General features: G+C 41.2%; 3 protein-coding genes across 5 annotated transcripts; 1 reads left to right on the plus strand and 2 right to left on the minus strand.

Moving 5' to 3' along the window:
- Positions 1–7,245: 7,245 nt before the first annotated feature.
- Positions 7,246–46,130, plus strand: INTS6 (integrator complex subunit 6). 3 transcript variants are annotated; one of them, XM_054272047.1, is made up of 19 exons: positions 7,246–7,276; positions 7,592–7,752; positions 7,997–8,074; positions 8,811–8,960; positions 23,986–24,075; positions 31,045–31,228; positions 32,196–32,321; positions 33,161–33,315; positions 36,083–36,235; positions 36,372–36,504; positions 37,009–37,103; positions 37,495–37,605; positions 39,179–39,394; positions 39,503–39,629; positions 40,853–40,995; positions 41,567–41,801; positions 42,515–42,886; positions 43,334–43,427; positions 45,556–46,130. In XM_054272047.1, the coding sequence occupies exons 2-19, from the start codon at positions 7,642–7,644 to the stop codon at positions 45,647–45,649; spliced, it is 2,667 nt and encodes an 888-aa protein (XP_054128022.1). In that variant the 5' UTR covers positions 7,246–7,276; positions 7,592–7,641; the 3' UTR covers positions 45,650–46,130. The 3 variants fall into 3 exon arrangements, with proteins under 3 accessions (XP_054128022.1, XP_054128021.1, XP_054128023.1); XM_054272046.1 differs by lacking the exon at positions 7,246–7,276 and having other exon boundaries at positions 7,341–7,752; XM_054272048.1 differs by lacking the exons at positions 7,246–7,276; positions 39,179–39,394 and having other exon boundaries at positions 7,341–7,752.
- Positions 46,131–48,550: 2,420 nt separating this feature from the next.
- Positions 48,551–65,577, minus strand: SERPINE3 (serpin family E member 3). The gene is made up of 8 exons (XM_054272050.1): positions 65,452–65,577; positions 64,332–64,626; positions 61,445–61,672; positions 60,606–60,803; positions 55,646–55,844; positions 54,491–54,591; positions 52,383–52,469; positions 48,551–49,793 (listed from the first exon to the last, which is right to left on the minus strand). Exons 1-8 carry the CDS (start codon positions 65,575–65,577, stop codon positions 49,600–49,602), a joined length of 1,428 nt encoding a protein of 475 aa, XP_054128025.1. The 3' UTR covers positions 48,551–49,599.
- Positions 65,578–87,959: 22,382 nt separating this feature from the next.
- FAM124A (family with sequence similarity 124 member A) lies at positions 87,960–125,921 on the minus strand. The gene is made up of 4 exons (XM_054272049.1): positions 125,863–125,921; positions 114,558–114,589; positions 98,418–99,157; positions 87,960–89,484 (listed from the first exon to the last, which is right to left on the minus strand). The coding sequence occupies exons 1-4, from the start codon at positions 125,919–125,921 to the stop codon at positions 88,687–88,689; spliced, it is 1,629 nt and encodes a 542-aa protein (XP_054128024.1). The 3' UTR covers positions 87,960–88,686.
- Between the last annotated feature and the right edge of the window lie 18,258 nt (positions 125,922–144,179).

Genomic DNA, 144,179 nt, shown 5'->3' on the forward strand with positions numbered 1-144,179 from the left:
GTCACAAATAAATTTTAAACTTTTCTTAATAAAAAATGCTTTTGTAGTCTCTAACTCAGTAAGAATTATCCTTTTGCAATTTTCAAAGCTGTGTTTTAAGTGTCCTTCCTTCTCATTTGAAATATTTATAAAACAAGACACGATTTTTCTGCAAATTGGTGCAGGACAGACTTGCCCACTGTGGTACCCACTAAGGTTTTCTATGACAAATAGGTCTTATATCAGGGCTTAAATGGGCACATAAAAGTAGAAATGGGAAAAAAATCCCCTCACTTCATTTTAATTGCATCTTTTGAATTACATGCTCAGCAACAGTCCCAAACACCTTGACATAGGTCCTTGAAGGCATGAAATACTGATGACAGATTTCCTCTCTGGATGAGAGGCTTTATCTGGTTAATTGTATTCCAGGAGACCTATGTCTGTGCTTTATAAATGGCTTTTGTAGAGATTTCCGATTAGCTACTAGTTGAGATTTGATTAAGTTTTCATTAACTGCTAAGTGGAAAAAGATCAACTGGTCCATATTCCATTCAGAATCAGTCATCAGCCAGCTGCTTTGCAGGGAGCAACTGAGCACATCTTTATTTTAGAGTGTATTTTGATTTTGGGCAAAAGATGGCAATGCATAATGATCACATTCAGAGTAAAAGTTGGACTAAAAACCTCTACAGTGAGGCAATATTTTAAAGAAAGAACTCCCAGCTCTCAAATACCACATGCAGGTGTGATATCTCAGTGGAAAACAGCTTATGGATGAATGAATATTTCTGTCTGTTTACCAAGACTATACACATTACATATGCCATTAGAAAACCCCAAACCAAACAAACCACAGAAAACAAAATCCCAGCTCATTGCTTTGCCTCCCTGGGAAGTGCTTGTAGGCAATGTTTTAGCTGTAAGTGCTTTATAATCCAAGCTGACTGTAGCTGAAATTGGTGTCCCTTAGCTGCTTGATTAGTTAGATAAATTCTGCATGCTTGTGTCTGGGATCCATGGTAATGGAGTTACGTTGCTATGCTATGAAATGTGCAGGAAGGTCCAGCACTTCAGGAAGGATATGATTTTCAGGGCTAATGAAACTTGGTAGTGAAGGCAAGAAGGAATGCTTGGAGGAATGAACGAAAGCAATCATGGGAACAGTGACAGGGGATCGCTCAGGTCAGTGGGTACAGGCAAGGCGTCCATACCCCAGGAAGGTTTTCCTGCGAGGGCTGTAACAACCACCCCAATGATCATTTAAAAGTGGTGCTGTGGAGAAAAAGTATCATAGTCCCATTCCTGTCATCCTGAGGAAACCCTGCATGGCAACAGTTTTACAGGTATTTGTGAGGAGGATTCATTAACCTCAAAACCAGAGCAGATTACTACAAATTATCTTTGTCAAGCTTTCAACAGACCTAACGATTATCTCTGGCCGCTCTGGCAAGAGAAGATTTTTTTTGCCCTGGCATAACAACCAAAAGTCTCCTCAAACCTGTTGGTCCAGTGAATGCAGAGAACCTCTCCTGTGTTTATGACCTGGGGGACTGGTGGAAGCTGAGAAGTCTGTACTGATATTTTCCTGGGCATCCTACTGGTATCAGTCATCAAACAGGCTGCTGCCACCTGCATCTCAAGGATGGAAAATGAGATGGGAGAGAGGGAAGGGAAGGGAAGGGCAGGGAAGGGAAGGGAAGGGAAGGGAAGGGAAGGGAAGGGAAGGGAAGGGAAGGGAAGGGAAGGGTTTATTGTATACTAGAGAGTGTTTATGCTAGAGGGTGTTTTCTGTTCCCTTTGGATCTTGATGCACCATCTTAGATACTTGGGATACAGAATAAATTTAAAGGCTCAGAGCTGAGACAGGGTCTTGTTCTTGACCAGAACCCTAACTTAAATGAAAGGAGGAACAATGTAACATATCAGGAAGGATAGATGAGAACTGAAAATCCATCTGAATTCTCATGTGTGCTACCTTATTGCAACTGTAATTTTGAAAAGTTTAAGTAGCTTTTTCCATATTATATGTAATACTCCTCCATGGTACCAAATAGGAGAGGCCTTGCTCTGTTAAGCACTGTTAAATTCATATGAGGACAGTGCATAGTCTAGAAAACCTTTCAATCCATGACAAGTAATAGTAAAGAAAAAGCATGTATCAAACACAGTTTATTTAATGACAAAAGCCTCCTTGTCTTCTATTCAGGCGCCTTGCAACCTCTCCATCATCAGCTGACTGAATCCTGCTGTCACAGTAAGATGGCCTCAAAGAGATCAGGTTTTTTCTCTGAAAATAATCATACTGTGCACTTCCATCATAACTTTATTTGGAAGTACCTAAATACTTCAGAAATACCCATGAAGTTAACTCTCCCAGTACCTACACTCAGTCAGCACAGGTAGCAAACAAGCTCTATCAAACTCCTGTTGTACCCATTTCCTTGCATTTCCACATTAACTGTTCTTCCCCTGGATGGTACACTGCTCTTCACTCTGGTTCCCATTCCCAAGCCAGGAAGCAGCAAGGGATTTGGATGACTGGAGGGGTGGTGGGGAATACAAAAATCCCTAGGAAGCTTCAAAGGCTGTCCTCTGAGTTTCCCAATGGATGGACAATGAAAAAGAGGCTGTCTTTGAAGATGGGCCAAGAGAAGCCAGAATGCCACTTCTTTTAGAGGTCATTGTTCTGCAGGGAGATGTAGTTCCACTGTGTTCTGGTGTTAGGGAACCCAAAGTACAGGCTTCCAAAAGGTGCTAGTTTCAAAGGAAGGCAGCTGCCTCTGCAAATCTTGGAAAAATAGGCATCCTGATTCAAGTCTTGAAATATACATTAAAAAAGTTTTCTGTTTACCTAGGCTACCTGAATTATAACATTAAATCAGTTTATCTTTGGTAAGGATTTCAGGAAGAGGAAAAAAAAATTGGGTCAAACTCCCCTGCATTGAAACCACTAAAAAACCCCAACAGGATAAAACAAAACCCCCCAACAATATATGCTGCTATGTATACAAGACAAGTAAGCAATAAAATTTTATTTGTAGCATAAAGCAAGTGAGTTGAATGCACAGAACATGGCCAAAGAAAGACTTAAAAAAAAAGAGGACACAAGTATTAAAAGATAAATTGAAACTCAGAATGCTGTATAAAGAGATATGTTTTAATGACATGCAGTAGAATTAAATTAGGAAATGGAAAATGTAACTGCTAAATATGGGGGGAAGCATTTAATAATGACAATCTAAAAAGCTCCAGAACTGTATTTTGAAGGAAGCTCCAAAAAACTTCCCTGTATCATTAGGACCTGGGCTGATTAGGATCTGGAAATTTTCTTTGTGAAAATAATTCCATATTGCGGAGAATGACAATTAAAAAAAAAAGTTAAACTATCAGTTTTAGTTCTCAGACCTCTTTGAAGGTGACTAACACAGCACCTTCCATTCAAGCCTGAAGTTTAGGACAAAATAAGGCCAATACCATGTGATAATTCAACAAAAAATCTCAGAAACATCAACTTGGAGAAGAAGCTACTTAAGGAAAAACAGTAACAGCAAATGATAGAAAAATGCTCTTCAGCTTTTTTCATATGATGGAGGTTTTTACGTATATTTTTACACTTATATTTGATTTTTAGTTTATTGACTTAGCATTCAAATGTAAAGTAAATCTGCACCTTCAATACTACCTTATTTGTCCCCAAATGGACAAGACCTATTCTCTGAAGATGAGACAACAAATATTCTTAGACATATATCTATATTCATGCTTCCTCATGGATGTACAAGAAATACAAACCTGTATGGAAGCAGGAGGAATCTTTTGCATCACGAGGACAGCAAGAGTATTCCTCCAGCCAGAAGCTTGCTGAAATCATTCATCTTGACTCGAGAGCAAAGGTAGAACTGGCTCATTTGGACTTGTGCATGCGGTATCACTTAGGCCAACATATTAAAAAAGTTAAAGAAAGATGCATCTATTTTCAGTGGCAGCCTCACTGTCTCTCTCTGCTCAGCTGTGTCAGCTCTGGCAGTAATGAGCATCAGCACTAATATCACTGGGGTTTGTTCCTTTGCAGCCATTCTCCCACACAGATTTATAAATGCGACTCTGATGGCAGTATCAGCCATTATGACTCTCACATCAAGAGACTGATGAACATTTAAGGCTTGGGTTGATTACCTGTTTTTGAAAGAATCTCTCTCACTATTAATCAAATTGGCCTGCTCCCAGCAGCAAAGTAGCAATGCCTACCACAGACAACACACACTCAGCTGTGATTCTGCCCTATAGCAGATCTAATATGGATCTTATGTAAGATGCATAGGAATGGGAAGGACTGAATGCTCCAAATGACCTCAAAGATAACAGCATTAAGCATATAGAAAAGTACAGTAAATTAGTTTCTTTGTATAAATACCAGTGGAACTGTGTGTAAGTTTTTTTCTGTGTGATTCTTCCACCAGTGACAATTACCAGGGCTGAAGGAACACGAGGTAGAGTGCAGCCAGCTGCTTTGGTCTCACTTTCCTCTTGTACTGGCAAGACAGTTACAGCATGCCTACAGATTGCAGCTTTCAAAGTTGACTCAGAACCCATGCTGGTTTATAACTGACTCTACCACCATGAATGGACATGGCTTTTTCGCTAATCTATCTTCATTTACTGGCAACAAAACATAAAAATTCCAAATGGCCTTCCAGGATTTATGCAACGTCTTCATGGTTCCAGCTGCCTCTCACCATGACATTTTCTTGGTATGGCAAGGACTCTAAAATGCCTCTTTTCCAGCACTTTGGAGAAGGAACCACTCCAGAAGTCTCCCATTTTTCAGAAGTTCCCCAAGAAGATGCATGATGTTTTACACATAAAAGTGATGATGATTTTATTAGGATGGTCAATGAAATATCAGCAACATACAAACAGAGAGAATATGGCATGTCTGAACAATGTGCCTATCTCAGAAATTTAAAAGGAAGCCAATTAAAGGCCATCATGATACACTCAGTCAACATTACTCCCAAATGAAATTACTAATCCCAAGGTGTGTTTTGCTTAAGCAGCACTGCAGCCTACAACTTGAATCCCACCACCTTAGGGAGACTGGCTGCTTAGGAGCTGCAGAAGGTACCTTCAACTTTCTTTGGGGATCTGAGGGGACAGAAGGTATCCCAAAATACCTCTGTGGAGAGAAAATGACTGTGAACCAAGCCTCTCTGATAGTTCAAATGTTTTACTGCGTAACAGGGACTGACATGCAGCTGGATTCCAGGGTAACCCAGCAATGTGGCCTCTGTGGACCTGCTGGTTATCTCCCTCTGACAGGAGGGATTCAAACTAAACAGTAGAACCTGTACCAGAACAGCCTTGTTGCAGGTCATGAGACCCAGCACCACTGCTAGAGCTCTAATAGTGAACTGCTGGAAAGATACAAGCAGCTCAAGGGCCACTGGGTACACATGAGCTTGGCCACTCTCACCAACAGCAGCACGATCCACAGCGAGAAATAATCATAGTAAAAGAAGTTACTGCCAGAGTTGCTGTATTTCCAAAGATTCCTTCCCAGCTCTCCCAGAGTCCTTAAGATTGAAAATATTTTAATAGCCTTGAATGGTAAATGGGGCTGAAAGGAAGTGTCCTTGATTTCACCCCAAAGCCTAAGAAAGGGAGGCACAGGTCACAGGTGCAGCACCAACAGGAAAGCCAAAATAAGCTGCTTGAAGGCATAAGAATGCATACCAATTTGCAATGGAAATGTGATTCTATCCCTCTCTCTTCCTAGAAATGCTAATCTTCCAGTAGTCTTCAAAAAAAAAAAAAAAAGATAATAAAAAAGCCAAATCAAGCTCTTGCCTAATAAGACATAAATCTTGCCTGCAAGACCAAGATGAATCAAGACAGAACATTGCCAGTTTTATCTTGGGCGAAGGAAGGAGCACAGTGGTTTTAAACCTTCTAGATCAGTAGCTATGGGAGCACATCAGCTGGATCAGGGAGAAAAAAAAAATCAGTCAGATAGGAAACAGAGCATTCTCCCGAACAGATTATGCTAAGAAATGGCTCTGGAGTTACTGCTCCAAGGCTGTGAGCAGAAAGAGCAGACTCAATTGCTGGGAAAACAAAAACAAAACCCAAAACTCAAACCCTAACAAATTGCCAAAAAACTGAGAACAGAGATCTTCGTCATTAATTGGTTAGGAACAGCCCATAATGATAAGATTTATAAGAAGTAAATTTGGAATGCCTTTGCATGGATGACAGAAACCTTAGTATTAATCACTGCTCGTATGGAAGGGAAAAGGTCACAGCTAAGGCTAGCCAGTTTTTTTTCCCCCTAAGGATCGAGTGAAAGGCCAGACCATGTCTCTGGGAATTCATCATCAAAACGGTACCGGACCGTCTTCTCCATCCTAAACCCAGTGGGCAAGACAGGCGACCCCTGAGCTGCCCGCCAGGAGCCGGAGTTCCCTGGAGGAGCGATCTCGCCGCTCCCTCGGCACCGGGGCTCCGCTGGCACCTCTCCGGCTGCTGCCCAGGTCACCGGAGCCCCTGAGCACTGCCCTGGTCTCGGCCAGGGGACAGGACCCGCCGCGGGGGCAGCTGCGGATCTGCCCGCAGCCTCAAGGAGAGCGGCGGCACCCGGGGACGGGGCGGGAATAGCGCCCGCCCTCCTCCCTCCCTCTTTCCTTCCTTCCCACCCCCGTGACTCACCCGCCGCTCCCGGCGGCGACAAGCTGCCAGCGCTGGAGTTACCGCCCCGGCCCGGCGCTCCCCAGGGGCCACCCCCCGCCCTCCCCGAGCGGGCGGGTCGGGCAGGGCGCTGCCCCTGAGGGACGCGTCACCCCCCAGCCCTCGAAATAGCTCAGCGGGAGGGGCGGCGTCGACAGATCTCTCTCCCCGTCCGTCCCTCCCGTCCCGCCCGCGCTGCCCCTCCGCACCCCCGGCGCCCGGAGCGCACCCTCGGGGCGCGTCTCTGCGAGCACCAGCGCTCCCCGCCCTGCCCCGTGTCCCCCGGCCGGCCCCCCCACCCGGCCCGGGCTGCGCCTGCGCGCCCTCGCCGTGCGCGCCCTCGCCGTCCGCGCCCGCCCCGCCCCGCCGATTTGAATATGCTAAGGAGCGGTTAGCGGGGCCCTATGGTGGAGCCGGGAGGCAGTCACGTGGGACGGGGACGTGTCCTTGAGGGGCGGGGCCGACCTACCCAGGCTGCCTTAAAAACGGGAGGCGAGCGAGGAAGCGCCTCAGTCAGAGCGAGAAAGTGCCGGGGTAGCGGGGCTGCGGCTGCTCCGCCTGAAACTTCTGAGTAACATCAACAGGGGGAGGGGAGGGCGGGCGGCGGTGGAGGAGGAAGGTGGTGGTGGGGGGAAGGTTAGCCAGCAGCGCAGCCCTATCCGCCTCTCCCTCATAAACCAGCCTGTGTTGGGCTGAGCAGGCCCCTCACACAAAGGAGGGCAGGGCAGGCAGGGCTGCCCCCCCTTCCCCCCCGCCTCGGCAGAGGGGCAGCGGGGAGGCGCCCTTCCCCGTGCACAGCACTCACAGCCACTTACTCCTCTCCCGTCCCCCGTCTTCTTCTCCCTCTCCCCCTTCCCCTCACCTCCTCCCACGGTTCTCCCCTCAGCCCCCCGCCCGCTGTCCATGTAGCCGTCCGGCCGCCGGCCCCTCCGCACTATGCCCATCTTACTCTTCCTGATAGACACGTCCGCCTCCATGAACCAGCGCACCCATCTGGGCACCACCTATCTGGACATAGCCAAAGGCGCTGTAGAGACTTTCATGAAGGTACCGGGCTCTGCCTTGCGAGAGGAGGCGAGAGAAAGCGAGCGAGAGTGGCTGGGAGGGGAGGGGAGGGGGCGGCAGGGAGCGGGGGGCTGCCTGGGCCGGGGGCGCGGGGCGAGGGCGGGCGGGAGCGAGCGAGAGAGTGCGTGTGTGTGCGGGGAGGGAGGGGAGGGCCGGGCCGAGCCGGGGGGCTCCGGCGGCGGCGCCGCCTCTCGGCTCACCCTCTGCTTTGTCCCCCGCGCCGCAGCTCCGAGCCCGGGACCCGGCCAGCAGGGGAGACAGGTACATGCTGGTCACTTTCGAGGAGCCTCCCTACTCTATCAAGGTAACCCCCGCTCACCCCCCCCCTTCCTCCCCGGCCTCCTTCCGGCCCGTCCGCCCCCCGCCCGCCTCGCCCCGGCTGCCGGCGGTCCGGGCAGCGCGGCACACACGGGCTCCGGCGGCGGCGCTGACATCAACATGGCCGACGCTTTTCCCCTGTGCGGTGTGTGCGAGCAGCAATGAACTGTGGGGGATATTTATTCAACTTGGGAGAAGTGACAGCAACTCCAAGGAGAGTTCGGCTGGGAAGGGGCGAGCCGGGGGAAGGACCGAGTTGAGCCCGGAGAGCCCCGGACTCGGAAGGGGACGGCACTTCCCTGGCCCCGCCGCGGGGGGGGGGGGGGGCGGGGGGGGGACGCGCCGCGCGGGGGAAGGGGGCGGTGGGTCCACATGACACAGGACGGTGAACCTGTTGGAGGTCGCTGCAAGCGCAATTGGCTCCCATCTGGGCAGGGCTCTGGGAGGGTGATGTAAATAACTCTAAGGCTTGGGCACCCGTGTCCTCAAAGAAATTTGTCATGTGGAACAAAGCAAAAATCCTCTTTTGGTAAATGGGGAGTTCTAAGAATTAAGAGAAGTTCATAATTTCAGGCTTTTTAGAGCAACATCAAATACTAACTTCTGAGGTGTTTTATTATCATTTGTAGTGAGCTGCGTGCAGCAGGGGAGGCTCTTTGTAGCCTAACAGGAAAGCAAAACTCATATCTGCAGAATAAATCTTTTCACGTTTCCCTTTGCAGGCTGGCTGGAAGGAAAACCATGCAACGTTTATGAATGAACTGAAAAACCTTCAAGCTGAAGGACTTACGACTCTTGGCCAGTCCCTAAGGACAGCTTTTGATTTATTAAACTTAAATAGATTAGTAACTGGCATAGACAACTATGGGCAGGTAGGTTGACTGTTACTAGGTAGAAAAATCTTAAAACACAAACTTCCTAAAAACAGCAATTAGCTAGTTGTCCAAAGTGGCATCTTCATGGAATATTGAATATGGAGGCTTCTTCAAAAAGTAAGCAGAGGTCGGCTAGCTTGAAGAAATACAGCCAGTGAGTTTGATACCCAACTTTTTTGTTCTTTAATTTCAGTCATTGCTCAGTTTTTAAGCTGTGATACAGCCTCCAAGTTGACCTTTTCAGTTCAAAATTTTCCTTTTTTTGTTGAGTCTGTGTTCGGTACCATAGCTGGTGAGCCTGATAGGGTTATGAAAACTTAGCTTTCTCCATACAGTGCTGAACAGTTTAGGAGATGAGCCATTTTTCTAACAACACTGCATGTCCAAAAGTACTGGAAGGAGCGCTTTTTCAAAACGCTTTTATTCCAGTGAGTTTACCACAACATTTCTCTGCATACATGTATTTTTATGAACCTGCCTGTTCTATCAGAGCCTTGAGAAGCTGTGCTTTTTAAATTTCTCTATTTCAACTATCCCTTTAAAACAGGAGTTTCTTGGTGTGGGCCAGCATTCTCATGCTCATTAGTATGAGCTTCTAAAATACAGACATTGTAGGTTAACTGTGTGCCTTAGGAGTCAGAGTTCTTTCTGCTGCTGGATCAAAGCCTGGATTTGTTTCACATGAAGGATGCTACTAGTACTTTTCATGTGGGGCATACCAACTTGAATCTCCCCTTATTGTTTGTTATTCTCATGTAATTCTGTGTCCTCTATCTGAGGATTAGTACTTACTACTGCTCTCCGTATTTAACATGGGAATGTGATTGTGAACACAAGTCTCCCTTCTTCCCCCACCTGTTTCCCAGTCTAAGCAGAGTTTGTGATAACATGTCACGTATGTTTATGAAGTAAATTTGTCATGCTGCATGGTATGGCTGTACTGTGAGATGATCAAGTCAGCCTGAACATTTTAAAAATGCCTGTTTAGTGATGAAACTTTAAAAAAGGGCTAGTTCCACACATGAGGTTTTTTCCTATGGTCATCTGGTGTCCTCATACATCTGTGTGTAATTTTCCCATTTTCTGGTGTTTTTGTTTAGTTACAGGAGCTATATTCTTGAACACTTAACCCCTGTAGGCCCATACACAAAATATTGTTCTTTCCGATTGCTAGTGATAACTATTCTAATTAAACCAATGTCAAATAATTTGCTCTAAGTGAGCCAGCTGTGCTCAACTACTCAAGTGGGCAGTTGAGTTGCCATTATTCTTTTGACTCACTAGTAGTGTTCATTACTGCAAGAGCTGCTCTTTTGGCTGTTGGAATGACTTTTTCTTTGATCTGTTCGGGTTGTCTGTCTCTCTGGGCTTGAACCCCCTGTCACTTAAGCACATTTTTGCTCCATTCCACGTGTGGAGCTGGCTGTTGAAGAGGTATTCACAATGTGCAGTCAGGTGACTAAACAGAAATTCTAACTCTTTCTAGCATCTGCAAAAATAGATGACTCTATTGCAAGTGGCTGGTTGTCTGCTGCTGAAGTCAAAGGTTCCCATTTTGGCTATTCTAACCAAAATAGCAATTTAAAAAAAAAAAAAAAACAAATTCTGCAACATTTAACTGATCCTTCAGCATTTGTAGGATGAGCTCTAGTGCAGCTAATTGTCTTCATCTTCACATTGGTCTTTAAAACTATGGCTTGGTAGCCTGTCATCATCCTGTTATTCTTGTCTACCACCTAAAATTTAGTCCAGACAAATCAGTGTTTAACCATACAAAGTATGAGAAACTTAAGAATCCAGGAAAATAAAAGTGGTCAGAATGCTCAGTTGCATTTTAAATAGTTTTCACTCAGAACATAAATTGCTGATTAAGTTTTTTCTAAAGCAGCTACAAATATTAACACTATAAAAGCGTAGTTAACTGAAATTTAGCAGGCAGATATTTAAAGACAGTATATTAGAATAAGAGAAGATAACTTTACAAAAAATAGCAGCATTCAGACCATCTTAGGTGTGGTATTATGTGACATAATAAAATCCAAACTTATTAATCTTCTGTGGGAAGTTTCTCTGGGTAAACATCTTTGAACTATCATGCTTGTGTTTTGGTGTATTCACAAACTTCTAAGGTACTTGGCCAAGATCCACTTGTTACATGAAAGTGAGTTGTAAACCAGACTTTTCTTACACATGCTAATGACAAGACATGATACAAGCCTGATGGGATTGTCTGGTTATGGCTCCATCAGTGACATCTTGTACGCCTGCTGAGTGCAAACTGTTGGTTTAAATGGCAGAGTGACTCAGTACACTCCATTCCTTTCAGAGTTGACCAGAGTTCTCCATCAGCTGACCTTCTGAACAAGAATGACGGCTGAAGGGTCATTCTGGAGTTGGGGAAAATCTGCTTCATATTTTCTTGCTACTTAAATGTTTGGATTTTTATTATGAGTCTTTATCATACTGCATATGCAATGATTGAGTTACCATGTGATCAGCTGATCACAGGATCTCACATTTAGATCTTAAAGGACACTGTCAACACACTTAAATTGTCAAAAGCCTGGAAGATTTTTTTCATAAGCTAGTTCTGATATAAATTCTATGATAGGGGCTTTGTAAATATTTTGTCTTACTGAGGAGTTGCTACATCCATTTTTTTGGAGGCTTTTGTTAAGAAAAAATGATTTTGAAAAGCACACATTTCAAGGTGGCTGTTCCTTCAAGTTCAGATTGATAATTTCAGTATTTTACTGCTTGGATCCAATAGCTTTATTCCCCTTTAGTATGCTTTGTGGTGATTACAGCAGAAGAATAAACCTTCAAATAGGGTGTCAGCTTTTAGCATTCACTAAAAATAGTGACCCTTTTCACCTTTTGCATATTTATGGAGAGCTTAGGGAAAAAAATACAGCATTTGGATGTCTCCAGGAAGAAATCAGTTTAAACACACTAAACTCAGTAAGAGTTTGTCACATCACACAAAATATTGTACTTCATTGCCCCAGTTTATACTTAGATAATTGACTCCTCATTTTTTCCAGTTCAGCTTTTCCATTATTTCAGGTAGTCTGAAGTACCCAGCCTTTTACTGGCAGGTTTTTTGTCCTCTTGAAGTACACTCTTAGCTCTTTTAACTGTGGCTTGTTCAGCAGGACATGAGTAGTCACGATTTAACCAAATAGTTTTGAGTATAGCAAATGTGCAGCTTGTTGTAGTTCATAGAAAGGTTAAATACTGATAGATGTTTCTGTGGAAACAGAAAGCATTCAAAACGTAGCTGCTGTTATGGTAGAGTGAAAATGTAAACAAATGGTTGAAATAAACCATCAGCTTCAGTTACTTGCAGTTTATAGTGAGGTTTCTAAGCCTAGGCACTGAATCTGAGGTAGGTAAAATATGTATCAATGGTGTTTTGATACTCACCTGCCAAAGACCAGCATAGCTCTACCAAAGCTGGAATAGATGTATGTAATTGTCAAAACTCTGATTTATTGATACCCTGTGTGTTTCATGTTGCCTGTTATTTGTGAAATGCTGAAAGTCTCTTACTGGTTTTTTGGCAGTATAGCATAGAATAAGGTTTGAGAGGATAAAATACACTTAACTGAATGGATTTCCAAGTATTTTTAATATTTTTTCAGGGTGAAATTGCTTTAATACTGCATATAGAAAGTGCTTTTCAATAATATAAGCTTTTTATGAATTTTTAAAATCTCACTAGAGTATACTGCACATTTTTCAGCAGCATTACTACTGCTATGAGATGAGTTTAACTTTTAAATGAGTCTAATGTAACAAAAGCACATGCTAACTTTGTTGCTCTGAAACAGAAAAGTCAGTGTGTCTAATACAAATGGATTTAGACTAGGCATTTTTCATTCACAGTGATGAATAAGATGCTGCCTGGATTTAGATTAGCACAAGAAACACTGGGTGACTTACCTGGCTGTGTACAGTCTTGGTGAAAGCCTTTTATTCTGTAGTGTGTATCACATATGAGCAGAAGCATAACTAGAATAATCTAAGGAAAAAACTAAAATCCAAATAAAATTCAACTGGTAAAGAATATTTTGGGAACATAAGAATATACTCAGAGCTGGAAGTTGGAAGGTATCCTACATTTGTTTTTAAAAAGTTTTTTCGGAGTGTTGTGGTCATGCCAGGTATGACCATCAAACAGCACAATCTTAGGTTAACTGCCACTTGATAGTTCTTTCTGAGTATAGGTTTAGACCCATTTGTAGCTACAGTAGCAGAATTGCTGATGTGTTCCCACAGTAGAACTTGGCATTGGTCTGTAGAGTTCAGGGTGGTTTGCCACAAGTGCATAAATACTGTAGTATTCCAACTACAGTGAACAGTGTACCTAGGAGGTAATGTCTAATCATACTTGTGGACACAAGACAGCTTTAAGTCACACATTCTAGGCTGACTGCTTGTTTACATGCTTGTCTAGAATCTCCTGAGGTTATAAAACCACAAAAAAAGTGAAAGAAATACTGTTCCCTAACATGGACTACATTATGCTTCTGCAGTGATATGTTCTGTTTTTTTTAAATTGTGGAGCAGTTTTATTTTCCCAAGAGAGTTTTGAGAATTGTTACTGGATTTTGTTACTCTCAAAATTCAAAATACTTTGAAGCATGGCTTTTGTCTTGGTATTTTGGGATCATAATGCACTGCACTGAAATGGCCTGTGCTGCATGTGCCTCCAAATTTGGAACCAAAGTTTAGGTTAGCGTTTCCTGCTTTGTCATGCTGGCACAGTTGCACATGCAGTTTGCTTCTCATGTTGGTAGAGACAGAGATTTACACTTGCAGAGTAGCTGTCCTGGTCTCTTTTTTTTGCCCCCCTAGACCAAGAAAACCAAATAGGAGAATTTCAGAGAGTAGTAAACAACATCACAAGTGTGAGTGTAATAATGGCAGATATATGAGGGGCCTTCTCACAGTCTGGTATTTTCTGTGGAATGGCGATGGATTTAACATGAACCTGGATGCCTGCTGATGTCAAAGATCTGTATGTGAAGTGCTGGTAAAAATGAATCCTTCTCATCTGCTGTGTGATGAAATGAAGCATATTGGTTTGAACTTACACCTTTTAGACCATAACCTTTAAACATGCTGTCCTTCTTTTAGAACACCCTCTAGTGAGAGCTACAGCAGGCGCTGTTAGGGTGTTTTTTTCACATTGTGATGTGGAACTGCTTGCCCTTTAGCACTCCCAGCCCAACAAAGTTCAGCAAAAGTCTCACTTGTCTAGTTCCAATCCAGTATGTTTTTAAAGAATTTGAACCTTTCATGAGGTACTTCATTTTTTCCAGTGAAAACATTTTCATCAATCTGTTCCAGTAGCAGAAAGAGGATACTTCAAACAAATTTGATTTGGAAGGGGCAGTGCCATAACATGTTCATTCATAATTTATTTGCGTACACTGTGCATTTTGTCCAGCTACATTGAACAAATACAGAATGTCACTGGACTCACATAGGGCACTGATGGTGTTTTCTGATGCTCAGTATACAGAATGAGTGAAAAGTGGGCATCTCTATTGCAACAGTTCTGCCCTCCCAGCTTTGAATCCCAAAATGCCATCTTGATTGTGAGCATCTTCTGTAAGGCATACTCAGCCTAGATCTCTGCCCTGGAACTTGTGGCCTCTCATGGGTTCATAGTGGCACTAACCTTGCTTCAAGTTGTGTGACTTCATGTAGGAAAATAAATCAGTGATTGGTCAGTGAGATTAATAAACTGGACTGAACTGTGGTGGTTCAAAATTGGTTTAGAACAGCCAAGTTGCTTCTGCTGTTGTGGTAAACTCCAGGAAGGAATTGTGGGGGAGTCTTTGGGAAGTTATTCTGAAGAATTGCTCTGTGTTCACAGGTCAATAAGCTACTTTTAGTCAGCTTATCAGTACTCTGGATTATTAACCCCCTAATTTGTGGGGAGATTTTTGTAAACAAGTCTGTCTCTTCTTCTCGGTGGTGTGTATTTTGGTTAGGTTTTTTCCCTCTAATTAGTGTGTGGGCAACTGTAGGATGTGTTACCCTTCTCCAGCATATGGAGAACAGAGGCCTGGCTTAGTCTGTGAATTGCACTGGCTGAGCCAGAACCAGCTGTGTAAGGTCATTGCTGTGGAGCAGAAAGGCTTCTCTAATTAGGGACTTGATCCAGGGCTTGGCAAGGTCAGTTATTTTTGGAATAAAACATTCAGAAATATTTTTAGGAAATAAAACCAAAATCATCTTAAACTCAGAGTCATTGGAGCTGACTTTAAGGTTATGTTTGGTATGGATTGTGTTAATTTATTTTTCTTAGAAAAAGTTTATAAAGGCTCAAATAGAACCTATTTTTAGCAGTAATGAGCAGCTCATTATTATGCTTGCTCAAATAACTTCAAAAACTCCTGTAACTTATTGGCTGATTATCTAATTTCAGATGATTCCAGTAGTGATGCATTTATTAATCTGTAACTAACTGATAAGGTGCATCTTTTTCTCTAAGTTACCTTAAAAATAAGATACAAGTTGTGATCGCAGTTGATTTTGCTGCTTAGGTAAATAATTTAATTTCATTTAAGAAAAAGTTAAAGTTCTTCACCTTCTGGCATTATACATCTGTCGCATCAGTACTTAAATGTTTCAGATGTTAGTGGCATTTTGTGCTTCATTTTAATGTGGTTTTTTGCTGTTTAGTTACTTGCTGGAATTCATTATGTATAAAATTCCTGTTCTATGCATGTTTTATTTTTTAACTGTAATGTAAATGTGAAAGATTGAAGGACTGAATTGTTTTTGAAACTTACCAAGGAGCTAAATTGGAACACTTACTAGTTAATCAAGAAATTATCACTTATATAATGTGATATTTAAAACTCAGTTAGATCTGTTCTTAAATGAAAGAGGACAAACCTATATATTAACCTGTGATTTTTGAAACTGTGACTTACTAATGTTGGGACCTCTCTGATTTAGGCACGTGAAAGTATCTTGAGGTTTTAAGTTTGAGGTCTTAGTAAATCTACTATGTATTCATCATTCCTTTATTGTTCAACATGAACAGAGTCTTAAACTGCTTCCTTAACACATGCCTTCTGTTTTCACATGTGTATTACTCAGTATGGAGATTGTGTATTCCAAAATTGCATTGAAACTCATTTTCAGGCTGCTTTGAGTTGCCTTTTTTGTTTTCTTGCTGTTAGCTTTGGTTTTGTTCTTGGCACAAACTTTCTGAGGGAGTTCCAAAATGACTGAAGTTGCGCAATTAAATAGTCTTTAAGCAGTTCATTTGGTGCCAGACTTGGAAACTCAATGTGTAAAGTTATGAGCATCTATAAAATGATACTGAGCACAGTGAATTTTCTTGTGGCGTGTTTCAGTATGGATATGCAGTGAAATCATTACATACAGAACACAAATTTGCAATCTTTAGCAGAGCAAGCAGTTGATGTAAAATTCTGTGACATCGTTTTTGAAAATGGGTTTGTTGTCTCTTGTGCAATTCAGATAGGTGTTTTGTCTCTAGCATTTCAAATTACACAAGTGATATCTGAATGGATCTTTGGTTTTTGCTGTTTAGCTTCGACTGACGTGGCTAGTTTAAGGTAATGTGTTTGGAGGTTCAGTAGTTAATTGAAGTCATAAATGGCAATTTTAAAAAGATTTTTTGGAGATAATGCCTAGGTCCAAAATAGCAAGGAGCAAATGACTTGCTTTTGTTGCATTTATTTTCCTCAATATCTTAAATTTCCTTTTCTTAGATGGAACTTAGGTAGCCTATGTTATGGACATAGTGGTTGTTTCAAGAATTCTTCCTTAGTTCTGTAACTGATCTGCTGAGGAGTTTGATCTCTGGCTCAGCCTTAGGAAAAGTCTACTGTTACAATTGTGTTTGGCTTTGAAAGCCTTTTGCTAACTGATTTTTCTTTCAATTTCTTTTTATTTAAGTCTATAACTTAATTTGTTCCTGGTTCCCTGATGCAGAAAGCTTCATGCCACCAAACAGTGGTGTGTACAAACACTGTGAGCAAAAATTATTTCATTTACTCCTAATCTGTAGTGCTAGTAAGAAATGAAATTGAAACCATGTAAGTGCCCTGTAATCCTACATAAGTATTCCAGTTAAGAAACTGTGACTAGCCCATGTCTTGGGCATTGTAGTAACTCTTAGGCATTTGTTATGTGGTTAACTAAATAATTGTCTACAATGTGGGAAATTAATTTGCCTTCAGTAACTTTGCTGTTGTCTGTGGAGGAGCACAGCTGAATTTAGGTTTTGTAGTCTTGCCTCCTGGAGGAAAGATATTTTTTGGTTGCCATCCTTACTGTGAAATGGTTGCAGTTTTGTTGGCTTTTGGAGTATGAGTGCAGGAGAAATTATTACTGCTTGAAAAGCATTTTCCATTTTTTTGGGGGAGGAGGGAGATGGTGTGTTAATGGAAGCATGGGTTCAGACCTTGATAAATTCTACTGTGCCTCCTTAAAACTCTATTTTTAAGATTTTCTCCAAAAGACAAAATAATTTGAGATAGAATACTGAAGGAGGGGGGGAGGTTAGCTTCAAAAGCAAAGGGCATGTGTCCATAATACAGTTCAGTTTTTGTGGCTGAGCCTTCCAAAGATGGGCAGTCTGCAGCAAAAAAAGGAAGAAGTGGAATGATAGTATGTGCTTCCATGGTGTCTAGAAACCATGAACCAGCTGTTGGATTAAACATATGTTAAGAAATGAGGAGTTCAGTGAGGGATTACTTCTTGTTTGTACTTATACAAGAATATTTAGGGGTTTTAGATACATGGATTTAGACAAGAGGTATTAACTTGTTCCTGTGTGTTTTGAGGTAGTATGCAAATAGTGTGCCTCAGGTTTATCTTGTTACTCAAAACACCTCCTATGAGAATAGATTTTATTAACTTGTGCCCCCTCTGCTGGCTGGTGTTCCAATTACAAAGTAAAATACAAATTTACATAGGTGAGGTACTGTCTGATAGGCTATTTTGGCCAAATAGCAGTTTATAAATGTTGCTTTTTTGCAGCTGAAACTACGGCAAAACCCGTGGGAGATTTTGGGAGAATCTGTGGTAGTGGTGAGAGTTGGTGTTTTCACAGTACAGTTTCTGGTTTGGCCTCAGTCCAGACTCCTTAAGCATTTGTCAAACCTATTTCTTTCCCTCATCCCTGAATTGAAGAGGTATGATCTTTTTATTCACCCTGGGTGTGCATATTGTTATATACACAGAGGAGCTAGCTCTTTGCAGTTCTTGGGACCACGCTTTGGTCTTCTAAAACCTGCTACTATCACCTGCTTTTCTGATAGCTGTTGTTTTTCCCTTGAGATTTAGAGTTCTCTTCCTTTGGTTGTAGTGAGGTGATCTCTCAAATTATCTTTATTAGGTGATGAATTTTCCTGTGTTCTTTCTGAAACCTGTCTGTTGGTGAGGTAGCATTCCCAGCTGCCTAGTGCGAACAAAAGGCAGAGCACAAGTCCTCCCATCTTGGGTGCTGCAGGGAGAGCTGCAGATGTCAGTATTATGACACAGGATGCTTGTCCATACTGCAGGTGTGCGTGGACTAGGTCTAATAGAAAGAGTCATCCTGCTGTCCAGCAGCCATTTCAGAAAAACACTGGGCATTTTTTCTTGGAGATAGTGTAATTTCTGGAATGGGGCTTTCATTAGATTATTTCATAAGATTCCTCTTTGTGGCTGGTGTTGTTGCCTTTGTCATTAATTAGGCATTAAGGGAGATTTCTAGTTTGTATTAAAATTTCTTTTATGGCTTGAAATCTTAACATATTTCAAAACACCCATCCTGTGTAAAACTCAAACTGGTTGGTGCAGCTCTCATTGAACTTACTTCTGTGACTTCTGAAAGTGATTTTGAAATACGTCTGCTGTACAAATATCTGATCTTCGACTAAGACAGAACTGCTACCACTACAAAACTCTATTATATTTTGAATAATCAACAGCATCAAGGGAACGTATTGAAATCTTTATGGACAGCAAGATAGATGAGTTAGCAGCTTTCTTTCTGCGTGAAGTCCAGCTTTGTCAGATCTTGAGCCTATAGAGAATCTGTATGTTCTTCAGCTCTTACTCAGTCTGAAAGCACCGAAGTTTCTCTGACACTGAGGTGCTTCCACTTCAAAGAATCAATTTCAGTTCTAAAATATAGTAAATAATTACAATTGCAAAGTTATTTTTATCATGCAGGTTCAGTCAATTAGATAACAACGTGACAGAATTTAGAGCTGCTATATTCTTCAGTCTGGCCACAGAATTATGGTGCTGTTATGGTGGCATAACATGTGAGATGTCAGATTTATGGATGCAAATGTTGTAGTAGAATTGGACTGCTCTTTTTGCAGTCCCCCACCTGCAGCATATTCTTCTTGTGTTCTGATAGATCAAAGTTTCACAGTGTGTTTGTGTTAAATATTAGGTGATAGATTAGCTTCATCTGGGAAAACTTCCATTTAAAGACATTTTGCTTCTTATCAAGTAATAGGAAGGAATTTACTGGTCTACCAAAGTTGAAAGCATATTCTTTCCCTAGTACTGTAGCGCATTGCTTGTATGTGCATGGTTGTGCTGTGTGTCTACATACATACATTTAAAAATCCTTAAAGGCAAAGTAATTTTTGTAGAGTTCAATTGCCAGCTATAAATTGACTGAAATACTGCTGTGATGCCAGTGTCTTCAGCTGTGCTTGTGACTTGGGAAACAATTGTGCAAAAGCTTAAAATACACTTGGTTCTATAGGACTTGCCAACTACAGAGGTTAATTCTATGCGGATAATGGAAAATAGCCAAAGCTGCTGAAAGTGTGAGTGGGACAAGTAAGAAGTTGCACAAGATGCTGCAGTTCTTATGTAACTGATGATCAGAACAGTTGTTAATACCTCTGTGTACTTGACTGATAGTGTTCTGCCTTGAGCAATGAAGATTAAAGTCTCCAATAAATGTTAATGTCTTAGACATTTCATGATTTTGCTAAAGCGTAACTGAAGTTTCTAGGAAGCAAAAAAAATGAAAACCGTGATGGATTTGGACCATCTGTTTTGGTTTGAAATTCAAGCTCAGTGTTTTGATAATTTTTAAGCTGTTTATCAGTTAAAAAATAGCTTTAAAGCTAATAATTTTTGTCATTCTGACTTCTAGATTTCATTTTAAGCTGTTGCTTTTTAACAATGGTTGCTCACAGATTCTCAAGAGCATTTGAGACTCTTGACCTTCTAAATTATAAAAACCTGAGACTGAATTAAAAAATTGATACTGCAATTTTATATTTCCTGGTCAGATGTCTAAATTTACTGAGAGTTAGGGCTGATAGTTTTGAAAATGGAAAGGCTCTGCTGAGATAATGTAATAGGAGATAGATAACAATACAGCTTGCAGAGTTTTGTGATTTACTGAAGTGGAAGTGTACCTTTTAGACATTTGTCGTGATCTCAAAATGCATTTTTTCCAGTTCCTAGTGATATGTTCTGTTAAAAGTGTGCACTTAAGTTAATGTCTATTTTCAGCTTCCAACCTTTCTTGAGCTTCAAGTTTCTGTACTACTAAAAACTTATTTTTGTAGTAGTTGCTTATTGTGTCATTTTTAGTCTCTGATTTGGTGTGGTTTGGTCACATTTCTACCTCATCCATTTCTTCAGTTCTGCAACACTTCTGACTCTGAAATTCATATTTAAATGTGTGCTTTGAGATAACAGTAGTCTTTATCTGTTCTTCCTGCATGTGTAATATTGTATACTTGCATATGTAAAGGTCACAATAGGTCTTGAACTACTTTACCTCTACACTTGGAAGAAGGAAAGAAAATCATCTGTGTATTATTTAGTCACGTTGAAATTTGATGCTAAGCTCACTTGCCAGTGGGAGTGAATTCTTAATTGTGAGAGCCTTAACCAGGCAATAATGTGTCTTGATAATTTGATACACTTTGTGGCTTGATGTGAGGCTCCCTCTGAGAGCATCATGCAAGCTGGTGTGGCATGGGATGCCTCTTTCTGTGACCCATAGTGAGTGGTGTGGAGCTCAGTGGTGCTCTGTATTTGTGTTATCTGAGCACAGAATTGCTTCAGCTGGAGACCAAGGGAAAGGCAACCAACGCAGCCTTTCTTTGTGTTTTGCAGCAATCATGAAGCTGTCAAATTGTTCAAATAGAAGTGTTGTGTAATATAAATTTGTTTTAAGGCTTTGAATCTCTTGCTTGTTCCTTTTTAATCAAAAAGACTTTCCCTGGTATTGTTGCTGTTTTAAGTAACTTTGTTTCCAAAAGAGGTCTGTAGGGCTTTTTGTTGTCTTGGTGCACATCTGTCCTTGACAATGTAGATTGTGAATGAAAAAATCTTCCTTGTACATTGTTCGACAGTGGTCAGCCATTAAAACCGTAGGTGGTTCTTGCTTTTTTCACCACTGCTACAAACTTGCAGAAGGAAAAGCAGTGTCTTGCTTCTGAAAGGAATAAAACCTCATGCTGGTTAGCTAGTTGTCAGAGTAAGTTGTAAGCAGGCTTATTATTTATACCTTGTTACCCTGAGATGTTTTCCCCAGTGCATTGCAGCATACCTGTAAGCTGCCAAAGAGATGGTAGTGTACACTGTCACTCACTGTTCCTCTGCATAGCCAAAATAATTGTGCTGGACTGAATTAATTTCCTGTGCATTTACAGTCAATGATGTTGCTATGTGTTTTGAAGAATGATATTTCCAAGATTTGTAAATGCTGGGGTTTTTTTTAAAGTGTATTTCTATGGGAAGAGAAATAGAAAGTAATTTGATTGCTGTAGAATTAGATTAATTAGGTAGAAATAAAGTTCTCAACCAATTGTTGACAGAAGTGCTGCAGTTAAGTTAAAAGAATTGCTAAGTCTTTTGGAATTCAATTTTATGATGTCTTACTGTTGAGAGCTTAGATAAATATGAGGGGGTTTTGTTGAAGGAACTGGTTTTGAATGCCTTTGTATAACTGAGGTGGGGAGCAGGGTCAGCAGAGTCAGTGGTGGTCTTTAAAAAGTAATGACATGAAAATTTTTAGTCAAAAAGTAGTAAATCTCAGTAATAGCTTTTTTACTGAAATTTTACCATGATACATTTTAAATATCTTTCTGAAAACAATTGATTCTTAGTGTGTGAGTGAATATCCTTTGTATATGTCAAATGCTTGTGAAATTACAGAGAGTATCCTGAGGATGAAGACATTTCTCCCTCAGACACGGTTCATAGGGAGCTCAAGTGTAGCAACTCCTGTTTCCTTCCTTATAATTTCATGATCATTCTAACACCAGCTGTTTAAGGCTTAAACTTTAGATAGGAAAAAATTGAGAAAAAGTATAGTTAAGGAATAAAAAAGTTTTTCAAGGTGATGAGGATATCCAGATAAAAGGTGTTGTCAGAGATGGAAATTTTAATACTTGCATTTGAAATTGCACCAGAATATTAACTTAGCATTGGTTATGACATTATAAATCTGTTATTTTTATCAGTTGTCAATTCATTTTTACAATAATTTATTAGCAGTAGAATTCAAGTATTTTTATGGTTAGTATTCATGAGAAATATCTAGTTACAAACCCTGCTTTCTGTATTATTTCACTGCAATGTAATTAGCTTCCAGCTGATGTTTTGCAGTTGTGGTAACTATTGGCAGAATAACATACTGTAACTGTTAAGAATTAAATAAGGCCAAATATTCTTAGGAAATTATTTTAATTAAAATGGAGTGTTTTGAGGATCCTTAAATCCTTTTGAGTAATTGTTTAAATTAAATTATGAAGTAGCTTGGCTTTCATGGGAGAGATTGATCTTTGTTTTAATTTGATTTTTGCTTATTTTTTGTAGTAATGGTATGCTATTAGAAAAGAAATCTTTAATCTTTTTTTTACGAAGGTTTGAAAAAATATTGACCACTATAAATGTGGTGCTGCCACAGTAGTCAAACTGGATACCCTTCACCAAATATATGAGATTGTTAAATAATAGTTCTGTTTGAAGCACAAAATCAGTAGATGATCTTTTATATTCAATGGGTTCTAAAAATGGGTTTAAAAGGTCTTTTAAAACCTGTTAGTTCTCTCTCCATGTTTTTAGAGTAAGTCACAACCATTCATGAGATAGTTTGTCTTTATAAGCAGAACTAGGCTGCAGGTTTAGTTACATTTTTCTTTGTTTCCTGAGGAAGAAAAACAAGGCCTTGATATTAGCAAGAGAAGAACAGGACATACTAAACCCAATCTTGTGGTGGCTTTTATTCAGTCCATTATTAACCCTAGGTAGAGTGAAATGTGTTACCTCAGCTGGAGTTGATGTATCCGTGGAATACTTTGGAGTTCTTTTTGGAGAGCTCCTAGAGCTGGCAGTAGATAAAGGAATACCAATAACTGACCTCAAGTTTTTGCTACAGCTAGGCTAGCTGCCTGTCTTGCTGGGATCCTAGAATATCTTGCCTTGTATATGTTTGTCTTAAATGATACATACAGAAAGTTTATCTATTTTTCAAGTATTTGTTTCTGAAGTAGATTTTGTGTATGCATGTTGAACCACTTTCATCAGAATGGAACGGGTGCTAATTTTATCAGTCTTAATAGATAGAGTAGTAGTTCTTAACCCAGGGGTCATGATCACAAGATACTATGTGAATACTGTACTTGGACACAAAGTAATTAAATCACAAAATTGGCCCTGGAATAGGGAGAATTGGAAGTACCTTTGGAGGAGATGGTTGCTTCTCCAAACAGCTGCTTGTTTGTCAGAATATGTTGCAAGCCTTATTCTTGAAGTCCTGTGTTAACCATTTTTGCTCTTTCTGTATGCATTCATTGAATACAGACATGCTAAGTGTCTGGCATTCCATGGTGTGAGTGTAAAAAGGCTAAAAAGCTCCTTGTGCTGCAATATGTGGTACATGAGAATAAATACCTCAAGCTTTGTTGTTTTGTTAGTAGATATCAGTGGCTATTTAATGACTGAACAGTTTGTTACATCATTTTAAGTAACTGCTTTTTTTTCCTCTTAGGGACGAAACCCTTTTTTTCTGGAGCCAGCAATAATTATAACAGTTACTGATGGAAGTAAATTAACTACTACCAGTGGTATACAGGAAGAGGTAAGATCTAACTTCTGGTTACAGTAATGTGTACTAAATATTGTTTAAACATTGATACTGTTTACAGTAGGAGCATAAGTGGCTCCTCAGAAGAATGCTCATTAATAGCTTAAATTTGCTTGTGTCTTGATTAATTTCAAGTAATTTATTTTAACTTCAAGTAATTTTATGCAATAGTACTATGAAAAACCAAATAACTCTTTTTCCTTCATGTAACAGAAACCTGTGGTGCAATTGTTGGTCTGTTAAATAGAATGAGTTTGCTCTGTCTAAGGAGTTCATGGCTTTTAAAATACGTTAGCAGAAGAAATTGATTTCTATAAAGCATATGTGTCCTTAATTGGTCTTGATAGAGGTTTTTTTTGTATAGACCCAAGTTAAAGTAATGATTTCCCAAAGGATGTTGCCACTAGGGTATATGTGAAACATGTACTACTCTCACACAGAGTTGTTAAAAATATTATAATCAAATGAGTAGTCTTTATAATTCAAGGTAAGAACTGAAGAAATATATTCCAATTTAAATCTGTAGAGCAGTTTAAAATCAAGACCTTGGTATATGGAGTACCCAGTCAGACATCTGGCTAACTCAGAGGTATGGCAAATGCTGAGGCACTGAACTATTTTAACTTACTGGCCCTTTTGAATTCTTTCCTTAAAAAGATGGAAGTGGTAGGATTGGTTGGGCCAGCTCAGTGCCCATTCCATGCAGTAGTGAAAAAAAAAACCCCAAACAAACTATAACAAATCCCTAAGTTCATTCCCTTTTCAGGGACAAGGTTAATATCCAAAGGTCCATTTTAAAACTTAAGAGAAGAATTCAGACTTTTGCCTGTGCTTCACCACATTTGACTGTACAGATTAACTTGTTGTACCTTGCTGTTCATTAGTTACTCAGATTTCTCCTAATAATGTATTATATTGCATTGTTACAGCACTGACAGAATTTGTCTGTATGAAAAGTGGTATTTGAGTGGTTTTTGTAATATATCTAACTTGAAGAGAGTTGAATAATTGTGTAATTCTGTGTGGACTCCTAACAAGCATAGCTAGTAAATGAAATGGAATTCCTGGATCCATGGTAACAAGTAGGTTATCTGTATGAAATCTTACTTCCATCATAATTTTTTTTACCCATTAACCTATTACAGATGAATTCTGTGATTGAATGTGTGCAGTCCAAAATACTGAACAATGTGATACTGATTTCAGAGTCTTCTGCAACATACAGTGCTGTTAGCAGCAGAATACTGTTTTGGGTAATCTTTTAGCTGTGTAAGGCCTTTCTTGAGAAGAATCTCTGTTGTCAGATGACTTGTAAAATCTGGCACTGACATACTGGAGTGAGGAGCACCAAGGTGCTCAGAGAGAAACTCAACCTCTGGATAGAGGCTGAGAACTGGGTTTGTTGAGTCTTCAGAAGAGAAGCCTGGGGAGTGCTTTACCACCCTCTGCAACAGCTGAATGGGACTGGGAGCTTGTCTTTTCCTGGAGGTACCCAGGGCTGAGATAAGAGGCAACAGCTGCAAGTTGTCCCATGGGAAATTCTGATGAGGTATCAAGAAAATCTTTAACTGTGTAGGTGATCAAACACTGGACATGTTGACCAGTGGTTGTGGAGATGGTAAAAGCTGCATTGGACAAGACCCTGAGCAGTCAAAAGCCTCTGGACTGTGTGTCATGTGTTCCTTCTGGTGTATGCAGTGCTGTGATTCTGTGTTACATTTCCTTTCATCTTTGTTATTCAAAATTATTTAGGTAAGAAAGCTGCATTAGTAGTTAAGCTCTTCATTTTATAACAAGAATCAGGACTTTCATAGCCATCCAGGTTTTTTTTTTTTTTTGTTCTTTTCCTTTTAATGTGAGTACAACTTCATCTTAGTCTTCACAAGAAGACATTTTCCTGGAGTGAGGCAACCATTTGGTCATACATTCACATCTTTAAACTGTTGTAACTTAGGTTGAGACAAGGGGTTTCCTGGTGACTGCATAAATCTACTAAGTTTAGACTTGGTTCATGAGCAGTGCTGACTGATAAATGTGTGCTACAACCAGAGTTTGTGTTGTGATGATGTCAAATCAGGCCCAATGTTGGAATTTTGTGATTGTTAAATTGCATTGTAGAAATGCAGAATTTGCTCTAATTATAGTGAATTAACGTGGGGTTTTTTTGTTATAAATAAGCCAATGTAAAGGTGTTCCATTCCTCCAGAAGGTGAAGTGACCACTGTTCTTGCAAGACAAAATGTGAATGCAAGCAGGTTTGAATGCTTTTCCATATGTATGTACTGGGTGTGTGTTTCATACGCAGCAAAGGATGTGATTTTTTTTCCTTTTTTTGGCCATAGGTGTACTGGTAGAAACATTCTTAACACTATCACAGAGAAGAGGAACAAAGCATTGAAGGGTGCTACTACTGTCTTTCAGGGATGATCTTTTGTTTTTGTCAGTATGTGTTCTATTGATCAGAATTTTTCTTAGTCTACCTTGAGTGTCCTTTACAGTTTCCTCTCAAGTTGGACATACAGAAATGAGCTGGAATTAGTACAGGAACACCACCCTGGAGATACAGAAGTTGATTGCTCCTCTTTGGTTCAGTAACAAAGCTTTTTCAGTCACTTTGAAATGTTTGTCCTGTTCTTTGGGTTTGACTTCGGGGAGGCTTTTCAGAGTTGGTGTTGGAAGTGATCATATCCCACTGGCTATGACAACAATGTTTTTACTCCTAGTATCGACTGAGGCAGTGTATTTTTAGTTCTTTTAAGGCATATATACAAGCTAACCAACAGTGTTGGGCTTTGGTGTTTTGTTGGGGTTTTTTTTGGAAAGCCTGTGAAGCCAGCATGGGACCTGGAGGCAAGTTTTCTCAAAGCTTTGTCATTCAGATGAACATTTACATTCTTACCAATGAAATCAGTTTATCACTATGGGAACACTGTCATCTGCCTTAGTGTGAAGCAGTCAAGCTTAAACCCTGCTTCAGAGCTCTTGCTGAATTCTTCACATGTCCTGTTCCTTTGTGGATTTTAAAACGGGGTGTTGCAGATAGAGCCTTAACCTGCAGTGCGTGCTGCTTTGTCTCTCATAGGTGTGGTCTTTCAGACTGAAAACAGAAATTATATTGTCTATGCAGTTTTCTTCACCTGCACAAGTCAGTAACACTTTCAGTTCTATCCCTTCTGGTGCTGCTTTTTAATGCATCTGTGCCAGTGAAAAGTGCCAGCATCAATTCTATGTTCTGCATGGCTTGTTGACCAGACCCTTCCCTGGACTCACTAGTTTGAGTCAGAACTTGAGGAGGGGATGGGCTCATACTGTTGGCAAGCCATCATTAATTAGTTGGTCTCATGTTATGGATTCCTTATGGAGTGGCTTTTGCTTCTGGCCTGATCCCTCAAATTCAGTCTTAGCCCTTTCTTCATCTTTCGTTAAGCAAATGTTTAAATGCTTGAAGGGATTGCTTATTCCTCTTCATATTATGAAATTAACATATTTTTCAAGTCTTACAATTGCTGAGCTATGTTCTCTTGTCCTCCCTCCACATACTCTCTAAGTAGCATTAAACTTGTCTGCAAGACTGAAATGGAGTTAATAGCATATTGATACATTCTGATAAATGATTATACAAGCAAAAAGCTTGAGCAATGCTGCTTGGTTTCTGTATGTTGCCATTCCTCTGATCTTCCAGTTATGAGAAACTCTTACAGGAAGAATCTGTGATTTTAATGTGACTTCATCCCACAGCTGTTTGGCATTGTCACATTGATCCTCACCAGAGCTGATCACCTTGCATTGCACTTGTAGCAGCTGTGACAAGTGTCACAGCAAGGTTCTGCGTACTGTCAAGAATAATCAGGAACTCGAAATGCTGTATTATGTTTTTTATCATAGTTCCTCCAGTTTTGATTTCTAAACAAATTCTGCAAGAAATATATGGCAAATATAATTAAATGTATGTCCTCATTCTTTCTTTTCTTTATTATTCCTGTTAGCAGCAGTTTTGGGGTTCACAGCACTTGACACTGAGCTCCAAAGCTCTTGATGTGTAAATTCTTAATTTATAACTATCAGCTCAGTGAATACTTGGTGATGGCGAATGCTGGCTTTGGAATGGCCAAGTATATCATGTATTGACATGGTGTGTCAGTTGACCTTGATGTCTTTGGAATCTCCTTGAGTTGTCTCCCATGAAAGAATAATTTGTCTTTCTGTATAACTGCATAGGATTGGATGGAAAAAGATGAGAAAACATAATGTTGATAACTGTAAGTAGAGTTTCTCAGTCTGTCAAGAGCTGATGTTCTCAGCTTGAATGGTTACCTGTCCTTAGTCCTTCAGGGATGAAAGGCTGCATTTGCTTGGTAGAATGTCAGATGTCTTGTCCTTTTTTTGGGTACCAGAAGAGCGTGCAAGGAAGGTTACTTGCCGATAGATTTTTTTTTTTCCTTTGGTACAAGAAGTGAAGTTGACTGTAGGCATATTTTTGTGTAGTGCCTAGTCTTCTAACACCCTTTTATGAGATGTCCCAAGATGGAGCTGCCTGTTATTACCTGGGTACTAAAGCTTCAGCAGTTCTATTGGTGCCCTTTCTAGTGGATGAGCCTGTATGTGCAGCCATTGCCAGAAGATCATTACTGTCTTTCTCAAACTGTCCTGCCAGTGCAGAGAGTTCTAAGGCTTATCTAGCTTTTTTCATCCTAAGGTCTCTAGGATCCTCTTTCCCATCCCAGGATTTTAGACTATGCTGCTTCTCATGGTTGCATAAATGTGGGTAGAAATAAGGACTGAGAAGAAACAAACCTGCTCACCAGTAACCTTGTACTGAAGAGATCTTCTAGAACACCCTTATCTTCCACCCCCTCGTAGTTCTGGAATATTTTAGTTGTTTTAAAGGCAGGGAGAGTGGCATAAGGCACACACTGATTGTGTAGTGGCATTATCATTGTGGCATTTGGGAATGGTAGGGCTTCTGTGTGCTCCTACAAGGCAATGATGAGACAAGACATCTGGTTGCTAGTACTAAGCTGGGAGGACACGTGTTGTTTATGTGCAATCACATGTTGAAGACCACAGCTGGTAAATAACCTTCCCTTAGTTCAGTCTACCTTTATCTTTCATACTGGTTGTTGAGAAAGAGGAAAATGTGTGCATGTCTTCATATTAAAATATGCGTGGGGAAAGAAATGATATTCAGGATGTAGAATTCTAGGCTCATCTTAGTTTCTGCTAGGTATGCAGTTGCTATGGTAATACAATACCAGTTTAAAAAAAGGTAACTGGAGATGACAAGACCAAGTTACTAATGTCTGTGAATGGGATGATTTGAATCTATAACTTCGCCAGTATTTATGTTAAAGGATGTTAAGTTTAACTGGAACTAAATTGTTTGAAGGAAGGTGAGGACATTTGACGTGATGATTGCTTTGCATTTTGTCTTACAGTTTGAAAACTTTTCTGATAGTAATATGTGCATAATGCAATGGCCAGCTTCTGACTACTCTTTGGTTTTGGAGTTCTCTCCCTACAACTAGCTGAGCCAATGAAATATTTTGTAGCATGAGGTAAACTGAACTCAGGATACTGTTGGTGCAGGATCTAATGGGATACTTTATATGTATAAATATTCATAGTAAAAAATGTATATATGCTGCCCGAAGGAAAACAATGCTGTTACATAGGTGTAACAGGTTTGTTTGCAGATCGAATGAACTGTTTGGAAATTGTATATCTTCAGTCAGATCTAAGTAGGAAAGATTGGATGGCATTCCTTAATACCCCCAAGTGAGGATGGTGGAGTGCTTGCAAATCAGTCTTCCTATAGCCCAGATTCCAGGCTGTTAACTAAGAATGTGGCTATGCTTTTATCTTCTTTTAACTGAGTTTCGATTGTCAGGCAGTCGTTGTGGCTCTTTGTGTAGAGGGGAAAGACATGCATGTCAAGCAGTTAGTTATAAACCACTGAGTTCCTTCCTTTTGACCAGTTTCGTGTAAAACATGAAGCATTTGGAGAAAATAGTTCTGTTCTTACGTGTACTCTGTGCTTGCATAAGCAAAAAGAGAAATTCTAGAGGAATCATCAGGTGTGCTGAAAAGTGCAAAATATTCTGATTCTTGGCCACATTTTGAGTAATTTGTTCTTAGTTTCAAGATTGTATCAATAAATTGATTGCTTTTCAAGCAATAAGGTATGTGTTTGTCCCAGTATGAGATACTGCAATTGTAAACAGAAATAGCTGCAGAATCTGGTTTTGGAAACCAGGCTTTAATGCTTTCAAGCTATCTCTTAAAAATTAAGCAAACAAAAAGCGTTTTTTAACAGCTTTCTGTAAATTCTCTAAGCACTATGAACTAGAAATGAAGGCAATATGTAATGAGTGCTTGTGGAATTTGCATCAAGTTTTGGAACAGACTAGTACTTTCTTGCTAGCACTGGAGCTGAGGGTTGAGAACTTTGAGATTTCTTTGAACGCTGCATGAGAGAAAATGAGGACATGTTGAGTTTGCTTTAGCATGTGGACTCAGCTCCCTTGTATTTGGTGTGCTAATGGAACTGTTTGCACCACTTGAGTCATTGCTTTGGGGATGTTTTTCCCCTTTTTGTTCCTGCAATGCTCCAGGTGAAATGAGAATTTTGCTTGTGCTGACAGTGCTGTCATCAGCCAGCAAAATTTCTGGAACTTGAAATTACTTGTTGCAAATCTATATGTTCAGGGCTTCTGTAGTTAAATATTTGGATAACTTTCTTTTTCTCACTAATCTGTGTGAAGTATCTGGATGCAAAAAGAGCATCTAGGATCTTCTGAATGCCTTGTGCTGTCCTTTAGGAGCTTGTCTCAGTTTTGTTAACGAGGTATTAAATGTATGTGGAGAGAGAAATGTGCCTACATAGAGTGAATTGCCATTGCTATGAAACCTGAATTTTTGTTTCTTTTAAGAGCTGTGCATTCACAGATTTAAATCCCTTTCCAGCTCCATTTACCTCTCAATTCCCCTTTACCTGGAAGTGAGTTGACTAAGGAACCCTTTCGATGGGATCAGAGGTTATTTGCTTTGGTTCTTCGTTTGCCTGGTATCACAGCACCAGAATCAGAACAGATGACAGGGGTGCCCGTGGATGACTCTGCTATCACACCTATGTGTGAAGTCACAGGAGGTGAGTGCTCTTGTTTCCTTTGACAAGTCATTACTTTCCAAAGTGTAAATTAATTCAGCTTGGTTCAATTAATTGTGTGATTCCATGCCATGGAATAAGGATTTCTAAGCTCTTGCAGTACTTAAAAAACTTTCAAGACTGTTATAATGAAACTAAAGAGACTGACAACAGTAAAGCTACAGACAATTAAATGTAGCCTATCTTGGAAGAGTGAATCTGCTTTCTTCAGAGATGTTTTGTAAGGGAACTTACTTTTTTCTACTATACCTTGGTATTGCAATTAGAAATTGTAGTAATTGAGTCTGTTCTGCAGTACAGTTATGGTTAATTTCTGTCACACCATGGTGTAAAAAAGCCAGCGTGAAGGAAGTGGGTTGTTTTTAGGTTTTTTTCCCTTCCAGAGCACGCAGAATGCCTTTCAGAATGCATAATAATTCTGCAGAATTGGTACCTTTCTCAGTTACAGATCATATTGTTAATATCTTAGCAATTATATTCCATATCAAATTCAGTCATTGAGTTTATTACGTTTTGAAAGTATTCTTCTAGTGCATCAGAGAGAGTGTGATAGAGAGGAAATGAGGAGTTCTGAAAAGTATTCCAAAAGGATTTGATTCCACTGCTTTCTGACTGTATGTAGGCTGTACTGGCAAGTGCTTTGACTGAAATTTGTGGACAGTTCAAGTGTTGATGTCTGTCACAAGGGGGAGCCCATTTTCCACGAATGAAACCAAGAATTTGAGCTAGTCATTAAGGGTCTAAAATAGAAACATTTCCAATGAGGCACTGGTCAGTGCTTCACTAGGCTGCTTTGCTGCTTAAAAAAAGAGTGAGTGTTCAGGAGAAACTTTAAATCAGTGATCCATACATAAATCAATGTGTGTGGTGGTTGAACAGTTTTCTATGATCCTAGTTAAAATAAGGGCAGAAACACTGAAGAGGTTTAACTCTGACTGTTTCGTTTTAGGTCGATCATATTGTGTGTGCTCTCCAAGAATGCTGAATCAATGTCTTGAGTCATTGGTGCAAAAAGTGCAGAGTGGAGTGGTAATAAATTTTGAAAAAGCTGGACCAGATCCCTCACCAATTGATGGTACTTGAAATTTTTTACACTGTGGTATCAAATGACAGGGGTGACTGTCATCAATGCAACTTAGTGAACTTAATATAGTAGATGTCAAGTCAAAAGGGAAACTATTGCAGTTTGCAACACTTAACTACAAAAAGGACTTACCTGGTAAGTCTGAAACTTTGTAGTGTCTCAAAATACTGGCTGTTGCTGCCAGACATTCTGCATTTGGTCAAACCACTCAGGTAATCTTAAATGCATTTATTAATGTCAGCATAGTTAAAGGGATTTATATGTTTTAAAGCAGTTTTCAACCAGCTAGAAATGTAAATAACATGATATAGAAAGACCTGGGCTTATCCTTTTTTCTTCAGTGTATTAAAGTGGCTGTGGTAAGAGTTAAAGTAGCAAATACCCCTGTGTGGCATTAATTTCTCATTCTAAATGGCTTAGCTATTTGAAAATAGGTCTGTCTTTGGATGTTACTGAAAAGTTTGTAAGTTCTTTTAAATTTTACTTTGCTTCAATAAAAATTCTGGCAGTATTAGTCATGTATGACTTCTTTAATGCTTGGATCTGAAGGTTCTGTTAATGACAATGGAGGAAAAAGAAACATTGTAATGAAGGGCTCTAGATAATTGCCTTTCTAGACTTTCATCCTGTAAACATTCAATGCTTATTTGGTTTCTCAGTTTGTGTTTTTGCAGACATGCTTACTGACAACTATCTGCTATTCTTAGAAATAATATTAACTGCAGGAAGAGATTCCCTGAGTTTATAAATCTTTAACTCTTCACAGAAATTATTAAATATTGTTATTGAGTTTTAACGCTATTTTGATGCAAAGCCTTTTTCTTCTGTAGATGGGCAGATGGAGATATCCAGACCCTTTGGACCCCAACCTTGGCACAGCTGTCACAAACTTATCTATGTCAGACCAAACCCTAAAACTGGGGTTCCTATAGGTCATTGGCCTGTTCCTGAATCCTTTTGGCCAGATCAAAATTCTCCAACACTGGTATGTACTGAAGATCAAGGGTTTGTGCATGCAGGAATATTCCAGTATTTCCTATTCTGATTTTTTTTTTCAAATCTTGATGTATATATTGCATTGTAGCAAATGTGGGAGCAGTGTGACCCAAGGAGTGATGCATGCAAGCCTATAAACTACTGATGAGCAAATAAAATGGGGTTTTCTTTTTAGTAACTTTGAAGCATTAGGAAACTGCTTGTAACAGATTTTTGACCCAGAACATGTGTTTGTTTGAACCCTGTTAAATATCAAATGGTGGCACTTGGTAAAAGCCTATCAAATTCTATTGCCTCATAGAGGTTATTAATAAAAGAGATAGTATGATCTTGACAACTTGAATCCCTGTGGTAGTTCTACTTCCATTCTACCAAGTGAATATAATTTTGTCTGCTATTGTGCAGTATAGCCACAACTACAATTTATCCAAACTGAGAAAACCTCAGCTTTTAAGTTAATTTATTTAGGAATAATTTGTTTCTTTTTCACAAAAGAATGTATGCCACTGCTTTTTTTGTCTGAGAACTAGTCATTAGTATAGTATCGTGCATTTTTGTGTTTGTTTATACTTGAAATCATTAAAGTAGAAATCCTGCAGTTGTGTAATGGTTACCTACATTTCATGAAGACTTCTGTTGAATTCTTCTGGGTTTTTCATATGAAATGGATGTGCTGACTAATACTCACTGAACTTCTTGCAAATTTTATCTCTTGGTTAGAAAACAGATGAAGTTGTTTGAAATCCAGATTTTTGAGGAGTGATTATGAAATTTTAGTCGTATTTACAGGTTTACATATATTTGGCATCTGTGGCCACATTGATTAAAGGATGTGGATGTCCTTCTGAACTGAAAGCATATATGAATAGAAGTAGATTTTCTGTATTCATTTAAAAAACCAAGATGTCATTATGTAGTGAATATTTGAAGGCTGTTCTGTAGGAAAGCTGATCCTGTATTTTCTTTGAATCGCTGTCAGTAGCGTATCTTCCTCCATTTACTTTGTAGAGTCTGTACAGTTTGCTACTCCAGATCTTCATCAAGATTGATAAAATAGATCTTGCCAAGTGAAGAGTTGTTGAATAAAATCTTTGAAAAGCCTGAAGTTGACTTACTCAAATGGCAAAAAGATGAGCTTTTTTTCTGTTGTAGTGTGTGTATAGCTCTCATAACTATAAAGCACTGTCATGTACAGCTGAATTCTTGTTGACTTCAGTTGAAGTTCTGAGTTGTACCTTCCTCATGCAGTGTTGGGGAGCTAAGTTGCTGATAGTGTTTCAAGGCTTGTATTTCAGTACTGTTCTAACAGTAGTGTTCAAACACAGCATATGTTGTAATCAGTGTGTGTGTATGTAGCATATCTTGTCTGCCTAAGAGTTCATAGTTAAATACTTGACTTTGCCTGCCTGTTGCCTGATCCAGTGTGGTCTCAAACAGTTCTATCACAAGAACTGTGGCTAATGACACCACTAAGGCTTTCTTAAATGTATATGAAAGTCTGCTAATAATTATGTTTGCAGATCAACGTGTAAATGGCTGTTTCAGCTGCTCAGAGGTAAAAATAGGTCTGCTGTCCAGCAAAGGATTATTGGACTTCTCAAGTCTGAGTAGTCAATTTCTTTTGCAGCCTTTTTCATTGTAGTCTCACCTTGGTGGCTTGGTCAGAAACTCCACCACAACTATTGATTAGTCATATTCTTTGAAGAGCTGTTCTTTGTCCATTTGGTCGGGCCTCCTGTTTGGTGTCCAGTTGGAGAGCCCACCTTCCTCAGGGTAGAGACACTCAAAGCAAGACCAGCTCTCTTGGCAGATAACTTGTTTGGGTGGCTTATCTTAAAATGGAGAGGCTAGAGCTCAGACATAAAAGAATTGCTTTCAATGTGAAGTGGTATGATGGTCCAAGAGACCTTTTGTTTCTCTGCTTCGTCTTGTGTATTTGTGAGTTACTTTTTTGTAAATAGAGTAAATGGAAGGAGGCTTCCCAATTGAGCTCTTACTCAGATTCTAGTGGCCTTGGGGAAAGGCTCAGATTAAGTACAACAGCTTATATTACTCCCTTCAATGGAAAGTGTAGAGCTCCAATTTTCATCACACTGAAAATTGGCTCACCCTTTTGGCAAAAGAAGTTCCAAGTTGTTAACTTACAGATGAAACTTGAAACACAAAGGCCTTTTTCCTGTGGTTAGTAAAAAGATTTAAAAAATCCAAACACTGAAATTTCTGGAAATGAAATATTTTTTTTTCTCAGGCCTAGTTAAAATGTGAGTTTTTAAGGTTTGCTTTTTTCTGAATTCACTCTACTCTTGATCTTTATAATTGTTTGAATTTTGTAGCTGTTAAATTTGCCAAGAAAGAAAAGCTCCTGGCAAAGTCAGCAAATGCAGAAGTACAGCACCTGCTTCTGTGGGGAATGAAAGTGGACATGTCCTAGAGTAGCATTGAGGATGTTTTTTGTCCCCACTAGGGCTTAGTCCCATTTGTTCACTTTTGGGTAAATGCAAGAAGTCTTAGTTGCATATTGCTCTAGACTTACTATATGAAGTAATTGTCATTTATTTAGAAAACAAGATTCCTTCAGAATAAGACAGTGCTAACATCATAAATTGCTTAGGACTCATTAACAGTAAATGAATCCTGTATTGAGTAGGTTCCCTAAATACATGTGTTTTCAAAGAATCTGTATTGCTTCAGTTGTTGTAGCACAAATGCATTTTAATTGTTGTGCAGCCTTATTAACAGTGGAATGCTTTGTTTAGCCACCTCGCACATCTCATCCTGTGGTGAAATTTTCCTGTACTGACTGTGAGCCGATGGTCATTGACAAACTGCCTTTTGATAAATATGAACTAGAACCTTCACCACTGACCCAGTTTATCCTGGAAAGAAAATCCCCTCAGACCTGCTGGCAGGCAAGTAGAATGCATGCTGAATTGAAGTCTATGGAATGCTGTTTTTCATATATCTTATTCTATAATTAAAATAGAATGTAAAGTTTCAGAACACAATACTTGGAGTGTAAATCCAATGTAATGTGTTTTATTGCAGGTGTATGTGAGCAATAGTGCAAAATACAGTGAACTTGGTCATCCTTTTGGTTACTTGAAAGCTAGTACAGCGCTGAATTGTGTGAATTTATTTGTGATGCCTTACAATTACCCAGTCCTGCTTCCACTGCTAGGTAAATACCACTTCATACAAATTTGCTTATGTGGTAGGTAATTGAAACATTGATATAATCTAAATAGAATACTGCAGTTAATGCCAGTATTAATAACACCTGGAAAGTGAAACAAGCTACTAGAATCAGTAGCTTGTTTAACTTGTTTCCAGTTGTCTGGCCTTCATGACTCAGACTCAGTGTGTAAGATGATTTACTCAATCATCATTTGCAGATATGTTTTGATCTCACTTTCATTAAGGGGTATTTTTCTTAATCTGTTGTCTCAATACCAATTAAATTTGATAATTTATCAGGTTCCATTTTTGGCTGCAGTGATAATCTTGTATGTGCTTGGTTTAGTTGTATATATGTTGATTTGTAGAAAGTAATTTAATCATGGAGGAATTTGCATTTCTTCAAGAGTTTCTTTAACTAGAATTTTATTTTTTAGGAAAAAAAGATGCAATGCTATCTAGACATGCCTTTCATTTTGTTTTGCTTTGCTTTTTTTATAACCATTAGATGACTTGTTTAAAGTACACAAGGCAAAGCCTACGTTGAAATGGCGTCAGTCATTTGAAAGCTATTTGAAGACAATGCCTCCTTATTATCTTGGGGTAAGATGACTGTGTTAAAATTTCTGGATTATAGTTGTCTTTCCACTATGGATGTAGTCTCTATTTTAAGTAGAATGAGTATTAATTTAGGAGAGAATAGTAAACTTCATACATAATGAGTGTTTTCACTGGAGTCCTGTGGGAGGCTTGAGATATGAATGCTATGGGATTTTCCTAATTTCATAATACACTGGGACTGGTACCATATAAATGATATTTTTGTTAATTGATTGTGTATTAATTGAACTATTTAAAAAAAATTATGCCCTGAGTGTCTTTTTTTGTTGTTCTTTTTGAATGTTCAGAAGCTCAGGTTCTATTTGAAATGGGTACAGTTAGTTGGAGTATGTATAAAGTTAAATATGACCATGCAATATATTCCATGTTTCAGCCTTTGAAGAAAGCTGTGAGAATGATGGGAGCACCAAACCTTATAGCTGACAATGTGGAATATGGACTTAGTTACAGTGTCATTTCATATCTCAAAAAGTTGAGTCAGCAGGTAATGTTGAAGCAAAAGAGCAGTAAAAACTTATTCTAATAGCAGGATAATCTTAAAATACTCAAGTTCAGTAGCTTTGTAGGAAAAAAGAGCAGAAAGGTCAAGTTAATACTTTTCCCATAAGCAATTACCAAAAAATAATTTTGGTTTTTTGAATTGAAGGAAAATGCAACATTTAAATACAGCCTTTATAAACTGAACTATATAGAGACAGGAAGTACAAGTTGAGGGTTTTTTTTATTTAAGGAGCATTTTTGCTTAGCAGAGAGTAACATACTTTTGTAAAAAAAAAATGTCTTTAAAGATGTGTTAGTGTTTTTCAGGAAATAGATATTTGTGCTTGATGCATCAGAATCAAACTGTTCTTTCTTTGGCTTGTGGCATGAAGTGCAAAGTGTTCAATAAATAAGATAACTGACATAAGAGAATATCAAATAATGATACACATGTAGAAATGTCAAGTTATTGTTTGAAATTGCTGACAGTGTTCAGAACAGTGCCCGAATCTTTGACTAGGCTCCTGCACCAGCTAAAGCATTTCTGCCCTGCTACCTCCACTTTTGAACTGTGCATGTTAAGCTTTGTGTTCAAGATGATAAAAAATAAACTTGAAACTTCAAGAAACAGTAGTGGCCAGTACTTGTAACTTAGGTAATGACTTTTTATGGACCAGCTTTTTCTTAAAACATGAATATAAATGATTATTTGAGGAAGCAAGTGTCCTAAAGTCTAGAGCATATCCTGTTAAGTCATAGTCATATTGCTCACTAATCTGTGAACTGGTGTCTCAGCCTAGACATCTTTGACTCCTCTAAGATGTAATGACACGCACTGCAAATTGTACTTAAAGCTTTTGTAACTTCTGATGGGCCCTGCCAGTAAAGACTCAGTATTCTCAATACATACTCAAATTTTGGAGTAGTCTATAGATTTATATGAAATTGCAAAATCAAAATTGGCAGTTGTATTAATAAATTATTTTTGGCTCTTTTCACTGTATTCTGTCAAAACGCTGGCATTTATGAGCATGTTTAATGTTGGTACAAATCTAACATAATACTGGAGGCTAGGTCTCTCTGGTCAACCAGTTGGCTATTTTCATATGTTGCACATTTTTTAATGCTGTGACTATTTGTATTGAGCTTTAAAAAAGTTGGTGCAATTGGGTGACTGATTGCAACTACAGTTGTGGGAAAATCAGTCTTGTGAGAGTTTTGACTGTTCTCTACAGGAACAGCTGAACATCATACGAGTACAGATAGATCTGCAGAGAATTACTGGTCAAATAATGGCATTTTATGAAAATAAAAGCATTGCATGCATATTGGTGCTTAGATACTGTAATGGGCAGCAGAGGAGAAATATGCAGAAAACTGTTCACTATATTTAAAACTGTAGTAGGCATTAAGTGGTTATGTATTAAGCACTCCTTAAGCACTCAGCCTGGTTATGGTCGTCATAGTGTGTTAGCACATTGTTGAATCTTGTAGGTAGGAATTTAAAATGAATAAGTCTGACTAATCCTTTTAAGAGCATATTGTCAATTTTATTTATTTATTTATTTCAAATTAAGGCCAAAATAGAGTCCGATAGAGTCATTGGCTCTGTAGGCAAAAAGGTAGCGCAAGAGACTGGAATTAAGGTCAGAAGCAGATCACACAACCTGTCTATGGCACATAGGAACGATTTTCAACATCTGCTACAGGGGATTACTGGGGAAATTCCTCATAGACCTCTAGACCTCAATATGAAGGAGTATGCTGGGTTCCAAATAGCTTTGCTGAATAAGGTAAGCACCACTGTGTGTAATGTTGTTATTTTCAATATACTTCCATTGAAATGCTAGATATTGTTTCTTACAAGGCATTAATTGGAATTTCATTTACTGGAACCATAGGATTTGAAACCTCAGACATTTAGAAATGCTTATGACATACCCAGAAGAAATCTTTTGGATCAGTTAACACGAATGAGATCTAATTTATTGAAGAGTACTTACAAGTTCCTCAAAGGACAAGATGAAGGTTAGATAACAATTTATATTTTGTCTGCCTGTGATGTGATCATTGCTAAAAAACAACGTAACAAATAATGTAGTTCTTTAAAACTTGTGGATGTCTGCTCTTGGCATTAAACTGCATGGATTTTTTTATATGCTTTATCCTTACCTTATTGGAAGAAAAAATCGTGAGAACAGAAGATTGCTGATTCACTGCTTTATCCTTAGGACCATGTGAGGGGACTTGGGCTTTCACAGAAGGTTCTTTGTTCAAGGTTTTTCCTGACTTTCATGGATGTATCTGATTAAATCAAAGGGCAGTTCTCAACATTATGATCTCTTTCATTAGAAGTGAATTATGAGCAGTGGGAAAGTAAGCTAGCTCACTGGATGCTGCCACTGATTTGTTTTTGCCTGTTGAGCCAACAGCAAATTATTCAGTAGTCACTAATTTATTCCTTTACCTTTTTTCCTGTGTCTTCTGGCACTGCTTTGTGGCGTTTAACCAAAGATGTTGAAATAAGTAGAGTGAGAAGGGCAATGCAAGTGAAAGCTTGTGCTGCATTAATGCTGCCACTACTTAGGTCAGATTAACATATGTACATTTCACATTACATTATCACTTTGTCAGAGTAGTTGTTCTTCAGGGAGGAGGATTAACTCATGTTAGGAATTTTTTTCTGTATTTTTTTCCACATCAAGGCTTGGCAACTCTAAAACTAGGACAAGTTTAAAATCAGCTCCTATGGTTTTTTAAGAGTTGGTTGATTTACAGTATCAAAAGTCACCCTTGCTCTGGGAAAATGCTGGCCTTGACAATTAAGTTTTGGGTTGCTAAAATTGGACAAAGTTATGTAAAAGCTGTGTGCAGCATGATATTCCTACTTAGCTTTAAAATATCTTTTGTTTGTAGTAACATACTAGTTCTAATTTGTTCCTAGTCTGTTTTTCCATCCATTGCTCTGTTGTAAAGTTGGGACACATTGGAAAACTAACGTCTGTGCATGACACCTTTGGCTTATTTGTAGTCAAAATGATAAATCCCCAAGACACGTACTGATTCCTTTGAGCAATTCTCCTGAAGTGTTAAAAATACCAGTTAGGCAAGAAAAATGGTGAACTTTGTACAGCTGTTTTGTTAATGCATATGATAAGTCTGAACACTGGAGATATGAAATGGATATAGACTAAATTGACTCTCATAATGTGAGCAGTACTGTGTATTAATTAACTCCTCTGTTATAATAGATCAAGTTCACAGTGTACCTATAGCACAAATGGGAAACTACCAGGAGTATCTAAAACAAATACCTTCTCCACTCCGAGAACTTGATCCTGATCAACCACGAAGGCTTCATACATTTGGCAATCCATTCAAATTGGACAAAAAGGTGACTTTCTGTAAAGCTTTTTAAAAAATGTGCTGCTGTGTGTCTGTTACTGCCTACATTGTTCTTTGAGTAGTCTATTGGAGAAACCCTTTCAAATACTTGTAAAAGAAATGGCTGCAAACTGTTTCACTTTTTCTTCGATTAGTAGTATCTTATGGAGGGCAGCCTTTATTGGGAAACCAGTATTATGTCTCTAAATTGTTTTATAACTGAAATATTTCTCTCAAAGTTGAGTGTCTTGGCTGTCCCTTTTATCCAAATCTCTTGGAATTGACCAAACTGCCAGTAACATTTAGAGGTCTTGTATTAAATATGTGAGTCTCTTTTTGCAACTACTGAAAAGGCAGTTTGATGGCCCACTCCCCTACCTTACTTGTCAGACGGCTGGATAAGGGCCTTAAGCACATTTATCTGGTCTTGGTTGACAGTTTGGAATTCCAAACATAATGGTATATTGTATGTAACTCATACACATGCTAAACATCATTGTAATGTCAGAGCATTTATTGTACCTTATGTTACATGGTTTTGGTGTGAAGCTTAAGAATTCTTCCCGTTAAATTAATTTCAGGGAATGATGATAGATGAAGCAGATGAATTCGTATCAGGACCTCAGAATAAACATAAAAGACCTGGAGAACCAAATATGCAAGGGATTCCAAAAAGACGACGTTGTATGTCCCCCCTGCTCAGAGGGCGACCACCAACTCTTCCAGTTGTCAATAACCACATTGGAGGAAAAGGGCCCCCAACACCAATTGCACAAGCACAGCCTGACCTTATTAAACCCACTGCTATTCACAAAAGTAAGTGAATCTTCAAAATTCTTAAAGTGTGCTTTTTAATTTATCTGAAAAAACTTTTGTAAAAAACCTGAGGGTTAATTTGTGAAATATGGCAATTCTATCCCTCCCTCTGAAAATAAGGTACTTAAGTGTGTGTGTCTGGGGCTAATTACAGAGTTCATATATTCCTTTGGATGGAAGTCTTCCATATAAAATCTAAGTATAAACAAGGTATTTCCTCTCTCCTGAGGAGACAGTGTAGACAATGAGAAGAGTTTTCTTCCTTTGCCTGGAAATTTAGATATTCTAGAAGTATCACAGCATGAAGTTAGAGTTTTGCTCTTGTGCAGTGAAATCATTATCCTGGGTGTGAAGCTGAGGGGCTGTATAACTCTCTTATTCATTGGTTAGTACTAAAGTAAACTTGGTTCGTTTGATTTAAAGAGAGAAAGACACCATGTCAAAAATCACTCTTTACAGGTGTTTTTTCTTTTGTTGGTAGTCCATACAGTAATTTCCTTTTCCATACAAAGACTATAACTGGGATTTTTTTTTTGATAGATAGTGACCGGTTCTGTGTTATAATCCACAAGCAAGCTTTCTTATGCCTGGCATGTACAGTGGACTCTGTGAGCTGGAGCATAGTTTTAAGAGTCTAATGCTGATCTGGCTCATTGACTTGTATGAAATGATAAGGAATTTGAACCTAGCAAGTGTAATTTTTGTTTTTTCAGCATCAGAAACAAATAATGAAGTTGGAGTTGATGATGTCATTGACAATCACAGTACAGACTCCCTTTCATCAGATGTTTTCCCAAATGCTGTGGATTCAGAGTTTTCACTGTCCTCTTCACCATTCAATTCCTTGGATCGACCAACAGCTCCTACAGAGGATGTAGGCCATGAACATTTGGGGAATAATTTGAATGTTGATGGGTTTTTGGAGAATCATGAGGAATCAGGTAGTAAAGAGCAAAGTCCAGAAGAGAACTTGACAATGTCTTCACCTAGCAAAGGGAAAAAAACAGTGCACTGCAGGAGTTCCAGAGAGATTAATATAGAGCTAAGAGCACAAATTATGAAGGAGATCCGAAAACCAGGAAGGAGTAAGTATACTGAATTTCTTTCAGATAATTGGCATGAAAGTTGAACAAAGAATTCGTGTTAGATCACTATTTTAGAAGTGTACTGGACCATGAGACTGAAGCAAAATTAAATTTAAAGCTGAAAAGATTTGTTTTAAAACCTCTGCTAAAAACTTACTGTAGGAGTCATTAAAACATTGCTATACTTAAGCAGTGTTCATGAAAGTAATGTTTTTTATATCAATACTAGAATTACTTTGATAGGTGTTAGTAATATCCTAAGGTGCAATATCATGTATTTTTAAATATTTGTTCTCATTAAATAAGATGTTCTTGCTCCAGTTGATAGGAGATACAGCTTAAAAGTTTATAAACATTCATTGTTGCATTTCACTCAGATCTATTACAACAGATATCTGTATAGGCATATTTTAAGTAACTGATGTTTCTGTTCTCTTGACATTTAAGAATATGAAAGAATCTTCTTTTTGCTGAAGCATGTGCAAGGGAGCTTACAAACCCGGCTGATATTTTTACAGAATGTTATAAAAGAAGCTTCAAGGTAGGTAACAGGATTGTATTATTCTTACAAAACTGCACCATGTTGTGCCATGTATAATTGCTGGACAATCACACAATTGTTTGAAACAATGCTTTGCACTGCAAGTAAATAATTCCCCATGAAAGAGCAGAAATGCATAAGCTTCTTGAGGTGTTTGTAAGAGCTTACCTTTTTCCCTTGGATTTTGACTTAAAGATGTTAGCAAGTGTAACTGCTAAATCCCTGTAAAGTGTAGATGGACAATGGTGTAGAAAGAGAAGGTAACTTGTAAAAAATAATTCCAATTAAAGTTCAGGTGAGTGTACTGCTAATTTGAAAATGTCATGGAGCTGCCAGTTACTTGGAATTAGCCTTTCAGAAGCACCATCAGCTCGAAATCTTGTCCTAAACTTAGTTTTTAAATTCAGGTATGCTCATAAAGATATGTCTCTACTCTTCAGCATACTTCATTCAGAGATAGCGTAGTCCAGTCTGAGACTTTGGAAATGGAGGTGGCTTTTCTCTGAAGAAGAGTGACTTGATAAGGATTTTAACCCTGTGTTTTTCATCCAGGTAGAAACTGTTCCTTACAGTATCTTTAGACTGTCCATACTTAGCCTTCTACATGCTTACTGAGAGGAAAAAAGGAGAAATGTATTAGAATCAATAGTGTTTGAGTTGCAGGGAATAACTAATTCCAGGATCTTGCAGGGATTGTAAATATAACCAGAACTTTGAGGCTAAATTCGGAAACCTCAAAGAATAGCTGCTTCTTATTCTGTAATATGTTTTGTAGTAGTCAGCTATTTTCCTGTGGCATTAAGCAAATTTCATGATAAAATTAAAATAATTTTAGGAGAAAACCATGCCTCTCAAGGTATGCTGAATGTTGGACATGGCTACAGATCCTCTAGCCTTCTATTGCCAGCTTGGTGGGGCATGTAAATTTATGTAGATCATGCTCTTCCTTTAGCAACTATGCTTCCTTTTGCTTGATTGTTACATTGCCTGTCAAAGTTGTTCTGGTGGTTGCAAATTATACGTTCTTCCTCACTGTCACAGCACACAATAACAATACTATTGCTCTTGGAGGCAGCCCTTAATGGGGTTGGAATTTTTGTGCTGTAAAACTAGGCTTTTAAGATCACCTGTAGCTCTCATATCTCTTGCACAGTCTCTTTATTCCAGCTATCTTTAGTTGACAATTCTACAAAATTTGGCAATGGTTGAGTGTTGCTCTTGGATGCATCAGGGATTATGAGAGGCTTGTGATCTGGAAATTTGGAGAGGAGTACCATGTCTTTGTGAGCCAAGGGCATGGACCAGGATGTCTGACTGGAACTAGAGACTTCTGCTGGGGTTTAGTGAAGTCACATGACTGAACTTGGGATATAGTTCTAAATATTGTCGTTGCTGCTTGTCTTTGAACACACATATGGCTACCAAAGCATTGGTCAGAAGTGGCTTCTCCGAAGTGCAGAAATGTTGCAAGGGGGAAGGTTTGGCTGGGACCAGCTAGGAGTTGTACTTCCTGAGGTAGGGGTGTAAGCAGAGGTGACAGAATGGCCTGCTGATCAAATCTATACAACTGATATGGAATAGGGCTGCAGAGACTCCAGAGGTATGGGGTTTGGATGCCTGTATTTTCCTTTAATTTCTTTCTCAAAGTTTTAACTTGTGTTGTTTGTCAGGAAATCTGCTTTGCACTGTGCAATGGCTGTTCCTCCACCAGTACCAGCTTTGTTAACTTGGGTGAATGCATCATGAAGGCATGCAAATAATCCCTAAAAGCTGTTTGCCAGCTTTAGGATTATAGTTCTTTTGATGTATACTTTATTTCTGTGCTTCAGAACTTCACTTCTGGAAGCAACAAACTCTTTAACTGTCTTTTTCCTGGATTTCTGAGAGCTGAGTGATGTTCAGCTATAATAAACTCTAGTAGTTTTGTATTCAGCAAATGGAAAAGCAAGTTAGTGGTTTACCAGAATGTTGGGAGACAGTGTATGTATACAATTGAGGTATGTGTATATCTCATCATGCACTGCTCCTGAACTAATAACTGAAGTTTCCAGAGTTCAGTTAAAGTTTTGTCAATGATGTTTTGTGTATTACTCTGTGCATCCATTGTAATGCTTTCTTTTAAATCCAGGTTTAAAAAACGAATGCTGATAGAACAGCTTGAGAGTTTTCTGGAAGAAATCCATCGCAGATCCAATCAGGTCAACCATATCAAGAGCAGCTAAGAAACTGCACATGAGAGAGCCACAGCAGGGCACTGCTGTTCTTACTTGCATTCATTTTTGACATGCACTCTTATCTCAAGTTCCTGTACCTGAAAGAATGAGAAGCTGCTCAATAAAGTGATGAGAAGTATCAATCATCCTTTTTTTTTCACTTCTGTTATTTTTGTAATGTGAAACATACTACAGAAACATTTTTATTTAACTAAATTGAGAACTTCTTGCTTGTCATGGACATAAGTGTCACTTGCCCTCAGGTTCTATTTTTCTTAATCTTACCTTCAAAACTATCACCTCTTAAGGTTGAACTTTGCCAAAAAGTTGCTTTGTAATTTTCAAAAAGTAAAAAGCACATACATTAAACAAGGTAATGTTTTGTATATACAGTTATTTTGGATATATTATTGTAAGTTGTATAAATGTATTTTGAAAAATATTTAAGAAAAGCACTTTTGTTATTCCATCAATAAAATCTCTATTTTAATCTTTGTGTAGGTTTGAGTATAGTTTTTATCAAAATTATTTGTTTTGCCTTCCCTTTCCAGAGTTTGTGTTCTGGTATCTGTGTTAGAGACTGAACAGTGGGTATGTATCACTGGATGTTCTGCTCTTAATCAGAATGAGGGAAAAAGAGCTAATACTGAATTGCAGCTACAGTAGGATATCTTGTGTACTTTGCACTTTTGGTGGCCAGCATAACAAAGTGATGTTTTGTAAGCACGTCTGTAGCCATGAAAAACCCTGTGGTTTTATTGAGGGATACAGTGCAGTAAGCAGGGGTCAGTAGCCTTTGAGGAAGGCTGCACAGAGGTTTTCTGTGTCAGAGGATTTTACGGGTTTACAAGTGTGGGAACAGCCACAGAGTGCTTCTGCCTGGACACAAAATATCATTGATTGCTTTACTGGCCACATCTTTCAGCTGTGCTGGATACTCTGGGTTATCTGCAAGGCTTTGTTTGATTCAGTGGGAGCTGATTAAAACAGTCCTCTCTGATGCTTTTCTTGGGAGTAGTGGTTTGCTGTCTCCCCGCAAAATCTTTATGGACCTGGGTTTCTGATGCTTGTGCCATGAGTTGCTGAACACATGCCATATCCCAACTTTTGTCAGGATGCTGAAAAGCAGCCCCCATTTTTCATGATGCCAGGAGTCACATTCAGTGTTTTCCTGGAATGTCTGTTCTATGTTGTGTATGCTTCAAAGGCAGTAGAGGTAGTGCTGCTGTCTCTTTTAGCACTATTTGTTTGGTCACTAAGTGGGTATTTCTGCTTCTTACCTGCTTTGTCAAGAGCAGGCTGCCCCTGGCACATGGTAGAATCACCATCCCTGGAAGCGTTCAAAAACCATGTAGGTGTGGTGTTTAGGGACTTGGTTAGTGGTGCATGTGGCTGAGTTAATGGATCATAACCTCTATGATCTAAGAGGTTTCTTCCAACCTTAATGATTCTATGATTCCGTGTCAGTTTTGAAAATGCCTTTCAACTTCATTTTCTTTTCACAGCGTTTTGCTGCTTGCTTGTTATCTTCTATGTCAGCTGGGTTATAACTGTCTGTGGTCAGGCTGAATTTGTTTTACTCTTAAGCTTTGGACTTCAGGACAAGGAAATGAAATTGTGCTTGAAAAATAACATGACAAAGCTTTCTTGTGGGTTGTTTTCACTCAAATCACCTACATAGTCAGCAACAGTCAGGCTGACTTTAGCCGTGATAAAGTTGAAGAGAAGCTGTTGGCTCATATTGTTAAACATTTAGGAGGCTAAACCTGTTCCATTTTTTTGCAGATGTTTATTTGGACACTGTCTTTGCTGTAGTTGTGGTACTGATGATTCCTAGACAGCTCTAAGTTTCAACAGTGTCTACAATGTAATAAGGTAGTGGTGATTCTTGGAAAAGTGATATGCTTAAAACTGTGATTTAATAAATACATACAATGTAGCCTTTAATTTCATTGGAGGAAAGTTCATCACAGGAGGAGCAGAAGTCAGTATATGCATTTAGTGCTTATGATGAAGGATTTGTCACTCTTCCTATAAAAAGTACTGAACCTGTAAATGAAAACAGTATTAACATTATTTGAGTTTGGGGCCACATTTTCTAGGTGCAGTACAGTTTAAATACATAAGTTAGGCATGGAGCTAGCAGAGCATAGAATTGTTCACTGTATGGAAAAACTGGCTGCAATTGCATGTTTGTCATAAAATCAAAACATTTCTGTATTAAAAGCACCTTTCCAAATAATTGGTAGCCCAAACCAGGAACCTGCCAAAATCTGAAGCTTACATTGAGCAAAACACAACCTAAGTTCTTTGCTTTGTGTTCATATTTTAGTTGCAGAAGAGAATGAAATGACTATTTCAGATTGACTGGATTTGTTTGGTTATTTGCAATGTTACCTTACCTGTACTTCAAAGGGAATGTGCTTAAATCTGAAATTCAGATTTAAAAACTCTAAAATTTTTCAATTATTTTGAGCAGAACTGTGCTATTTTAAGTATTGGAAAACATATTTCTCCTATTACTTGAAAATTGATGCAACAAATACTTTTGGTCTACATAAAGATTCATGAAGAATTTTATGGGCATAGAAGTTTTAAGCACTTTTAGACAGGTGGATGAAAAATAGATCTTGTTTACCTCTTCAAGTTTTCCATACCTCAAAAACTTGAATCACTAAGTCTGAGCAAATGAAATGACTGAATATTTTCACTTTTTGCACTAAAAAGCTTGAATTACAGAAATTATTTTTAATTTTGAGTTGATTGGAAGGTATGTAGTTTATGCTTCACATAAAAATCCTGTTTTACAGTCTGATTTCCTTCCTCTTTATATAATTTATATATATTGTAAACTGACCATTTTATTCACCAAAGTAAGTTTGTTCTTAATCCTAAAGAGTCTGTGGCTCATGTTTCACAGGTGAGCTTATTAATGCCTTTTTATTTTAAAATTCTCTATTTGCCAAGTAAAATACTTTTATTCATTGACTGGTAGTGATTGCCAAAGCATATTTAAAACAAAATTCCAACCAAGGCAGTAATTTTCTCTTTGTGTGCTTGCACTGTGGTCAAAATTAATGATATGGGTTTTTAGAACAAAATGTTACACAGGTATTCACTGACTAAGAGAACAGTGTGTGTTGCTTGGAAGCAGATAAGGGAAATTATTTCTGTCTTTGTGCTAGGCCCCAATGTTTTACTGAACCCTATAAATATCTGTATGTTCCTTGAAGGTCCAAATGACTGTGACCCCAGTTATGAGAGAAATGTGGTGGTTTGAATGATTTGTAGGAAAATACTTCAGGTGCAAAATTACTGCATTATTTAGAATGGTAAGAGTTGTTGGATATTGGCCTGATGCTTCAGAGTGGCAAATACCTGCTAAATGGTGAATAATGGAGTTCTTTATTATTGGCAACAAGCTATAGGGTGTTTTATTTTGGCAGACATTCTGGAGTAACTTAATGTGATTGGATGTCTGAAATGAGACTTATAATCCACTACTGAAGTTAAAGGAGCACTGTGATGCTTCACTCTAAGACGTGCTCTGCAGTTCTGTTTGGGTTTTTGGGTGGTTTTTGTTTGGGTGCTAGGGGAGGTCATTTGCAAGAAAAGAGTTAACAGTTGCAAAGACATTTTTTGGCAGAAGTCTGTTTGCTATCAGTATAAGTTTCCTTTATAGGGAAAGGTTTTTATTTTAACTACTTGGGATGTTAATGCAGCTGGTCCAGCTCGTATGTAACTTGAATTGCTCTGTAGAGATCAGTTTCTGATGCTGGAATGTTCAGCATCTGTGAGATCTCTCTAGTGCCTATAATTTTGATGGAAATTTTTTCAGCACATACTGCCTGTCCAAAGAAGAGGCTAATCTGGCTTCCTAGACTTCTATGACTGTTATACATTCTTTTTAAGGAAATGAAAATCTATGCTTTAAAACCCCAGTCCCACTGTTTCTGTGGTTATTTGAAGTTTCCTGGACTGAGGAATGGCATGCTATTTGTATTGATTTCAGTGCTACCTGTGTAGCTGGTAGCTGGGATTCTGCTCCTGAAAGGCAGAGCATGCATACCTGTATTAGCTTGTCTCAGGAAGAATGTGAAAGGTCGGTCTGCTTTGAAAATAGGTGTTCGAGATCTTTTCAGTAAGACCATTGCTGTAATGCAACAAAGAAAACATCAGTAAAATGTATATTTTTTTCTTTCCATCTTCCATACAGTGCCCTCAAGCACTGGCTAGTACCTTGACTTTTGAGTTGCTCCTCTGCTTTAAGACTAAAACAACAATTTTATCTAAGTGAGATCAGTCTGGCAAAATTAACATGTGAGGAGTTGTGAGACTACATGCAGGTGATTCGTGCTTATTTCAATGCTGAATGGTGTTCTGCCTGGCATTGGATCTCAGAGGTGATTTGTGTTGTCATCACATTCCTAACTCTGCTGAGATCATACCTATTCCCTTACCTGTTAGCCAGTTCCTAGCTATGCTCTTCTGGTGAAAAAGATAAGCAAGGCACAAATGTAGTTCCTTATCCAATTGGGAGACAAGCAGCAGAGAAATACCTACATCATCCTAGAATTTCTCTTGTCAGAACTCTCAACAAAATCTCAAGTATCCTCAACTCAGTTTATGACTGTCTTTCCTCTCTGTTGTGGGTTAATTATTCAATTAAATAAAGAGCTTTTAAGACTTATGATGGCTCAGCTATTATTAAAATACATCTTGTTTACATAAATTCTTTCTTTTAGCTATATAGTATTAAGAATACCTTGTCAAAAACTCCACCACTAAACCCACCAGATCTAGATTATTTTTGAACAGTTAAAACAATGGAACTAGTTTGAAAATTCATTTAAGACACAATAAAACTAGTTTAAGAAGGCACTATTTTGGTGCTTAAAAAAAAAAAAAGCTTAGCTTCAAGTCATCATGTGACTAGATCCAGAGCTTTTAAAGTAAACAATAAATGTAATTGCAGTTTTTAAAATTTGCTTGTCTGTCGGATTTTCGGCTGTTTAGATGGTCCGGGAAGGCCCGAGGTGGCCTTGGGCAGCCCGCGCTCCAAAGGACGAGAAGGGACTTCAGAACTTTTCTCGGTCTCGGTGTTTATTAAATGCTTATCTAAAAGATTTTCTCTGGGCCTGACAGAGTTCTGCTCAACAGTCAGCCATGGGCACACACTGAGAGCCCCTGGGGCGGCCACCTATCTTTATACTCGGAGTTACGTATACAATATTTATCATTTTTCTCCAATACCCTCTACCCTTATTAACCAGTGCACTTTTAGTAAGGTCCAATCTCAAAGTGCCAACATCACCACAGAAGATGGAGGCCAAGAGGAAGAAGGAGAAGGGCACGCCCCAATTCCTCCATCTTACTTCTCTAGACCCCCCTGTACAGAAACCTTAAACCCTGTATCTCACACTCCAATTAACTTATCCCTTCACCATTCACCCCGGTGAAATCCTCCTATCCTCATACTGATGTCATCTCCCATGTGGGATCAAAGTCCAGCCACCAGACATTTCTGGCAACATTCCAGGACTCCCGAGCCCCCCAGGGGTGGTCTTGGTCACCCTGCACCCCAGTCCTGAGAGGCTGAGATCCCACACTTGTCAGCTTGGTCTGACAGGAGTTAAGGGATGTTTTAGCATTGGTTTCAAGGGGATAAAGGTATTTTTCTCTTAGTTTTTCGTGTGTAACTGAAGTCACCTAAAAATATTTCTTTTGTATGGGCCTTACCACAAAGTTATTAAAAATATTACTGCTCTGATAGAGATTAAAACTGTTACAAAACTTAAAACTGTACAGCTCTGCAGAAGGGCTAACTTAGTTATGCCAGATGGGCTCTGCACACCCCCGTATGTACATGTTTGTCTTATTCAGGGCTGTTTATAGAGGAATACTGAATACATCAATTCAGGTGTGCTCAGGTTCCTTTTTGGCATTGCAGCTGTGGGATGTTGGAGCGCGGGGATGTGCAACAGTCTGGGCACCACAGTGAGATGCACTGCCATGCTCTCTACATGCCTCTTGAATTCCTCCCTGGGAGCAAGGAGGAGAAGTGATGGAGTGCCCTGGTCCCCAGCCAAGGACCCACCAGCACTTGTGGTGTGGAGCACATTTATCCTTGGTACAGCCCAGGGGAGCAGGAAGGTGAGATGTGGTTAATGGTGAATGAGTCATGTACTGACATGGCTGAGATTTTGCTCTGAGTCTCCCACTCACCCAGTCCCATCTGCTCATGTGGAAGTGGTCTGTTAGCAGGAGCTACTGCACATGAAGGTCACACTTCAAAGTATATAAGAATCAAGCTTGTCTGCATAATACTTGTCCATCATTACCATTAATGCTATCAAAGAAATTATCCTCAAATCCTATAACAGTTCAGGGGCTGTAGACAAAATATTACTAACCTTTTTTCATTTTTTATTCTTATGATCTGAACAAATAGATATTTAACCATCAGAAAAATAAGTGGTATATTTTCTCAAGCTGAATTTTCCCTGAACTGGCAAAGTTGTTTTTTTCATTTCAGCCATTACACATTAGTTGGACATCAAAAATTAAAGTTTCTTATGAGCAATTGCAAAGGTAAAATGGGAATGTGTTAAATACAAAAGTTTGTTAGGCATACGTGTGAATTCTACCATGCTTGTTTGTTTTGTTTTATATAAAAGACTAATAGTTGATTTTATAGTGGTAAGCTCCAGAAGGGAGAAGTTTGTCTAAGTGTTTGACTTACCTGTAGATCCTGATGCCTTTGTACCATCTTCTGTTACTTCAATCTCTGCTTTATGGATAGCTTCTGAAATATAAAGACTATCTTGCTCTGCAAAACCCCCAAAATTAAGAAGTTATTTTCTGCATTTCATTACAAACATATTTAAAAAAATAATTAGAATGCTTTTACTTTTTTTTTTTTTGTGCGGAATCTAAGGATCACATAACTTAAGTATTTCAGCCTTTGACTGTTCTCCCACTATATGGTTAGAGTGGATTGAATGCTGAATGGGAGTTACTAGTTTGAGAGGTCACCACTTTGTGGTGGAAGGCAAGGTTACATAGTGAGAATAGAAACTTTACAGAGTGAGGGCAATGAAAGAACTGAAGAACCCTTGGAAAGGAAAATGTAGAAAAAATGTTCTTCAGGAAGAAACAATGGAAGTGACATAAAATGAATCTTGGAAAAGAATTAATTTCAGAAAGACACTGAAGAGAGTGTTACAAGTCTGCTTTTCTCCAGCTGCCTGTATAAGGCAGAAAGCAGGAAAGGTAGAGAAGTTTCTTTTTTTTCTTGTCTGAATTCAAGGATCAAGTCCAACATGTAGGTCAAATCAAAGAAATGCTAAAAGAGAATTTTGTCTATTCAGAAAAACCGGGAGGGAATCAAGCAGGACAAAACTAAGGAGAGGAAGAATTTTAAAAAGTAGATAAATCTTAAACATTGTTCAGGGGGAAAAACAAGCTTTCAAGTCTAAAAAAGCTATTTCAGGTCTGAAATGAAGTAACACATTTATTTGCTAAATGTGATCTGAGTGTAAATATTTTTAAGTTTATCCTTCTGCTTCATACAGAAGAGGAAATGAAAACTTACCTATGAAAATTTACCTATTTTCCCCCCCAACTATCTATTGGTTAAGTAAATGATATATTTTCCTTGTGAACTCTGCCTTACATAACTCTTAGACCACATAGAACCCTACTGCTACAACAGGATGGTGTAAGGCTAGAACTAAAAAGGGTCTCAACATATCCTTTGTTCCATAACCCTGCCAGGGCAGGATCAAATACTTCTACAAACCTTATCCTGTATGCCAAACGCCAAAGGGAAGCTGGTAAATTATATTGTTTATGGAATTAATTTCCCCAAAGTATTTATCTTATTTAAATAGACATTAACTTTATAAAATACATCCTTGTGTAATTTATCAGTATATTAACATTTGTTTGCAATAAGCAAAGCAGCAGTGAGCAGTAACAAATTATTTTAATGTTCATCTCTGTGCAGGCTGAGATCTATACTGCAATGGAACATTGCTATGTTCAATTTTAAGAGCAGCATAAAAAACTCCATGAGTAATGTGCCTTCTGAGGTTCATCCCAGGAAAGCAACTTTTCTGTAAAAGCAGGTTTGTCTGAATTGGAGCAATTTCATTTATTCACTCACATGCACAAGAATGTGAGCTGCTTGCTGGGCAGCTGCACTCCCAAGTCTTTACTATGAGCAGAAATGACATAACTTGAAATATTTTGTTGCTGGAAGGAGTCAAAAAGAATAAATAATGTGGATTCTTTATTTTTCATTTAATATTAAATGGGGACAAATTTTCCAAGGAGCAGAGGAATTTAGCCATTACAACAGTATTTTAGCAAAGGGAAAGTATAACTTTGTATACTGATTACTGGATTAGCAAGACAATATAGCCTGGGCATAAACCAGTATTGTTTGCAGTGTCAGGACTTGGAATATCCATTTGTTGGACCAGCATCCCTCTCACTGTTAAATAACTATTTGAATACACAAACAGGAATGTAAGTTTTACTAAAGCATCCTAAATTTTTGAATAAATAGCCATTTTCCCAGGCCTACACTGTCTTGACAGTTTTAATCTTATAGACAAGAAAAAAGTAAGTTCAAGACCAAAACCAAACCTTTCCTTTTCAGGTTCCTCTTTCCTAGAAAACAACTCAAAATACAATTGCAGTTAAGTGTGAATTGTGCTTTAGAGTTTCACAGATAAAGAAGTACAATCAATTCAGAAGAGCCAGGCAAGTCTAACAAATCATTCAAATGTAAGAATCTGCAACTATTGGGTCAAGGGTCATTTTGTATTCAGTCAAGCCTCTTACCTGAAATGCCTTTAAAATTAGCAGTGATGGGATCAAATGCATCTCTAATTCCCAAGGCAGAAAGAACTGTCTTTAGGTCAAAAAGGCTTTGAATACTGAACCTGAAATTAATATGATAGACTTTATTTAAATGCAGGATTTGTAGAGTTTTGTAGAATTAAACGCCATTAACAGATACAATTTATTTCAAGCCTTTGCATTTCATCCATCTCTTCCTGTATGAGCCCAGTGCATTGTCTGATGGTGTGTTTGCAGAAAAGTAGCTCACTTTCACCTGAAGCCATTAACAGAAGGAATCCCTCTGTTGCAATCAGATTGCTACTAAGTCTTCTTGACATGTGAATTCTGCATTTTCACGAAGTGATCTCTTTCTAATATTATTTTTGGCTATAGCAAATGGCCCTTGGAAATATTTCCCAAAAATTAGTTTGAAGAAAACAAATATAAATGTCCACACTGGTTTTCAGTGCTCTGTTAATGTGATGAATATGTTGTAGGGGATGTGTGTAATGAAGCCCTTCCATACTAATCCATACAATGGATATAGTCACATAAACCCTTCTGTGCCTAATTTCCTCCTGCTATGCAATTTCTCTGGAGTAGATGACAGAAAATACCTCCAGCATAGGTGTTTGCTAAAACAACAACTGACTAAAGTGGAAAATGGATGAGTGAAACCTGCTTTGTGCATGGAAAGATGGTTATGGCTGCTGGAGGGGGGCCAAGCTCTTTGTCCCATGCTTTTTTAGTACTCTGGTGAGTTTAAGAAAGACAAAATAGCGTGTCTTTAGGAGGTTATATGTTTATTCTTCCTTAAACAAAAAGAAAAATGAGTGTGGGAAAGGTCTAGCAACATTTATCTGGTTTAGATCCTTAAAGGATTTATACCCGAAACAAATTGTAAGTAAAAGCTGTAGGATCAACTGAAATACTTGGGGTTTTTTTGAACAGTACAGAGTGTAACCAGAAAGTCTTGTCATTCCTGGCTCACCTCTTTTGTGGTTTAAGAAAGGGTTAGGGCATCTCTGATCATGTGATGAATAATGAAACCAAAAGCATGTAATTTGATTTTGCTAACACACTGCTTGTGTCAGCACTGGTCACATGGAATTCTGACAGCTAAAGTAGTGAATCCAATGTGCTAACATTGCTTACCTAGGCAGAAAAATGTCCATCTTTGTTCTCTTCAAGCTGTTGGCCCAGAGGGTTATGGTTTTGGCAGAAAGGTGAGACTCAATCTGGGACAAAGGTGTTCTTTTGTGGCTGGGAAGCACTAGGAACATGCTGAGTTTCTCTCCCAGGTAGGGTAACTCGACCACGCTGAAAGCCTCCAGAGCTGCAGTCTGGAACTGGCCTGTGGGTGGGCAAAGAGAGATTTTATTTCATCATTCAAGTGGGAAGAAAACCCTGAACCCACAACCCATGCTGGGGTCAGCAGGCAGTTCAGAGCAGCTGTGGTAGGATGTAGGGAGTGGTTTCCAGCTCTTGGGCTCCTGCAGCCAGTTCAGGCTGCTGTGAACTCACCCTGAGTGTGTCAGACACAGATACCTTGGCAGACCAGTGCCACTGATAGCACCTGCAGAAACACCTCAACAGAGCATGGGTATTTTATTACTGTTCCATATAACAGCTGTCCTGCTTGCTCAGTTTGGGGATAAAAAACCCAGAACTACCAAGGCAATGACAGCAACTATGATGACTCTTCCCATAATGTATATTCTTTGAATGAACTTACAATTTTACCGTATTTTACCTAAAATTTTACTACAACAGATAGGAATTATGAAAATAAAATGCAGTGTCTAGCTGATTAATTGAAACCTACTTTGGCTCGTGTTTTCATCTTTACTACCTTTAAAAATCTATTTTAATCTTATTTCAATAAAAAGATAGTTCTATTAATCAAGAGCTAGTGTATGCTTATTTAAGCATTAACTATTTTTATTTAAGCACCAAATTTATAATTTTTTAAAATCTAGGCACAGAGACTTATCACAGTCAGATGAAGGTCATAAAAAGTAGTCTCAAAAGTAAAAGAGAGAGAAAAAGCTGGAGAGCTTCCAAACTTGCAAATAGTTTTACAGCAATTTGTAACAGCCATTTAAAAGTACCATTTTCATCCCATATTCCAAAAAAAACCCCAATTAATCCAGGCATTTCTAATGGATTCTGTTATACAATAGAACAGATTTGGCTGTCAGAATTTTGCTTCCTTATTTTTTCATCTAAGAATCCAGTAAGTAGCATTTCAGGAACACTCAGCAATAGTTAGTGGGCCAGAAGTTAAATACAACTTAAGTAAAAAGGCACAAGTGAAAGTCCTACTGCCTTTACTGCAGGCAATCCAAAATATTGAACGTACACCTCCTTCACTCAGCTGTAGCTGTTGTATCTTCAAGAGGAGATGCTCACACTCTTTGAGGCAGTGGTTGTAAATAACTGTGTATGGGTAGCTCATGTTCATAATACCTAAATATTTGTCAATAAATACACAGCTATAGGATGTCTCAAATATTTTGTGTACAGTGTTTGTTAGATTTGCAGATATGGACTAGAAAGGATTCATTAAGTGTTGATTGTTCTGCTAGATTAAATTTTAGGCTCTTAGCCCTCCTGCCTTGCAATCTGGAGAGAGAATTGCTCTGTTAAAACCAACTCCCAGCATGTGGATCATTTGCTGGGAAAAGATGTTCTGGTTTTTAATGGGCAGGCACGGAAGTTTATATTTGCAGTGCACTGGACATGAGTGATATAATTTGTTGGCATGCTGGTATTTTGATGTCAGCACATTCTGCACAAAGGTTATACAGTCCTTATTTATTAATTAGAAAGAAAATCAAAGACTTGAGATTATTGAGTCAGAACACTTAGTGTTTGTTGCTTGAAGTAATTTTGAGCATCCCATAAGGATTACACATATGCTAAATTAGAATTCAAACGTTGTCAACAAATTGCTTGGAAAAATGAATATGTAAAATGGTTGTGGTGTTTAAGAAGTGTGTGTGAACAGTAATGTTGACATTTTCTTAGAGCAGTCTTACTTGTCCCCAGGCTGGTTTGTTCTGTTTGGCAATGTTAAAAGGATAAACAATGTTGTAAATGCTGCAATTGATAACAGGCCACAGCTTATCTTTCTCACTCTGTGTTTTGGATCCTGGTGGGACACAGCTGCTATCATTTAATAATGAAGGACAGTCATCTCAGTCCTCTCTTTAGTTGTACTGAGCCAGTGTTTTGCATTAATTTTAAACTGATTTGTTAGAAATGTTTCTGGATTTTTAGTGACAATGATTGAATCGGCCCAATCAAATCTGACAACCAGCAAATTTTAAATGATCCCTTCTATTTCAGCTTTGCTCAAAAGTCTCTCCAGCTGCAAAGAGCTCACACATTTCAGCCTGGATGAAAGGTAATCCAAATATTTTGTCTTTCTTTTTCTGTGCAAAAATGTAGTGCTCTAGCTACCTACTTAAGGATGATAGGATGGAGTACCTTGTGTTTTGGCAAGTGGTCAAAAGTGCACGACAAATTATTTCACATCAACTTTGCAAGGACTCTGGAGCAAATATATGGTCAGAGAATGCAGCTCAGCTGTGGAACTCCTGGTAATTGGCTTTACCTGAGATCTCTGCTTGTACAAGCAACAGCAGCATCCTGCCTTCTGTCATTTAATAATCTGAGGCCTTAATGACCACCCCAGAATATGAGAAGAACTTGGATGTGGAATTGCAAATGAGTCAGCAAAGATTTTCAATAGCCTGATGATTCAGTTTTTTCCCCATGACTAGGGAGCAGGAGTACATTTGTAAGAAAAAGAAGGCAATCTCAGAAACTTTAGGGGTTTGAGGGGTTTTAGGACACTCTGGAGAAAAGGATAATCAGGTCACAGAGAGAGATAGAAAGTTAAATAAATTGCAATATCATGTAGACTGGTAAACAAAGTTATAAACATTTTTGGCTTGTTAACTAATTTGATTAAAAAGCATGGATTCAGCCATCTAATTTTAGGTAAAACATGAAATATTGTTTCATTGTGCCACTATTTACAGGTAGAAATGGTGGCACTTAGAACCAGAAAGGCAAGGCAGCAAGCAACCACTTGAAGGGGAAACTACAATAAGCAAAGGTACAAGAGGTTGAAAAGGGTCACTAGTAGCTTTCCAAAGTATTGTCAATGCTCAAGACTTTTATCAAAGACAAACAGTGAGATGTTTGTCATGTTTGCCATGAAGACTGGAGTGATGGAAACAAAATGGTGGGTCAAAAACACACAAAAAATTTATATACCTCTGGAGATTTCCCTCCCCCTGATTTACTTAGGAAAAAGTGCCAAAAGGAAAAAGGCCCTGGTGGGGCCAACCTTGTGTAACCACCCTGAGCCAGTTCTGCAATACACTACATGAAGTGTTTTTATCAAGACATAGAAACTGTGAAAGCATTTTATCAAGCATGTGTATGCCCTCATTGAGAGTTTTGTGTACATTTCTGGTCATTTTCAAGAAAGATTAATTTAAATTGGAAAAGTTAAAAAATAGAACTAGTAGAGAATTTGAGCATTTGGTTTTTGAATAGTTTAGAAAAGCCTGGCATCTTCTTCTTAGCTATTAGGAAATTGAGAGAAAACTTGGTGACTTGCAATTACATTTGGGAGTAAATATCAAAGCTGAGGAGAAGCTATTTAACTTAAAGGATAAATCAGTCAGGATGTTAAGAGATATAAATCTGTCTTCAAAAAAAATTAGATTTGGAATTTGGACAGTTTTTACCCAAGTGCAGTTCTGAAATTTAGAGTAGGAGGGAAAAGAGCTTTTTATATTTTGAAAGAGATTGTGTAGCTAACTGGCATAATTCCTGGTGGCAGAAAATTAAGCCTGCAGCATGAGTCCTTCTGTCAGCAACCCACATACATCAAATCTTTGAAAGTAGCCTACACTGTATTCATATATTATACAAATAAAAGTTTGACCTATATTTATACTGTTTTAAGCTCATGCTGAGATCATCCACTGATTTGGTATACATGACATAAGAATTTATTTTCTTTTTCTAGAATTTGTCCCTCAAGATCTGCAGTTTTTCCCTTAAGACTTGGAGACAGGCTGTGACCACATCTGCAGGTCTGCAGTGCTGGTGCTCCTGGTTATGCTCTACTCCCTCTGGTGCTCACACATTCAAGGGGCGGTGATTTGGCTGAGGGGCCAGGAAATTTATTACCCAGCAAATCAAATTGGTAGGGGCTTGATATAATTTTAGTCCTAATTGCCCCTCTGTCATGGGGTCAGATGTGATTCCTACTGTAGCCCCTTCCTAGCCAGCTTTATTTAACCAGCTCCATGCTATTGTAAAGGACTTTGTATACTGCAGTGTGTCAGTCAGTCATCTTAGTCATCAGTCAGTCATCCCTCAGTCTCCTTCCTTCCTTCCTTCCTTCCTTCCTTCCTTCCTTCCTTCCTTCCTTCCTTCCTTCCTTCCTTCCTTCCTTCCTTCCTTCCTTCCTTCCTTCCTTCCTTCTTTCCTTCTTTCCTTTCTCTCTCTCTTTCTCTTTCTTCCTTCCTTCCTTTCTCTCTCTCTTTCTCTCTCTTTCTTTCTTTCTTTCTTTCTTTCTTTCTTTCTTTCTTTCTTTCTTTCTTTCTTTCTTTCTTTCTTTCTTTCTTTCTTTCTTTCTTTCTTTCTTTCTCTTTCTTTCTTTCTTTCTTTCTTTCTTTCTTTCTTTCTTTCTTTCTTTCTTTCTTTCTTTCTTTCTCTCTCTTTCTTTCTCTCTCTCTCTCTCTCTCTCTCTCTCTTTCTCTCTCTTTCTCCTGGGACAATGTATCGGTGCCTTTTGACTGTTTCCTACAGCTGACAAGTTTGTTATGGAGTAGTGGGAGGTGTTGGTCTATGAGGGATGGGACAGTAGATATTTTAGGAACCATTTTGATCCCAGGATCTGTTTTATTATTGCCTGGAATTATGAGGAGTCAATTTGGTCACCTGGGTGGTCTTTTAATTTGATGGGACCTCTTCTGAGACACTCTCCAAGCTGGGAAAACAATCCATCTTAGTGTGGTATCTGTGGAAATGAAATAAATCTGTTCCATATTGCACAGTAGATCAAATCTGGATCAAGGACAGTTACCATAGTTAACTTCAGCTGTGTGGTGCATGGTAGGCACTTTCAGGGTCGAGCCCTCTGGCGTTGTAAAAGGCAACATCTGGGAATCCATGAAGGAAAACTTCTTTTGCCACGCGCTTCTGAAGTACAGGGTGCTCACCAGGGTGACCTGGCTGAGCGATGACCCAGCACTCTCCGGTGCCATCCCATGTATATCCCCATCTGCATGGAAAAGAGACAAGGCAGGGGGACACATGCAGTCCTACGTGCCCAGGTCTGTGTGACTAAATAAAGCAAGCTGAGACCACTCTCCACCCCTAAGGCCTAGAGGCACAACTCACAAGGCACTGCTCACCCTCTACCTTCCCCTCCCCAGTTACACATGCACCTCCCTGGGGCTGCCTGTTGGTCCATGCTCTCCTCAGAGTTGAGATTGAGCTGGCCAGTGCTTTTATTCCCCACTGAGATTTTTTAAACTCAGAATCTGACTGCTGAGCTTATGCCCCTATGTGTCCCCTGTAGCACCATGAAAGCATTCAGTGCCATGAATACGGTCCAAGGGAAATTTGGCTGTTCCTAATTAACACTGAGAACACTGCAAATGATTGCCTTTTTAAAAATTAAGGGAACAAGAAAAAGTGGTTAGCAGCTTGACACTGCTTATGGATTCAGACCTATTCCAGCTCTTTCTTCACATTACAGATGAGTGTTAGCACAAGAATTAGGTTTCCTGCCTTTCAGCCTTGCTTTGGGCAACATGGAGTGTGGCAAAAATCTTTATGCTTGGTTAAAATCTACTTCTCCCATTACTCTTATTTTACATTTCATTGGTGTGCAACCATTTCTGTGGGTCCCTATGATACCTGCAAGGTCAGTGGTGATCCACTCCTGTGTATGGGTGGTGTTGCAGTCGGTGAGGTTGGTTTGGAGCAGGCTGCTGTTGGCCCAGCGCGTGGCACGCTCGGCAAAGTCAGGCAAGAGCTGCACGCCTGCATCCACAAGGAGGGAACATCCCAGCTGGACCACTGTGCCTTGGCTGGGGTCAGTCTCTGCTTCATCCACCGTGTGCATGAAATCCTGCACGCTTTGATCTGCCAGGCAAGAGAGAAACTGTAATTGTGCTGAGGCTAAGGGCAGCAGGGATTGCCCCAGAGCTCTGCAGCTCTCAGCTCCACTGCTGACACCGGTGTCCTCTGACTCTTAAACCCCCATAACAACTGGAGCACTCTTGACTTTGTGGAGCATTCCTGTCAAGCACTGCTGCCACGGGCAGTGATGCACTGGGCATTGGAAAGCTCTCTTCATGTGTCTGTAGAAATCACCCCAGTGTGGAAGTGCCAAGTGGCAGATCTCATGCCAGGCTCACAGTTGTATGCAGACACAGTTCATAAGGTAGTTATTCTTTCTTGGCCACTCTCTGAGTTCCCACCATTGAGGTCTAGTGCCTCTGGCCATGACTGGCTGAGCTGCCAATGCCACAACTCTGCTATCTCGTTCTCCTGACCTTATCCACCTATCCCAGAAAAAGCATTTCTCTGATGGCCCTTCTGCCACCCTTGGCCCTTAGATGTTGTTTGATTTCTTGAAGGATGGTGTCCCAAACTGCCCCAGTATTGCTGATGAGCCCTGGCTAAACTGAGCTGATAAGTTGCTTCATGTGTTATAAGTGACTCCTTTATTTATACAGCCCACAACAGTGGGCTTTTTTCTTTTTTAAAGAAAACATAGTCTGAGTTGTAAAGTTCTTGTGTGTCTTGCATTAGTATGGGAGCACTTGGTGAGCTCTCTGAAAGATGTGAGAAGTCAAAGATGGTAAATTAGAGGCAGAGATGAATGTGAGGAGTGGTATCCCAAGCTTGTGACTTCACCACGGTGCTTAGCTAACCAAAGTCGCAAATTCTAGCTTGGACAACAGCTCAAAATTGCTTTAATTAAACAGCAAGGAGAAATAATTTTAAAGCATGTCATTTTGTCTGTTCTATCTAGAAATATATCCCATTATACATTGTTTTTGTTAGTACTAGCATAAAGGTGAACAAATTTTCCAAACATTGAGAGAAGTTTACAAGTGCATCTAGGAGCAGATTCTCTGTGAGCAGTGAACGAACCATTGATGTTTTCATTGTTTTCAGCCTGCTAAGGTTTTAACCATATCCTTCATAATTGGTTAGGACAGACCAACATAAACATTAATGCAAATCTACTGGAAGAAAGGAATTTTCTCATATATGCATGCATTCACAGTTTGTGTTTATTCATCTTATAGAAAATTTCATCTAAGCATTTAATTTATTTATTTGATTTAGACCATTTGAGGAAGTAGTTTCCTTCCCTCTTACTGGAAATACACTGTATACCAATAACAATAGATCCCATCCTACTTTATTTTCACATTCATGCATTAACATTGCTGAAAGCCAAAGCTCATGTGGTTTATGCCACAGCTCAAATGGAGATAAAATGTCTGCTTGCCATGATGTGCCACATGAGAAGAAAAGAGCATAAAAGAGCTAGCAGGTCATTAACAGCCCCTGCACTTCTCTGTTAAATTTTCTCTAAAGGTCTGTGCTTGAATTTCACTTTGAAATGTTATTCTGTAAGGTCCTTTCATAATAACTGATCCCGTAATGACCAGAAGTGTCAAGCAAGGTATAATCCTTGTATGCATTAATATTGTTTAGGAATTGAATTTACAAAAATAGGAGTCAGTAGGCAAGACTTTATTATATCAGCTGCTCATAATTTAGATGCACTGTCCCTGTGTCAGTACATGCAGCTGTATCTGTATGGATCAGCCAGAGTTAGCTGTCACTGCTGTGCTGGGGTTGAATATCAATGCTGCTCAGAATGGGGCTGGTGACTGAGGCAGGTTACTGAGGCACAGGACAATGAAATTGCTGTGGGTTTTAGTTTTCATGCCCTGAAGGTAAATTTTACGCTGAGAAAAAGCAGTGTTATCTCTATACATAAGTATTGTATGTAAGCTGCAAATTTTGAAGATGAGGCAGTCATCTGCTTTTCATAAACATTCTGCCCATAATGTAAAATAGTTTTTGACATGTGATTTGAGATGGTAGGACAATCCAGAGCTAAAATGAAAACAGCATCCTTAAATTCAGCTGACTTAATGCTGGATTTAAAGACATCTGTCTTTCCCATATCCCTTCCAAATTCCCAGTGAGTTTTATATTTTAGCCTGCTTTCAGGGAAAGATGCAATTGCACCATCCATCTGTCAACGTATATCTCAGTCTGCCAGTCTCCTTCTGATAACTTTTCATCTTTTTGGCCAATTGTAATAGTGTTAGAAAAGTCTTAAATATAATTCAGCTTCTATAGGTTTCATGAGATTTTTTAGTGGGATAGGAGAGAAAACCACTGTTCTCTGCCTGGCAGTTCTTTGCAGAGCACACAAAGGAGACCAGGACAGAGTGGACACAATGGACCTCTGGCAAACCTGGAGTAATTCTGCTGCTCAGAGAAGTAGCTTTACTAGATGTAGCTGTATTTTGTGTCATAAGAGAGTAAGTACTGATTCAGAAAAAAGAGGAATAATAACCTGTTTGTCAACTACTCCCTTGAGTTTCCTTTGTCCATCTGATACCTGGCTGTCAAAGACAGAGAAAACTACATCTTGCAGTGAGAGAGAAAGCAGAAGTTTAATATGATGTGTGCAATTCCTGTCACCTTTGTAAAGCTGTAACTTTATTACAAAAAGTAAGACAATAACGATTTTTTTAAAGTACATTACCATGAATGCTGTATCCTAGGACATCTTGCAGCTCTGTAAAGGTATTTCCTTGAGCTCCAAACTGCAGCAGCTCCAAAGAAACAGCCACACTTGCTGGAGAGACTACGAGATTGGTCCTGTTCTCTGCTTCAGACACCTGCCGGTAGAGACTCATGGCAAATTCAGTCTTCAGCTCTCTCAGCTCATCATAGGAGATGCAGCTTCCCTTGGCTGTGCAGCAAGCAGACAGGATGAATGCAGAGAATAAAATGGGCAACATGAAGATGAGCTGGGAGCAGTCTCCACCAGCTAATACCTGCAATTAATGACATGGATGTATTTAGAAAAGCAATAGGCTGAGCTGGCAGAGGAGCTTTCCATCAGTGTTGAGATGTCACTTGCAATAGTAATGATAATTGTTAAAATACTTGTCCAGGTCTACTCAGTAGCTACTGACATTAAAAAAATAAAAAAGAAAAAGAAAAGAAAATACATATGTACGGACGTGCTGATGACTCTGTTGACTAACAAGAACTGAATTTTCCAGAATGCTGTAGCATGTAATATGGTATTCCATTACAGAGCCTGGAGACACACAGTCTCTTGGTTAAAAATTAGCTACCTGCACACATGATGGGACACCTCAGTGCAATCTCCATGCTGCTGAGCTCCTTTCTGTCCCCAGCAGAAGGGGGGTCACACCCAGCACTCCCAGAAGGAAGGCCACCCCTTGTGAAGTGCAGAAATCTAATTGGAGCCTCCAGGCTGGGCTTTGGATGCAAGTTTGCAAAAGGCTGGCTTCAAATTTCTCCCCCAGATATTCCTTCTGTGAAATTTATGCCAGTGAAAGAAAAGGTGGTATTTGCAAAAGGCTCCAGTGCTTGCAACACAAAATCATCACATCAGATTTTTATGGGAAATCAAGCACTGGTCAACGTTCTATTAAGAGACACTTAGATTCATATTAAAGGAATAATGTTAAAATGAGAGAATAGTTTTCCTTACAGAATTCCACATTTGAAGATTGTATGCAAGTATATTTTAAAAATTACTGCACCTTCTTTCACCTCAGGATTTCCTACAAATCTTTCTCCATGCCCTTTGCTCTAGAGAGCACCTCTAATGCTTTGTATTTACTCACAGTTAGCTCTGTTAAATTGTCTTGCCTTTCTGTGTCCTTCTGGGTGCCTGAATGGAAGCTGCCTATGAAGGTCTTGTCTCCTTCTTTAATAGGTAGTGGAGCAAGGACTAAGTCATGAGACTGCATTTAAAGGGATAGTCAGTGATCAGAGTCTCTGTCGGCGATGTCTGTACCACTCTGTCCAAATTCCTGTAGGCTACGAGCTCTATGGAGAGCCAGGCAAAGCAGCATGCCACTGACCAGCAAATCCAAGGCAAGGAACAAAAAGGTACACATGGACAGAGAGTCAGCAACTTCCTTGCAAGCCCTGCTCGAGCCTCATGAGGCTTGTGACCTGCTGGTACCGAGCAAGGCATCTCCTATCTCTCTTCCCACCCCCCTCCTCCTTTTATATGAATTCCATTGATTCCTCTGCCACAAAGGGGAAGAGAAAGGGCTCTCTGTGTACCAGGCACACAGCTAATTTTTTTTACCCCCACTTTGAAACCTTATTCAGAAATCCCGTGCAATTAAAATGTCTTTATTTCCCTTTGTTTTTAATTAATGCTATCCGAAAAAGCAAGATTTTCTTTCACTCTTTAGTTTCCAGAAAGAAAGCAACAACAAAGTGCTGCACCTGAAGGAGAGCAAATGAGGAAGGGGCCACTTTGAATGGACCAGAAGCAGAAGAGCTGTGGTTGTGACTGCTTTAAAAGCAGTTGCAGTTGTTCATGGCTTTCTTTGTGTGCTGAGATCAAATCAGGCTCATCATATTCACAGGTTCAGCCTCACAGCCTCACAATGCCACCTAAGACAAGCAAGATTTGACTTAAAAATTAATGAACAACTGCAACTTATTGATCTTCAGAGTTTGGTGTTGTACACTTGGCCATTTCACAATATACATTCTTGTTGCAAGTGGGAAAGAAGACATTGGGAAAAGGGCATTGCAATCAAGCAATAATTCAGGTGCTGCTGCTTCACTCTTAGCTGGGAATGAGCAGCCACACAATGGAATCACAGCCCAAGTGAGAATGAAGCAGTGGGCCTCTCTTATTCTCTTCTTGTGCTGTTCCTCTCTCTCTGCTGTATGGAGAATGTGCCAGAATAGATGCAGACACTGGGGTCTGCTTCAGGATCCTGGGATTTAGAGCACATTCCTGCAAGAACTGGTGAGATGCAACAGCTTGATCAGTCACAGTCTAATACAACAGGCAGAAATGTAATTTTGCCACAGATTTCAATATGGCAGTACCTTCAGGCTGTAAATTACATTTGGGCTTAGGGGTTTGGCTGAATGAAGACCTCTCTGCTGAAGCTATCATTAACAGTTTCCACTGGAGTGGAGATGTATTCAGAGGGAATGAAACAGAGGCCACCAAGTGATTTCTCAAAGGGCTCAGAGCTGTCAATAGATAAATTAGCTCTGGTCATTGGTGAGGACTGTACACTGGATTTGATGTGGTGTTCCCAGAGGCTCTGGACCTGAAAAGACATTTCTTTGCCCTTCTTGATACTCCTCTGTGGATTTATTAAGATTTAAATGAAAGCTGGGGAACCCCTGAAGGTTTTAGGAATTACTGCCTAAAAATAACATTCAGTTCCCACTTCGCAAAAATGTTGCTATTCAGATTTGGGGTATGTATTTATGGAAGACATAATTGAAAGCTAGACCTGGTAAAATGTGGTGTAAGACAGCATAGTTTCAGTGGGAAAGGGAAAAAATTGTCCTGGGTCTTGTCTCATCACAAAGGAGACTTAGAAATGGGAGTGTTTGCTTCAAATCTTTCCTGTCTGCAACTGTTTTAGGAAAGGAAAGCTGTGGAGGACTCTTTCCAGCAAGAACAGTGTTTATAGAAAAGCAGGACTTAAGAAAACTAAAACTGGATCAACATGGTTCAAAGCAACCATGAGGAATAAGAAATATGTTTATATATGACAAATAGAGAAGAAATCCACTGGTGAATGATAAGAAAGTTAGGAGGCAGTGGAGTAAGAAAGAATAAGAGTCAGAGAAATTAGCTGTGGCTAAAAAATAAGTGTAGAAGCCTGGGGAAGGTTATGAACATTTATCATAGTCAAGGTCAAAACCAAAATTCTCATGCCTGTTCAGTTTTGCAGCCTAAGTTCAAATTTCCCTGTGCCAGACTGGGATCCACAATAGAGAACTGGCCGTCCAAGGAGAAGCCAGTGCCGCATCAGGGTGAGTCTGAAAACTGAGGTTGCCCTGTGAGCCCAGGCAGCCAGAAACTGAGCTGTGCAAGGTAGGGTAGTTCAGGGGGGGGGCTGCAAATTACATAGGCCAATTACAGAAATTCCCTATCAGAAATAGAGGGGTCTTGGACCTACAGAAGTGTTAGAGTTGGGCTGCTGTGGAGAAAGGGAGTTTCTGTCTCCTTTAAGGACATTTGTTTAGAGCCTTCATACTCGCCTGTGTCCTAGTTTGGGCATCACAGCCTTCTTTGAGTCTTCATCTGGTTCTGCATCACAAGGTACTGAGAAAGTACTGATAAAATTTCTGGCAATATTTTTGTTTTTAAGATGCTGAAAATGCATTTTAAAAGGTATGCAATTGACTTGTCCCCAAGATAACACTTCAAAGGCAGGAAGGGGCAGAGGTAGCATCTGTATTTTGAGAAGTGCTTCTTCACATTGCAATAACTTTGACTGACTGTGAGGGAAGTGGGGAATGACACAAACCGAGGATGTCTGGAGAAAACACAGCACAAGGAGTGTGTGGGTAGCATTCTGGAGCACAGTGTCTCTGTGGAGCTCCTCTGAGCTTCCACAGGAGCAGCTGTGAGAGCTTCACAGGGAGCCCAGCCTCTCTGTTCACCCACTAAGCAGAGCAAACCAGCACTCTTTGAGAGGGAAGACAGCAAAGAGCTTCCTGACGTGTGAACACCTCCCCACACAGAGAGCCAAACTGGTGGAGAGCACTGGAAAGAAGCCATAAGTGGTGGCTGCATTCCATGATGGATTAGATCACGTCTGTGCCTGCAGCATGCCACTGCTGTTCCTGCACAGCCCCTCGGTGTCCCCCTGTGTGACCACAGTGATGGGCAAGGGGACAGACTGCTGACCATCCCCTGCTGCTCAGCACTGACAGGGCCATCACAGGCAGCCCTGCAATGTCTGGTGTGAGAAATGTGCAGAAGTGGAAAAGAAGGATGAGGGAAAACGAAACAGAGATAGAGCTGTCCTCCAGAATTACATCTTCAAGGTCTTCATGGCCAGATTCTGCTCTCAGGTACAGGGGTGTAAATGCAAACCATTGGCACAAACTTGGGGTCCTTGAGCAAACGAAGAGCTGCTGGGGGGCTGTGGGCTGGCAGACTCCTCTGGGAGACAGGGGGCTCCATGACTCTGGGAAACAGACTCAGGGTGGAGCCTCTGTGATGGTGGTGGTGGTGGCAACAGGGAGGAAGGTCAGGACCTTATTAGCCCTGGAAGCAGTCAGAAGTCACAGGACTGAAATGAGAAACCAGAGGGAAAGGCACAGCCTGCATGGGCACAACTGGCAAAGAAAGATTTCTTTGGAAACCCACAATCAATTTTTTCTCACAGCAGACTGGAGTTTTTTCTGATTTATCAGTGTTCTGAGAAAACTGAGCCCTAGTTCGGTGTGGCTGCTGAGAGGAAAAGGAGAGCTGTTCTGCTTTGGGTTCTGGCCAGTTTGTGCTTCTGTTGCGTGCACTTCACACAGTGATCTGGAGTAGAATTTAGTCCAGGGAAAGGCTGGAAGAGAAAAATATGAGAGAACCAGTAAGAAGCAGGTTTTCCTCTTCAGAACTCTCCTGTTAGTTTTTCTGTGTCAGGTCAGTCTCCTGCAGTCTTCCTTTCACTCTAGCACAACCCCATTATCAGCAGGACCTCTTCACAAATGAGAACAGAATTTTACCTTCTATCTGCATCTGATTTTTGTGTGCTAGCTCTCCTTAACACATAGAATAACCCTAGGGAAATTAAACTGGATCCAAACCAACTTCCCTCCTGCTTACATCTCTCCTCCAGGAGTGAGCCTGCACTGCAAGATGCCAGCACGTTTGCTCAGTCAGGAAGGTGGTACTGCTGAATCTCGGGATGAGAAAAACTGGCATCATCATCATTTCATACAGAGCTTATTCTGTGGGGAGGCAGATGGCTGTGGAGCCACAAAACACCCAGATGAGCAAATGCAAGTGAATTTGTTTACTGCTGTCCTCATGCCATGTAAAAGCACTGCCTCTGCCTCCCACTGGCGTGTGAGGACAAAACTGGCTCTTCAAAGGGTGACCACTTCAGAGGGTTGCTCCCAAAGGAGAAATCCATGTGCTCAGCAATGTGTCTGGGTTTGAGCAGATGAACTTGGTGCCAGTCTGGACCTCCTGGGGAGGTCATACAGTGTAGAGTACCACGATGGAATCCATTCTGCTGAAGCCCCCAGATCACTTCCCTCCTGGCCTGCTCCAGGTGAAAAGGAGTGCTCTTAGCAGCAATGAAGGCTTTTTGGCAGCTCTACAGGAGGAGGTAATCTCCCTGCCCATGGCTGCAGGCTGGGTAGCAGAGGAGCAGTGGCAAAGGCTGGCTATGACCAAAGTGTGCATACTTGGTTCCCAGTCCTCTTCAACCCCTGTGGGTCTAAACCGTAAATGTAACATTTTGGTGGGTTCATTTTCCTCTATCTCTTAAAACTCCAAGTGGAATAACAGAGTAGAGGTTTCACAGCACCACCCTGCCCAGAATTTCCTGTCCTGAGAGATGCCCAAGGGAACACCTGAAGGACAGGTTGATGACAGAGGCCTGGGATCCAGCCTTGGGCCAGGCCATGCCACAGGAGCTTTTGAGCTGAGTATGGGAATAAACGAGATCTGCACTTTTCCTGGGGGCAGTTCTGAAGACAGCCAGTGACAGCAACCAAAAACTGAGCCAGGCAGTAAATTAATAAGTGGTGTGAGAAATTGGTGCTGGGGTTAAGTTCAAGTTTGCAGGGTAGGTGTTTCTAACACGTTGTGTGATGTCTTCTGCCGTGGGAAGAGCAGTACCTTTCTCTGGTGTGAAGCAAAGCAAAGCAAACAGGAGCTCCACTGCCACTGGATGAGGTTAATGCCATAACACTGATGAAATGACAGCTGTTCCACACACAGAAGTGTAGGCTGAATAAGAGCCCAAATCAAGCAGTTTTCTAACTGACAGCGACTGTTCTCATTATGTATTTTTTAATAGAAAAAATTCAAGAGCGCTGAGAAACTACAAGAATAAGATCACTTCTTCTTTTTTCAGGTTGATAAAATTTATTTGAATTAAAAAGAAAGAAAATAAAAAGAAAAAAGGAAGAAAATCTGGTTGAGGGAAGACTATACATCCTTGTTGTAATGCAATAGCTGCCCAATGCATGTGTCATAGGGAAGACAGCTTAAGGAACACCAGGAAAATGATGCATGAGGTCCAAAGAGATAATTTCACAGTGTATATATTTTCTGCAGTGTTATATGAAGATCTCAGCAGTAAAACCTCTTCCCTGTGGACTCTGAATGTATGATAAGAGCCTGTCTCTGTGCATGCTGACCTGTGGGGGCTGCTGTCACACACCAACTGCTCAGCTGACTGCAATGGCTCAGAGGTGCTGCATCAGCATGTTCAGAGTTGATTTACCAGTCTGTGAGATGCCACCTCTGTCCCCAGACGTCACCCTTTTGGTATCTGCAGACTTAAAGTTCTCCTGAGATGGAGTCAGTACCCTGCATGGGGCCTGGTGGAGATTCACACTCAGACAAGACATGCCAGTGAGCCAAAGCAGGAGCGGGGAGCAGCACTGTGGCAGCATATTTTCCTCCCAGACAACTCCATGAAACAGCAAATTAAATGCATTTGCTGTTGACATAGAATACAAAGTAAGTTAAAAACTGATGCCCCCAAATGCTTGTCTAACTGTCTATCAGAGGCTCTTGCAGTGCCAAGTGAAAGATGCCAAATAAATGACATAGGAAGAGGTCCTCATATGAATACAGTGCCAGCTGAAGTTTCTGCTGCTGATCTGACTGAAATGACAGGGAACCAAACAGAAGATGAAAACATAAAGATGTTTATGGAGTTGCAGTGCTGACTTCTTATAAGAAGTCTGGTTTTCAGAAAGAGCGGTGTGTTTGAGTAGGCAAGACAGTTGAGATGAAATGGGAATTTATGGAGTGAATGATGTGGAAGAGCATGGCTTTGCATAGGCCCACCCCAGCTTGTGATGTGCCCCCAAGCTGGGCAGAGAGGCACAGCTGTGTGTGTTTGCACATGTTGCACATATTTCCTCCTGCATGCACTTCCCTGCACACAAGTTCACCCGAACTAAGCAAACCCTCCTACCCAGGCAGCCCCACTCTGGCATTCCCTGTGTGGTGGAATGGTCCTGCTCCACCATGACAGGCAGGGAGAAAGGGTGGGGGTGTTCCCATGTCCCTCTGCATGCAGGGCAAAACAAAAAACCTTTATTCTTTGGAAAAACCTTTATTCTTGGGAAGCTGATCTGCTCTCACAGCTTCAGGTTATAATCCCTTTTGGTGACATCACAGGTACTGCTGAGGCCGCCAAGGTGATGTCACAATGAGAAGCTTATGACTGTAAATGGGGAGTAAGTCACAAGAACAGATGACCTCAAATTAAGCTAATATCCTGCTATTATATAAGTGCTCCCAATACTTATATAAAGGTGCCAGTAACAAAAACTAAGAAAGAAAAAAGGTCCAATGACCAATCAGGATATGTGGAGATGTGTGTGAAGTTGGCACTTCTCACAGACCCACAGATCCTTTATTAGTGTGTCTTGCCTCTAAAAATCTTCTTTCTATCAGCTCAGTTTTTAAATCAACCTCAGGATATTTCCTTGTTTAAAGAGAAAAACACAAATGTTCTCCATATATCTCCAGTTCCCTAAAATAAAATAATCACATACATGCTTAGGTATAGCAAAGCATTTCAACCAAATATAATCTACATTTTAGTATCACGAATGTGTTAAGTAATTTGAGCATATAAGAACATGGAAATGTGCCTTTCCTGTGAAGCCCTCTGGGGTCCTTGGGGAGTACCATAGAATGAGGGTATATCTGAAACTATCTAATTATTACCTGCTGTATTCTTATGATAAATAGGAACTAATAAAATTGAGAGCTATGTAAAATTGTATCATAGAAAAACTTTATTGCAGCTATAAAAATGATACTTTATACGCTAAGCTAAATTCTTTGAAGTTAGAAATAATGTTTAGAATCTCTAAGGCACTTTTTTGTAGATGTCTTGTCTCAACTGTTCTGCAGGTTTATTATTTTCCATGGTCAAGTATTTATTACATTTTATCCTGGAACATTTTTAATGGATTCTTTTGCTTTGATAGGATAAGAAGCCCATTTAAATGCCTCTAGGGGTAAATTATTTCACATCAACACTTTCAAACACAAAGTCTGGATCTTCAGTAAGTTTTTACATTATGCAAGTAGACATTTAAGGTACTTAATACTTTCTAACCTCTAGTGCCCTTTTTACACAGAGACAGGCAGTCAGCAGGGATTAATCTGATCCTAATTAACCACAAACTCTTCTGATATTTGGTCAGTGCACAGTAGCGTGCTGCCAGGTACGCAGAGGTAAACTGATCTGGATTATCTGCCGGTGTATGTGCTCCGCCGAGGGAGGTCTGTGCTCCGTGTCTGGGGCAGACACAGCTCCAGAGCAGCGGGCAAGCTGCTGTGCAACGCTGCAGCTGCAAGCAAAGGGAAAGCACTCATGGGGAGGCCTCCTCCTAATGCCTTTCTAGCAAGATTTCATTCTCAGAGGTGGCATTTGTTGGTGTGGCACCCTCCCAGACCAGATCCCTGCCTCCGCCCTCTCCTGATGCAGGTGTCACCAGCAGAACAGAAGCTCCAGACAAAGTTTGTTAGAGAAGTGCTCTCATTGAGTCATGAGGTGCATAAAGAGCCCCCTTGCTTTCTAAACTTCTCCTCAGAGAAGAATTTAGGTGCCGATGGATCCAGTCTTTGCCCCAGACTTTATGTTTATAGGATTATATAGGTGTAATTGAATCTTTGTGCGAATTTGGACCACAAGATTAAGAAAGGAAAACCAAATATATTTATGTGAATAAAATAAATTATTTATTTTATTGATGGTGATAATTATAATGATTAGACTAAAAGACCTTAATCAGAATGATTTATTACACAATATAGATTGTTATAGCTTACTAGAGCAGTGCACTATTTATTGAAGCAATATTGAAACAGCAATATTGAAGCTAGCAAAACAATTAAGTAGAGATTGATGTTACTCACCCATACCAACTGTGGGCAAATCTATTCTGCTCAGCCTTGGGGGAGTCCCCAGCCAAGGGAGGAGTCTCCACACACACTCCTAGAAGGGGCATATTAAATATGCCTGCCATTAAAAAGTGGGATTTCAGTCCCATGGGAACAGTTGCCCCCTCTGAGTTGCTGGTGTTGGGAGGTGATGGTGCTCCATTCTGCTGGGGTCGATCCATCCTCTGCTAAGGAACCAGAGGAAACTGGAGACATGAGGTGGCAGGGAAACCTTGCTGCAGAGCCAAAAGAATTCCTACCCAGTGTTAATGCTGGGCGCTAACAGCTCTGGCTCTTGATGTCCTTAAGAGTGTCATGGCCAGCCCACCACTTGAATAGGGATCCAAGATACTAAAATTAATTTCTTATGGGCAGGACAGAATAGAATTTCCTGTCTGCAGGCTCTTCACAGATGCTCAGCTCAGTGGGACCACGGCTTGTGAAATGTTGTCGTATTTGTGATGGTCACCCAGGCCTTATGCATTACATCAAGGCAGGCTGATAGGATCACACTTATAGCTCAGGGAAACAACTTTTAAAATTGAATTTTTTATTCTGTATTGTTGCAAATGCTCATACAGATGTCAAGAATGAGGAAATAGCAAATCAAAAGTCAGAGGAGGAGAATGTCCCAGAAATGGCATCCTGAAAAGTTAACTTGCTGATCCTGACTTGGCTAATACAAGGCAAATTCACAAAGGAGCTACATGGAATTTCTTCAGTTAAAGTGGTGATCAATGCACCTGCAGTCCTCTGAGAATAGTGGGATTCACTGCTTAGGGTTTACCTTTTTCCAGACTGCTCCAAAGAGTAGAGCCAAAGGCCAGCTCAGGCCATGGGAGCAGGCAAGCACGCACTCGCATGAGCAAGTGTTGGTTTCCAGGGCAGTTTGTTTGCTTTCCAAGTTCATTCTCCTCTTTTCCCCCTCAACTCTGAAGCATTCCTCTCTGAGGCATGATAGTTCTTGGAGATCAAGAGAGTTAAAATAATCCCCAAAGAGGCAGTAATTTTGGGAAGCTGACCTCCCTTGTATCAGTGTGCAGTCTGCTTGGTGTCCAGCCATTAGCTCTCTCTGACACAGCTGGAAACAGGCAGGAAAAGAGAGCTGACTCCAAGGTGAGCTCTCAGGGCTGTAATGCAGAGCCAGTTCCTACAGAAAACAAGCACAGCCTTCTCCTCCTTTAAACAGAAGTCTGCTGGAATAGGTATCTAATAAAATAAGATTATTTTGTTTATGTTTGTAGTAAGCGGGACTATATTAGAGCTATGCTTGGCGACACAAGGTTATTCTCAATTTTTCCTTGGGAAGACTGGAACACAGCATGGTTGAACATCTTGTGGTAAGCCACACAGAAGGCATGTGCCATTCACTACAGGGTGGCTGCTGATCTTTCATCTAGAGCTGTTCCCTGTGCACTTCTGTCCAGAGATGCCTTTCACACTGGGAACCTCAGCACTGCTGTGTTCCCAACCCCTGAGGTTGTATGTTCGGAAACAGTAAATCTGTTTTCTGGAACAAAACAAAATTAAGCTGTAAAAATATCTTGTTTCATCTGACACACTACTAGTAACAGAGAAGAAAAAGTGTTAGAAACCTAACTGGTCTGGTGAAAGTTGCTTCTTCAAGGGCACGACAATGCGCTGATTCTGCTTGAGATGTGGTACAACACGTATGATCTCTGCACGCCTGTTGTAATTAAATGTAAAACTTCCCCCCCCCCCCCATGCTTAGTGTCTATTTGTTGCTGCTTGGTCTCATAACAACTCTATTAATTAGGAAAAAGTGTCAAAACACCAGCTGATGAATGAATGAATGAATGAATGAATGAATGAATGAATGAATGGATGGATCCTGAATTAAGAAATTTTTCATCTTCATTGTTTCCTTTCTTTTAGAAATAGAACAGCTACAGCCTTCTGTAAGTGCTTTTGTCAAATATGGGGACATTTAATGTTGCAGTTTCTTGGAAAACAAGACTCTTTACTTCAGCATTCCAAGAAGAGAAAAAATATTCATAGATTGTTTAAGGGAAAAAAGAAAGTGCGAGCCGTTGTCACAGTGTCAAAAGTAATTATTTTTGATTGATCCATTTGCCTTGATCTTTATGACCCTCAAGAATTTCAAATACTTTCCAGTCAATCATTTAAATTCCTCAGTTAAACTCCATACCTCATTAAATAAAGAAATAAGAAGGGGGTCTTGATATGCCTTTTTTCTGGCCTGTCACTCCAGAGTCTGAAAATACAGATCATGGAATCTTAAAGTATTCTCAGTTTTCTTTTCAAATAGGAAAAAAAGTTTCTCTATACAGTTCATCACATTTTCTTCAGTGACACTTTCTTGCTGGAACCTCTTAGGACTAACTCCAAGTACCACCTTCAGTGGTGGAAAGAGACTCTGAGACACTAAATTTACTGGTGATTGTCCTAATGTCACCAAACAACAAAGGGCTGTATGGTGAAAGGCAAAGGGAAAGAAAGGAAGGATATACTTAGAAGACATATATAGAAAAACTTAAGATGTGTATGAACATTTTTGGGTGTGTACTGACTTAAGGATTGAGGTCTAATGGAAATATTGCAGAATGGGAAGAGGACTCAAAGCATCAGACTATGGGATAGTGTATATTATATATAGTGCACAGGTGCTGCACTTTTTCAATGTTAAAATTATGCATACAGATTAATTTCAAATGCAACATCTATTTCATCCCATCATATATCCCTATTGATACATAAAAGCCAACTCTTTCCCTGATCAGTGGTTTCCCGTGAAAAATCATTTCTCATCTGAGAGTTCAGCCTACTTTTCCTCCTGCTTCTTTAAGATGGCATAGCTGGTTTGTTTTCCATTTTCAGTTTTTCACCTTTCATCTGCTTTTCCCATTCTCTCGTGATGTGACAAGAAAAGAAATGCAAACCAGAATCAGGACCTGGAATGCTGTCACAGGGGAAGCTGAAATCAGAAGCAAATCAGAGCCATTTATAAATCAAACTTGAAAAGTATTTTGCTGCAATTTTTGTCTCACATTATTGTGCACTGTGATAACTTAAAGGGGAAAGGCATCAAACAGTCAGGTTGTAAAAAGACTCAGAGTGTTGGCATTTAAACTTAGTCCTCAGAGAGAGCCCAGACCTCCCAAATTTCTCTTCTCCTAGCAGGTAAGACCACAGGCAGCGTGGTGGCCTTGCCCAGATCTGATGGGCTGCCCCTGCCAATAGCCCTGCTTGCCCAGGGCAGCAGAGCAGCACTTCGCTCCTCTGGTGTGTCACATCACACAGCCTCGTGTGGCCCACGGGCATGTCCCTGCCACAGGCACACACATACTGCTAGTGTGGAAATGGGCTACACCAAAATTTGCAAATCTTCTGGGACAAAAGTGTCCCTTTGGGAACATCAGGGGAGACACCTTGCAGTGCCACGGCAGCTCCTGACCTCAGCCAGTGCAGCTGATGCCCTTCAGCAGGACCTGCACTCTCCTACCTGTGATTCTGCTCTGTGGAAAATCCAGATTGCATGTGGCATCTCCAGTGAAGCTTGCCAGAAAAACAATTATTATTTCAGTGGAAAGCTGTTGCTCAGTCCCTGAGACTGCTGTTCCCCAGAGCCTAGTTCTGAAAACCAGTATTAAGAAATAGGATTGACTGTTATTTCTATTACCTTTGGGAACATTCTCTTATGTAATTTAATTTAATTTGATTTAATTTATATAAATTTTGTTCTAGGTAACATTTTTTCATGTACCCAGAATCTTAACTCCTGTATCACAGATTGCAGTCTGCTATCTGTATGTCTCATCAATCCATATCTTGTCTTCTTTACTTTTTTTTATGCCAGCCCTTACATGATTGCACATCATTTTCAGAAGATTTCACACTTCTGAAAGTCCATATGGTTGTCAAAATCTTTTCTGATGCCACTTGTTTATGGCTTCAAAATAATCAACATAGATTCACACATCCTTTTTTCCCCCTCTGTTCCTTCTCCCAGTCTCTTTTGTATACAACTCCAATGAGATTAATTCACTTTTTTTTCTCCAAATGATGCTGCCAAAGTTAACACATCAGCAGAGATGGCTTGGAGCAAAAATCTGTTCCATCTTGCTATGCTCTTCATTCATGTCAGGCTGTGATCAGCTGTCACTCCAGAGAGCAGCCAATTTTTCTTTGGGCCATCTACCAAAAATGGCATAATCAGAAAAGAAGGAAGGAAGTGGCGGAAGGAAGGAAGTGGCGGAAGGAAGTGGCGGAAGGAAGTGGCGGAAGTGGCGGAAGGAAGTGGCGGAAGTGGCGGAAGGAAGTGGCGGAAGTGGCGGAAGTGGCGGAAGGAAGGAAGGAAGGAAGGAAGGAAGGAAGGAAGGAAGGAAGGAAGGAAGGATCATCTGTGGGGACTGGCAGCATGAATCCAAAAGAACCCATCTGCAAAGAAAGTGGTTGGAAAAGCAAACCAACCTGGAGCAAAGATTATCCTGGAAACCTGGAAAACACTGTGTCCTTGGGCATCCTGGCAACCTGGCAGCTTCAGCATCCTTATCGCCCAGGGTTTCCCTCCCCATTCCCTCTCATCCTCAAAGAGTGGGATATTTCCCAGCCCCACATGCCTGAAGCTAGTTCACTCTCTGGGGCTAGAAAATGGGAGGAGGGTCACAGATGGTTCCCATCTTTCTGCTCCTCTCCTGCGCGGTGGCTTGTCCCAGCACTACCCTGCCCTCCTGGTCAGCTGTCTGGCAGCAGCATTCCTGGCAGTGGGTGTATCTGCAGGCAGCCCCAGAAGTCCTTGCTTCCAAACTTCTGCAGAGTCTTTACACATGTGGCAGGGTGGCAAGTGGCATCCTCACCTGTCCTGGGAGAACCATGGGACAATCACCTCTTGAAAAAGAGCAAAGCACCAAAGTGGTAGGGAGAGGGACTTGAAGGGCAGAGGCTGCATTTCTGTGACTTTACGTGGCACAACAGGGGAACACTGGCATCTAGGCAAATTCCATAAGCAGGGGAACAGTTACAGCTTTGCTTTCTTGTGACAAAAAGCCCCCAAAAGTAGGAAAAAATGGGGCTTATAACCATGTAATGGCAAACCATGTGAAAAAACTCTCTTGCTCCTAATCACAGCCCAGTTTAAAAAAACATGTCCATGCAACAGTACATGTGAGCAGCAAAAAAAGGCTGTTAATTCATGGAAGCAAGAGGAATTATAAAACTGGTATTATGTGTTGCATTCTTAAGGAGTATCTGTTCCGGGCAGCCCTGTCCCCAGGTTCATTACACCTAAGGAGCAGGAGCTCTCCAGTAGCACTGCTAACCTCACAAGAAGCATTGTCTTGGCAGGACTCGGGTCATACTTAGCAGATTATCTCCGTACCAGGAGGGCTGAAATTTTCATCAAAGTAAACAGAGGAATTCGTGACAGGCAGCCGGCTTACCGTGCCGTGCTCGGGGGCTCCTTCCCAGCGGATGCTCGGCTCCATCCCAAGTGCAGCCCCGTGAGCTGTGGCCGCTTCCTTGGCACACGGCAGAGCCCTTCGGGTCACTGGGCGCTTCTGCTGCCCAGCTTGGCGCTGGAAGGGAGGGAAGGAGGGCAGAGAGGAAGGGAAGGAAGGAGGGCAGAGAGGCAGAGCAGCCGGGCTGGGAGCGCAGCACGGGCACTGCGAGCAGCTCTGGCTGAGACACGGGGCACGGAGGCTGCGGGGCACCGAGCCCCGGGGCACGGAGGCTGCGGGCACCGAATCGCGGGGCACGGAGATGGGGCACAGCCGGCACCAAACCGGAGCCGGAGGGTCCCGGTGCCACCGCCCGGCATGGCAGCTCCGTGCCAGGACCACGAGATGGCACCAGGCCCCTGTGCGGCCTGGTGGCTTCCCGGCATAGCTGCCATCCCGCCACACGGCACGGGCACTCCCGGTCCCGCAGCTGGGAACGGCGGCGTTCTCCCACCGAGCGATCAGCTTCGGCATTATCCGTTTCCGTCGCCGGTCTGTTGTGCGCCGCTAACTCGGCAGTTTTCATTTATGACGGGCAGATTGGATTAATGGCCTCCACCTACCAATTTTTCCATTTTATGCACCACATATTCAGGAGGAAAGGGATTGAAAAGGACATCTGATTAAAACGGCTGCCATGCCTTAATGCAGGAGGCTTAATGCTTTACCTGCACAGCTGTGAAGCCCTCTAAGACTCCCTTTCTGCGGCCAAATTCAATCAATACTGCCTATCTGTAAATTGCTAAAAAAAAAAAAAAAAATAACAGCAGCAGTTTGAATACTGTTCTTGGGCTCCAAGGCCAGCCCAGCACTGAGCTGGGTCCACAGGCTCCAGAGATGCCCCACAGATCACTAGACACACCTGGCTGGCCTGGCTGCCCTCCTGGACTGCCCCAGGATCTGTTCAGCTCTCAGACACAGCCAGCCCATCGTGCATGGGAGCTGTTATCTGAACTCAAGTGAGGATAACTGCACTGCAGCCCACTGTGAGGTGTTTTTGACAGCGTGACCCTGAGAGGCGGAGTTTCATGCTGTGGGATGTCCAAGGGAACGTGGGGTGACAGGAAGATGCAAAAAGCCTGGTGGGAGAGTGTTGGAGACAGGGAGGCCAAAGCTCGACCTCTTCCATAGTGGGAACAGTCCTAGGGGTGAAGGGCACCACCAGGAAGGGTCTTGGGGAAAGCTGCTTGAAGTGATCCAAAACAGAGACAACAAGCAATCAAACAATCCAGTGTCTGAAACTGCCCCCTGTCCCACTTCCCTTTACCACTGGAGACATATTCCTCCACAGGATTTATGCCTTGGAAGGCTGCAAGGCTTTCCAAAGCAAGCAGTCAGATTCCTTCACAGCTATCTCCCAGCCCACTGGTTCCTGAGCTCTTGGAGACAATATCCTTCCCAGCTACTGAGGCAACATGGCCCAGGAGTCTGCACTGACTTCTGGAACAGAAAGTGCTCAGTGAAACTGTCTAGGTGAAGGCTGCAAATAAATGTGTCTCTCTTCTCATGCAGGGAATGAAATCACTGCTGCTCATGGCCCTGAGCTGCTGCGGAAACCCGAGGAATTAAGAGAGATTCAACACGAAATCTGACAAATTGAGGGAGGATAAATCCATTGGTAGCACAATGTAGCAGTTGGTCACGCAGTGATCTGAGCAGTTTCTGGCTCAGGAAGTCTGGACTCTGTGTAAATTTGGCAATTTGCACTATGCCGAATCCTGGAAGCTAGGATGGAATGCCACAGGGAGGATGGCTCTGTACTCAAATGACACCTGGGCTCAGATCAGAGACAAGTCACTATCCAAACAGAGATAAGTTTGAGGCTTTTTTTTTTTTTTGGAGGAGTCAACATGTTTTTATAAAAGAAAAATCACACCTCTTAAATCTATTTGGGGCTGCAGAAGGCATCAGCAAAGAGGTGTAGAGCTAAGAGCAGTTTTCCAAAGCCCTTCATCAAAGCCTTCACAAGAAATCCTGCTGTGATGGTTTAAGAGGTAAGGTTATGTGAATACAGGGCTGATTAAAAGGCAGGAAACAGAAGGTAGAAATAAATAGCCAGCTCTGACAGTGGAAGGAGGTTGGCAGCGGAGTCATGCAGGGATTTGTACTCAAGCTTGCATTGCTCAGCATGACTTAAACCTGGAAAAGGGGGGGCTTTGTGAGATGGGAGTTTGTTGAGGTTATTAAGCATCCAAGACAGCAAAGATGATGAACAACTGGGGAAGTTACAGAAAAACATCACAATAGACAGCAATTGGGCAATAAAAAGGCAAATGAAATTCAATGTAGTTTATTCTAAAATTAATTAAATTTCAAAAATATCTAATTTTTCATACATGATAGTAGGGTCTCAACTGACTTTTTCTGCTTGGGAATCAGACTTTAGGGCTATGTAAATATCTATGAAAAGGGTAGCTCAGTGCTCAGCTGCAGCCAAAGTAGCAAGTTCCATTACTAGGAGAGAAACAGAGAATAAAATGGAAAACACCTTCAAGCTGTACATTCGTCCAGTGTATCTAAATCTCCAAAAACTGTAGATGTTTATGGACCCTCTAGTTCAAAAAGCACACAGCACAGAAAGGTAACAGAAGGGTAACAAGAAAGAACCAGAAGCATGGAATGGTTTTCCTATTAAGAATGAGTTACTGGCTTAAGACTTCTCAACTTGATAGGAAAAACAATAATCTGATTTCTGCAGTTGTTAACATATGCACTGTTTGAAACTGCTTCCTAAGCCCTTGGTGAAGTGGAACTCTCTTCCCAACACCTGAGCAGCTCCATTCTGTTGGGCAGATGGAATGGCCAGTGCCAAAGCTCAGGCTGCTGAACCTGAGAATCACTCCTGGAAGACCTCAGCACTTTCAGGATGTAAAACCAGGTGATTTAGATATGATGAGGCAGTTTGGTCCAGAGCTTCCATGGCTAGATACAGGTTCTTTATGGAAGGATGGGAGATGGTGATGAGGTTAGTGCTCTAAGCCACTGAGTGGGACAAATTTGTGCATGTTTGTGGGGGAGCAGAGGGCGAGAAATTCAAGAGCTCATGGGCCAGGAGGAGCTAACAAAGGGATATTGTTGTGGACATCTCCCACAACCCAATCAATCAAGAAGGAAAGACAGATAGAACCTTCCTTAAACAACTCAGGAGTTATTCAGGACAGACTAGAAAATCTCCTGTCTTCTGTAACTGGAAAAATCTGCCAACTGGAAAACCTCTGCCTTCAGTCACAGGGTCATCACTCACAAGATGTTCTGTTAGGCCTGCCATGTGTCTTTATCTAGCAAAGTTCTGAGGAGAAAATTACTAATCACACCAGAAGACTGAGTCAGGGATGCAGAAAGCTGCACATGCACAAGTCCATGGGGCTGGATGGGCTACCCACTGACAGCACAACAGAAACTGGCCAATGTGATGGCTGTGATTGATACACTGAAGGGCAGGGCTGCCACTCACAGAGAACTTCACTGGCTGGAGAAAGGTTACAGTGAGAACCTCACTGAGTTCAAAAAAAGCAAATGCAAGCCCAGCACCTGGCATGGACTAACATGGTATGACCAGCACAGGAGGAAGCATCTCCTCACCAGGGAGCAGCTCTGAAGGAAGAAACCTTGGGGTCCCAAAAACCAGCAAGCTGAACATGGTTAAGCAGGGCAACCCTGCAGTGATAGGGCCAACAGGATACTGGGTGGTTTAAGCAAGGGAGCTGCCAGCAGGTTGACAGAAATTCTTCTTCCTGGCAGCTGAGCGCCCATCATCCACATCCATACATCTGTATAGAGTTTTGGGGTCATCAGTACAAGAGTGGTATTGACAAACCTGAGAGAGTTCAGAGGGTCAGGGAGTGAGAAGACCAAGGCTGCAGGAGCAACTTCAGTCTTCCAGCACCTGAAGTGGGATTATAGAGAAGAGAGAGCCTGGATTTCCCACAGGTTCTCAGTGAAACAAGAGGGAAAGATCACAATTTCGGACATGAGAAATTGTCACTGCAGATTAGGAAGCAATTCTTCACCATTACAGCTGGTAAGCACTGGCACACATTGCCCAGAGACACTGTGAAATGGCCACCTTTAAATACTTTCAAATCTAACCAGACAAGGTCCCGAATAACTTGATTTAACTCCAAAGCTGAAGGCTTGAGCAGCCTTGTGCCTGCTTTCAGCAGATGCCTTGGACTAGACAACCTCCAGAGGCCTCTTCCAACTCCTGATGTTTCTACAGCTCTGTAAGTGCCATAAAAACATATATAAGCCTCACAATGTTAAACCATAAAACCATAAAAACCAAACAAAGCCAAACCTACACAGCTTTGCATATACAATGTAATGCTGACATGTAGATGTGTCCCATGGGGGGAATAAAGAAATGCATAATAGGTAACACCACACACTGAGGAAAATAAGAGGAAAGGATGATTATGGAGACCAATGTACATCAAACAAACCCAGATGGGATTTGAGCGTGCAAGATTACCAATATGTGTCACAGCTCCTATTTTATCATTCACCTTTACTAGAGAAAATGATTTACAACACCACAGTGAGAATCAAAAGGCCCAGTCTACAGAGGCAAAACTGAGTCCAACAAAAAATATTTTTGCTGCGTTTATTTTGTAATTATCCCACCAACACACACCACCAAAAGCTGTAGAGCTTGTGGCACTGCAGTCATTTTGGAAGCCTAGTTAAAATACTCTGTAAGTCTGCAAGACTTTATAAATGAACACACAGAAGGTAATGTACAACTGACTTTTCATCTCTATTTTATTTCACAGAAGAAGTGCATTCTGGGGTGAGAAGGAGAAAAAGTTCAGGAAAAACCTGCAGTTCTCAAAATACACTGTTGATAATTTAACCAAATCAATAAGTAAATGGCATGAAACTTGTGCATATTCAAGTCTCTGAAGAGATGAGCTCCTTCTTCAATAATGGGAAGAGAATTAATGAAGCCTACCTTCAGTGAAACACATTTCATAATCTTTCTTTTTATAGACAGAAAGTTTTCTGTACACTATCACCTCTGTTTTTCCTGACAGTAGGACAATCATTTTTTACAAGATTTGGTTACAAGCACCATCAATGTAAACAATTAAAACTTTAATCTCTAATTAGGTATCAGTAAACAGAACAGAGACAGAACCAGTGGGGACAATACAAATGCAGAGTCTGTGGACACTCATTTGGCTCTCTTCCCATCAGGATTAATGTGGCAAAATCTGGAGCTGACATGCTCGAGGAGCTGCTGGTTAATAACACACACGAACCTCATGACTGACACTTGAGCTGTCCTGTGCTTCCCTGTGGATCTTCAGTACCAGTGCTTCCTGCTGCAGCAGGAGACAGCCCCCAGATGTGATGGACTCCTTCTAGAGGCATGCCTTAGCAGAAAAATGGTTCAGAGCCTCCTCTTCATTAAAAATCCCAATCAGCTTTTTGTCAGGAGTGTTGGCATGATGCCAGGATCAGACAGCTGCATCAGCTCAAATGAGTTTTTTGTTTCATGTCCAGATCAAATGTTTTCTGAATTATTAAAATACCATGATTATGGACAGAAAATGATGAAGCATAAATTTAAACCTGTGGATGCTGACTGTCCTAGGCATCACTGTTTGTACGGTGAAATGCAAGCTGATGGAAAAAGTGGCTAGTCTGACTTCATAGTGGTTTTTTATATATATTTTGGCAGGGTACAAACAATAACATGGGAATACAACTTTAGATGAATCAGGTTCACGTGTTCCAGGGAGGGATTTGATCTAAAGGTCACAACAGTCAGAGGAAAGACTGTGTGGGGTCTGAAGGAGCACCGAGCAGGTAAACACGCCATGACAAATTCTTCATTAGTGCTATTTTTGGTCCCAGGGAGAGAACAGTTTACCCAAAACTGCAGTAAGCCTAAACACTTTTAGAGGGCAGGAGAAGGCTGATAATCCTCTGTGCTCTTTACTTTGAATAGATTTCCCTATTTATTTACTGCGTTTAGAACAAAAGACAAAGTCTACTCCTGGTAAATGCTATGAGAGCATCTCACAGAGAGGAGACTTGGACTTCAGTCTGTTGCTTTTTTTCTTGTGTGAAGAAAACAACAGCAAAAGGAAAAAACCTTGACTCTGGCCTCTTCTAGACTCGGGCTGCAGGTTCCTCCTCTAAAAACCTGCACTCATTTTCCTTTAGACTTTCTTCCAGAATAGTTTGTAAAAACCATGCACTTACCTAAATGGGCCAGGGGAGCTGTTCCACTTTTTGTGACTATTATTTACAGTATGTGTGTGCCTTTCCACCCTTTTTCCCCTGCCAAAGCAGAAATTCTTTTAATTAAAATTACCTGGTGATACAGCAAATATCTTTCTCTGAAAATGAGTTTTTATTCCACACACCACAATGCCATCATGGTAGGTCTTCAGCATTTACACCTGTATATAGGCTACATCCAGCATTATACACACACCTTTTAACATGATCATTTCCCCAGTGGCTTGACCAGAGCTGTGATCAGTGACACTTGTCAGCCAAAAATATAATTTTCAGAACACACATAATAAAATTTGTTTATATGACTCAAATCCTGGTGAAGGTACTTAGCTGTCATATTAGCAGCTTTTCACTTACTTTTTTAATTAGAGCAAAACAGGTTATCAAAAATGCATATTTTAAAAACATCTTCTGAAAGACATCTTCTGTCTTCCCTTTGGGGAGAGGTATTCAAGAAGAAACAAGTTTCATCCAGAAAGAAGCATGCTTGCACTGGAAATACAAAGAAAAAGTTTCTGCATCGATTATTTCTAACAGAAAAATAACAACCCCTTAAAAAACAGGGAGCTGTCTTTTGTTTGGGTCTAATGGTGTAGCAATATATAAAAATGATGGGTTACCTTTCTTGGTTTGTATTCCAAAAAGGTAAGCTGTATTGCCTGAGTCAGGAGTAGCAAACATGGTTTACTCAGGTTATCACTGTCTGTACAGGTGGTTCAGACCACAGCCCAGAGGGCTCCCCTCTAGCTGAACAGGACGGGCTTTCTGGGTGAGGGGGCTGAAAATGTTCTCTAAGGTTTCTCTTTTGGCACTTTCTGCATCCTGATCTGTCAAATTAAAAGATACAGTGGAATTTCCTCTTCCCTGGGGAAGGAGTGACACTTCTTCTGAAGAAGTTTCTATAAAAACATTGCCAGCAAAAGGAGGGCTAAGGAGTCTCCTTTCTTTGCTGGATGCACAAGGTAGCACAGTGTAAGGGATGAGGAAAATGCTGAGGTACCTAGTGCCTTTTTTGTCTCAGTATTTAACACCAAAGCCAGCTGCCTCCAGCATACCCAGCAATGACAGCTGGAAGTTAGGGGTAAGGAGCCGAGTGAAGTCCCCATAAACTGTGAGGAAAGGGTTAACAACCTTTTGTCCCAGTTAGACACACATCCATGTGCCCTGATGTGATGCACCTGAGAGTATTGAGGGAGCTGGCAAAAGATCTTGCCAAACCCCTTTCAACCCTTTTCCAGGAGTTTTGGTTTCCTGGAGAAGTCCCAGTTGACAGGAAATTAGCAAATGTGATGCCCATCTACAAGAAGAGTTGGAAGGATGATCTGGGGAAGCACAGGCCTATCAACCTGACCTTGGCACTGGGGAAAGTCGTGGAGCAGATCATCCTGAGTGCCATCACGAGGCATGTACAGGACAACCAAGGGCTCAGGCCCAGCCAGTACGGGTTTATGAAAAGCAGGTCCTGCTTGACCAACCTGATCTCCTTCTATGACAATGGGATCCACTCAGAGGTGAGGGAAAGTCTGTGGATGTTGTCTATCCAGACTTCAGGAAAGCATTTGGAACTGCCTCCCACAGCACTGTCTTGGAGAAACTGGTTGCTCATGGCTTGGATGGGTGGATTCTTAACTGAATAAAACTGGCAGGATGGCTAGGCCCAGAGAGTGGTGGGGAATGAAAATAAATCCAGTTTGTTGCTGGTAACTGGTGGTATTCCCCAGGGCTCAGCAGTGGCACCAGCTCTGTTTCACATCTTCACTGATGATTTGGATGAGTGGATTGAGTGCATCCTCAGTAAGTTCACAGATGACACCAAGTTGGGTGGGAGTGTTGATCTGCTGGAGGGCAGGAAGGCCCTCCAGACGGATTGTGACAGACTGGATTGATGGTCTGAGGACAGTCTTGTGGAGTTCAGTAAGGTGATCCAAGTGCTGGGTCCTGTATTTGGTTAAAACAATCCCATGCACTGCAACAGGCTGGTGGAAGAGTGGCTGGAAAAGGACCTGTGGCTGCTGGTCAATAGCCAGCTGAGCATGCTCCAGCATGTGCCCAGGTGGCCAAGAAGGCCAACGGCACCCTGGCCTGCATCAGGAATAGCGTGGCCAGCAGGATCCCTGTACTTGGCACTGGTGAAAGCTGCACCCAGAACCCTTGTGCTCAGTTCTGGGCGCCTCCATTCAGGAAGGACATTGAGGGGCAGGAGCACATCCAGAGAAGGGCAATGGAGCTCGTGAAGGCTTTGGAGGAAAAGTCTGATAAGGAACAGCTCAGGGAACCGGGATTGTTTAGTTTGGAGGATTACTTCATTGATCTTTACAACTACCAGAAAAGAGGTTGCAGTGAAGTGGGGGTTGGTCTCTTCTGCCATATCTTGAGTGCAACAATGAGAGGAAACAGCCTTAAATTGCACCAGGAGAGGGTCAGATTAGATGTCAGGAAAGAAATATTCACTGAAAAGGTGATCAGACCTTAGAATAAATTGTCCAGGGAGTTGGTGGGGTCAGTGTCTGAAGTGTTTAAGAGGTGTCAGGATGTGGCACTTGGGGATATTGTTTAGGCGTGATTATGGTAGTGCTAGGTTGTCACCTGGATTTAGATGATCTTGAAGACCTCTTCCAACCTTGATGTTTGTGTAATTCTGCCCCACCTCACCACTGGCAGCTCTCAAAGTAGGGAAGGAAAGTGTTTCCTCACAAGAAACATCTTGCCTGACCCTACTGGAGCTGTGCTGCTGGGACCTGTTGTGCTTAGAACTGCCTTTGGAACCTGTGAATGGGAAATAAGACCCCTTTCTTTTCCCACCTTTCCTGAGTTAAGGGAATTTCTCAGAAAAGTTAAAGTAGTTTGTTTTCACATATTAGTCTTCATTGTCTGCCAAATTAAAATGGAATACTGTGTGCCTCTTCTGGCATTTCCTTCACCATCAGTCCAAGGGCTGGTGAGAAACATCCACCTTGCGCTGCTATGCAAAAGCCTCTGTGCTGATCATATCCTCCAGTACAGAGACACAGGGTGCAATCTCAGACTACTTTACTGTACCCGGTTTGGGAATGCCAATCTCAGAGGGTTCTGAGTACTTTCTTCACATATTTAACAAAACTTCTGCATCACCTTCTCCTCAGCAAGTAACCTATAAGCTCAGGGTGGACCCAGTGCTGTCAATCACAAGTCATTCCCTTTTCCTCTGGAAGGTGTAAGTTAGAGAAGCCTCAGATGTAAAATTCTTCTTCATTAACTGGTGAAGCTGGGCAAACATGATCATCCAGAGAACTGGGAGCTACTCTCAAGGGCTGTTTGTGTTGCTTGGAGAGAGATGCTGACATGAAAGAGCTGGAAGACCATTCTGAAAGAGAAGGCAGTGAACCACCAACTGAATCAAAAGTATTGCACATGGCTGATGCAGGCCTTCCCCTGGTGCCTGCCTGTTTAGCCCTACTGACAGTTTGTTTCTGTGATGGAAGAGAGTCTTCCAACTCACTGCAAAATCCATTAAGGGCAGAGTATGCAGAAACCACAGACAGGTCTGAGAAGGACAGCTTCATCCCTGTGTCCACATCAGTCTCTTGGGCATGCTCTAAGTCATCAATGTTAAGCTTGGGGCTGCATTTCCACGTTTTTAACCTGGTTGCAGGTGACCCAGTGTTTAAAAACTGAAATGGTTCACTGAAATGAAATGTCTCTGATGCTGAAGAGGAGTTCACTGTGGGCAAGCAGAACAGAGACTTGCTTCGTTGAAATGACCAAGAAATGCTGGAGGCACTCCTGGGTCTGCGTGTGAAGTCTCCTAGATGGCTGTGTCTCAAGTCCTCCTGGGAGAAACCAAGATAATGACCAAGGCCATTTGTGAGATGTACCCTTTTTGGACCCATTTGTTGTGGCAGTTCAGAGACAGATCGGTGGCTCTGAGGAAGGAAGGCTGGCAGAGTGGTGAAGTGGGAATCTGTAGACACAGATGGATATAGTTGCTTGTTCTGCTTTGCAGATTTCCTACTCCAACTGTGTGCTTGCTGCAGTGGGGAGAGGGAAAGAAGATCACATTAATACAGAATTGGCAGTTTTACAACCCTGAGTCTCCATTGCTGAGTTGCTACTGCAAATAATTATGAAGCAGACTTCAGTCAGTATGCTTGCAGCAAATGTTTCACTTCAATAACAAAGACAAACCACCCTGCCAAAATCCCAAATATTTACATAAGGAGCCTCAAAGACAACAAGAATAGATGGTAGAGAAGCCTTGCCTTGTGGGCTGAATTACACTAGCTTGAATTTCTCGCTTCCTATTGACTTACTCAGATTCATTCATATTCTGTCTTCCAACATTACTACTTTAGTGGACAGGTTAAGAAAATAATAAAAAATGGAAGAAGTATATTATATAATTGTAATTTCTCATTTCTTCCTAACGTTTTTTTTTTATTGTTTTGTTTTGTCCTCCTTTAAAACATCAGAAAGCCTTCAGCAAATTCATTCTGTCTTCTCAATGGAAATTTACTAATTCTTTCAACTCCTTCACATTTTCTTTCTTACCTAGTCAGCTCTATTAACTAGCTCACAGTGACATTACAGACACATGTTCAGTTTGCTTGTAGACACCTAGACTGAAGACCCAAACTCATGGTTATGGTCCAAATCTGGAGCTGAATCCCAGTCCCAGGGCAGGGTTCAGTTGCCTACTCATCAGATACTCAAGCATTTGAACAGGGAAAGCACCTGTGACAAATGATGAGCCAACATCCTTCTCTTATTTCAGCGAGGCTTTTAGAAATCAGCCTTTAAAAAAGTTTAATTTTAAGTCTCCTTAATGGAATTTCTTGCATAATAAAAAATGCTTGCTCTCTGCTCCAAAAGGGACAGGAACTAAAGGGACAAAGTGCAAGATTGTACCCTTGAGAATAAACAATAATCTCAGCTATGGGACTTGTCAGTTGGAAACAGGAGAGGAGAAAGAACTGGGCATCCTGATCTCTTTCTGCTATTAAAGCAACAAGGCTGTGACAACATGGTACTGGGCAGTCTCAAGTGAGTTGAAAAAGCACTGTGGACAACACTGTTCTGGCCTCATCTACAATACTGCACATGATTACAATCACACCTATGTGAGAAAGAATAAATTTGAACTGAAAATGAGAGAGCCACAGGAAAAAAAAAAGAACTATCCATTAAAAAACCCAGAACCACAAACTAATAAATGGTTTCTTTAACAAAGAAACAAAAAAAACCCTTTTCCTTTAACAAAAAAGGTTTCTTTATTTCTATAAACAATAACAGAAAGAGAAGAGTCTTCTGGGGTGAGTAATGGATAAAGACAGAGCCTGCTCATTTTACCAAACAGATTATATGACATGACAGAAAGAGCTGAGACCTGGCAACCAAGGAGGTTCTTTGTACCCAGTCTCTAAAAGAGCTCTATACATTGCTGCTTCTAACATCTTGCTAGTGCACATCACATTGTCTTAGTGACCCAAATCTGTCATAGCCATATTCTGGTTTTTATTGAAGTGATTTTATGGGCAAAAAAAGGATTTTCACATCTGCAAAAAATGCTTGTCTCTTTCATGATCTCTTACTGGAGATTATAGGACAGCCAAACCATGGAAGTAATTTAGATACTGTAGATGAGTAAATATACATATGCATATTATATATATGTGTATATCTGTAATAAGGTGTGTTATTTAAGAACCTATTTCTGTGTAATATAGTAGGCTGTTTCCCCTTAATGTCATAAAGAATTATATGAAGGAAGAAACTGAGGACAAAAGACTGACTCAAATGACTCAAAGGACCCAATTGACTCAAATGTAATAAGTCAGTTGTCAACAAAACATTAGCCAGAAATCACGTTAGACCTCTACAAATAACATTATTTTATTAGTGCAATAGGTGAGCCAATTTGTTTAAAAATTACTCTGTAAGACAAAAAGCTTGTCCACTAGCTGTTTCTTAACCAAATACATTTTTGGATAACGCAGAAACAAGAATCTGACATGCTGAAAGTCCTGCACTCTTTTGATGTGTTTGACCAAGAAAACAGTCCTAAATTTGTTAGCATTAACAAAAGCTACCATTTTTTTTCTCTGCAGTAACTCTGCTATGAGATACACTACATGAACTCAACCACCATGCTCAATGAATCAATTCCCAAAATCATTTTGGGAACAGATCTATTCTTGCACTGCAGAGAATTCTGGGGCCAGAATTTACCTTGTGCAGGCCATGCCACCTGTCTACCACACATATGCCAGGCAGAGCCCACAGACAAATAAATGAGATTTAGCTGTCTAGTTAATACAGCCAGTGGGGTCTGGAGAGCAATTCAGCTTTCCCTGAAAAAATTCTTGTGTGGGGCTGGTTAGCTGAATTGTTTTCTATGTCCTTGGGCTGTACTACAGTGAGAACACACACTGTGGCTGGCAATCTACTTTAGGTAAGATGCTAGATTTAGGGTTTTGCTATTTTAAACCTTTTTGTCCTAGTTCTTTTTCCTAGTTCCTAGTTTCTGCAGATGGATGGAGGCCCTTCATTTTACACAAAATATTTGCTGTTAATCTTGCTCCTGGGTCACAGCTCCTGGTCAAGCCCAGCTGGCCTGGCAGGAGGCAGTGGTGGGTGGTGAGGAGAAGGCAGCAAGCCCAGCCTGCCCCCAGAATGGCTGCCTGCAGGGCAGACTGAGTGACATCACTAACACAGCTCATTTCTGAACAGCTGTTTATAGGAGGAACTGCTCACCTCAATCATTTTCTTTAGATGATTTAAGATTTAAAAGACCTATTTTCCAATGCTGCTCTTCATTATATGGGCAGAAATGGGGAAATAATGGGGAGATATTATTTTAATACTTTAATCTTAAAGGAATATAACTGAAGGCTTTCCTGGCTGTAAGAAGACCAGAGAGTACAAGCAGCAGGGGTGTGCTACACGAAGAAGAGTGTACCACAGGTAACATGTCAGAAGCTCCATCCCACGAGATACTAGTGAACAAAGATTACAGGCTAATCCTGTATTGTAGAGAACTGGATTATGTGGACTAATAAGACTTTTCTATATCTACATTCTCTAGCTTGTCAGAGATCACAGAGGGGATTCAGTGATTTAGCCAGGATTAAAAGTCAGGTAAAACTAGCTCCTTGTCCTGTGCCAAGGCCAGTGACTGTGCTCCCTGTGCCACCTTGGGATGGCACACCGAGTGCTGCACGCAGCCTGTGAGCTCATGTGACCGCTCATCTCTTCAGTTTCTGGAGGAGCCTTCCCTGCCTTCTTTATCCTGCCACTGCCTTTGAAAACAGCTGCATCTTTTCTGGGTTATTTTCTTTTTCAATTCCTCCTCATCAGCCTTCTCACAGGTTGCTAACACTCTCAGCATTGCCTGTTGCCTCCCTGCTGCCTGGCAGAGTCTGCCTGGCACAGCCATGCTGCCTGCAACAGGCACAAGCACAGGGAGAGAGGGCATCAGTCATCTGAGAGGACAAAGGCACAAGGCAAAGTGGCGCATTGATTTTGACCAAAATTCCAAATGCAGGGAGGTGGATTTGTCAGACCTTGCCACAAAGATGTGCAGCAAACCCGGCCACTGACTGAACAGATTAGCTCTCTAACAGAACAGATTTTTTCATCTGGTGCTAATCTGCTGCTCATTTATAATCTCTGCACAAATCTTTGTGAAGCCTGGAGGGATTTAGAGTCTTTGTGTTTTACAATGGGCTGCAGAAGAATTTCATGATGAATATCCGGGAATGCCATAAACAACTTGGGGTGAACCTTTCAGAAATGCACTTTCAACTTGGGCTGCCAGGACCTAACTGAATGTTGCTGCAGTCTATTTTAAGTTATCTGCTTTTTAAGAAAGCAGATAGAGATCTCCTTAAGCATTATCTGCATTAAGAACTGCCAGCAAGGCTTTGCTGAGGTCAGGACCCAGCAAGCACAGCAATGACATCACCATCTCGAGCCCTGATTCTGCCTGCCTTGCTCAACAGGAGTGTGATGGTGTTTGTTTAATTGTATTAAAACCAGTGGAACTGATCCAGAGGAAAAAAAATCAACACAAGAAAAAGCGGCGGAGATTAGTCCTCAGTATCATCATAATAAGTCTTACTTCAAAGACAAATAGTCAGAAGCACACCATTTCAAAGAGGCAAAATGCACAGATTTGATTAAAAATTGAACCTCTTTGAAAAGCGGCTTATAATGTGTTTACAGAAATAGAAAAGCTGAGTGCTTTGTAACACAAAATATATTCATTCTCAAGAATTTTTGCTGCATGTATAGATTTGTAAGAGATCCTAGTATGCCATAGAACTTAACTGGATAAAGTACCTTAGGCTGAAGAAAAACAAGTTAAAATCTCTTATAGGAGTTAAGGGACTGCTCCCCCAAAACCCAGACAATAGCATTAAGGACAACCAAACACTTATGTCACAAAAAGGAAATGAAAAAATAGAATAAAATATTTTGTAAAACAGGAGACTAGTATTAGATTTGCAGATTAATTAAATCAGTTCATGGCACTTCCCTTGACTGAGTCAATTTTTGCTCTGAAAGTGTGTCTTTTTCATCACCTTCAGAAGAAAATAAATATAAGTTTTGTAAAGATGCCCTGTACACATTCTTGCCTATCATAAGACATAGAACAATTTGGTTGGAAGAAACTTGAAAGATTGTATAGCTACAACCCCCCTGCCATGCACTGGGACACCTTCCACTAAACCAAGCTGCTCAAAGCCCCATCCAGCCTGGCCTTGAACACTGCCAGGGATGGGGCATTCACAGCTTCTCTGGGCAGCCTGCGCCTGTGGATGCTTTTCTTCCCTTTCCTCCTCTTTATGCTCTATTCTGCTCTTTCTGCACTATTATGTGTAATAATTCAGCAAGCTTGATGGTCTTTTCTGACCTTCATTTTCCTTCCTGCAGACTGAACTGTTCTCTGCAAAAGTGCCCTTTCTTTGCCTGTTTTTGTCTTTTTGCCTTCTCTGACCTTGGTTTCGCTGCCTTTATTTCTCTTCTCCACTTGTACATAACTGAGTGCGCTTGTCCCAGCTCCTTGTGCCAGTTATGGCTGCTACCTCTGCTCCTGAAGCACATGACACCACTTCTCAACTCAAGATTACAGTTGCCCATACAGATAAGAACATTGGCCGATTAATTCAGCAAATCAGCTAAAAAAAGAATCCCTCTACCTCCTCATAAGCTGTGATCTGTTTACATTTGCAGTGTTATTTCAAGGATGCCTTAAAAAGCAGCAGTAGGCAGAAAATAGCCACCTCATAAACTGCACAGGCACTCTCTGGCATGTAAAACAGCAGCAGGTCCTATGCTCAAGTGCTGAGTCTCTGCCTAGGTAAGATATTATTTTTTCTGGTGTCCACCTTCCTCCTGGGTCTGCATGTTCCATCTCATGCATGCAGAGTGACTAGGAAATCCTGCCAAAATATTATTTTATTTTCCCTACTCTATCCAGAGATGTTATCATAATTTAAAGAAGCCATCTGTGCACTTTCTCCTCTCTGCTCACTATCCTTGCTTCCCAAACATGCATGGTCAAGCCAGTCCAATCAGTTACCAACCTTTCCTGCTTCCCACACTGCATTGCCAGGACTGCAAGTTGATTAGCACTTCATCTGTCTCTGTGAGGATTACGCCCAGAGGCAGCCAAGAATCTGGACAAGACCTATAAATCCAGCAGTGCACTCAGCATACCAGTACATGGCATATTCTTAGCTCCATTATTTACATGTTCTTCCCACTGCTCTGCCAAAAGCTCCCCAGAGCTCCTGCTTCTGGGCTGAGCTCTGGTGAAGTAGTGTGGGTGTCGTCCCACAGGATGCAATCCTGTTCCTAAGCCTTGATCCTGCTCCAGCCAGCTGAACCCTGTACCTCAGCTGTCATATGGCTGCGCCCTTGGAGCAACTTGCCAATGTGTAAAAGCTACTGTGACAAAATAATTCTCAAGGGCTTCCCTGCAAATGAAGGAATAGTTACTTGGCATTAAACAGATTTATCTTACCCATGAATAACTTTGTTGTCTCTTGAACTGACTTTATCTAAGCCCCCTGATAATTGCATTTGCAAAATGGATTAAGAACATGGATCAATCTGGCTGGCAAGTATCCAAGTCCCTGTCAGGACAAGCAAGAGGTCACATTTCATTAGCTTGAACATGGAGCTATACTCAAACTTCAAACTTTAAACACTGCCTGCAATTTAACAGGGATGTTAATCTATCATTTTTGGTACAATTATAATTTAAAAAAGGTGCAGTATCTGTATAAAGTAAACAAAACCATTCTGATGATTACTAATTATCAACTGATATGGAGACTGAAAAGTACTGAGAGGTCATTGTTTAAGTTTATATAACTGGGAGGAAGTCAAAGTTATCATCAATGCTGTGGCATGGAAAATATTGCTAATAGCAACTCTCTGTGAGAAGTCAAAATGTAGTCTTGTCACTTTCAAAGGTAGATATTATAATTGCTTTAAATTAGAATGAATTAAATTAGTATGAGGAGTTCATGGATCACCAAATCCAGTGTTTCCTATAACCCATGCTCCATCATTTCCTCTCCCTAACTGACCATCCTGCCTTAAATTCAGGTATTAACCTGCTTGCACCTGCTGGCTGTTATGCAGTTAACTATGAATATGTACTAAAATCTATTTATTGGTAGGTTCTTGTTCCTGTATCAAAACAATAATTGAGTAAACCAGCCTTTTCCTGCTCCTGCTGTTTATCATGTGCTCTGTTTTCAAGTCAGAGCTCCCTTCAGACTTACTTTAATTGGGCTTAGGTGACCCTACTCTTCCAGTTTCCCATTGCAGGACAGTTTCTCCATTCCTCTGCATGTGGGGAGAGCCCTTCCCTGTTCCTGCACTTTCCACTTTCTGAGGTCACCTTTCCGGAGTCCAGAGCTGAAGACAGGTGTGGCCCTTGGGACCCTGTGCAACTTTCTGTGCTTCCTATGGCACAGTAACTCTGGTACACACCAGGGACTGCAATTTTATTTTCATGGTCATGTTGCACTGGTGGCTGTAGAGATCTGAGTAACAGGAAATTTTCCCTTTGATTAAGCTGTAGAGCTCCACTTTTTACTGTACAGATGTACTTAAAACCCATATACCAGGACCTAGTTTTCATGACTTTAAAATGATATGAATTAGATCCAAAGTCTCTTGTTTCCTTCTACTTTGCATATACTAAACTTCTTTTGCTTCACCAAACTTCCAGAGTGATAAATTCCATTTCTGTAACTTCATTCTCATTTGCCCTTTTGTCCTCCTGTTCAGAGTGATCATCCTCACCAAAAAGAGAAATGAAAATCAATTGTATTTGTAGGCCATACTTATGCAGCTTTCTGCTCCTCTCTTTGGGTTTATATGGCTAAAATCTTATTCTGATTTTCTTTGCTCAGCAAGTCTCACTTTACCTCTGTACTGCCTGATAGTTGTTACTTCTGAAAATTTGCTGGCTTTAAAGCAAAAGCCCTATTCAGAAGCCCTATTTTTTTGTTTGTTTTTACCCTTCCCTTCAATTTGCTTGAAACCAATGTAAGGTCCCACAAACCAAAGTTGTATCACACAGCAGAAACTTCCTGAGAAAGAGCAGGGAAAAGAGGATATAGGTGAGTGTGGTTACTGTATGTAAGTTTGGTGATGACATGTCAGATTCAGTTTGCAGCTTATCTCAGGCTAACACAGATATGCCTGAAGTGCAATCAGTAACCGTGACAAACTGGTGACTGGCTTGCCAGATGGGGAAGGAAGCTGCCCTCCTCAGCCCTTTACAAGTGTTATTCAGCTCTGGCACGGGATTTCTGATGGTGGCACCTGCAAAGCAGCATCGAAAGGCTCCACTACCACCTGGATGTGACTCAGTGGAACAGAGATGCCCTGTGTACCTGGAATTTCAGTCCCAGGAACTACAAACCCAGAGGCACTGTGCTACAGAGGGTTGCACACACCTCTCTGCAAGCCGAGAAGTCTGTATGGGGCAAGGATGGCACCCACAATGCGTCCTCCACAGAAACAAGGTCAGGCAACTGGACAAGCCACGTGAATGGAATTGACTCCAAAAGAACACCCTTTGAAATCTGAACAACAGCCTTATAAAGGTGAAGGACTGTGCTCCTTGACTTGAATGCAAGCAGCAATAAAACCCTCTGCAGTGCAAGAATGCACATTAACTTGGCTCTGGATTGCCACAGATACCCCTCTGCAGGGTAGGCAGCTGTTAAGAGTTTGCTGCTTATCTTTTATCTCCCTTGGATGTGGTGGGGTGAAGCAGAGCATGCTGATATATTGCCCGGATATGGTGCCTACAGATGTCCTGACAAAAAAACTCCCAGGATTTGGTTATGAGCACTTGAGGTTAGTTCAAAAAGAGAGTCAGTGGGAATGTCTCTCTTAGGCTGCTCTTCAGAATGCATTTCTTTTCCTTCATCACCTCTCTCTTCATCCTGATAATCACTGTGCAAAAGAGAGATGCAGTTTGTCACTCAGCGATGCCAGAAAATAATGAGTACCATTAGGACTTCTGCTTGTCTCCCATAAAAATCTCATAACTGAGGGCTATTTTAAAACTCCCTGTCAGTTCTGTGCCCATACCTCTTATAAAACTACACTCACCAGCTATGATTTCTCCACTTGGGCTCCTAATTCCTTCTCTCTCATTTTTTAAAACTGCTATCTCATCTCACATCACTCTTAGCATAAACTGAGGTTGACTGATATCTGGCTAACATCATTCACTGCTTTTGGGATCAGTTACACAACACAGCAAGGGGTTTCAAATTCTTTTTTCAGCAGTACTGTCCCGGCTCTTGCTCCAAGGATAAAGCAAAAAAACCAACCAGCCAACCAACAAAAGGGCAACTGTCTGTGCAGGATAAGCTTTCCTGCACAAAACCAAGAAATGTGCTTCTACTTCCCTGTATACCGAGTTTACCTGCAAGAGGATCCTATTTCCATCGTGGTCTTCTGTCTGCCACCTGCCTTCGCTGATGGGGCTGCAAGGGTTGGGCAAGAGAGGCACAAGCTGCCCCACATCTCTCACTCTGAACTCCAGCACGGCTGACTCTGTCCTCACTGGAACCTGCCCCTTTGGGAGTTTTTTTAAAGAAAACTGAATGTCTATTTCCAAGTTAGAATAGACAGGAAAAACACAGAAGTCTGCTTTTTTCTGACACATTGGTCTTTTCAGTATTAACTCATACAATTTCAAAATGTCCACAAAGTTCTCATTCCTGCAGTATATGGTGAAGCGGATCATTTCCTTCCCGTAGTGCACGGGGCGGATGGCCCACAGAGGAGTCTCTGGAGCCAGAGTGTAAAAGTCTTGGCTGCAAGGCATGTAAGGGAGGAACTTCCCATGCATTAGCTCTGTGTGGTGGTAATGCCAAGGTGGCCGCTGAAAAGTCTCATGGAGCTGCAAGATGGGCTCTTCCCCGTACTCCTCCTGCAGGAACAGGATGACAGAGAGGGCTGGCTGAGAAACGCCGGCCTTGAGCGGCTTCCTGCGCTTCCTGGGCACCCGCCTTTCTGAGACCCGAAACAGCTGCAGGTCTGGGTGGATCCAGGCTAGAAGCTTATCAATGGCCTGCTGAAGAGTCCTGGATTCACCTGGGTCTGTGATAATATGGACACTAACAAGGAATGGGTCTTGTATGCCTTCCACAGAAAGTTCACCTGAAATGTTAAAAGAAAAAGAAGTCCTTTAAGATTTGTAACCAAGTTAAAACACTTAGGTGACCCTTAAAGGAGAAACAGTCTACTCAGCCACAGTAGGCTTTTTTTTTTCTCCAGCTCTCTGAATCTCACTTGTAGCAAACAACAACAACAAAAGTACAGCGATTTAGCAACCAAGAAAATAATCAGGAGGCAGAGAAAAGTTTCATCAAGCATACCATAAGAGCTGCTGTTTCTCCGAGACAGCATCCAAAAGATGCTAGTCAACATGCATTCATTTGTTTGAAAAGACCTGTTCCATACAGTTGAGAGGTAGGAAAGACAAAAACACTGGTGTAGAGTGGGGGTGTAAGGGACATTAATGATGTGCAGAATGATAAGGGTGGAAAGTGTTCATCCCACCTTACTTTCATTTTTTCCAGCTGGCTCAGGACATGGAAATCACACCATTGAGCTCTATCACCCTGACACTGGAGTTTTACACACAGTTAAATGTTTCATGTCCTGGAGGCAACTATTCTAGTAAGTAAGGCAACGATTGTAGGGAAAGGTAATATCTTTTATTAGACCAACTGATACAGCTGGTGAAAAAAAAAAAGGCAGACGAGCCTTCAGGCATATAGGTCCTTCTTTAGGATAATATAGTACTTGTCCCTACAAATCCTGCACTGTTTATATCTTCAGACTGTAATACTACTGCTTCAAGGTTTTCTTAAGATTAGGGAAGACTTGTAAAGGGAGGAGGAACAAAAAAGTTACACTTACTCAGGGGAAAAAAGAAACCTCTAGTTAACCTTGGCAATGTTCAGAGGGGCTCTATCTCTTGTTTGTGCCTGGAACTTTGAGAGCCCAGCAGAGCAATGGCTGGTTCGAGGGCGAGGGAGAAATTGTTACTTTTTCTGCTGGAGTTACATGCCAATAAAGAGGCATGGTGATCCAAGGCGCTTTAATAAATTAATCAAGTAACCTTGATATTTTTGCTGAAACGGTTCCCCTTGTGTGGTATTCTGAAACCACCTCCATGTCTGAGACCCTGAGCTTGGGCACAAAGCCTACATGTGAGAAGCCTTGGAAAGGCTTCCCAAGCTTTTCATTGTGCAGACCACATTTAATAAGGGGATTGTCTCAAAGGCTATTCCCCCTCCTATTAGCAATCAGTACAAACCTCTCCCTCCTCCCTCCTGGCATCAGAACAACATTCTTGTGATACTTCACCAATTGCTTTAATGGAAAAGCAGCTTTGTGCGAGCAGTGTATTTTAGTTGTCTTTCAATATAGAATAGCTGCAAGACCCAGAGAAAATTTAGATGCAACTGCACAGCTTTGCAGAGAGGGATGACTGGTAAATACAATGTCGGCCTCAATTTAGAACTGCAGAAAGATATGGCATGCAGAGCAAATAGCAAGCGTGCATCTTGCCTAGGGGAGATAAAGAAAAACCAAGTAAGTAATCAAAAATACAATTACAGCAGAGGTCTCGTATCCCTGCATGAAGTGGGTGATGCAGAGTGACTTTGTCAGATGGCTAATGGAAGAAAAAAAAATGGAAGCAAAAAGGAAAACGGGGTCAGTATGTGGCAAGAGGCTTTGCTGTGGCAATCATTGCTGGTAGGTAATTCTTTGAGATACCCCCTGTGGGGAGTCACAGTGGGAGAAAGACAAAAGGGCATTGGGGGGAGGTCCTCTCGTGGTCCTCTACATTGGACAGCAGAACAGGAAGGAAAACAAATTGCAGAGGACAGAGATCTAATAAAACCTGAAACCTGATAACTACACAGCCATTCATTTTCTAAGGCTGGAATAGAAGATGTTCAGCTTTTTTCTCTCTCGGATTCCTTTGTTACACAAATGCTATCAAAGCCTGCAACAAGTGACAGGCTTGATATTTATGCATATAAATGACTGCAGCTCTGAAAGAAGCCTGGGCACAACAATGTGAAGCACAGAACCATCATTTCAGCTTCTTGCTCTGCATTAAAAAAAAAAAAAAAAAAAATCCCTGAGCGTGGCTTTTCTAGCCTCCTGTTGCTCAGCATGGTGCATGGACACTGAATGGCTGAAGCATTTTTCAGAAGTGGAGCCTTGTGGGAGCCAGTGGTAGCATTAGTATTCTGCAGCCATCACTGCCTGTGCCCATCAGCACCAGATGCTCACAGAAGCAGCCTCAGAGGCACGGCACAAAGCCATACTTAGGAGCCAGAGTTACACAGAGCAGAGCAAAGCATCTCTTCTTTTTGAGCTAGCAGCAACTATGCGAGTGCAACAGATCAGTACAGAAGGAGCTTTAGTCCTATTTTATGTTAGCGCAGATGCTTTAACATGTTTCATTATGTGGCTTCTGTGCCTCTAAAATGGCAGCCCTTTCTGTTTGGGTAAGAAAAAGAGAAACTTAAGCAGAAGTACGAGGCAAGGACAAACCTTCCCTGAAATGACAACAAATTGCAAATTGTTTCTATGTTGCTAACAAGTTTTTTTTTTCCTTCATCTGACAAAGAAGGAGGGGAAACAACACCATTTCTCATGATACAGTTCAATTTGCCCCGGGGCAAATTGTTACAGAAGCTAACGAAAGCTCTGCATATGTATTAGCCTTCCTGTGTTACCAGTTAATCCCACAGAAAATATCAAAATGCTGAGGCATCTATTTGAAAATAAGCTTCACAGTTCTCACAGCTATTACATTTTTTCTCTTCCTATTACAGAAGGGGATTAGGTCTCTTTGAGCTGGCAAAGCACTAACTTCGCTAAGAGGTAATTACTACCAGGATTGAAAGAGTACTTTATAATTCTAAACTTTCTACTCCTCTGCTAGGTACTGTTAACCACCCATGAGAGGCTAAAGCAGCCAGTCAGCCCAAATGCTGTGGAGCTGTTACACTTGACCTCTTAAGGCCGGGAGTGGAAGGTGGCCCTGATATTTTATGATGGTACATGTCCTTCTGTACATGTTATTTTTATTTTGTTGCTGATGTGATATTGCTGAGCTGAGATAAAAGAAAGTCCTGCAAAGCAGAATGCTTGTCCAGCCCTGTGGCTCTCCCTGCCCAGAAACCAGGACATTTTCATCAGTAAGACAATCTGAAAGAAAGCAGTGGGTCCTGTCAAGTCTGCCTGTGCCAACTACCTCCTTTTGGTGACTGCTCTGAAACTGCAGCTGCCCGGGCTTGGGGACAAACAGGACAGGTGGATTTGACAGTGCTGGGTTAATGGCTGGACTCGATGATCTCAGAGGTCTTTTCCAACTTCAATAACTATGATTCTATGATCTAGTGACACAAATACCTATGGGTGAAGTGGAAAGCAATGGGTTCAGTGGCTGGGTGGGCAGCCACCACCCTTGAGAGGTGCCATAAGGACTCAGGTATCACTCTTGCTGGCTGGGAAGGCAGGGCTCCTGATGCAAGGCAGGCACATGTGGGTGTAAGGTCAGGACAGCAACCCCAGCAGCTGGGAAGCAGCCAGACTCATCTGCAGATATGGAGAACTGGATCTAATGCTCCTTCTCCCTACAGTATGTATGCATTGAACTTTAACCCACACAAAAGACAAAATGTGCCATGAGTTTTCCTCCACACCACCTGCATAATCGTAGGTTAGAGAAGTCTCCCTTTTTCATTTGCCTTTTTGGCCCTAGGTCTCTTGCACACCTTGCTCAAGCAAAACTCTGACCATGACCTGGCAGTCTGGTCCCTCTTTTACACTGTGACATACCCAGGTTGCTTTCCCTCTGGAGAAGGTGCCCTGAGCAAAGACCCATTCCTTCTCATGGCAGTGTTCCAACTACTGTTTTATTTCAGGAGAAGTCACCACCTCCAGCAGTCTTGATGAGATCTGATTTTCCAGGTTTCTCCAGTGGACTAAACTCATCCCATAGCAGAGCTTAGGAAGGATATAATACCTGGCTCCCTGAAATGTCTCTCCTCACCCTGTCCTGGTGAAACAAAGAGTGAATCTAAAAACTTCTCAGACTTAGCAGGAATTATTTAATGAAGAGTTACCTACAGGGCCAAGGAAACCTGGTAAGTTTCATAGGATAGGATTGAATTTACAATGAAGTGAGATTTTAGGCAGACTGGTTCCTGGTCCTAGTTTGTGCATGTGAAAGAGCATTTCCAAACTGTGGCAGATAATTTCAATTTTCTAGACACATATATTTTCAACCTTCTATCCAGGAAACACAGAGGAAATATCCAACCTAAAAATACTTGACAATTTTTTTTTTCTTTTTTCTTTTTTCTTTTTTTTTCCCCTGACCAGCAATATTGCATTGAGAATCAGAACACTGGAACACAAACTTCCATTTTTTCCTCTGCAGCACACTGCTTCATGAGAATCAACACCTGAACCTGCCTTATGCCATACAGACCAGATTCCTCCATTGCTACATCAGGCAGTAAGACTTCAAATTCCATTTGACCAAACTGCATGATGCAGTACCAGAGATGTAAATCAGGCAACAGGAGCTGTTCAGGGTGAATTTGCCAAGCTTCTGAACTGCAACTCCCATCAAGCAGTACTTCATTATCAAGAAATTACTGCTATTAGGAAGTAATGAAATAATTCAAAACCAAACATTACCAAACAGCATATTTTTTCACTGTTAATCAATCAAAATATTTCAACTGTGGGAATGTAAAATAATTCCAAACCCTGTATAAATAATGTCAAAATAAAAAGGCACTATAATATTTCCAATTAAAATTTCCCAGGATTGCTGTTGCACAGAAAGTATCAGTACCTCCCTACTTCAATCACATTGCAAAACACAAGGAAATGTCAAAACTGTAGCATTTCTCAGTGAACAGGACCTTCACATTTTATCTGAGTCCAAGGCAAGAGTGATCCTTTTAGGTGTACCAATTGAAAGGCTCATGGGCAGGCACAAAGTCAGAGGCTGCTTTCACAAACAAGGAGCACTGCTTCATGGGCAGCTGCAACAGAAGCAGTAACAGGACACCTCTGGCAGCACAACCCACCCCTAGGTCGGTCATGCTTTGATGAATTATGCACCATCAATAATCTTTAGAACAAGCAGGATATGACCGATTCACCAGCTCCTCCATTCCCTTTCCCTGCTGTTTAATAGCATCTGACAAATGCAGGGCTGCTGGATGATGTGCTTCTCAGCACACCCTGCTTTGCACACCACCTCAAACCCAGGAAGGCTGTTCAGAAGCAAGAAGGGGGATATTCTGCGCAGCATTGTGCCAAGAGGAGAAGCCTCTTTCACACTCCCCTCAGAGCATCATTTTCCTGAGGAACTGCAGTTGGATGTTCTACAATGAATGTTCTACTCCTCCATCCATGGTAAGAAAGCACAGACAATGCACAGAAGACCAGCACATAGACAAGCACAGCAAAATGATCAATCTGCTCCTACAGTAGCTGAGAAACAATTACAAAAAAAACCCTGAGCAAAAATTAAAAAAAAAAGCTCAAAATTAGGCTCATTATCTCTCTGATGGAGATAAAAAGCCTTCTCTGGTACATTAATATGAAGAGCCTTAAAGAAGTCATTATTACCCTTAGAGTACAGCACTGCAGCCAGTCCTGAGGGAATGAATCTTGTCAACAGCCAACACTTAATGCCCACAGAGGCCCTGCATGACCAAGCAAAGGCAATGGCAGATCTAAATAAGTGGTACCTTTGCTGTGAGATGGTAAAATGTCTTCTAAAACTCCCTACTGTGCTCCAGCTCCAGTGAACTTCCATCCCTCCCTCACCAGACATCTTCTCCTGAGCTGCCTAGGGGTAACTTTTCATGATCAATATAAGCTGCTGTTGAAAGGGCCCATCTAACACCCTTCATCTTACTTGCATAGCTACGTTTCTTAAGCTGATAATGCAACAATACCTGGCACACCCATTTGCAGTCAGATGGCCTCTGGTGCCATCTAAACCCTCTTCAGAGCCATGTGACCCTCATCTCCTTCACGGGAATCACAACTTTTGTGGCACAGAGTCCTCCCACGGAAGGTTATGGACCTGATGGATGTCCCTCCAGAACATGGCTGGCTGTCCTGGGCTACTTTTGTAGCCCAAGGTAAGAAGCAGAGTCAAACCTCAGATAAGGCCCATCGCTCTCCACTTCCATGTTGGATGCCTCATCTGTGTGGGCCGCATTATCTTTTTCTAGCACATTATCTTGCTGTACTTCTTGTCCACAAACGAGAAGTGGTTTTGTGGTAAGTGTTATGGAAGAAAAGCCCTTGAGCTACATAATTATCATGTCTCCCATGACATCCTCCAGAACTTCTTCGACTCCTTTGGTATGGCTGCTGACTCTCCATACCAAGGCAAAGAGTCAGAGTCACTGCCTAGGTCACAGATATTTTCTCAGCCCCCGTTTCCCTCATCTCTTCATGCACAGCGCTGCAGATTCCTCACCAATCCCCTCACTAGCTGGCAGGTAAGGAACAGCTCATGCTTGGTATAGAAGGATGTGTATGTTTCCTGTGGGCTGACTGTCCAGCTGCAGGTTAGGAAAAGGGGAAACTTGAACTCCTATTTGTACTTTTTCTCCCTCTTGTCCCAGTGTATTCCATTCAGTTCCAATGAAATCTGTAGGAAGTCAGTGTCTCTGTTAAGAAAGATGGCACCAGTTCACATTACGTTTCCCTTCAGAAACAGGCTAAAAAGAAAGGATGAGAATGCCATATTGTGTTTCTAGATTTGTAATCCTGTGTCCCTGACACTTTTTGCTGGGTGTGTGTATTCCACCCAGGCTTTATGGAGCCTGGAGGCATGTCAAAGCAGAGGCTGTGCTCATTGTATATTAAGCACACAATGAAAAAAAGGACTCCCAGCTCTGAGAAGACAGTGCATGAGATCCTCATGCAAACAAACTTAGGAACCTACAATGGGTGCTTCCACATCATGGTTACAAGCAAGCAAACTGCTTGGCAATTCCTTACAAACACCCTGTAAGACAATGATTTTTCTGCCAATGCTCTAGGCTTCTCCCTAAGCTCTTTATTTTGGCTGCCTGGTGTTGTCCCTCAAAATGTGCTGCTTGAACATTATGTTATATTGTTAGAAATAATCAGAATCTCAAATTAAAAACCCAACAGCCTTATCATCTACTTATCCTCTGGAGAGCACTGAAGTCTTCAATACTCTCCTCAACCACAGATAAGGATCATAGTTCTTGGCAAGAACCCAGACACTGGTATTTGGTATAAATACCAGATTCTGTAGAGAGCTGCAATGTGTAATTCAATTACAAGTTGTGTGTGTAATTAAATTACTAAGTAAATAAATTACTACATAATTAAGCTCCCATCAGCAACCACTAGTAAATCAAAAGCTGTAAAAAACTGCATCCAACACAATAATTTCCAAAGTCCTCTGATTATAGGCATTGTGTTTTCTTAAAATTCCATTCCTGTGAAAAGCTGAGATTATCAAAAATGTGTTTTTTATAATAGGGCAAAAAGAACACTGCCTTCAAAAAAACCCCAAGAAACACTGCACACTTGAGTAGCTAACAAATTCAGTCCAACAATGAGGTCCATACCACACACAATGTACTTTAGTTAACTGAAAGTGTGATTTTATGATGGGCTTAAGACAATTTAAGACTTTACTCTTGGCACTCTTCCCCCTACTATTCTCAGCTAAGTGTTTCCAGTGCTTCCCATGTGTCAGATCTAGATGCAAGTTGAAAGAGCCTGCTGAACTTACTGAAAAGAAACTCTCAGACTTCAGGAATAATAAGGATTGTGTCTTCTGGTGGCAGTCAGAAAACTAGCTTGGCTAAAAACGTTAAATTTCAGACAGACCTTTTAATCAGCCTGTGCTTTTGCACATATCTTCCTGGTATCACAAAGATGTGGCAGGGAAAGCCAGCCAGAGAGGAGGCAGAAGTCACACCAAAACATCTGCACTGAAGCCAAAACCAAAGACAATGTGGGATCAAACCCTGGGGCATGGCCGAGCATTGCCACGTTTGTGTCTCTGTAGACAACGAACAATATCAGCATTACAGCAAAGGACCCATTTGGACTTGGCAGGAGTGGAAAACTAGTTTGAATCTCATAATCCTTTCAGCTGACAGCAGCGTGTGGCTGAAAATATCTACCCCCTACCAGCTGATGGAAAAGGGAAGCAAGAATGGAAAGCATGCTTCGCTGTCCGTGCTCCATCCTGGTCCCCTGTGATGGCAGCCAGGAGTCAACTGGTAAACATTTCATGAACATTTTACAAACTATAGGTACAATTATTTTTTTTCCCCAAACTACAAATGAACAAATTTTGCACCAACTAAAACAAGGCAGACAGAGGATATCTACTGCTTTAGAATGTGGCATGCACTATTACCAAATGCCCCAGTTTCCACTGAGTGTGCATAAACAAATGGTATTTATTTATTTTTAAAAGTTCAGATGAAAGAAAGTACCCCACGATAATGTGCTGTGGCCATGAGGAAACTGACTGTTGGCATTGGCAACATTCAGTAGAAACTGCCTTAATAGCTCTAGCCTCCACAAGTGTTTTGTTATTTGACTCTGTGATTCAGATGGCTTTTCCTGTTCTCCCCCAACTAGTACCTCTGAGTCAGGAGTTGCCATGGGACAGATTTATTTTTTTAGCTTCCCTCTTTGGCCTTTAACAATTCAGACAGACATAGCAACAATTTCCAGATCATTCTCATCACTGTACCAGCTGAACTTAGGAGTGCCAAGATCTTTCCTGCAACCCATTTCTCAGGGTTAAAACACCCACTAAATGGCTGCCTAGCTCCTTGTGGTTTTCTGCAGCAGTAACACTTCCACAGGGGGAAATTTAACCCACATCACCAAATAATCCAATTTAACTTTCTCTGACATATTTCCTGTAAGATTTTACTACAACTGTATGGCACTCGATAGCTCAGTGTCTACCAAAGATTTCCTATGCTTCTGAAATATGCTTGGATTATTATAAATGAGGATGTATTTGGTAACATGTTTTTGATTATGACTATGTGGCCCTAAAAAAAGGAGGTGGAAAAAATTTACATTGTCATCCATACACATTATTCTAGTCCACTAAACTAGTCGAGTTTTCATCTGCTGTATCTGTTTGACAAGGAGAAAAAAACCCAACCTGACTGGATGTGGTCAGAAAAGAGTATACAAAACAACTGCAAACAATGTTTTGATAATTCTGGTGCAGTAATTGTTTAGGATAACGTGCACATCCTTGATACAGAAATCCCAATCTAGCACCAAGCCAGTAGAAAGTAATTAAGCCATGGAACACACAGCTTGGTGCATGCTAAATGATCCCAAAGAGTGAAACTGAATTTTACAAAAACCAGAGATACACAGGTTACTCCAAGACAGACAAACTTGAACAGGAACCTCAGTCTTAATAAGGGCAAAGCTATGTTTGTGGTCAATGCCACTTGGAATGCAAAAATCAAATCTAGGTTTGATTTCAAGTTATGCATTCTTCTGTGCATGTCCTTCCACATGGCTGTGCCTCATCTCTAGAGGTGCCTTCCAAGCTCAACTCTCTGTGAATCAGCACTGCACTCTCCTATCCTGGATGCAAGCATTTGGTCCTTCAGCACAGTGGAATCTGATGACAAGCAGTCACATAAATGGTTTGCACAGCCAAAGACTGCTAGGTTGCACGTACCAGTGACATTTTCCCTCTTCCCCCTGCCAGAGTGAGAATCAGCATTGCATTTTACCCCTGGCATCATAACATGAGCCAGGCAAGATATGCAGAAGATGTATCATATTTTCCACAGCTTTATTTTCCACAGGAGCTGACACTTCAGATTTCATTACTACATAAAACACCTGAATTTGCAACACTGACAGATGCTGCAGGCTAAGGCTTTACATGATTTGGGTCCAATTTCCTCTTGCACTTCTCCTCATACTTTAATTAGTCTTTGTTTTATAATAACACCTTCTGGAAATGCAGTATGATGCTGGCAAGCCTGTTGTAAATTGTTTTTATAATAGTATTTAATACAGTTTATTGCCAGCCATTGTAAAAGCATCTCTGTTCTCTATGGAAATAAGAAACAATATACTACAGCGTATCTTTGTATAGCAATAAAAGAATATAATTATATCCTTACACTCATTAAATTATGTTGTTTGGAGAAACAGACTTAGAAGAAACCCAGTCCAGCAGTGCCTGGGTCAGAATCAGCTAGAACTAACCTAACTTAAAGCTGGCAATTATATTATGAAATTCAAGTTTGCGACAGATTTTTCAAAGCCAAAATCAGACCCACTCCCCTTCCTGCTGCTGGTTAATTTTCATCACCTTTAACAGTTCATTGAAGACAGATTTTGAAATGATGCACAAGTAACAGGAAGCCATTTCTCCCCGTGCTTTTGTTACAAGCCATCTTGTGGTGGGTTGGCCCTGGCTGGACACCAGGTGCCCACCAAAACCACACCATCGCTCTCCTCTTCTGCTGGGCAGGGCAGAGAAAATTTAATGAAAGGGTCATGAGTTATGGACAGGGAGAGATCAGTCATCACTTACTGTCATGAGAAAAACAGATTTGATTTTGGGAAATTAATTGAATTTACTACAAATCAGAATCAAAGTAGGATAATAGGAAGTAAAAAAAAATCTTAAAAGCACCTTCCTCCACCCCTCCCTCCTTCCTGGTATTAAATTTATTCCCAACTCTGCACCTCCTTCCCTGCAGTGGCCCATAGGGATGGGAAATGGGGGTTACAGTCAGTCCATTGCATCGTTTCTGCTGCTGCTTCCTTCTCAGGGAGAAGAGTCCCTCCACTGCTCCAGGGTGGGGTTCCTCCCATGGGAGAGAGTCCTCCATGAACGTCTCCAACATGAGTGAGTCCTTCCCATGGGCTGCCGTTCTTCCCAAGCTGCTTCAGCGTGGGTTCCTCCTGTGGAGCGCAGGCTTTCAGGGACGGGCTCCAGCACGGGCCCCCCATGGGTCGCCAGCTCTGCCAGCAAACCTGCTCCAGTGTGGGCTCCTCTCTTCAGGGCTCTGCAGGGCCTGGCAGGAACCTGCTCTAGTGAGGGCTCCCACAGGGTCACAAGCCCGGGGAGCTGATGCCGATGACACTGACAAAATGTTGACCAAACCGTGACCAAATCCCCAAACAATAATCTGAATTTATACCACTGTAGGAACAGAATATCAAACAGAGCATTTATTAAAAAGAAACATGTGCAGTAACCCACATATTTTATACCTGCCAAAACAAACCTTCTTGTGTTCAATTTCTAGAACCAGAAAGTGGGTGAAATTCCATGGGCTAGGAACATGGGTATGTGAAACATGGAAATAAAAATTTTAATGCCCCAGCTCCCAGGTTTACCACAAAAGAATATGAACACCCTACAAGGACTTGATTGTTTCCTAGCTGCTGAAGGAAAGGCAGGGGAGCAGGGGAAGGTGAATTACCAGCTTTCCAACTGCAGAGCAAGTGAGTGACAAGCTTTTTACCTCACTGAGAAGCACAACCTGAACTACAGCATACTGCTGGGTTCTACAATTTCAAATGCTCTAAACTCTTCCAGAAACTTGCATATTATCCCATAGGGCCATTTTTATATTTAATTTACCAGTTACCTGACTGTCAGGCTAAAAATGGTTAAAGAAAAAGAAAAAAATCATTCACTTCCACAATTATTTCTAAGACAACCTACTTATATTGGCTCCAAGGCTGACTAGGTGTGGAATACTCCAAATCATAGAATCATTGAGTTTGGAAAGTACCTCTAAGATCATTCAATCCAATCATTAACACAGTACTGCCCTGCTCATCACTAAACCACATCCTCAAGTGCCACATCCACACAGTTCCAGGGATGGTGACCCCACCACTTCCCTGGGCAGCCTACTCCAATGCCTGACCACAATTTCAGTGAATAAATTTTTCCTAATATCTAATATAAACTGCCCCTGGTGTAATTTAAGACCATTTCCCCTCATCCTTTGTGAATGTTACAAATGACAAAAGTCATGTTTCAAAACGTCCATTTCTGGTTTGGGTCTTTCTGAAAAGCCATTTTCATCAATGCAAAAATTAAGCAGAAGAGGCAATAAGCATCCTCCATCAAAACTCCTCCTCCCTAGTTGAAAATCATCTCTGAAACACATAGCTCAAAGCAATCTGAAGATAATAAAAATTATGATGTATGGAGACTGCTGTTTATTGTGCCCACCAACACTAATTAATTATTTCTTTGTGATTCTGTCTGTCTGTATCCATATGCCACTAATGGTCTTTATATTTTGGCATTATGTAAAGGTCCCTTCTGTGGGTGTAAAGTGCCTAGCACAATTCTCTCTCATATGGAATTAGGGATCCCTAATGGAAACTGAACACCACAACTGAAAAGGTAATTGAAAATATGAGGAAAATGAAGGTTAATACATTTCCTAGATTAATGAAGACCACACCAGTAGGCAAAATATCTCAACAAGACAAAGCACTCTTCTTCCTAAAGAACAAAGGAAAAAGTAACTACATACACTGGCATTCAGGTAAAAAAAAAAGAAAAGGCATTCCTCTTTACTGAAATCATACTGCTGAACCTTTGAAAGCTGTAATACCTCCGGATGCATCATTCTGCAGACAGGTTTGTGTGACCTTTTTTTCCAACTCAATAAGACAAGGCCAAGTGGCACACAGTCACCCTGACAACAGCCTCAGCACAGCAGGCACCCGCTGCCATTTCTTGCTGAAATACACACGCTCTGCAAACTTTGGTACTCTTCCCCACATTACCTTCTGTACAAAACCACAAGCATTAGATGAATGCTGCCAGCAAAAAGCAGTTTTTGGTTGTCTGAAGCTGGGACACAAGGGCAAAGACCAAAAGAAGTGAGAGGCTGCCTAAAACCCAAGGTCCAACCAATGCACCAGGCAGGGCTTTGAACTGCTGGAGCAGTACACTGACCACAGTAGCTGCTGCTGCCTTGTGCTCAGGGAAAAAAAGTACTAGAAATAGACACAGAATGATCCTGCCACTGCCATTTAGCAGCCAATGAGGTTTTACTTCCGACCTGGGGGATCTGGAGCTCCTGTACAACTCTGCATTGGTGCAAAGTCCTGCAGTCTGTTCAGCTGCTGTGATAGAAGCTGTAGTTGATCCACCTGCTAAGTCTTTCTTAACCTTTTCTTGGCATGTCTATGGAAAACCATTGTTCAGGGGAGTTAATCCAGAAAGTGAAAAGATTATTCATTTGTTAAACACTGAAATTGGACCCTTGCTGGTACTACCCAATAGGACCCCTATAAAACCTAATTAACCTGTAATCCTTCTTGTAATCCTTCTGGTTTAGAAAAACTCCATTAGAACAGGAGCTTCAGGTGAAGCAGCTGCAGGTAATGGAGATTCTTTCCTTCATAATTTACAACAGCTTACTTTGTGCTTCACTAGGGCCTAACAGCATCATTGACTAGACTACTTTTTGTACTGTGAATGGTGCCACTTATTGAATCTTTTCCCCAAAGAAATTAAAAGGTCTAAGTCACCTTTTTTTTTTTCAATCTCCGTTCTACAACATTCTTTCTTTAAAATGCATTACATATCCACTACCAGCCTCTGACATGAAAGTATTTATATTTTACCAAAATTCTTTTATGTAACTGCTTCTGTTACTCTTGCAGTGTCTGACCAAGCCAACCACACAAACCTCTCAAAAGGCAAAGCTAAATACTGCTACTTGTGAAGCTGTGTCACTATAATTTGCCTTGGAGGCAGAAAAGAGAAAGAAGGAGACTTTTTCTGTCTCCTGAACTTGTGTGTCTTTGCTGGAATGATAATACCTCCTTGCACTGACAAATTACTGGTGTTGAAGCACAGTTGCAGCGGCCACATACACAGCACAGCAGTGGCCAGCAAGTCACTGAGCAGACCAGAGATAACAGGACACACTGTAGTTGCCACGTAACAACAGCTTCATCCCCCTCAGAAATACTTCAGTTAATAAAAACCAAGGCTTACAATTGGAATTTGCTACCTTTATTTGTAAAATGTGCAGCAGCCATGCAAAGTTTTTAAGGGATTCAAACCTAGTTTTAAAATGAGAAATATTCTACTTGCACCTTGCCTTTGAACTAATCTGCCTCCATTAATCAAGTAAGTATGAGTCACCACCCAAAAAGTGGAAGAAGTTGGCAGCATATTCCCCAAGCCATCATCTGAAGCTGAGAGCTGAGAGGGTGGTGTGCCACACATCTGGTGCAATCAGGCAAATCCAATATACTTTCACTAGCACAGAGAAGCTAATTGCCTGGATTTTGCCTCCCAATCATTTAAAAAACTATGCCCAACAGTGAGAATCCAGAAATCAATTTAAACAACAGAATTCAGGAAAAAGCTGCACTAAATTCTCTCTTTCTCAGACACACACACACAGAGTGAGCAGATGGAGGGAAAGCAGCGAGTTCCTTGCTAGTCACATCAGCTCAGGAGTCAGACATTACGAATGCTGTCTCATCCAGCTCTTGTTGAAATCAATTAAAGCCCTTCAGCGAAGACCACGGGAGATGGAAAATAACCCTCCCCACACTTCAGCCAGAATGTGTGAATGAGAAAAAAACCTGACAGCTTTCTTCCCCTCTGATTTTCATGGTGCTTGAAGATCCAGATTATAAAACACATCTTGTCATCTTGGAATTTTTGATGTGATTGCTTGGCATAAATAAAGCTCATGCCTATGTGTGAATCAGGAAGACAGACATCACTTTGCACTTGGACAAGGAGAGATACCAGCAGTCATGCATGAATAAGCATTGCTGCATTTCAAAGTGCTGTGGATGCAGTGTGTTCTACAACTAAGCAAGTAGATGGAGTGAAAGTGCTCCTCGTTGCTTAAAAAAAACATCCTCATTTTGCATTGGTGAAAAATAAAGAAAAAATAATCCAGGCACTGAAATTTGTCTTTTATCAGTTGGACAGCCTGAAAATCAACTGGCACTGTAAATATCTAGAAAGACTGTGGCACTTACTAGTGCATCTACCATCTCTGAAATAAAAAACCGACTTCACTGGAGTTGCTCTGAAGTGCTTTGTTGGCATCAGCTCACAATAAACATTCAATTATTCCTGCCTTCCCAGCTCCAATGACATTAATCACTGCAAACTCCTTTGGCCTGAGGGCCCATTCACACTGGCCCACAGAGTGTCTATAGATTTTGTTCTCATTTTGCCTTGCATCCCTGCAAATGCCAATATTTAGGTCTTTACACATGGTTTGTGTTTGGTCATAAATATTCAAACAGTTTCATTTTCTATACTGTTTCTAGACATAGATCCAAAAGGAGAAGGAATAGAGGCTTTACTGTGTCAAAGTGAACTCTGTCAGTAACACCAGGTTGATGTTAATAAATATTAGCAAGCAGAACAAAAGAAAATATAATAATCCACTTTAAAAAAGAATGTCAAAGTTATACTCACTGCTAGTAGAGGACATTCGGCTGTACTCAGACCTGCAAGACAAAGATTTTAATTAGAATGTATTAAATCTAAAAGAGATAATGAAAAAAATACCAAAGCTGACACACTGTGCTTATTGAAAATTTTAATGTCCATTTAGCACTATTTTTGTGCTAAGAGAATAACTAGAATAGGTTTTGAACATTGCTTCAGAAAAACTGGCATCACATGTGAATTTTGAAAACACGTAAGTAGAATAAGTAAATATGTAAGTAGAATGAGTAACTATGCTTTTATCTAGGGGTTACTCATGCTACCTAATTCTAGATGTGAAAATAAAAGCTCAGAAGGCTTTCCATAAGGAAGAAATAGTCTGCTTCAGACACAGGTGAGGAGTAGAAGTCTACTTCTACTAGACTTTGACTCAGCTCCTCTCCTTCCTCAGTTTATGTCCTCTAAATGCTGCTTTCCAGATTATGCTTTTGAGTTCTTTTAAAGAGAACTCTATTTGATGAGCAGAATTTTTGTAGTTCTACAGTTACAATTGTCAGAGAAGGAAAAAAAAAGAATGCCAAAATACAAACATTTAGATGACAAAGCTTTTTGCTTTAGTAGGCTGTTTTCCTCTTGAAGACATCTCAATAAAACTATACAGCCCTTGGTTCTAGTTCAGGGCATACTGGATTATCTGTGAGAAAGTCAAAGAAATTGAGTGTTTTGAGCAGCAGTGCAACTAATTTTTTGGCTGCACATAACCCCAAACTCCTGAAAACCCCATTCTGAGATGATTAAAACATACCCATTTATGCCCTGAAGATTCAGAAATAATAAGGTAAAACAAACATGCCATCACTTAATATTTAAGGGAAAAAAAATCATTTCCACTGCTGAGGCCCTACCTATGACCTTTGAGTGTTTGGGTTTGGAGTTCACAGCTACACAGCCTCTACCCTCATAGTTACTGTGTCCCCAAAACAGACCCCATGCACCAGAGCCCCCTGCCACCATAAGCACATGGCACGTGTGTCCTGCAGTGCCCTGAACAGGCAAAGGGCTCAGGGAGCTCTGACACAGCTCTTGGATTCAAACCTAAATCCTTGTTTCATGTAATAGTTGCAGCAAGTTTGCAACATTGCTTTAAATTAAAGAAACCACACCAGCCTTGACTCCCAAGAGATGTGTGGGGAAGTAGAAACCATCTAAGCCTGTTCTCAGGACACCCTCATACTCTAGGCTGTCAGGCAACCAAGGGAATAAAGGACATCAGTCCCACATATCTATAGTATCTGCTTTTGGTTTTAATGTAGAAATGTCTCTGCAGAAGAAAAAAGAATTACAGTCATCTCCATATTTCGCAGCTGTGCACTCAGCACTCTGCAGGGCAGATGCCATCTTCTCATACTGGTTAGGTGAGAAGATGATGAGGAACCACCCCCAACTCTTGCCAATCCTGCTGGACTAGTGAAAGATGACACAACCTGAATGCTTCAAAAACTCATAAAAAAAGATTCACCAATACCACCACATGCCATGAGGTTTTCATAGTTTTTGGAAAAGATCTGGGCAAGGCTGGGAAGCGAAATGCTGGAGGGGGTTTGCGGCTCCCCCTCACTCACTCCTTTTTGCTAATCCTGTACTCCCAGGCACTTTGATAATGCCAAGGAGCAAGGAAACATCTCTGTCCCACTGGCAGAGACCACAGGTGTAGGTCATTAGCAGCCACCCTCAGGTACCCCATACAGAGCTGTACCACAGCAACTTCTCGATGAATCAAGAGCTACCCCTCAAACAATCACACCCAGGACCCCTATGGAGCTGGGAGGGGCAGGGGCAGCAATGACGTTGTTGTCCCAAATGTGGGCTCACTGCCCCGTGTGCAGCACCAATTTACACTCCAAGATGAGGTATTCCCATTCCTTTTGTCCGGTTTGTGCAAAGCAGGGAGCTGGCCCACAGGAGGCTGGGTCCCCAGCCATCAATCTCCACACCACTCATATTTTAGCAAGCAAAGAAATCAGGGCTCATTGGCCACCAGCCACACAGCTCTGTTACTGATCAGTATTCCACCTGTGCCTGGCTACATGATTCACTTGCCATGCCAATGACCAGCCTGTCTCTCGAGTCAGCGGGCTGGGAGTCAATGCTCACCATCTCCCCCAGTGAAATTGTTTCTACCTAGTTAGAGCTGACTTCAGCACAGTTGCTGAAATTACTTGGCTTTATTTGTTTCATCCATATCTTGTGAGTTCTGCCAAATGTCCTTGTGGCTCGTGAATTCTGTGTTCTTTGTGCTCACTATCAGCAGCACATCCCTGTCTCCAAGCTTGGCTAACCTCCCCCCAGATCTGAGACCACTGAAGCATGTCAAGCCTTTTGGGATATTTTGCTGGTCGCCGTGACCCCGAGAGATGTTAAAAGTCTCTTTTCCCAGCCCAGAGCTTGAAGAAGGAGTCAGAGCTCTTCATTTCTCGGTCTCAAGGTTGTTTTTTGTATCTTATCTATGAAAAATTTTCTCCTGCCCTGCTGAGGTCTGCTCAGCAGGACAGTCCAGGCACTCTGCCTGCCCCCAGGGTGGTGTTATGTCTTTATACTAAAACCTACATCCACATGTTTACAATTACTGTCCAATACCTATTACCTATGTTAGACAGTGAGCTTCTACTCTAAATCAATCTAAAAGTGCCAACATCACAGCAGAAGATGGAGGCCAAGAAGGAGAAAGGCTGGACATGCCCAGATCCCTCCATCTTGGCTCCTGAATCCCCATTCCAGAAACCCCAAAATCTACCTTTTCACCCTGTGATAACTTCACTATTATTCTACCTTAACTCTTGTGGCTTGCTGATCTTCATATAAGGTTGGTAATTTGCTCCATGGGTCATAATCAAAACCACAGGTGTTTTGGGCTCCGTGCCAGGGCTTCTGGGCCCCCTGGCAGGGGTCTTGGCCACTCTGGACAGCCAGAGGGATGTCCTGGGCTCCCACACAAGGCCTAAAATTTACCAGGGCAACTCTACTGACTGATAAATTCTAATTTATCTACTAAAGCCCGGACATCAACATGAGTAGAGAAGGAGACTTTCTTGTTCCTACTGCTGGGCAATGTACACACTGCTGGTCTGGCTCTGGGGAAGTGATGCCAGGGGCTGGCTAAGGTGCAATGCAGGCCATAAAACCACACAGTATTTTCAGCAGCAAGTCACACCAGTGTCACTTTGGCACCATGTATATTTGAAAGGGTGTGAAAACTGTGTAACATGTCATTCTTCATAAGCCTAGAGGCAAGCAATATACATCCAGCTGCCTCCAAGCAGCCCAAGCAAGAATTCATTTAGTCTGCACTTCTGTTTGAACACAGCCTGGGGCTGTCCTTCAATGTATCTGTGTTCAGCAGTTGGCAGCTAATTCAAAATGAATCTGCACTGCTTGTATTTCGGATGGGAGCGAGACAACATTTTGCCTTTTGCTTACTGCAAGTTGGAACAGTATTCTATTACTTCACACTGTTATTTTATTATCCCAAAGTGCTGCAGGCACATTATAGGACATGGAGAACTAATGAGTCCTGAACTTAGGGAGTAGCAGTCTATGTACATGCAGGACTTGAAAAACGAAACAAGAGGAAAAATGAAATGATGGGGGGTGAGAAAGGAGGAGACAACAGTGTGCTTGGAGACAAATTGCAGAGACACATTTTAATAGGCTTTAGAATTGTATTGCAGGAGCTTTTTTGTAGGTCTAATATGGTTCAAGCTAATACTTAATTCATGTTTGTTGCATAACTGACATCCACAAATTTAAAAAAAAGGGCAATTAGGCTCAAAGGCTTATGTCAACCTCAGATACCGAAATGAGGGCTGTACCCTCCCTAAGCACCCTCTATTGTCAAGGAAAAGAGAGGTCTGAAGTATCTCTCCCTAGCTGTTGCCTAGACAAGAAGCCTACAGAAACCACATTTCTAATGTAGAAACACAACATTTCTAATGTAGAACCCTAGTCTGGGTGTCTAAAACCAAATGGGATGAATATGAGTCTATCTGTGTGCTCTCAGGGACAACCTGGATCACTTTTTGTTCTCCCTCCAGTTTCTTTCCTTGCCTTGAATCTAGTCCTTGGGAAAACAAACAAACAAACAAACAAACAAACAAAACAGTGCTAGCAATATCATTATTATTCTCAAAATATTAGAAGAAACCATCCAGATTCATGGCATGCATTGGTAAGTGGCTTATAAATTAATTTTTTTTCTCTACAGTCATCTGTTTAGGACACTAAATTCTGAAGTTAGTATAAGTCTTTTAAGCTTTTTAGACTGGCACACACAACATTCCCTTTAACAAAATCATGCATTAGAAAAATCAAGTACTGAAATAAACATCTCCTGGGGCATACAAGCTCCGTGGACATCAAGTAACTATGTTCCTTTCTGTTCTTCTCATTCCTGTTTTAAACATCCTGAGTATTGGCTTCTATCATTTCCCTTGGAAGAGGATTTTCCCAATAGGATAACTCAAGAGTACAGCACTCATGTGCTTTAATGGTGACACCTGGGACCACACTGGGGCTCAGAGGTTCCAGGTCTATTAGGTGGTCTTGCAGAAAGCTATTTCCTCTGATAGATGTTAGATTATAGATAAAAGGAAAAAAACCATCCATCACAGAAAGCAAACAAATAGAGGACTGTTCCCTTTATAGGCACATAATGAGAAGAAAAATTATCAAACAGGATATTGAAACAGTGTGAGGTACTGAAAAGGAAGGCTTACAGCTCCGTCAAAAGACACATTAGTCTGCAGAGAATGTGTGCTCAATGGTCAGCCCACCAGCAAAAAGGAGCTGTGGATTTGTCAAAAGATATTAAAATAGGAATGTAGAAGCTTGTGATAAAGGTGGGACCTCAGTTCCCATTACCATCATTGAAGGATCAGACTTGTGCATTATTAGACATGGTAAGAGCATCAGGAGCACAAAAGATATTGAACAATCCGAGATCTGTGTGCACCTCTCACTGCTGATCAGTGATACAGAACCTCAGAATATCCAAGAGAGGGAAGCATTCCACTGAATACCAGCAAAAGCTGCTAGTGCAACTTGCAGTTGCTGAATGTGGTACCTAAAAACACTGTGAGCCTGTTTCTTTGGGTGAGAACACAGCTCTCTCACAGCTCTGGCTCACACAAGCGATGCAGCTCCTCCAGCACCACACCGTGCTTGGGTTCCTTGGGCACACTGATCAGCTGTGATCACACAGCACCACCTTAGCACAGCTACAGCCCTGACAGCTGCAGCCATAAACAAACAGTCCCAAGGGAACTGCCTGGGAGCCGGGCCAAGTGCTGTGGAACAGTCTGCACCTGTACCAGTAAAACCTCTCGCCTCCCAAAACATCCTGGCTAGTTGTCTGCTGGGAATGATCCCTGAACCACAGCAACGTGGCAAAACATATCCTGGCCCATGGTAAAACACACCCAGGAAGGACATGGGGGACAGCTAGATGGCCCCATTCAAACTGATCCCATCAAACCATTTTAATCATTCAACAATATGGACAACTCCATCCTGTGCTCAGGGACACCCCTACGTGCTGTTTAATGCTCTGGCATGGCTGGGACCAAGGTCTCTGAGCTGGTCATCCCCAAAGGTGTCCTGCTGTGTAAAATAAACACATCTCCAGTAATTCTAACATAATACTACACCCCAATACACCTGTGGTCTCCATTGCAAGGGCTCCTTAATCCCACTCCCCAAAAAGAAATAGCAGAACGTTTACAATCTCTTCTGCTCTCTGCATCCTGTGCTTGCCTAGGACTGATGGAATGGCACCTGCTGGATTCATATTTCCCACACCTTCTCTACCTAGACTTGTGGCACATTTCACTGTTTAATATTAAGTACTGTATTTAACAGCTTCTTCTCCTTCCCTCCCTCGGAAAATACTCCACAGGGCACACGGGAGTATTTTGTAGTCCCATTAGAAGAATTAGAAGATTTGGCTTTATAGCTCTGTCTTGGGTTTCTTCTCACCAAATTCCTGCTGGTCAGATTACAATCTGCTTCACTAAAACCAGTCCAGCACAAATCTGTTACCCTCATGATACTTCTACTTGTGCAGTCAAGATGACTGAAATGGAATGACTCACAGCAACTTGTCCCTATAGTCCTTGCTTTAGATTTCTAGGAAAGTGACAAAGATTCCCATTGAGCAGCTCTAACCACTATATTCCAGAGCTCATTACCAACAGCAGTGTTTGAGACCCCACGTGAGAGACACCATTGTTGTATAAGGTTTGAAAAGCTGTTTGTCATCTTCCAAAAAGCACCTGATGAGGCAGGACCACCCTGGGATTTAGTGAGCACACCTGGCTGCACACCCTGCTCACCGCACCCTCACAGAGCACTCCCAGAGGGACACATCAGGTGCCATGTATCCACCCATCCCAGGCCAAGGGCTGACTTATCTTCCTGAGGTCCTGGTTCTCTTAATTAACAACAGAAGAAGCCTGATTTATACCAAACATCAAACCTTCACACAGCTACATTTAGCTGAGGTGAACCTTGCTGCTAGCTGGGACCTAAAAACTATGGGTATCAGCACAGAGCTCATGGCCTCCAGAATGTGATCTGAAGTCTGTTTCATCCTTGTTGTCCGTGCCTTGCTCCTGTGCCTGGCACTCTCAGGTCTGCCTGCCCTGGTGTTCAACCAAACAGCTTCATTTCACTGAGTAAATCTGGTTGGAAATGGTGCCTCAACGCCAGTTTGTGACAAACAGATCAGCTTCACATTATTCGCGTGTCAAATCAGAGACAACTTGAGTATCATGACATATCTGGACTGATGGGTCTATAGATGAAGTGAAAGTGTCAGCAAAATACACACAGCAAAACAATCCCCCAAACTCCAAACCAAAACAAAAGAAGCCCCAAGGTAAAAATAGGCCTTAGCCTATTAGCTTTCAGCATCAGTGGTTTGTGTTCCTGAGAGTTTCTCATAGATGGATGAAACACGTGACAAGAGACTGACGTGTCAATTTGAAGGACTGCCATACAAAGTCCTAAGTGAGAAATTCCTTAAAGCCAGAAACATGAGACATGAAAGCAACTTCTCACCCCAATAAAACATTCAACTATTCATTTGATAATTTAAGTGATCCTTTCTGGCTGAGAACACACATGGATTACAGCATTCTTGATATTTTACCTCTAAGAGGCATACGACTTCATATATATATATATATATATATGGACACACACCTACATATATGTGTATATGTATATGTATATGTATATGTATATGTATATGCTGCCTTACCTTCTATTAACTGATGTATTTTCTACTTTAGAACCTCACAACTTTTACTGAACTGCAACAATTAAAGAAAGGCTTTTTTGATCAGCTTAAGAGATAAGTTAACAGAGGTTCAAATAATTTGTGGTTTGGCCAGGATCGCACATGCAGCTAGGGAGTGCCATAAGGAAAACCAACAAACAAGTATAGAACACTCCAAAAATGAACATGAACTCTGCAAAATTAATTTGAGGAATGAGAGACAGGAGAAAATGTAAGGGAGGCAACAAGCACCATAAAAATTAATTGTAACCAAACAGCACTGGATTGTGCTAAATATATGTTACAAATAGCTGCTGCATGGTACAGTGTCATAAAGTTCAAACATCCCTTGTTTCTCTGTTTTGCAATGGATTTCTCTATATCTTGTTGAACTGTTTTGTTGCAGTTGCCTACTACCAAAAAAATACCATAACCATTCTTCCAAAAATTAATCAAATACTCAACAATTAACCACTGTTTAATCCAGTTTGCATCATCAATATTTCCATTTTTAACTTATACAAAAAGCCTCCCCACGTGGTACTTCAGCAATGTCTCCCCACTTTCTCTATATAGATTAATAATTGATTTGAAATACAAGCAGGTAAATTGCAAATGCAAAAAAATTAACTTCTCAAAACTTGAAATGACTTTAAGGTGAGGAAATATTACATCTTTAGGCAAACTTGGAGGCAATCAGTAAGTTAATGATTGAAGTGTGAACCTTTTAAGACATGGGCTTTTACAGCTGTCAAAGTGAACCAAGTTAACTTCCGCTGGGAACTATCATGGATGTTGAAATGTTTAGAACATTGATGTTTAGAACAGTGAAACCACCTGGTTTTCCACATTCACTTGGGATATTGGTCCTGAATGCAGTGAATTCAGCTGATGCTTTGGCCTGGATACCAGTGGTAGCCAATCTGTATCGTTGCCTCAAAATCAGGCATGCCTAACAACTTCCAAAATTTTCTTAGTTTGTCATCTTTGCTCTGCTGCTCAAAGGCAGTGAAATAACAGCATTTGCATGGCTTGTAAAATGAAGAAAATATTAAAATTAATATTTCTACAATTAATTTTAAGTAACTGTCATTTTTCTCACTTTTTTGTTTTTCTTTGCTATTCAACTACAGTTCTGTAAACGTGTACATTTCTCCTCCCTTCAATCTTCCTTCCACCTGTTTTTGCCCTTTGTTTTCTTTCTGATAAAAGACTAAAGAAATACTATTTTATTCTTCCTAAAATGTCGGGTTTTATAGTACAAACCCACTACTGAAACTATTACTAGAGAAAGCTTTGTGTCCCATAATTCTGGACTAAAAGTTTTCAGTAGCAGATGAAATAAGGTTCTTATACTAAAACTTCCCAAAATATGTTTCCTGAGAAGATACAACTTGTATAGGCAAAGTCTCTCAGATCAAGGATGGTCGAACTATTTCAAATCTCATTAATAAACAGCCAATATAAACTAATTGGCTTATATGTTCTACATCCTTTATTTAGGTACTTGACAACACCAGCTCAATCCATTCTTATTGGATTCAGGAACTCCAAATATGCTATTTCTGTTCAGCAGACTCTCCGCCAACCCTATTTACCAAGGCAAATGCAGTAAGAGGAACATATTTTCTAAAGGATTAGGAAAATGAAGGCTTTGAATTGTAATTGATCTTGCCTTTAGCAGAGAGTTTTGCCTGCTTTTGTAGCTGGCAGCCACAACAAAACCTTAAGCAACATATGCCCTGCGGAGTACTTGATGTGTTCAATTTGTTAGCTGCTGTAAGCAGCTTCAGCAGCCCGGGCTCCGTGCAAGAGCTCACACATCATTACGTGCCATCATTGAGATGACAAGGGCGTGCAGTGCCTGCAGTAACTACAGTCACTATCCACTATTGTTCCCTGAGTGACAGAAAGCGACCACTCCATGCAAAACTGGGCCTGAATCACTCTGACAGTTGTTCCTCCTTATTCTTTCAGAGGATGATTGCTGAAGCTCAGAATAGATAATAAATTTATTTTTTTTTTACCATTGAGTAATTGGTGAAAAAGGAATACTGTTCAATTTAGCAATAGCTGTGATGGGACTGAGACAAAGCAAATAGCAGATCTGGTAACAGGGAAAAGCAAGTGCTGTGAACAGTTGGTTTGGTGAGAAAGCTGAAATATAAACATTGTGAAAGAGACATACGCAACATGTTTATCAGAATTAAATAGCTGCTAAACAAAACTAAAAATAATAATTGAAATGCAGAGACCCATTGCCTTTCAAAATAAACATCAGTGCAAAGCACTGCAGCTATTAATTGCCATATGCCATTGTTCAAATTCCTCAGACAGACTCTTCCACCAACCTATACTTTCCAGTGTCACGCACGGGACAGAGACACTTGATAAAATCATCAGCTTTAGCACCTCATCAACACCAGACTCAAGCAGCTGTCACGCTGGTCCCTGAGGTCTAAAGGCTAATGTCACCAGCTGGGTCAAATCCTTCCAAGTGCCTGTCCCAAGGAAACCCAGGTTTTTCCATTCCAGATAAACACAGCAAATTAAGAGTGACTTGACCAATCAAGGGGTTTTTGAGCTTTGAACCAGGCATGAGTCCACGGATTACTTTGTCTTCCTTTTATCCACGTCCCTAATGGGGACTAATCTATATCTGGAAAAGAAGCCTGCATTTTTTCCTTTGAACTTATGTCACATAAAATATTTTAAAGCTTTTACTGTTAGGTGTGCCTACAATACAAGGTGATGGGAAAAGTCCTTAATTTCTCAGACTACAGAAGAGATTAAAAAATTATTTTAATTAATAGCTGGATGTATGAAAAAGATTACTATATGCCTTTTTCACCTTTTAGATTTTTATTTGTAATATTGCTACTTCAGTTTTGGTGTGGTGCACCTGACACCACTGGGCAAAGAATTAGCTTTACAGTTTTGCAAGAGTCAGACTAGAGGCCAAAGGAGATGCACCAGGCAAGGAGCTTGGAGAGAAACAGCTGGAGGAGCAAGGAGTGAGGAGAAGGAAGAGTCGGGGAAGAACAGCCTCAGCAGCAGTATGCAACCTGCTTTTACCCTTCTGGAGCCACAGGAGGAGCAAAGGCTCACTGCCATTCCTGACAAGATCCCAAGGCAGCAGCATGTAGGACAGGCTTGAAAGCACTAACCACTCCCACAGAGATGGGCTGAAGGCACGAGCTGAATGGGAGATCCCATGGATCATCCTTGCAGCTCCATTAGCTTAGGAGAAGTCATGCAGCTTACAAGCAGCACACCTGTGGCAGAGTGGTCATGAAATCAGGGGGGAAAATGTCTCCTTGACTGAGATGACACTCCCAGCAAAGTTTACAGCAGTTCACAGGCTAGCATGGAGAGTACCAGAACGAGAATCATGACAACAGCAACCCACTTTCAGAGTGCCTGCAAATCAAACTTGCTTTTGTAGAAGGCTCTCAATGGTTCTTCTGAGGAATAAACTCTCTCTGCCCGATGTTGTCAGGGTGTCACTGCCAGAAGGAGAGGACAGGTGCTGGACACGCTCCCAGACCATCCTCAGCCGCACTATCCTGGGATACAGGATTGGTATACAGCCCGCACCGCCGAGCCATCGCCCCGTGCTTCGGAGCTCAGACTTAGAGCCCACAATCACGACCTGTCCGTGGCTTCCTCCCCGTGTGTAGACCCCGGTGGGGTCTGCTTCACCGAAGGGGAACGCCAACTCCCGGGGCAGTCGGAGCAGGGTGATGCCTCCCCGAGGGTCACGCCGGACAGGGCCCCAGGAGGGCAGGAAAGGCGAGGGAAGGGCAGGCAAGGCAAGGAGACTCGGTGCTGAGCGGGATGCTGCCGGAGGGAAGCTCTGCCCGGGACACGAAGCCGCCGCCCCAGCCCAGCCCCAGCCCCGCCGCTGCCGGGACGCGCTCGGGGCGGCCGCCGGCAACAAGTGCAGCCCCTGGGGCCGGGGGAGCCGCGCCAGAGCCCGGCAGAGCCGCTCGCACTCACCCGCCCGTCTCCGCTCCCGAGTCCGCGCACTCCTCCTCGCCGCCGGGCTGCTTCTCCATGGCTGCGGCGGGGCTGGGGGCCTCTGGGAGCGGCGCTGCCGCCTCTGCCGCCCGCCCTGTGCGGCAGCGAGAGCCGCGATAGAGAGAGAGAGCAGCGACAGAGAGGGCGGCGAGAGCAGCGCCCGCTCCGCCGGCCCGGCCCGGCCCCCGCCCCGCGCCGCGGGAGGCACCGCCCGCCGCGCCCGCTCCCTGCAGCGCCCGGAGCCGGGACAGCACCGCGGGCACGGGCACTGTGTGCCCAGAGCTGGGACAGACACCGCGGGCACGGGCAGTGTGTGCCCGGAGCCGGGACAGCACCGCGGGCAGGGGATGTGCCCGGAGCTGGGACACTGCGGGCACGGGATGTCCGGCCCCCGGGCACAGCCTGTCCCCCGCGCTGGGACACCGCGAGCTGCTGGCTCCCAAAGCACGTCAGCACCTTCACGGTGACACTTCAGTGCTCCCTGGGCTAGAGGTGCAGCGCCCCATGTCCAGTGGAAGTTAAGAGAGATTGTTGGATGTGTGGACGTTCTCGCTATCCATCCGGTCTTGGAACATCCGCTGTTACAGCCTTTTATTTGAAGTTATCTTACTGTGCTGAGCTTTCTCCAGCCTCCCTCAGTGCTGTCTGGCACTTGTTCGTTACATTGAATGCAATAACTTTGAAATTACGCACGGAAACAGGATGGTTTCAAGCCTGATGAGAATTTCTGTAACGATGCAAAAGGAGGGTTAGAAGAATTTTGAATGCTGCCTGTGAGGAAATGCTGATGTAGGAAAGCTGAATGGTGGTGTCTGTAAAGTGAGAGTGAAGGGAAAAGTTGTGGGTGCACTCCTGTTGTCTGTTTTGTACTTGGAAGTGAACACCAATCTCTTTCACCATCACTTACAGAAATACAAATATCCATCCATGTAGGTGTGAACCAAGATCTCGCCCTGCCAAAAAAAAAAAAAAAAAAAAAAAAGAAAAAGAAAAAAGAAGAGAAAAAAGAGTCTTCCCTTAATCTACTGAGTCCATTCAGTCTGTGGCAGATTTTACAAGAGGAGGGGCAGAACTGATTTGTTAGCTCAGCACTCTAGAGACCAGCTCTTTGTCTCTTCTGAATCAGGTTCAAAGGTTCAAGCATAAAACTGGAATGGGGTGCTCTGTGTTCCCCACAATGCAGATATTGTGGGACAATTAAATCTACCCCATAACTGGAGGCTCCTTCCTTTAATATTTTGTGGAAGACGCTTGGAATTTTCTTTTGGAAAATCTCCAACCATCACCAGATTTCTATCAGCTGTAGGCTCTTGGAGAAAGTAGTTGAAAGTAATAAAAAAGGTTTTTTAATTTAAAAAAATCTTTTCTTAGACCTTTTCTTATTTATGTCTTACAAGAAAGAAGAAAAATAGTGAAAATTTTGTCATTAAAAGATGTAAAGCTGACCAGGCTATAAAAATATACCACACAAACCAACCTTCTGTTGGTCTAAGAAATGCTAAACTGGTTTGGTTTGCCACCAGTGCTTTTATATCCATCTCTACATTGCATGGCACTGCTATTCCTTATTTCAAGCCTGCCAGTGGTCTCTCAAGTTGTATCTGGCAGCACCAATAGTGGCACCTAGCATTGTTTAACAGGCTGGGTGTAGTTCATGCTACTGTTGTCTCCAATAGTGCATGGTCTCAGTTCTCTGAAATAATCTGGGTGTAGGTAGGACACTTGTGAAATAAAAGGAAAGGAGAACACCTTGGTTGGAGCTGTCAAGGTGGTGTTGCCTTGTTGTAGGAACAAGAAGTCAGTACCAAACCCCAAAGTGCTTATTATGAAACTGGAGAATTCCCATTGCTCCACCTTGGAGAGACACTGAACACATGTGCTGTCCTGTGGCCTCTCAGCATCAGAGAAGGTCAACCCACTGAGTGTCTTCAGAGATTTTTAGAGGAAACTTTTAGCTTCTACTATTCATCCAGAATTAGGGAAAAAAAAAAAAAAATAGTGGTATAGGAAATTTGGTGTTTGATCTGTTTTGACAGTCTGATTTGCATGCATGCATGGGTTGCATGCGTGTCAATTCGAAAGCAGATAAATGATTTCTCATTTTATGTGGAGGTTTTTCACATTAACGTTCCCATAAATATAAGGATTTAGGTATGGAATAAGCCCCCTTAATAATCCCTCTTCCATTCTCCCCCCAGCAAGTTGTTAAAAGCTAGTTTGGACCAAATGCTGTTAATGGGGCTCATACAGAACAGTCCTGTGCAGGCACCTACACAGTAATTCAGAACATATGGAAACAACCCATTCCATGCTCTGTGACTGGTAAACTGCCATCCAAAACAATTTACTCACAAAATGAAATTTATGCAATTTCTTTTAGGACTGGGACCAAAATGCTGTTCTTGTCTGCTTCCCAGCTTGCTAAAATCTGAATCACCATGTTTCAGGTAGGAGGCATTAATATTTTCAGATATTCTGTGTCATTAGGGGATTCCCCCAAGGCTGGACAGAGGCAAAACTGAGACAACAATTCTTGATTCCCAACTCAGGGCTCTGTTTTGGGTAAGTGTTTTATTCTCCATCACTGCAATGGCCACGGACAGCCCTGGGCCTCACAAAAGTGTTGGTAGTCTCTGTTACCAGGATGGGACAGACCTGCTTGTCTCTCTGATTCTTAGCCTGCACACATGCATTTATTTAGCTAGTGCAACTGTGCTTAAAAGCAGGTCACCTTTATTTGCTTTTAAGAGTGGTTTCAAAGTGAAATAAAGTGACTCTAGCCACCATTGAACTGATTCAAGGTGTAACCAAACCTCCCTAAATATTTAGAAATAGGTTTAGTTAAATTTATACATTTCTGTACATAAAATTTTAGGTGGTCAGCTAATAGATCTTTTCCATTTCTGACTTTTATTATTCTAGTTAGTTTTGTTTAAACACTGGCATATGAAGGGATCTGGAATAGATTTTATGCTGCATTTAAGATTAATTTATTCCATCTGTCCCAGGGAGGGAAAAAAGAAACATTCAAAGGAAATATATAATTAAGATAGTAAGTAAAGCTACCGCAAACTGTAGGTTCTCTTATTTATATATTTGCCCCATTTAACTCTGTTTTCTTCTGGTCTTTCACATAATTATGGTGAAAAGAAGACTTCTCTGTATTAAATTCCAAGCATTTAAAAGGTTTTAATGAATGAGGTGTTAACTCCTGCCCCTTACTTAGATTTTCTCTGTTACCTGTACTTCACATTGTCCTCTCTACTATTTCTTGAAAAAAGAGACGTTTTAATTACTTTATTATACTTGTGATGCTGTGATATCAGTTTAAATACAAAGATAATGGTGAAAATACTTCTAAGTTAAATTTCCTCAAATTTCAAGCCTTTCATTTAATAGCAGTGGTGACAAGGACCCAGACACAAAAGTATCAGGAGACTTTGGATCTTCAAAGATGCCAAAAAAGTAAAGCACTCTGTTCTCAAACCAAACACTGAGGATGTGAAATGAACATTAGTTCTGCAGGAAGTTCTCTTGCTCCTACTTGCCCAGATAGAGATCTGAAATAGGACCTAAGGTACTTAAGAGAGGATGTAAAGCCTGGTTTTATGACTATGTTCAAATCTTTTATCATGGTAAGTCCTGCACAGTGGTAATTAGGAGGTATCTACCTTCCAAAGAAAACTTCCCATGTATCTGGGGCTCTGTGTGCAAATTGCCCAAGGTTAACCATTTTAGCTTGCATCAGCAGAGTGAAGCACCACCTAACTGCACCCTCCATCTGCTATCATCTCTGTCCTCACCAAAGCAAATGCAGGCAGCAGATCCTCCTTCATCACGCAGTGGCCTCAGGAGCTGAGAGCACAGTGCAGGAGAGCAATAGCTGCAGCCTCCAGCTGAGGAAAGGCAGGTTGGGAAGCTGAAAGATGAACCGCGTCGGATCATATGGGGACTGAAAGAAGGGGAAGCAAAAGCATCCATTTCCCTGATGAATCCACACTTGGATTCAAATTTCAATATCTTTTCTGCTCCCTGAGTTCTGTCTGCTGGGATATCAACTTTCCTGCACCAGCTGGGAGGATGGAATGTAAGCAAAATCATGCAGCAGGGCAGGGAGAGAGGAGAAAAATGTGTCCCTTTTCATGGAATTCTGGTGATAGAGGTGTTCTGTTGGGGAAAAAAACTCTCAGTTATTTTCTTTTCTTGGAGCATTTGGGATCTCTCCATTTTCCTGTGCAATTCCAAAGCAAAAGGGGACCAATGACACTGAAGTTCCTTCTGGCACTATGCTACAAATTAGAGAGCCCTCTTATCTTTTGAGAGAAAAAGAACCTAGCTTAGCAGAGGATTCAGTACCATAGACAAAGAAATAGCAAAGATGCCAAATGATGGGATTTTTCATTCCCAACTACAACCTTTCAAATTGCTGTCTCCACCCTCTGCTACCTGACTCTGGGGCAGAATCTCACCCTCTAATAAGGGGTTCTGGATTCCATTCCTGGCACTTTCCACACTACTCTAGGTATTTCAGTGATGAACTTCTCAGTTTACAGAATCTGGCATTTATAGAAAAGTTTTTCTCTTTTAATGGTCCCTGTGGAAATTAGCCCTCTGCAGGTCAAGGCTTTGTTAGCATTCACTGCTGGACTTAAGACACGGGGTTGTGGTTAAAAAAAAAAAAATAAGACAATTGCAGTTTTGGAAGGAGGAGGAAAATTATGGCTTGGCATGTGGTTCTCTCTTCATGCTAGGTCAGCCCTAAAAGGCTGACTTTTAGACTGGTAAATGTTGCCAAAATAGTTGTGGCAGTTTCTCACATAGACTGTTGGGTTGTTTGGATTTTTAAAGGTTATGATAAGGTCAGTTTCATTTGTGGTAGGTCTCAAGCCAGACACCCAACCTCCTAAAATTATACAATTTTGAGGTAAAATACAACTATGCAATAAAAAGCTATTTCTTCAAAGCACCAAGGTGAGGGTTTTCAGTGAAGTTTAAGGGAGCTTGGTTCCCAGGTCCCACTCTTTTAAGTTTCATTTGAAAACTGTAGCACACACACACTCCTACCCAAGTTCATGGTACAGTACAAAAAATGCCCGTTTTCTAAGCAAATTGCTCTTTTTTACTTGAATTCTAGTATATTAATGTTTTTTATGGAAAACTTCTAGCACTCAGTAACAACTGCTATAAAAACTCGACTATTTGGAATCCTTTTCAGTATCATCCTAAAGCCCAGAACTCTGTGGGGGTACAAGGGGAAGCAGAGCTGCACCCCATCGCTGTTCAGGCTTCTGGTTGGAGGCTTGATCACTGTGGGTGATGAAAAGCCCTTTCCAGGGGAAGTAAAGTCAAGGTGACTCTGTATTATGGACATTAGGAATTAATCTTGCTCTTACATTGCAACGATCCCATTCAGACCTTTCCAGTGGATGCAATCAGTGGTGCCAGGATCAGCACCCAGGACTGGACTTTGGGGCAGTGGCTCTGTGCCAGGCAATGCTGGATCAGTCCCCAAGCTCTGTGAGTGCACTGACCAGTGCTGACATCCCAGATAAAGCACCAGAGGGGAGCCTTTGCTGCAAACTTGGACTCAGCCCTTACTGGTGTGAGGGGACTTAGAAGGGCTTAGCAGCAGCTTGGGCAGCCCTGAAGGTGGGAAGCTTGGTACAAGGGCTACGTGCTAAGGTTGTGTGAAGGCAGGTGGAGGTCCTGCACTTGAATTCCTCTTTTTCTGGTAGTGTTACACTGCACCTCTTCTTTGCTGCTCTGCAAGAAGGGAGAGCACCAGCACAATCCACACAAAGCCATCTCTACTTTCTCTAGGACTAGAGAGCTGCTTTCAAGATATCAGTGGATGGGTAGCGGCCTAAAAATTTGCACGTTTCCAGGTACTCTTATCCCACTTGGCCAGAGACTACTCTGATCTGTGCTGGCTGACAGAGTAGGGAGCTGTCTTCCCTGGACTTGCTGATGTAGGCAGGCAGTGCTTGAGCTAGAGTATGAGTCTGGTGATGCTTGGGTGTTTGCCTTGTTTCTCTGCTGATGGAATGTTAAGAGTGTACTGGCACACATCCACTAAAGCACAGTGGAAATGTTTCAGTTGACACATTTGGAGAAGTGCTAGCCAGTGTCATGGGGTGTCACATGTGTGAAAAGTATACCAGGAAAGCAGACAATGGACTTGCTGCCACTTTTATGAGGTCAGTGAGACAGTTCTGGCTTCTGGTGAGTGTCCTGAATGTTTCACATATACTCAGTGAATGATTATTATATTCAGAAAAGCACTCCTATATTGGTAACCATGACAACTCCTATTAAATGAAGTTTTTTTCATGAAATAGTGTGCTTTACAAGGCAGAGAAAACATTTATTTTCAAGGACCAATCCTGTACCCACTGATGCTCAAAGAGGAAAGATTAAGCCCCTATGGTAGCAGCAGTAAATACTACAGCAGCTTTTACATGTAGACTCTCCTGAAACTGAAAATTATCTTCAGGTTTTTTTCCTTTGCAGCTGGTCATGACAGTAAAAAGTTTTACTCTGGAAAGCAGTTACATTTAAAACACTGTTGGATCTCCAAGGGAGATTTTATTTCCTAATTGTTCTACCACATTTTTTTAAAAAAAGTTTTGAATTACCTGTGATACAAATTTTTAATCATAAGATTGGCAGTCAGATGGTTCTACTAGGTTTAAATGTTTTTACTAAAACTTTTCATCCAGTAGCTGTGAATTTTAGCCACTGATGTATCAAATCAACATCAAGAATGCCTGTTTCATGGATGATATAAACAATGGTAAATACAGTGAAGTAGATCACTGAAATAAAATGCAAGCAATTTTTTGTGAGAAGATATTTGATTCCATTTCCACTTCTGACATCTGTAAGCAGGAGTAGGTTTACTGCTGTGCAGGGAGATGTTAAAGTCCCACTGGCTGGTGTAGGAGCTCCTGTGTCCAGTGGCTTTGTGCAGCCTTCCCTTCCCCTTCCTTGTTAGACTGAGGCTGTGTCTGCTCTATCCCTTCTCTCATGTCGAGAGCAGCCTTGAATATGTGAAGTCTCTGCCTGTGCTGAGAACATTAGGAGGCAATGATGAAATGTTCAGGGCTGGGTTGGATGGGGTTTGAGCAACCTGGTGCAGTGGAAGTTGTCCCTGTCCATGGCAGAGAAGTTGGAACTAAATGATCTTTAAGTTCCTTTCCAACCCAAAGCATTCAACGATTCTACCAAAACCTGGCAAGGAATGAAAGCAGAGTCTTGTACAGGAATGACAGGAAGAAAATCATTGGGACTTAAATAGAAACACTCTGCCCCAAAATACTGGCCAGGCAGTTTTTAAATGTCTTATCAGAGCTGGTAAATCACCGAAAGAATGGAAAAATACCCAATTTTCTGGTTCATCCATTTGTACCAGGTTGGTCTTTTCTGAGAGTTTATGGATCATGTTAAACGTCTCAACTAAACCTGCAAGCTGCATCATCCAGTGACCCACAGAGCCAGGAGCCCTCATTCTTGTGCAGCAGAGCCACTCAGCAGCTAACACAGCTGAAGGCAGGAGGCACATCTGCCTTTCTGTCCTGTCCCTGGCTGGGCATGGGCACCCCCTCATCTCCACACCACCTGGAGAATTTGAAGGAGCTGATCTGACTGAAAACCAGCCTAGCAAAAGAAAGAAATCCTCAGAAACATTACTTTCCTGGACAGACTCAACCTCTCCTTGCACCAAGTCCAGCAGCAAGACAAAAGAGAGGGACAGAACAGCATGGTTGTCAGTGGATGGCTCCTCCAAGGCAGAGGACAGGATCCCAGAAACCCAGATTCAATTTTACTTCAGCTGCTGTTCTCAAACTGCACTGAAAGATTTGCAGAATTGTAACTGGGCCAAATAAAAGTATAAAGGGCAGAAACTTGGCCCGAAAATCCATTAGGCAGAAAGGATTATTAGGAAAGAAATTTGGATGCTATTTCTGTGGTCTGCAAATTTTAACTGAAAATTACATAAGTTTTTTTGGCTTGTGTAAATCAACTTTAAAAAGTATCTTTGATGTTTAAGAAGCTCAGACATGTAATAGCTGGCTCTGGCATTTTGCAAGAAGTTCATAAAAAGCCCAAGACCATTAATATTGGTTGTAAACTCATTCTGTAGCCTGAGAGCCATCTGCTTATCTCCAGAGTTTATTGCCTTCCATCTACCTTAGTGCTTTGGATGGCTGCCCATCACTGAAACACATGAGTGCCTTTCCTTCAAACTGCAGTGCCTCCTGGATTCCCTAGTTGCCCTGCAATCTTCTTTCATTAGACTATTGGAATAGTTTTACCAGGTCATATCCCAGATCCATCTAGCCCAGCATCTATCTCATCCAGTAGGCAGAAGCAGATATTTAAGAAAAGCATAAGGACAGGACAAACTTCTAATGATGTTTCTGTGATTTATCTCCAGATGCAACTTTGATATGTTACAAGGGCAGGGAACAAAAGAGTGTACAAAGTGGATCAGAACTTATCCCATTTTTTATTGTCCAGTTGTTTGGCTAAGAGAAAATGATTTTATGATTACTACTCATTCTAGCAGCATTCTAGGGGCATCACATAGCTAGTAGTGAGGGAAAAAGAAATCTTAGTGAAACAAGAAAGCTGCCTTGGTAGCAGTTACTCTGTGATTTCACTCCCCTTGGAATTCTGCGCTGAGTAGGTGATGGAGAATCTAATGTCTGCTGCTGTCCTCAGCCCTGATGTGCCTCAGTCAGGGGTTTTGACATAGCAAAACCTCTTGGTGAATCTGCCAAAACCTCCACACTAGTGCTGCTGCCAGGAACTGTGTTTTATAGGTATCCAGTGTTTTATAGGTATCATCGCCTACACAGATCACCATAGGAAAAACATCAGAGGCAACATCCAGCTATCAAAGCTGCTGGTTGCACCTCTCAGCTCCAAGCTGTTTGGTGCACAAATCAGAGTGGAAGGAAGCCCATCCGTATTTAAATGTTCTGTCTGTCAGGAAGGAGAAGGCCCTGTTCATGACAGTGAGATTGAAATGTGTCCTCTCTCCCTCCTGCTACAGGATTGGCTCTGCACAGCCCTGCTAGTCCCCCTGGCCCTCTGCCTGGTTTCCCTTGGGCCACAGCTGCAACAACAGTGCCAGTCTGGCTCCTCTGTTGTGGGGAGGGGAGGAGGAGGGCTAAACTCTCATTTCCCTGCTCACCAGTTATTTTACTGGTTCCTATAAAGTTTCACATGGCTGGTCTGCTGGGTGTGCAGGGGCTGTGTGACCCAGGCTGGGAGGGGTGTGCTGACACAAAAACCCCATAACCCATAGGAAGCCTCCAGAACCCCTAGGAAGCCTGCATGGGCCAGGAGAATGCAAACTGCATTCAAGCTTTTCAAACACAGCAGCTCTCAAAGCTGAAAGGGGAAGGTCTGACTGTAATTGTGCCCGCTGCTATACCCACTGCAACAGATCTCCTGTGAGAACAGACACTGCCAGAGTATAACAGGTAAAGTCTGCACAGGTGAACTTAGAAATAATGATGCAAATAAAAGCATTTACTTTATTAGTCAGGATCAGATCCTGCAATGCAGATGGACATGAAATTGAAAAGTTTCTTTCTAAAATTACTCCTTTTCACTGCCAGTTGCTGGATTTTACCCAGACTTGGGCCCATGAAGCTCAGTGGCAAATAGATCCTTTCAGAGAGCCAGATGGGCAGTAAAAGGACGGCTTGGGAAAAGGTTTCCAAAAGCTATTTCAAGGCACCTAGCATAGGGCAGCTAAAAGAAGGACAATAACACGTGCAAGACACTCCTAATCCAAATCCCAGTAATGGAGTTATACGATAGGCTGCTGCCTCTTGCCTCTTGCCTCTTAATTTATGAAGGATCAAGTGGTATTAGAGCCAGTCTGCTATCCATCACAAAGTGCTCATCACAGCATGTCAGCATGGAAAAAAATGCCACTCCATGGAGAATAGGGAATAAATTCATAATCTCTCTTTAACTTGATATTCAAGGAAGCTGATCAGCATGTCCCTGTCTGAGGAATGTTGTTTATACTCAAAGAAATGGGGTGTGACTTACATTAAATGGTTTAGATATGGATTCTGGACAAAACAGAGTTTCATGAAACCAGTGGAAGAGTTATGTTCATTGTCTGAAAATGCAGCATTGATCTTAACTCTAAGGCAACACTATCCATTAGTTTTATCCGTCCAGAAAATAAACAGTTCTTTTCCCATCTATTTTCCATGATAATGCTATAGATATGAAGACTACAAAAAGTCTTAAGTTTTTCTTAAGACTAAAAATGTCTAATAACTTATAAATATTTTATTCCAAGTCTGCCAAAGGAAAAATTCAAATAGATAATTTTAAGCACTTGTCTTTGCTTAAAGGATGTGAAAATAAGTTTTACAAGTTGTTTCAGCTTTTCCAGAAGTTTCTCCCATAAATACTCTTCAGCAATTCTGTTCATGGAGTGATGATACAGATGCCAAGTTTACTCATCTGGGATTTATCAAATAAAATCTCATCCTACATTTAGACAATCACTTTCAGTCTCGTCTATTAAAAGTTAGGTGTGTACATCTGTGCTTATGTTCCCACATAAAACTGATTGGATGTTCAGTGATTACTGTCCACAGACAATGCAGATGCTCAGTAGTCTTCGAAATCTGAAACACTTTTATTGCTCTCTATATGAGCCATTAGTTCAAATGTTGGCTGCAGAGGGTAAGGAAGCTCTTGAGCATGTGAGAAAGGGACGGAGTGGCTGATTGAAAAGCAGAGAATGCTCTTATACCATCCAAGGTTACACCATTCCTCTATCTTCTCCAATTTAAATATACATTGCCATCTTCTGTCATTTATTTTGAGTTGTGGCCCTAAGGAGATTACTTTTTTAACAAGTATATTTTTTTTAAACTGACACACCTTGACCTCCTTTATCTCATCTTCAGTGTTTCCACCCTGTTTGTTCATCTTCCTCAAAACTCCACTGCTTCTCTTGGTGCTCTCAGGAAGGCACAGCAGAAATACTTCTTACTATGAGCTCCACAATCTGCATGTTGTCCTCATAAAGCTGGCTGAAGTTTGGAGAATATTTAGTATAAGGCAGAGCTGGAGCAGAGGACAATCTGTACTTCCATCAGCAAAGGTTATGCCACCTTCTTCTTCCATTGTCCCTCTACACAAGTCTGTGCTGGACACACGAGAGAGACAGGTGGGTTTGGTGCAAACAACCAAATAGTGTCAACTTCTAGGTAAAAATGAGAGAGGCACGAATCACCAGCCCAGAGGAGAAGCACAAGATAGAAGAGTAGTCTACATTTGGAGAATATTTAAAGGAAATTACTTGTCTGAAAGAAGATGTGAAAGAGAAGAAGTTTTCTGTCTGTGAAAGCAGGGAGCCATTCTCTGCACGAAGAAGTGTGTGCAGCTCTATTTTGTATTCAGGGTAAACACTGACCTTGCTGAAGAGGTATTGGACAGAAAGAATTTTGCTTAATAATAGACATCTTCTGAGCACTCTTAAGTGAAGGAACTAAGCAGACCTGGACATTTTCCTGCCTTAGTTAATGGAGAAAGACAGGCACCTTCAGGGTGATTCACACTGCATGGTGTCTCTCGTAATAATTTAAAAAGAAGCCTACACATGGGTGATAGGGAAACTGTCCAGGCTTATGATAGTACTCTCTACAGATACTTAAAAATTCCTTACTCTTGAAGGACCCTTATAATATTTCCTATAAACTGCAGTGAATGTAACTACTGCCTACTTCTGCTAGATAAACATTTCTTGTGGGATAAGATCATTTATCTGAGGAAGAAAAGTTTCATTTAGTAACTACTATAGTTACTGTGGTTGCAGTATCATGAGATCACCCACATGAAGAAAATGTTTATTGGATTGTTTGAGTGATTGCTTCCTTTCCTGTGTTTTTGGCAAAGTTTTTGGGCAGTGGAAGAAGTAAATGGACCAAAAAAGTCTTATTCACCTCCCCACCCACATTGTCACCCTTGATTATATCAGCCATGATATAATAACATGTGTTTAAACATTCTGTAAGTAAGGAAGAATTTTAATGGCTGATAATGGTGGGAGCTCATAGTGTAGCTTGTGACTAATTTTGCAGTGGTTGTGGAAAGTGTCGTAGGTGGCTCAGGGAACCAAGTGTGGGCTCTGGAATATGTAAGCAGCCAATAAAAAATAGCAGTGGTTTACTATCCAGTATCTACATAGCAGTTTATCTCCTTAGCTTCTCTTCTATTGTGAGTGACAAAAGAGCACAGGCATATCTATCCACCTTGCAGGGGAGGCAAAAGGCTGGACATAGGGAAGCCAGCCTTCCCACAGAGCAGGTGCCTGGGTAAAGTTTGATCTTGCCAGGGTGTTGAAAGGGTTAGTGGCTTTGTTGGAGGGGTAGGTGTGGCAGCAGCTCTCTGGCCACAGAGAGAAACAACTTTCCCAGGCATTGTCCTGGGGAAAAGTCTGTGAGAAGATCAGAGAACAGAATGAGAAACAATTCTTATCTTAACTTGCTACACCTGTTGTTATGAACATGTGAAATATGTTACAGAAATTTGTTTACCAAAGAGTAGTTTCTTAATTAGCCAACGGTGATAGTATTTAAATTAGTAGACCAATTAAGTCCAAGTACATGGTAACTGTCTAAAAAACAATGAGTTTCTTAATAATGCTATAATATAATAAAAAAATTAATCAACCTTCTATAAATCATGGTATAAACGCTAATTATTACCAGATCAGGGATGCCTTGCAACGACAGGTAGGTAAAATTTACACAGTACTAAGAAGACAGGAAGAGTTGTAAGAATGTTGTCTTTGTTGTTGTGCATATGTTCCTGAAATCTAAAAGACTATGAATCCTGCTGCTAATCTGATACCTTTATTTGAACAAAACACCTCAGCTTTCCACCTCAGCATCTACATTAGCAGACTATTTACTTAGTCTATAGCACGAGATATTGCTGTTTGCTTTTCTCACTATTTGTACAGATGTGGTTATAAGAGGAAACCTTTCCATGACATGCATCGTACTGTTATTTGAACTAATTTTACAACTGCTCCTCAGTTACAACTTGGCTTTCTTTTCTTTTCCATTCAATTAAGAACTGTCTGAAGTCCAGCCCTCACTCTTCTGCACCGCAGCTTGGCAAAAATCCCCTGCACAGAAAGGAGCTCCCCTGATTCTGAGTGCCCTGCCCAGGGAACAGGGAATGGGGTATTGCTGTGGCTGCTGCAGCTGGACCCTTGGCTGTGGGCTGCCTGCCTGATGCCCTGAACTGAAGATTCGTGGGCAAGCAGTCCATCTGATGAAGTTCAGACACCCAGGATGTGACATAGATCCCTGTGGACTTCCTTCAAAGCCAGGGAAAATGAAGAGTTTTTCTGAGTCATCTGCAGAGGAATTTTTTCTTTTCCAAGTAATAGGCAGCACGCTTTTGGGGAGTAGGTGGCATCTTAAACAACTGATGTCGCCACTTAGTGAAGCCAATACCCTATGTATGTACCTGCAAGGTGGATTTTGTGCCCTGAACCAGAAAATTAATGTAATTCTAGATGACTATGACCAAACAAGCAGTTTGTTGGAATGCTGCCTTGTATGTATATATATATGTCATGGGATTACATAAACTTTTATTGATATTCAAGGGTCAGCTGGCCAGTTCCAGTAGGGTGGCTGGGGACATGGAAAGCAGTTTTGGGACAAAGAAGGCAGATGTTGTGTGATGAGGTGCTACTGGTGTTTATCTGAATTTGGTTTTACACCAAGATTTGTAGAAGTCACATGCCTCACATCTTCTGGAGGTATTTGAGTTCCAGCAGCTCAAGTGATGTTTTGTAAGAATATAGCTCTATAAGTGGTGCTTTGAAGTTACACTTGGGCATGAGAAGAAAGGGGCTACTTTGAGAGAATTAGAAATCCATTCTAGGTTTTTCAGTGGGATTCAAAGCCTGTCTGCTAAAAAGCTATCAAGTGCTTCCTTTCCCACTCCACAATTAAGTGTCCTTTATGTGACTTTCAATCCTGTGGTGCTGACAGAACCACAAGGTGTTGTCTAACACCTTTTCATCCATGTCTGTGGAAGGAAGATGTTGGAAGGTATGCCTGTATGAAGGAATGGAGCACAGTTCTGAGATTCCAGAGCTGGTGGAGACACTCCCAGGCCATGTGGACTTAGCAGCTCAGGTCCCAAATCCTGACATTTGGAACAAGATTTGTGAAACTGAGTGGAGTGCCTTGTGAACACAGACTGCTGTGAGACCTGAGCCATATAATATCCATTTACCTTCCTTCATCTTCATAGCATTTCTGTGAACACAATTAATTATTTTCAAGCTGAAACCAGGGCTGGTTTATATTAAGGGGTTCTCTCTAGTTGTTTCTTGCTCCTTTAAGGCTCTGTTTGAAATTTTTTCATGCTTATGCAGCTGGGAACATCCCTAACATCCTGGATAATCTGGCTTTCAGTGCCAGTGAAAAAGCAGAGTTGCATGAGTTGTCACATAGTGACCATTCATCTCTCTAATGAGAAGGAGAACATTCCCCCTAATCTGCTGTCTGTTTTCCATTCCCTCATGGTCACCTCCTTTTCTGCATTGCACAAGAGCAGGATTATTGCTGAGAGTAATTTCTTTTTAACTTGTGGAAAAGAGAAAAATTTAGAAGCAGTCTATAAGTAGGTGAAATCTGACTGCACTTAGGATAATGAGCTTCATGGGTACATATACATACATACATATGTATATATGTATGTGTATATATGTATGTATATATACCTACATATATATATGTATGTACATATACACCTCAGGCTCTTTCTCAGTAACACTTTGTAATAATTCCTATTTAATATACAGGCAGAACCACAGGACAGAGGGTGTAGTTCAAGGCAGAAGCTCCCTTACACCTCTGTCAAAGAGAAACCTTTATGGTAGGAGTGCACAGATATGTCACAGATATCTGTGACATTGAACTTGGTGTCTTTGATCTTAGTCCCAAATGTGCATGGTTAGTGAGATAAGCCGTTATATAGCCAGAACAGTGGTCAGGGATGACAATTAGCCAGTCATTCCAATACTGAGGTGGTTACAGCTGAATTAGAACACAGCTTGGAAGCAGGTGGATGGAAACTAAGGAAAAAACTTCATTAAAATGGAGGAGATGAGCTGGGAAAAAAAATGGGGGAGAAAACCCCATACTTAGGAAGCTGCTGCAAGAAGTTTAACAAGTTAGGGACTTTTCCAGGGGTGTGAAAATCATTTGAGATGAGTTCTCAGTGAGAGAGGCCTCATTGTGATCTCTTCTAATGTTCTCATGCTATTGCCTACATAAGGAAAGACTCAGACATGGTGAGCACAGCATTACACATCTTTCCTTAGATTGTTTCTATGGGGTTGGATTTTTTTAGTGTGGGTGTGGTTTTTTTTTTTTGGTGGTGGGGGGAGTTGGTTTCTTTTTGTTTATGTTTTATTTTTTGGTAGTTTTTGTTGTTGTTTTTTGGGGGTTTTATTTCATTTTGTTTTCTGAAAAGTTCTCTGCCCATGCCCAGAAAAGCCTGCTGAAATTTCTAGGAAGTGTGAGCACTTTGTAGGACAGCTGCCTACGGGCATGAGAGTACAAGGAGAGCCTGCCAGTTTTTATTTCTAGAAAGATCCTTCTAGCTACTCCTGTCATTGCTATTCTCTTTTCTTTGACAGCAAGGGCAAATATGACCATGGCTCTGACTCCTGGGCACAGAGCAGTCTGCCTGCATCCCCACACTCCAGTGGCTTCATGCCATTAACCTAATTGTATCAGACATTGGAACCAGTGAAGCCTTTAACTTATATCTCTGGCTGGTAAAGCAACATTAAACTTTGTAAAACTCAGCAATCCAAAAAAGTTTTCTGCAGACACCTTTATTAGTAATTAGATTAAGGAACAGATTGTGAATCTACTGAATCTGGTGCATGTCTAGGCAGCAGTTGTCTTATAAAAAGAGGAAAAAAAATCAGCAATTTGGCCCATTAAATGAATGTTCACATGACTGTCTTATAACTCTAGATTAAAATAAAACTGAAATCAATTCTGGATTAAAGTTATAGTTATCAGACTGGCATTCTCATCTCTTCACATATAGCAGCTTTGACTCTGTCTGTGTGGATTTTCCACTTGCAAAATCTCAGCCATCTGCAAATCACAGAAAACTGAAAATGATTTGTATGACAAAAAGGTGTTGTATATAGAAGCTCAGTATATATTTATTATTTACAGTTTTCCACTCGATGAACACAATTCCTGCCACAATAGGCAGTGATGCAATAGTGACATCATCCATCAATCAATACTGATACTGCTGAGAATGAGCCTTTTGCTTTTTCCCCCAAATGGCTTTCAGAGTAATTGGCACTTCTTATAGAGACACTGGCAATCTGATGTGTGTTTCATTTCAGATATTAATTCAGAGTGTTGTCAGGTAGTGCACCTACTCATGATTCCTATCAGTTGAGGTTTTGTGTTTTCTTTCTTTTCTTCCATTCAGCTATAGCTTCTTCCTTTCCTTGTTACCATATAAACTGTGATATATATAAGCTGGATAGCTGGATATTATAATTTCAGACTATTGTCCTGTAGTGCTCAAGTTCTGTCAAGCTTAGCCATAAGCTCCAGCTGGTGTGGGACCATGTTGTAACCCAGGGAATGAATGGGAATGTGTAGGCAAAGAAACCATGACCAAGTCCAAGATTTTTCATTCATTTCAGTTACAGTTATCTCCAGTGTAATCTCTTGTTACATAAACCAAACAATTTTCCAGGGAAAGTAAAGTTTTTGGAGTGTTAGATACACTACCTGTAAACTTTAAATAGTTTATCCCACAGGGAGAACTGCTATATGGGGTGGTCTAGCTCATAAACATAAGGCATCCTTCTTCCTGCAATGAGCAACAGTATTGCCTATCAAAATGCAATTGCTTCACAGAGATGGTATTTCTTCCCCCTTCTGCCCAAATACCCAAAAAAGACAACCAATAAAACCAAGCACCACTATAAAAAATATTGACTTAAATGAACAGAAGGGATTAATGACACTTAGAGCAATGACAGCACAATTCTTATCCCAGGCAGAGCTCTAGAGGGAAGAACTGCCACCCAAGAGAAAAGAGCTGCTTGTGAAGCCTATAAGAGTATTGATTCTGCTCTCTGTGTTACACACAATCCATTTACAAATGGCAATATGAAATTTCCAGCTATTTTAGAACAAAAACAAATCCATGGTGTTTTTTTTTTTCCTAACCTGTACCAGTATGTGCTAGCGTGTACCAAATCCTTGACTTCAGTGAATGTGAGTAAATCCCTTGAATTATCTTGTCTATACCAGCTCAGAGTCCAGCCTTTAAGAGATGTGCCTGGACTGTTGGATGGAACAGGACCATGTCCCTGTGAAATCATGACCAACTTGTGATAGCCCACACTGGCTATGTGCTTTTTGGCAATTTTGGCTTGTACCCTCTGGAGCCCCACTAAACAGTGCATATCACAATCAGGGCAAGAGCACAGTCTTTCCAGCTGGCTTAAAAGGTAAACTCAGATATTCTGGGGGGAAAAAGAGAACTTATTTAGGTAGATGTAATCCATGCTGCCCTCAGATATGGGGGTGAGACCTTTCACTATCTGATGTTCCTGCACAGATGTAGATACATAACATCTAATGTAAACTGAATGCTAATTCTAATTCTGAGTTCAGCACCTAATGCTGAATTCAGCACCACTACAGAAATTACAGCTGTGGCACTATGTGTGGAAACAGTTGACATACAGCAAGATTATGTCAGATACCTGCACTTTTATTAAAAAAATAATGAAGAGCAAGAAAGAAGGAGCTTTCTGTGGGGTTATGAAAGTAAGGACTAATGACTCATGAGCATCAGAAATTCTTCTCACAAATGGTCCTCTGATTCTCTAAGCAAATTTCTATAAACTGGGTTTTCTGTTTGCTCTGTCCAAGTATTGAAATGAATTCGCTGCCTTCTAAAGCAGTGGAGTTCTCAGCATCTGGCTTGGCATTAGAGAGCAGGAATATCTGCCATTGATCTCATTGATATTGGCAAAGAGCCAGCATGAGTTTTCTGCAGAAGCAAATCCTGAGTTCATAATTGTGAGTATTCAGCAGTTCACATCCCATTACTGAGAGCTACTTCCTCAGTTAGAGAATATTCCCATGAGAGCCATGCATCCTAAGCACCTTGAATCCGTAACATAAAAATTCACATTTCGCTTCTCGGAAATAAGACATAAAAAA

Source organism: Melozone crissalis, unplaced genomic scaffold (assembly GCF_028551555.1).
Source record: "Melozone crissalis strain CALT ecotype California unplaced genomic scaffold, PUWL_Pcris_2 ptg000013l_1, whole genome shotgun sequence".
In the NCBI taxonomy this organism is placed as follows: domain Eukaryota; kingdom Metazoa; phylum Chordata; class Aves; order Passeriformes; family Passerellidae; genus Melozone; species Melozone crissalis.

Coding starts and splice junctions, on each gene's coding strand:
- SERPINE3 (XM_054272050.1), bottom strand. CDS start 65,577: ATGCAGTCTCATGACTTAGTCCTTGCTCCACTACCTATTAAAGAAGGA. Junction 55,845..60,605: donor CACAGCTGAAGTTAACTATG/GTAACTGTCCTT, acceptor GCCCACCCACAG/GCCAGTTCCAGACTGCAGCT. Junction 54,592..55,645: donor ATGGACATTTTTCTGCCTAG/GTAAGCAATGTT, acceptor TATTAATTTCAG/GTTCAGTATTCAAAGCCTTT.
- FAM124A (XM_054272049.1), bottom strand. CDS start 125,921: ATGGAGAAGCAGCCCGGCGGCGAGGAGGAGTGCGCGGACTCGGGAGCG. Junction 99,158..114,557: donor CCGAATGTCCTCTACTAGCA/GTGAGTATAACT, acceptor TTAACATTTCAG/GTGAACTTTCTGTGGAAGGC. Junction 89,485..98,417: donor GAAATAGGATCCTCTTGCAG/GTAAACTCGGTA, acceptor TCCCCACTGCAG/CAAGCACACAGTTGGAGTAG.
- INTS6 (XM_054272047.1), top strand. CDS start 7,642: ATGCCCATCTTACTCTTCCTGATAGACACGTCCGCCTCCATGAACCAG. Junction 8,075..8,810: donor AGCCTCCCTACTCTATCAAG/GTAACCCCCGCT, acceptor TTCCCTTTGCAG/GCTGGCTGGAAGGAAAACCA. Junction 37,606..39,178: donor TCAAAAAGTTGAGTCAGCAG/GTAATGTTGAAG, acceptor TTTCAAATTAAG/GCCAAAATAGAGTCCGATAG.